Below are 144,179 nucleotides of genomic sequence, written 5' to 3' on the forward strand. Positions count from 1 at the left end.
CTTCCCAATTAAAATAGCCTACACTCGTAGAACAGAAGGGTTCTTTGGGGTTGTATATAGACACTTTTGGTTCATTGGACAAGATTAAAGAACCTTTTACCAAAAAAGGTTATATATCCACTCAGTGACCAGTTTATTAGGTACACCAAACTAGTACAGGTCGGACCCCCCTTTGCCTCCAGAACAGTCTGAATTCTTTGGGGAATGGAAACGTTGCTCAATTGGTATCAAGAGACCTAACGTGTGACAGGAAAACATTCCCCACACCATAGCACCACTGCCACCAGGCAGGATGGGGCCATGGACTCATGCTGCTTATGCTAGAACCTGACTCTGCCATCAGCATGACACAACAGGAACCAGGATTCATCCACTCCTCACTTGTCCTGTGTTGTTTATTGCGTGCCCACTGTAGCTGCCTCTTTGCTTTTAGCTGATAGGAGTGGAACCCGGTGTGGTCGTCTGCTGCAATAGCCCATCCGTGACAAGGCCCTTAACTCCACAGAATTCTCTCCATCCAGGGGCACTGCATGCAGCATGAACCTGTGCTTGTCTTTTTGTTCACTGTAACTAATGGACAAAGTATATTGTGTAGTATAGTATGATATTGTAAAGTCATCAGCCAGAGTTGACCTGGCCCATCATTCCAAGAAAGAGATGCCTCCCTTGCCACCAGTGCACATTTTGCATATAAAGACAATAAATTCTTAAAAACGATGCTGGTATTCTTTTGTCCATTATTAAATTGTTTATTAAATGATATTCTTAGCTAAAAAAAAATACTATTTAATAGTAGTAGCCATAATTCATAAATGGCACCATGCTGAGTTCTACATGGAACCATTTTGGTTCAGTGAAGAAGAACCTCTAGGGTTCTGCTCAAAGAACCCTATAGAAGGGTTCTATATATAACTTTTAGGTGTTCCATATATGAAGCAAGGAGTAGAACCCCTTCTGGTTCTATAAGGATACTTTTTTTCTAAGAGTGTAGTGTTTTTGTTTGGCTCCTTGAAGAGAACTAGGGACTTTTACTCTCAGCCCATCTCTTCCTATGCATTGTGGAAAAGTGTGCATTGAATTCTAGAATTCTATGAGATGAAGAGCCGAAATGAGTATAACATCCTGGCATATAAACCATAATCTATTTTCAAAAATTCGTAGTCTTACTCTGTTTTCGCATACTGAGAATGTATCATGTGCGATTGCATTGTTTCCTGTTATTATTCCTTGATTTCGGTAGCGCATCCCCATATGTAATTGTAATCAGCTGTTGTCAAAGTCGAAAAGAGTATGACATCCGGGCATTTATACTCGCATACCTACTATTAAACCTTATATTGTCGCATATTCAAACAGCCTACTATTTAGGATACAAATGTGGTTATTCGGACAGAACCACTTTCTGAGAATGAGGGCTGCTCAAAGGCCTTCCTCCGCTGTGTGATGTCTCTCTAGCTAGCAGAACAAGACAATTCCCCGCTCCACCCTGGAACTTTAATTACCTGAGAACACCATTATCCCAGGTTAATAAAGAGACTCTTCCTCTTCCAGCTCTCTCTCTCTCCATGCACTCCTATTTAAGCCCTAAGCTACCAGGCTGCCTCTTTGCATAGCAGGCGAGTGGAAAGTTGTGCCCCTGAACATTATTCAGCACCCTGCTGTCACCGAATTCCCAGTGACAGCGGACTAACCGCAGGTCTCCGATCGCAAGCGGACCGACACTTTAAGTCACTCATTTTCTGCACACCGAGATTCTTTAAATGGCGGACTTTAGGACGGTGCTTTCATTAAATACCACCACAGAAATTAAATGGAAACTGTCGACCTTGCAACGGTATTCAATTCCAGCACACCAGGACTTCTTTCCCGGAGCTGCTGGGTTTTCCTTCGCTAAACATCGTCCGCCCCCCCCTGCCCCCCCCTCCCTCTCTCCCCGCCACTACCAAGCTTTCCCCGTCCTCAAAGTTCAAGACTAGGAATTAATTACGCCCTTTTTGATCTAAAAACAATTATTATTATTGCATTGCTCATCCTCAAAGCAGTTCATCCCCTCCACTTCTTTTGAAGTGCATTAACCACTGATGACACTATTAGTTAAACAAGACAATCTTATCATGGTCCCTTTTCACCCTGTTTAGAGGTCTGAGCATTTGGTAGGACTATATTAGTGCCCCATTAATAATTAGCAAATCTCACAGATGATGTTTTCTCATTAGAGAGGGACGCTTGTGATCCTTCTCAGAGGCCTGTGTAGTGGTAATGACTGAGTTCACACAAATGAAGGAGAGAGGAGACCCCAGCTCCTTGTCATATGAACAGAATGTTAAATCGTGTGACACTTGTGAGAGGGAGACAAGATGGCCAGGCAGTTTATTTTCATGGCATATCATAACGCAGACAGATTCTAAGACATGCTCACTTTGGCTCCCCTGCAGTAGCATAGCCATCGAGTCTGCATGGCACATGGAGGAAAATACAGAAAAAACATCCTCACTCACACCTCCTGGCTTTTACAGAGAAATGCACTTTTACGACATGCTGTCTTTGGAGAGGTGTGGACATCTTCTGTGCAAAGAACGACCTGCTCATATATTCTAATAGACCGGACATAGCTCTTCCTCATCTCCTCCTCTTGAGAGGGGTTTTACTCTGCTGTGTGTATGTGGCCCTGACAGCGTCCATGTCACCGAAAAAAATCCCTATTGTCCAAATTCCACACACTCCATCACCAAGAGGGAGAGAGAGAAAGAGGAGAGGGAGAGAGAGAACACCACCATCCTTCCACTCCCACAGTACTTTAGAGGGGGTACTGTTAAGGACATCTTCTTTCATGCCAGCATACTCTGCAAATGGAATTATTACAAGAAAATACTGTCTGACCTAAAAGGTCATCTCCATTCTGAAGACTTTGTATGTAAGTCCATCTTCCTATGAATACGAGGCCTGCTTATCAATAAAGGGCCAAGCTCTATTAAAGGACACATGGTTGGAAGAAAGGGCTGACTTTTAAAGGCTCTGTGCTCACAGCTTCCTACTGTCAGACTAAATGGCAAACTGAACTCACTCATCCTCACCCAGACCTGAAAACAACATAGACCAGGGATACACCCTGCAGATTGTGTGTGTGTGTGTGTGTGTGTGTGTGTGTGTGTGTGTGTGTGTGTGTGTGTGTGTGTGTGTGTGTGTGTGTGTGTGTGTGTGTGTGTGTGTGTGTGTGTGTGTGTGTATGTGTGTGTGTGTGTGTGTGTGTGAATATCAGTTTAATGTAGGTGCATACCATTGCATATGACTTAGTGACCTGCCTACTAACTGGGACTTTAAATTAATTGTAGTTCTTCAAAGTTTTATTCATTATACATCTCCCTGTACAATTGAGAAAGTTCAATGATTAGAGCATAACCATTTCTCGTGAATAAATATTTATAGTTTTGATTGATTGATTGGTTAAAAAAAAATGCTCTGGGTACAACCCAGTGTTCTGAATTGTGAAAATATAGAAACAACCTGAAAACGTAAAACATGTGTGGGATTGAGTAAGCTCACAGGATCTGTAAAGAGTAATCAGAATACTAAACCCCCGTACAATTTCACTATAGTTCATTAGCTGCGTTCAGAATCATCCGACGTTCCATCAGTCTCTGTGGCTGCAGGCACATGGGAGTCCTGTCAGTGAGTGCATTAGTATGTACTGCTGTGTTCCCTTCACCCCCTCCATCCCCCAGCCCCACCCCCCTGAAGCACTCTACCTCATCCTCACCCTGATATCGTCGCCTTGTTCACTGCTGTACATCTCCCTCGTATAATAACATTATTAACTCATCCTGAATGGGGCTGGGGGATTGCGGACCAGGCCATGGCTACCACTTCCCTCCACCTCCTCAACAATGGCTCTTGGTGTCTTCTCCTCCCGCTTCCATGACCTGGCCATTGTGGTAGCACAAAGCACTCTGAAGAGCGGCGCCTCCTACTGCATTTGCATTTTAATCACAATCTACAGTGTGTGATGCAACGCGCTACGGCTGCACTAATTCTAAGGCTGAGGCATGGGCCACCAATGGGAGGACACAGGTTCATAAACGTACAGGTATAATCAGTGATTAGAATATGAGGTACTGTATATACAGGTTGAAGCACAGCAAGGAAAGCAAATATAGGACAAGAAAAAAAGTAGCATTCATTTTTGAGGTTCGGTCATTCAAATTCATCCACATTTGTGTGAAGCTACAGTGAGTCAACCATAGAGGGTCCTCTCATCATGGGTATGTCTGTGATACTAAATAATCTATTGCGTGATTGGTTCTAATATTATAGCTTACCTCCCCCAAAAGTGGGCCCTAAAATGTCAGTTTGAGATTCACATTTTTTCAAATATGTAGTTGTAATGAGTCTAGTGAGCAAGGCCACTATCAGCTCTTCCTGCTCGACCACATAAGAGTTCCCCAGGGAAAAGGGGACACTGATCAACAGGTTCACAAGGTTCCACGGCAGAGAAAAAAAAAACACTCCTTAATATTAGTCACCTACAACAGCCCTAGGATCTGGACCAGCTATCAGGATAAAACAAATACATAACCAGGCTATTAATATGCAGCCATGGAGATGGCGGCTCCAATATCTCTCCTTTAAAAGCAGTCTACCTGTTTCACGGCCCCCCTTGCTCCGATTGGTATAACTGGTAATTAGTGGTGTGCCGTGGCCTCGGGGGGAGCCAGGGAGATGTGGGAGAGGGAGGAAGGGAGGGAGGAGAGAAGAGCTCCAGAGATTTCTGATTACCTGACAAGTTGGGGCCGGAAAGGCTACACTTAGCCCATTAAAGATTTTCCAGCGTGACATTTGAGAGCAGCTGCAGAGCCGTGCGCCACCTTGCCATTTCCCATTCGCTGGGCATCAATTTAAAGGTGGGAGAGAGAGCGGGGCCAGCAGCTCTGACACACCAGCACAAATGGATTTCATTCACCGAGGTGAACTGTACTACGCTGATAAATGCACTTCCTTGAATGTCAGCAAATGTCACTTGAGAAGCCATTTGCTGTTGCTTTAATAGCTTCCCCAAACTTACAAAGAAAAAAATGAAAATAGGAAGACAGGAAAGTGAGAGAGAGATGGAGAGAGAGAGTGAGCGAGAGAGAGAGAGCGAGAGAGAGAGAGAGCGAGAGAGAGAGAGAGCGAGAGAGCGAGAGAGAGAGTGAATGAGAGAGAGAGCGAGAGAGAGAGAGAGAGAGAGAGCGAGAGAGAGAGAGAGCGAGAGAGAGAGCGAGAGAGAGAGAGAGAGAGAACAGGGTTGGGCTGTTGTCACTTCCACATGATTAAGCAATAAGCCATTTGAGACGCCTCGGTAAGAGAGTGGTTAAACTTGATGGAGGAAGCTGTTTAAACCTAAATACAAACTCCTCCATGCTAAAAAAGACATCATCAATTCAGTGTAAAATGTGATGACTTTCTAGCACACTTGACTCACCAATTGCCCCTTGAAAACTGCTCTCCGATGCATCAATTTAAAAATGTTGAATGCTGTCAATCTCACCAGACAGGATTTTGTGCCATGACAACTACAACACAAATATAAATTATTATGTATAACCAAGACACTTTAGGAGCCATGTGTACAAAATAAGATAAAATAGTACTTTATTAATGCCCCAAATGGGAAATTTGATTGCACCAGCCAATACATACAACACCAATAAATACACAATAAAAACACAACAAAGGACAGACACTAAAAGCAGCACATCATCAATGAATATGAAAACGGTGTTCATGTTAAAAAGCTTCATAAAATATATATATATATATATATACAGGGGCGCAAATTTCACTGGGGACGGGGGGGACATGTCCCCCCCACATTCTGAAATTACATTTTTGTCATCCCCCCAGTTTTATCATTGGAATGTGAATCAAAATGAGGCAGCGGTGTGCTTTAGGACTATGCAGTCGCCTCAGAACCATCGGGTAGACTGTTTGGAGTGTTTATCTGACTGGATAAAAAAATATATATATAATATATCCCCACCCACTTCTAAAACCAAAGTTGCACCCCTGTATCAAATCCAGCCTTTTATCTAGGTAGTATTCAACATCGTAGCGTACTTTGGACCCAATGACCTGTTGCTCAAGCTGTCACTTTCTTTACATAAGAAATGGACAAATAAAACAAATTCCTCTCCATACCTGCTTCTCATAGAGCCTGTATCCATATTTTATTAACTTTTGTCATGCATTTGCTTGAAGCTGGGGCAAAGCCGTGGTGTCAAGTCCACAAGGACAACCCACACTGCAATGATAATCCTCCTTTCCAGTAGTTGCTAGGGTTACAAATTACCTTTGGTGTTGGTAAGTGGTTCCTTTATGACACTGGACTAATCCCTTAATGGAATTCATATTTCATTTAGGATTATTATTGTACCAGATACAGTGAGTATTATACAGAACCAGAAGTTCATTTAGTTTAGTTGTTTGTTAGACAGAATCCTGCAGATCAAATTCCCCCCTCCTCTTACTTAATCATTTATCCCTTTGCTTCTTTGTCAGTCAATAACATAACAAGTGTACAAATGCGGTTGCCTGGAGGAAGGGCACACAATTAGCCGGCTAGTGTTTCCAGGTGGCAGTTGTTAAGGACTGTGCTATTATCACATAAACAATCGATTCGAGAGCCCTTTGTGTGGCTGTGTTTGGTGACTGGCACAAAAGCTACTGTTGTATTCTATTCCTCTCTCTAACAACTGATATACTGATCTGAGGATCACACATATAAACACGCATACATGGCTACGCGATGACAAACACACACATAGCACAATTGCCGCGGCACGGCTGACCCTTTCACACAGTGAAGGAGTGGGGGTGGGGGGGGTTAGAGTTTACGAGGAAGGAGTTCATAGGAAGGTTGGTCAGAAAAGGTAAACAACGTGACAAAACATGGCGGGGTGACGATGGGGAACAATGATGTGCAGCCGCTCCATTCTTCCTTGTCTGGCTACTGGGGTCACTGCTACAATGTGCTGATATCATCAGAAGCCCCCAGACAACAAAAGAGCCTGATGGGAAGGGTGCTCACCTCTTAGTCACCCCCCCATGTGGGTGTGGGTGGGAGTAAGGTTGGATTAATTCCTGGACTCTCTGGACTCACACTGTCCTATGAGGGTGAATCATCCAATGTCAAACCAGACTGTCATTTCTCATCTTTTATTATCTTAGCGGGCAGGACACCAAAAACCATTCAGGATAAAAGACACCAGAATGCTCCCAAACAAAATAGCCAAAGTGGCCACCAAGGTGAAGTGTTCTTAGAAGAACTGAACTCTGGGTCATCATTGAGAGGGATACAACAGGAATGTCCTCAGGAGAAGCCCTAAAACTAAATATCTTGGAAACCAAAATATCAGACAAATCTGGGATGTGAGGATGAAAACCATGCCAGAGGTCTATGGACCAAAAACAAGAAAATAGAAAGTTCCACTATAAAGAGACTCATTAGAAAAACTATCAAGGGTCAAGCCTGACACTGGGACAAGAACACAGGGCATGTAATACCACCTCTGATCATCTGACCCTTTCAAGCTGTGCTGAAGTTTAGACATATAATGTGTAGAATTGACTGTATGGACAATATGCTGCCAGTGCCATAGATCAATGACATCCACAGCATGTAGCATGTCACTGAATGGACGGTCCTGTCACACTACAGACAACTCACTCATTTGCCCATTGACAGACAGAGCTGCTGTCTGTCTATAATGGCTGTCAAACATTGGAACTAATGGACAGGCATGGCTATGGTCACTGCTGTGTCAATGAGAAACCCACTAGACCGTCCACAGCTGACCTTTTGCTTTTCATATTCATTTCATACTGAGAATTTACAACTTCACTTTCACTACTATTGGTCTCATTTCAACCTTTCATAGGAACACAAATAAACATCAAAGCCATAAGTGTCGGAAAAATATTTTATCTTTATTTAACTAGGCAAGTCAGTTAAGAACAAATTCTTATTTTCAATGACGCCTAGGAACAGTGGGTTAACTGCCTGTTCAGGGGCAGAATGACAGATTTGTACCTTGTCAGCTCGGGGGTTTGAACTTGCAACCTTCCGGTTACTAGTCCAACGCTCTAACCACTAGGCTACCCTGGTGGCCACATTTAAATATGTGGCCACCATAACATACTGACACAGCCACTGTCTCTTTTTAACTGCCCTGTTTTTGCTTTAGCAAAGACAGATCACTGTTACCATTTTGGGGCATGTAAATGTGGTTGTGCCTCAGCGAGAGTCAGAGTGACAGTAAGAGGGGAACCCTAAAAACTATCACGGGTGGGCTTGAGATATTGGCTGGAGGGGGGAAGGTTTTTATTGTGACACCCTGCCAACACTCTCCTCTCTGTACCAGCAGATCCTCCCTCCTAGGTCCTCCCTGTGCTCTAAGGCTGTGAGCTGATAGGCAGCTGACCAGCATATCTATCCCCTCTTGCTTTACCAGATGCGTGTACTCATCTATTGTAGACTGAGGCAGTGGCACTGCTGAACCTGATGAACAGGAGGGAGGAAAAACCAAACGATGCTGGCTCACCTCTGCCAACCAACACAAATCCCCACCACACACCACAGATGGGACTCTCTTCTCTCCTTTCTCTTTCTCCCTCCCTCCCTCCATTTGACCTGATGTGTGGAGATGAGAAGTGCTCTGGTCCCAGGATGGATGGAGGGATGACAGCTGGTGAAGCTAAAAGGAGTGGGAGATCTCCTTGTCCTGTACACCCTCTCCCTAGGAGAGGTGGGTTCATTCAAATGTATGCCAAAAGTGTTTGTTCAAATTTGATGTGATATAAAAGAAGTGTGGAAAAACAACAGAGGCATGTTCATAAAACTTCAGAGACATTTCTCCAAAGGATATAGCTGTTTACAGAGGTACGTCAGGGAGCATTTAGTTGTGAAGTGTCTGTAACTGAAGTGAGCAGTTACTTACCTTCAGACTGGACATTTATTTTTCACATCTCGAAAGGAGTAGACAATGGGTGTGTGTGTGTGTGTGTGTGTGCGTGCGTGCGTGTGTGTGTGTGTGTGTGTGCGTGTGTGTGTGTGTGTGTGTGTGTGTGTGTGTGTGTGTGTGTGTGTGTGTGTGTGTGTGTGTGTGTGTGTGTGTGTGTGTGTGTGTGTGTGTGTGTGTGTGTGTGTGTGTGTGTGTGTGTGTGCGTGTGCATGTGTGTGTGTCATTCACTATGGTGGATTTTCCATTCTGAACAGCATGTTATCAAATATAACAACAATATACTTGTCACCAGTTCAGCATTTTCCAGTTTGAAAGAAACATCAAAACAAACTGTTTTAAATATGTTTTTATTTCACTTGAATATGGGACTCAAATTCTTTATTAACATATTCACCAATAAACTAGAGAAGAAACACATAGAAATGCATATAATAGAAAGTGCTGGACAAATATCAATCAATTATTGAAATAGCCATTTATTTTAACGTGCATTCCACGTATGACTGATGTAATTACATAGTCATACACTATTGATATTATCATTGAATTCAATGACAAAGCTACTGAAATGAGTCTGGGGTAGGCTACCGAGGACAAAAATAGCCAAGTAACTTTGAAAGTCAAACACAAAACTTTCTCAGGAGTTCGAGGACAGGGCCTATAAAAACACGCACAAAGAAGAGAACAAACCTTGCAGCCGATGACGTCTTGATATTATTTGTTTTCCTGTTGGGGGAGAACTTAATAAACGTAGAAAAACAAACATGGTACAGACTGGTGACTGAGCGGGGTGAAAGCTGCACTGGCAAGCAGGACACGTCCTCTTTTAGGAAGGAAGCGGATTTCTGGAGAAAGCAAGACAAATGTATAAACAGTCTCTTTAACCCCACCGTGAACCAAAGACCCTGTGGACACCCTTGTCGGACTACCTTCCAATAACTTCCCCATTACCTCTGCACGAAATGTAACCCTGATATGGTCCTGGACCTATTGAGTGCACAAGTCTATGGTTAATGATGGAAAAGTTCCAAGTGCACTGAAGAAAAACAGGCTATATGGACATCAAAACGACTACGAATAATTGGTTGAAATTGTGTGAAAAGTTCAAAATATTTCGATTGTTAATAACAGCCTTATTCTCCAGTAGACTAGCCTAATTTAATTTCACATCGAAAGAGACACAATTAAGAAGAAACAAGTGTTTCCAGTCAAATGTTTCCAAACTCATGATTTGTGGTTTTTCCTCTCACTTAATTGCTCTGTTAATGTCATGCATCGCCCAGGGAGACCATACACCTGTTCCCAGAAGTAAGTAGGCCTAGCTTATAAATCAGCCTCTGATTAAGGCAAGGATGAAAATGGCTGGTGGTCCGTCTCAGTCTGACAGCATTGTTGGCTAATGAAACATCCAGAAACGGCCGGCAGATACAGCTGCCATTCATAAATGTTTGATATCGTGATTGGATAATGCATCCCTAACCAGGCACATACACTGACACATAAACATCTCCGAGACGCTCTGACATCTGCTCGAGTGTTCGCTATTAATTTCGTAAACAGTGTTCATCAAATATGAATGAACTTTAGGAATATTATAGGAGAAACATAAGCCTAGGCTAGGATATACAGAAGTATTGTACGTTTATTTATTTATTTAAAAAATAGATGCATGGTGCAATATAGTCATGAGCATCAGTTTGGGTTCGGTGGTTTCAGAAATGTATAAGTCACATGCGTATGAAAACACTGTCTTCTCAATAGCACAAAGCGGTGAGCTGGTGAGTGCACGGTTAATCTAGCTATGATGTAAACAGTAGGCCTAGCAAAACGCCATCCAGTGATCAAAATGGAGACAAAATATTATGTTCTGGAAAGAAGCCACTGAAGTCTACATGCCATTATGTAAATGAAATGCGTCTATAAGGATCGAAAAGTTAGCAAACATGTTCAACTTAAATTTTCAGAGGCCAGTTCAATGCAACTCATTTATCCGTAACTATTTTAATTTCAATGGGTGGATGAAATATATATTATTTGAAGTGGACAGCCTTTGACACATAGAAAATAAATCAAATTAATACAGGCAGAAAAATATGCATATAGTAGGCAGCCTTTTCAGATGAACATGAACAATATTTTATATAAATCAAAATCTTGGTCACCACTTTACTTCGATGTTTGTTGATGTGTCCAAAAACAGGATTAAATAAGCATATGTGCTGTCATTCTTGCTCACTAGTAGAAATGACAATTATAATGTTACTTTTGATTTTTAAAATTATATATTTAACTTTTTCCCATTTGTTTTCAATCGCCTTAACGCGAATCTGAAGTTTTGGTGGCCCCCTCTTGTTGTGAAAAAGTAGCACGCAACTGTAGGCTACAAAACTGGTTAACATAAGCCCCAAAAAACGAACTTTTGAGAGGCGTCTCTTTTGTTAGTGTTTCCTGACGGTAATCTGCAGTATATATACATATATATATATTTATATATATTTGAAAACACATGCATAAGAAGAATTCACCAAAAGTGGGTTTATCAAACACAAATGAATAATAATAGAAATTCTGACCAATGCCAATCAATCCATTTCAAAATCCCAACACACATTTGTAACAAAGATGTATTAAAAATATATATTTATAACATTTTGGAATGCTGTTAACCATGTATAATTGATTAAACCAACCAAGTCACAAAACATATGAAAGTTAATACACTACTATTATTAGTATTTTACCGATATTTTGTTATATATAATCAGCAGTATTTTGTTATACATTATCAGCAGTATTTTGTTATATATTATCAGCAGTATTTTTAAAACAACAATAATATTACCACAAATATTATAGGCTATTAATAAACGTGTTATTATTATTATTATTAGTGTGACTTGCTGCAGCAGTAACATTCTCAATCTTTGACTTTTTTCAGTTTTTTACACTTATTATTATTTGGAACAATATTTTTCTTACACCATTTAAGCTTGAAACGCCATTCAGACCAGTACAGGCCAGTACAGTCTGGTCTGGAATAATGTACAGCTTTTCAATAATATTTATTCTTTTGAAAGTATATAGGGCATATATGAAACCCTTCACCAGGCACTATATTAGTGTTTTTCAGTCTATTTTAAAAACACTTGATCCCTAAAAAAAAGAAATATGAATCATTTTAAGCCAAACCAGTCGAGCAACTGAAGCATATTAACACAAAAAAGTACGTAGAAATAACCAGGGAAAAAATATATATTTTTAACCCATTGCCTAATACCAGAATTAAGATAGACCTGTAGAAAAAACGGAGGAAGGGAAGCGCTGCTAAGGTACACAATAGTATATTTTGGTAGACAGGAGGTGCTCTTTGGTAAAAGGGGTAAATTGGTCATCAAAAAGAAAGGAGGACCAAGGCACTCTTCATATAATTAATTAAAATGTCTTTATTTGTATGGCATATTCAATGGAAACAAAGTTTTAAAACGGCATGGCCTTCATCAGGGAGTTCTCAAACTTTGTTTCCATTGATAATGCATACAAATAAAGGCATTTTAAATAATTATATGAAGAGTGCCTTGGTCCTCCTTTCTTTAGGATATACCTGCCTTTTAATTCATGAAGTTAGAATTACTTACGCTAGTTATTGATTTATTAACATTACCTTAGCATTTTTCTGTTTTCAAAAGCATTTTTCTGTTTTCAAAATTGCAGACAATACAGTAGGCCTAGAAGATAAGCTACACTAGCCTATTTGAAAGTTGGCTGTGGCACTGAAAATGTGGAGACCAGCGTGCGCAAGTCTATTTCAAGTGGCGCCCTGCCCTTATATGAGGATGGTGCGTTTCCATTTGCACCAGCTTTCCACCATTTCCGTAAACGACATAGCTGCATTTACAGTAGCTAATTAGCATGGTTAACTTTGTAAGTAGCACGTTTTGAGAGGTGAACATTTTTTAAATGTCTCGTACAACAATATTTGGCTGATATCATTATCAACCTACTGTATACCCCTTAGAAATATATATATTTTCGGACGTAGGGTATGCTATTAGCGTGCTAACACTCATTGAGACAGACTGGTAGCATAGCTAGCATAGCTAACCACCGATAGCATTCAAAGGTTGAAGTTGAAGTAACTTTATGAATGTAATGGAGTTGACTGGTGACTATGACATGAAATATATTAATCACAACATTTTGATGGGATCTATAATCATCCAGAAAGCCAAGCCAGGAAAAGTCATATTACAACCTATGTTGTGATTATTGCAGTTTGCGGTATAACCCATTTGTTCATATGCCGTGACATACCATAAAGCAGATACAACAAAAAGACAAGTAACACAGTGGCGGAATGAATTCTACCACACACGTTTGTTTTGTTAAATTCGACCACACAGGTTTGTTTTATGACAAAACCGGAGGGCAACATCTGTCTGGAAGTCCATGAAGCAAATATTCCATGTAACAAACAATTACATGACTTACAACATGGTCAAGCAAGTTAATATTTCCAGAAGTTTACTAAACAACTACTAATTTAGAACCACTGAGAAAACAGGAGTACTGCCTCCCGATCTTCCAGAACCATTTCAACTGAAACATTTTAACGTCATCATATCAACTAGGCTATGATTAGTCTAATACATTGAAAAAAGGAAGATACCAAAAACAATGAAGCCCAATCAATGTTGCTAAAGATTATGTGGCTGTCCATTGCACTGATTTGTATGTGTGTGTGTGTCTCGAAAAAAACATGTTGTTGACTAACCCTACTTGTAGAGTAGATTAACTCCATTGATCCTCCTCTCTTTCCTGTTGGCAAAACAGTCTATGAGTATTAATACAGAAGTACAGGCTTTTGGTTTTTGATGTCCTAGACTAGGCTACCTGGCTAAAATACTTGATAGCTTCCTCCCATGGGCAACATTGAACCAGCTAAGTTAGCTAGCTACCTAGCAAGTTAGTTCATGGGCACCTACTACATCTAGGCTAAATATTGAACTGCAATCATTTCAGAACAGTGGCACAATGTATGCAATTATGCTTCGATCAGAATCACTGGCCTGTACAAATAATTAGGTAAAAACACAACGTCCAAATCCCTATCTCCATACATGGCTTATGAAATTACCAATTTAGCTAGCTAGCTACTGCAGGACAACAACACATTACAAGCAGACCAGAAACCAATGATGTGATTTGATTAGTGTGATGCCAAATCCAAACTGGCCTCCCCTGGGGGGGCGTTTTGCTGCACCAGGTCCATCCCACAGTTGAGCTCAGCTCCACCCTGATTGGAAAAACACTTTATCAATGGAGGCCAAATACTCACTGGCATCAATCAATCAAATTCTATGTGGCAACATGTCGTACTCTTTTTGTCCAGACAGCATCAGATACATGGGCTACACATAATGAGACAGAGGGGCGATGTTTCACTCTCTCCAGTGAGATAGAGACTGTCAATTGAGAATTTAAGGAACATTTTGAAAACAGAAAGGAAAGAGAAATTGTTTTATAATTGGTATTTTTTTAATGGTAACATTTTGTCGGAAGCCCGGCTTCCCTTGGCATCCATGAATACAAGCCACTGGCTATAATCTGGTTATAAGACAACAAAATGTTTCAACTTCGTGTGTCGTTATTGCTTGAATTGAGGCTAATTTAACTAGTTAACTACTAACTATTTTCAGTGTGGATAGATCAGCATGTACCCCAACCTTGCACTTTTTGACAAAAGCACCAACTTTGGCACTGACGTAGATTTATGTACCATGAAAATATTTAGATATGGGGCCACTCAAGATTTGGCCCCTGGGAGCATGGCAAACATTTTACAAAATGGCTGCAGGCATTAATGTTATTTTACAATTCAGAAGGAATGTTTGGAGGTGAAGGCACTAAATTTGTCACAGAGATAGATCTACAGCGCACTTAGATCCCTTGACTTTTCCCATATTTTGTTACCTTACAGCCTCATTCTAAAATAGATTAAATAGTTTATTCCCGCATTAATCTACACACAATACCCCATAATGACAAAGCAAAAACAGATTTTTTTGTTGTTTACAAATGTAATAAAATAAAAAAACGGAAATATCACATTTACATAAGTATTCAGACCCTTTACTCAGTACTTTGTCGAAGCAAACTTTGGCAGTGATTACAGCCTTGAGTCTTCTTTGCTATGACGCTACAAGCTTGGTACATTTGTATTTGGGGAGTTTCTACCATTCTTCTCTGCCGATCCTCTCAAGCCCTGTCAGGTTGGATGGGGAGCGTCGCGGCATCTCTCCAGAGATGTTAGATGGGGTTCAAGTCCGAGACTTATCCTGAAGCCACTCCAGCATTGTCTTGGCTGTGTGCTTAGGGTCGTTGTCCTGTTGGAAGATGAACATTCGCCCCAGTCGCAGGTCCTGAGCGCTCTGGAGCAGGTTTTCATCAAAGATCTCTCAGTACTTTGCTCCGTTAATATTTCCCTCGATCCTGACTAGTCTACCAGTCCTTGCCACTGAAAAACATCCCCACAGCATGATTCTGTCACCACCATGCTTCACTGTAGGGATGGTGCCAGGTTTCTTTGAGACATGACACTTGGCATTCAAGCCAAAGAGTTCAATCTTGGTTTCATCAGACCAGAACATCTTGTTTCTCATGGTCTGAGAGTCCTTTAGGTGCCTTTTGGCAAACTCCAAGCGGGCTGTCATGCCTTTTACTGAGGAGGCCTGATTGGTGGAATGCTGATTGGTGGAATGCTGCCAAGATGGTTGTCCTTCTGGAAGGTTTTCCCATCTCCACAGAGGAACTCTGGAGCTCTGTCAGAGTGACCATCAGATTCTTGGTCACCTCCCTGTCAGAGGCCCTTCTCTCCCGATTGCTCAGTTTGGTTGGGCGGCCAGCTCTAGGAAGAGTCTTGGTGGTTCCAAACTTCTTCCATTTAAGAATAATGGGGGCCACTTTGTTCTTTGGGACCTTCAATGCTAAAGAAACGTTTTGGTACCCCTCCCCACATCTGTGCCTTGACACAATCCTGTCTCAGAGCTCTACAGACAATTCCCGTCGACCTCATGACTTGGTTTTTGCTCTGACATGCACTGTCAACTGTGGGACCTTATATAGACAGCTGTATGCCTTTCCAAATCATGTCCAACCAATTTACCACAGGTGGACTCCAATCAAGTTGTAGAAACATCTCAAGGATGTTCAATCAAAACAGGTTGCACCCGAGCTCAATTTTGAGTCTCATAGCAAAGGGTCTGAATACTTATGTATATAAAGTATTTCTGTTTTTAATGTTTAATACATTTGCAAACATTTCTAAAAACCTGTCATTATGCCGTGCTGTGTGTAGATTTATGAGGAAAAGTTTTAATTTAAACCATTTTAGAATTAGACTGTAACGTAACAAAACGTGGAAAAAGTGAAGGGGTCTAAATACTTTCTGAATGCACTGCATGTACCCTGAATAGATGTAGGTACCATAGATTTGGCCCCTGGGGGCTGTGGCTGCCATCTTACAAAATGTCCACTGTCGGTAATGCAATGCTACAGTTCTGAAGGCCTTAACAGAAGAAACCGGACTTACACGTCAAGTCACAGCTGCCCCCCAGTGTTTGTTATGAAGTTGACATGTTAATACAGCAATACAGACTGAATTAGAAGTGACTTAATTTCTATTTCAGAGCACTAGAGTCTTGTAAAGATAGGCGGTAACTGGGACAGGCAATGTAACATCCATTATGTTTTCTAGGAAATGGTTTTGTAAAACATGAACCTAGCATCGGATCAACTTAAAACTTTCTCTGTAAAGCTAACTTTAATCCACCCTGCCATTGTGATAAAGGGATTTACAAGTCCCTAGACACTAGAGAGAGAGAGGGAGAGAGATGAGTGGATGGTATAGTAAAGAAAATACATTGCCATTGGAGAGAGATGTTGATATGAAGAGTTTATTGCTAAATTGCTTGAATCTAACCCGCAGAGCAAGCTCTCTTTTTCCCAGAGTGTAGCCTAGTCATTTTCTGCAGGGGTGCCATTCTAACACACAATCCCTTTCGAGAACCCTACGATGCCCATGTAATAGAATACCTAGTGATTTAATAGGATCTCTGTGGCAGCCATGCCTACAAAGGAAATAATGAGAGTCGGGATAGAAATGAATGTGTTCTAGAATAGCGGTCTGATTATAACCTATTGATCCTTTTCTGTTCCACTGGGCAGCAGTGTTCTATTCTGTTCTGTCAGGTAGGGGCTGGTGGGTGGCACCACAGATATCTTATTCAATTAGTTAGTTCTAATATGCAATTCCATGGGTGGCACGGACACAGTATAAAGACCAGCTTCTTTCTTTCTTACGTGTTCTCTCTCTCTTTCTTTCTCTCTCCTTCTCCATATATGGTCTATAATTGTTTCTCACTTTTAAGAATTTTGATATACCTTCATATAGGCTACAAACCGGTTTTGGGTGGATATGGATACGTGATATCTCCACAACAGAAGCACATTTTGTGAATTTTGTTGGCGTTTGTACAGTCCTCACCATATGTAGGTCTATCTGGACAGTAAATCAAACATTTTAAGTTTGGCTTTACTCCAGCATTTTGGATTTGAAAAGTTGGGTGACTTGCTATTCAAAAGTATCTTAATAGTAGTCAAAGAAGTTTGCAATTTTCATTACTAAACAACAAAGTTGTCACTTGTTGTAGCAAGGTGTTGTAGCAAACGAGTGTCAATGAAATACATGCACCAGAAACAGGGGACACTTTGTGACGTGTCAGAGAAAAATCTGCAAACTAGGCTGGCTAACTTTAGCAGAATAGCTAGCTAGCTCTATGCTTGACTAGTTAGCTGCCTGGCTAAACAAAGAGCTTTAGCGCACTGTTCTCTGATTGGCTAAAAGGAGCATGTTGAATTTTGGACACTCCAGCAGCTGACATGAGATGTTCTAAAACTAAACAGTTCAGATCAAGTCAACTTCATATTAAAACTGCATAAAACTGTCTCATCTCATCTTGAATGTTAGATGTGAACCAGGCTTAAGTTCGGCAGTCACGCTATCTGGCGTAAGACAATGATTTAACAGTGGGAAATTAGCTTAGTTTTACTAAATAGATCCTCCTAAAGTATCTCAAATTGATTGTGTAGTTCAACAAATTCACTTATAGATAATTTGGACATGATGGTTGGAAAAATAATAATATAAGGTGACTTCGGAAAGTATTCACACCCCTTTACTTTTCCCACATTTTGTTGTGTTAGACAGTGGGATTCAAATGGATTTAATTAACACATATGGAATCATGTAGTAACCAAAAAAGTGTTAAACAAATCAAAATATATTTGAGATTCTTCAAATAGCCACCCTTTGCATTGATGACAGTTTTGCACACTCTTGGCATTCTCTCAACCAGCTTCATGAGGTAGTCACCTGGAATGCATTTCAATTAACAGGTGTGCCTTGTTAAAAGTTAATTTGTGGAATTTCTTTCCTTCTTAATGCGTTTGAGCCAATCAGTTGCGACAAGATAGGGGTGGTGTACAGAAGATAGCCCTATTTGGTAAAAGACCAAGTCCATATTATGGCAAGAACAGCTCAAATAAGCAAAGAGAAACGACAGTCCATCATTACTTTAAGTCATGAAGGTCAGTCAATACGGAAAATTTAAAGAACTTTGAAAGTTTCTTAAAGCGCAGTCGCAAAAACCATCAAGCGCTATGATGAAACTGGCTCTCATGAGGACCGCCACAGGAATGGAAGACTACATGATTAAATCCAAGTTTTGATGTCTTCAGTATTATTTTACAATGCAGAAAATAGTACAAATAAAGAAAAACCCTTGAATGAGTAGGTGTTCTAAAACTTTTGACCGGTAGTGTATAAATATATTTTTAAATGTGTGTGTGTGTGTGTGTGTGTGTGGGGGGGGTTAATAAAGCTGCATACAAACAAGCTCCAAAATGCAGGTGTTTCAGTCTAGCTCAGTGCTTTCTGTGGTGGTGGTGGGGCAAGCCAGCAGAAAATGTGTAGTGTTCTGTCACTTATGGGGACACTACGTCATTTTAATCCTTGTCATATGAAGAGAAATTATAGATAAAACGTATCGGCGCTCATCAGCCATTGGACATTAACATTACAAAACAAGTTAGAAATCGCAAATTCAACAATGACTGGTTTGGAAGGAATCAGTGGCTAACTGCAAGCATTGCAGTGCTATCATTATTCTGCTATTCAGTGGAATGCCAGACTTTGATGACAAAGTTTGATGACAAAATTTGCCCACAAAGGACCACCTCGCCACCTTCCAGTTCAAGTGAGCACAGCACAAGAAGGTGATTCCAAAAATGTCTTGTATGCGGCTGCATAAATGATGTAATATGCCAGGGAGATATGTATACTGTAGCTAAGAATGTAATACTACATGTATGTTGTGTAGTAAGATGTTAGTAGCCCATGTGCCTCACCCTAATAATTTGGTCTATTTTCACCTCTTCATTTCACCTACTGTTCTGACTTGGTGGTGCCCATGTAGCCTATAACCTGTTTTTGAGAAATGTAATCATTGATTATTGTAAGAGCTTTCCTTGTCTGCTTATATGTCCCCTTTATTTATCAAACGGTTCTGACTTGGTGTACAGGGAGAACACTGTAAGAACGGCACATGTTCTGAATTATTTCACTGTACATTTCAAAAGTGATGAACAAATAGATATATTTACTACATCCGTCCTAACTCGCTCATTAATGTCTTAATCAAAATGATGGATTGCCTCTTATACTCTTGTCATCCCCTTATACCGTAGTTTGAACATCTGAATTGTCAGTAGAAACCACATTTGTTTAAGCAATTCAGCCATATCAGCTATGATTTTTTTAAAGGCAGTAAATGAGGCTGAATGAACCGTTTCACTTCTAGACTAGGCTCCTCTGATAGCCAGGTGTAGCAATGTTAAGGTGTTGGGACTGCTGTTGGGACTCTGCTGTTGGAACAGCTTTATGTAGGCCCTAACAGTTTGTGGGCACCGTTTGTCACAGTTATAGTGCAATCAATGTATTGTTTAGTGTTGTGTTGTGTAGTGGTTTTGCTGGCATGCATCCCACATTTTTGTTTTGCCCCACCAAGATTTACATTCTAAAATCGCCCCTGACAAGCATACCCATAACATGATGCAGCTACCATTGTGCTTGAAAATATGAAGAGTGGTCCTCAATGATGTGTTGCGCTTTTTTAAATTAATAATTTCTTTGTCACATTTTTTTGCAGTTTTACTTGAGTGTCTTATTGCAAACAGGATGCATGTTTTGGAATACTTTTCTTCTGTACAGACTTCTGTCAATTCGGTTAACATTGGGGCGTAAATACAATGTTGTTGATCCATCCTCAGTTTTCTCTTATCACAGGCATTAAACTCTGGAATTGTTTTAAAAAGTCACAATTGGTCCTCCCAAGTGGCACAGCAGTCTAAAGCACTGTATCGCAGTGCTTGAGGCATCACTACAGGCACGGGTTCAATCCCAGGCTGTGTCACAGCCAACCGGGAGACCCATGAGGCGGTGCACAATTGGCCCAGTGTCGTCTGGGTTAGAGGAGGGTTTGGCCATCTGTGATTTCCTTGCCCCAAACTCCTTGTGGTTGGCATGGTGCCTGTAAGCTGACTTCAGTTGCCAGCTGGACAGTGCTTCCTTCGACACATTGGTGCGGCTGGCTTCCGGGTTAAGTGTCAAGAATCAGGGCGTCTTGGCAGGGTCGTGTTTTGGGGGACGCATGGTTCTCGACCTTTGCCTCTCCTGAGTCCGTAGGGAGTTGCAGCGATGGGACAAGACTGTAACTACCAATTGTAAAAAGTACAACAATTTTAAAAAGTCACCATTGGCCTCATGGTGAAATCCCTGAGTGCTTTCCTTCCTGTCTGGCAACTGAGTTAGACTGTATCTTTGTATTGACTGGGTGTGTTGATACACCATCCAAAGTGTAAGTAATAACTTCACAAAGTTCAAAGGGATATTCAATGTCTGCTTTTTTATTTTTACCCATCTACCAATAGGTGCCCTTTGGCAGGCATTGGAAAACTTCCCTTAGTCTTTATGGTTGAATCTGTGTTTGATATTCACTGCTCGACTGAGGGACCTTACGGATAATTGTATTTGTGGGGTACAGAGATGAGGTAGTCATTCAAAAATCATGTTAAACACTATTATTGCACCATGCAACTTATTATGTGACTTGTTATTAACTAAGCATATTTTTATTCCTGAACTTATATAGGCTTGCCATAACAAACGGGTTGAATACTTATTGACTTAAGACATTTCAGCTTTTCATTTTTAATTAATTTGTAAAAACATAAATTCACTTTGACATTATGGGGTATTGTGTGTAGGCCATTGACAAATACATCAGGCTGTAACAAAACCAAATGTGGAAAAAGTCAAAGAGTGTGAATACTTTCTGAAGGCACACAGGTATGGCATTCATTTGATTTGTGCCACAAATGCTAAATTGTGGATTGCTGTCATAACTTGTCCATAGACTGCTTACAGGGTAAGGAACCCAAAATGTAATTTTGTATGGGTGAACTATCCCTTTAATCTATTATAGGAAACCGCAGGGTCGGGAAGGGAACCGGGTCACTGGCGTGAAAGGCAAACACCCTCCACATAGCTCCAACCCAGCTGGTGAGAATTATAACGTGGTTAATATAGCAAAGATCGCTACACTGCCCCCTCCAAACGGGAAGTCTACATGCTTTCGACCTACCCCTCACACATCGAGCCGTACGTTCCGATGTCCTCACCGCTGCCATCCCACGTCTGATAACAGTATAGCAAACGACGGGGCATAGAAGTGAACCCTGGTCGCTGGCGTGAAAGGCAAACACCGTATGCATCGCGCCGATAGGGTTAACCCAATAATACATTTAATTATAAACTAGTAGAAAAAGTGATAATTAAAGTTATGTTTAGAGAGCATTTCAACAACATGTGAGTGCGGTCCATTGATGAAACATCATTATTTCTACCTCTGCATGCGGAGGCGGTCCTTTCCCCCAGCAACGACACAGAGCCGCGCACGGGGCTTGCACCTGTCACAGCAATGCAGCTCGCTGCGTTTCCTGGCGTGCTCCAGACGTCCTCTATTGATCTTGCCCGCCAAACGGAGACACTGAAATAAATCACATTTGACAGGTGCTGCTCACGCGTGAACAACGAGTTCCATGGACGCTACATCCCTCGTTATTATCCCTTAAGCTAATATCGAGTATTACAATAGCTCTCTAAATTTCAAATTCTAGGCCTTCAGTGATGGATTATGACCCGTTCCCGCCAACTCAAAGGCAGCAGTTGACCACAGAAAGTGTTAGATATAGGCTAATGGCAACAGGGAAACTAGGCTATGTCAATGGACAAACTTAGTAAACTTTTAAACAAGAATAGCTTTAGAATTTTTTTGGCAAAATAAATTAGGTATATATTTGAACCAGTGGCCACAATTGGGATTGAACACGCAATCTTCTGATCCAGAGTCATGGGAACCAGTGTCCAAACTTCTGATCCAGAGTCATGGGAACCAGTGTCCAACCATCTGATCCAGAGTCATGGGAACCAGTGTCCAAACCTCTGATCCAGAGTCATGGGAACTAGTGTCCAATCTTCTGATCCAGAGTCATGGGAACCAGTGTCCAATCTTCTGATCCAGAGTCATGGGAACCAGTGTCCAACCTTCTGATCCAGAGTCATGGGAACCAGTATCCATGACTGGTATTGAACACAAGCAACCATCCACAAACGCCCATCCACCACACCCATCCACAACAAAAGCCAACTTGATGGTAGTAGCATTCATTCCTTGTTGTCCCTAGAGGCTGGTTTTGAAGGCAATTCCTGATGTAGACTTCCAATTTCGAGGTCAATCTTGAATGATTTGGCAGCCAACCTGGTCTCAGAGTATTTCATATTATCATGTGTCAATTTGAGACACTCCATTTAGGTTGATAGGTTACGTTTCATATGGTTACATAAGACAGATGGTGACTTAAGGTAAAAATGTATAACGCCTAGTCTAGCAACCCAAAGGTTGCGAGTTTGAATCTTATCACAGACAACTTTAGCATTTTAGCTAATTAGCAACTTTTCAACTACTTACTACTTTTTAGCTACTTTGCAACTACTTAGGATGTTAACCCTTCCCATAACCCTAACTTTAACCTTTTTAGCTAACCCTTCCCCTAACCCTTTAACCTAACTACTAAACTTAACCCTAACCCTAAACACTAGCTAACGTTAGCCACCTAGTTATAATTCGTAACATATCATACATTTTTGCAAATTAGCGACATATTGTACATTTCACAAATTCGTAGAATATTGTATATTTAGCTAATTCATTACATTTCATATAAATTGTAATTTATAAAATATCATATGAAATGGGTGATGGACATACACAAATTAATACTTACTGTATCATATGAAACGTAACATATCATAAATGGGGGTATCTGATTTACCTACAGAATAATACGAGATGCTCTGAGACCAGGTTGTGGCTGGAGATAACTGTCACTACATGCTGGATACTATATATAGTTCACCGCTTCATTGTTACTTAAGCTTGACTTGGGGGGTAAACAGGCAATTGAGTGGAGTAATGTCAAAAGCTGGAGTCAAGAGGGAGTGAGGCTAAACGCTGCAGCATTTAGAATTGTACTCGTTGCATGCCACAAACACTGAAACAAACAAATGTGTGCCACAGTGAAAGAATCGCAGGTGACACACAGTAGCCTAACCTTCAGGGCTCAAACTCATGCTGCCGTGTTATGGATCTGTAGGCCTATAGATCGCTCACGCTGGTCGATGACGATATAAAGCTTTAATGAAAGCATTTTACCCGTGACGCGCAGAGATGGCCAGACAGTGCTCAGCGAGGTCAAGTGAATGTGGCAAGCAGCTATAACATGAAATAGGCCTAGGCCTCCTGAGCAGCACCTACTATCAAAGTAGCCTATGAATTCACATCTGGCGCGCAGAGAAAATTACGAAGGGATATAAAAAGATATATATACATATTGAATTCGTGAATTAATTCAATTAAATTAATGAATGAAGATGGGTAGCCTATACGCATAAATTATGTACACAACGTGAACTTCCTACTGAGTCTGACGTTGCTTATGGGCTTCCATGTGAGATAAGATTGGACACGATTTGCCTTTCGACATGATGGTACTGATATAGAATTCTCAGATTAATGGGTTTTACTGCGATATTCCAGCGTCGACTCACTACCGGTCTTGGGTAATAATAGGAAACATTCCAGTATTCACATCAGCATCACGGGTTACGCGCCCTGATCGAGTTTGACTCAGGAACATATACTGTAGCCTATATCATAGACATAATACATTTAATAATTGTGAAACGGCAAATAGTATTACCGTTACAAAAATACATATTAGTAGCACATAATGTAGACAATATTACTTATACTACATTAACATGGGATATTAGAAACAAGATGGGCCATATTATCAGCATCATTTGTCATTAGGCTACTACTACTACTAGGCCTACAATGCTATTACTGGTAAATGATGTGGTTAAATGATCTTGATCAACTGGATGGCGAGGAGGTCGGGTGTACAATCTCTAGCAAGGAACAACATGACATGTCATTACGGTATGAATTTCAGAAGTACTTCTGAGATATCAGCTGCTGTGACAACCTTGACATTAAACTGTTTTGAAAAAATAATCTCTAATTTCTAATGGCATGAAGAGCAAGGCCTAGGGAATATTGAGTGTTATTGGGGCATCATATGTTAAACCCAGGGGCGTGAGCGATGCATCCATTATATTATTTCTGCATTAAAGCGCTCTAACCAAATACCTGGAAGAGTGATCATCGACACCTCCAGCGTTGGTGTGTCGTATTGCTGCTCTTTGGCAAGGGCACAAGGCGACAGCATATGTTTCATACCTTGCATGTTGTCAAGATTATAGGTATGTTATACTGATTTAAAATGAAAATCAGTGTGTGTTAATTAAAAATCATGAACCAGTGACCTATAGCCTGAAATGATCAAATAGAACACACACAAATGTGAAATGTAGGTAGTAGGCAAGTGAATCTATAATGCCACGTGATTCTGCTGTATATATTCAATAGGCTACTTTCAATTAACTTTTTTTTTTTAGCAAACAGGGTCACAACTGTAGGCCTGCCAAATTAGGTATTGTTTGTTTCCCCAAGACCCCTCTATAAAACTATACTTTCACATAAGCCTAGCATTGACAAACGTTTGATGAAGTGACTCGTGTTTATTTGATCTAACCCTATATCGCCATGTACTTGAAGCTCAACTGATGAATTATTTCATTTGAATTAGCGTATTTTTAAATCCAATATAGGCTACTGCCAATTAGGCCTATATGATCCCATGTGACTCAGACTAACTTGGCTACATTATTAATTTATTAATCTCTAAAATGGCAATTATTACCGTAATGAAAAGCTCTAATATTATTAGCTAATAATTACTACATAATTTCAGATTCTTATTTCTCTAACCAGCGAGTAACTTTGACTCTGAACATGTGATATTGGCTTGTTTATTTATTTCACTGATAGTGTTCGCTGTAGGCCTACCGATGTATAACAATAGGCTACATAATTAAGGTATTAAGGAGGTGAAAACAATTGGTTTATATGGATAAATAAATGCATACTATGCTAAATAAATAAAGGGTTAAAATAAACAAATACATAATTAGAATTGTTTTATTATCCTGCTTGGGGTCCATACATTTGTTTCGAATAACTCCCTCGAGGAAATGAAAGACTAATTGATTTTTAAGTGGTGCCCCAGTGAGCAGGAATAGTAAGGACAAGCACACTTGGAAAGGCATTTGCGAAACTGCGCCGTTTTACCTGAATTGAGAGGCAGTGACGTGTTGTTGATTCGACTTAAATCACACAGGGGCCCGGCCAAAAGCAAGCAGAGAGAGCGTCTGCATGCGTGGAGGTGATTAAGTGAACTTTTGGAGAGGCAAACTGACACGTCAAACCCGATTGACCAAGTAGGCTACACGACAGCAGCTTGCGATATTACACGGGGTGATTTCTTTCACACACACAGACACACACACAGGCACACACACACACACTTCCCTTTTCTCTTGTTCAATCCAAATGACTCAGTGCACCCCCACCATCTGATAAATGCATCATGGAGTTCAGTCCAACGAAAGCCCTCCTTAGAGGAACCGGAAGAAAGAGGGCCTGCAGTTCCAGCCACCCGGCTCCATTCACTGAGAAGCTTCCAATGGCTTCATTAGAAGTAACGAGTTGACACAAGGTAAATCTAACATTGAGGCGCCATTCTCTCCGTGCACGGAGCGCCCTCATTAACTGTCGCTAACAAGCCGTGCAAATACACTGATTGGACAGCTCCCGTATAACCCCGCAGACTTAGCAGGATGCCCACTTAATGAGACCACACAAAAAAATAAAAGAAGAAGTTGGGAGAAACTCTTTACAGTCGAATAATGTAGGGTTTGGTGAAAGAGTTAGTGTAGTAGGTAGATAGGACTGGATTGTTCGGATGGTTCAAAACAAACATGTGTATGCACTGGGTTTAAATTCAGGAACTCTTTTTAATTTTTTAGAAAATAAGCAGATTTCTAGACGTTTACCAAAAACAAATCATCAGAAAACTCTTGTCCAAAAAAAACAGTCGCCGGTCCTGCATGCGTAGGCCTAATCATCTCGTATAATCTTCATCCCCATTTTCTATTCTGCCCCTCTGGATCTCATTCTTGCTATCTTTGACAAACACTTAATTCCTCCCAAGACCATGTGCCAAGTCAATACTACCCCGGCTGTATCAATAGCCAATAAAGAATGTAGTATTGACAATAGACAATTAATATGTTCAGTCTATAAAGGTAGGCCACGTCTGATTAAAATGGTGTATTTCATAATCATCATAAGAATCATCAATAAGAAGAAATGCTCCAGTACAGCGCTATAAACCACGTTTGGACTCCCAGCAAAGCAACGAGGGCTGAAAGCCGGTGCTAAGCAAACACAGAGAAAGGGGTATTTGCGCCCCGTCCCGACAGCATCACACAGCTGCAGCAGCTCTTGCTGTGCAGGGCTTGGAGGACTGGCTGGTGCTCGTGGCTGCTCCATGAAGACAGATGCAAAAGCAGCAGACCAAATTTGATCAGATTCTTTCATATAATTTGACACTAAAATGACATGGCAATATACCTAATCAATCATTGTAATTTAAATGCTAATGTTTTTCATGCATTTATCGACATTTTGTAGCCTAAGACATTTGGGTGAGCTCGTCACTATTATCCAAAGCGTGCGTCTGGAGCAAATCCTAGGCTATTCTAATAGTCAACTTTAGAGGCAGAGCTCAGTGTGTGTCTAACGAACTTACAGGATCCGGAAAGGATTTCCCCTCTGCACTTGGACAAACGGATTCCTTCAAGAAATAATGCATACACGATAGTCCCGTCCCTTTAGTTCATCGTTGACAATCCCCCGTTTAAAACCTGATTTAAACAGGAGAGGATGAAGAAGGGGAAAGGAGGACGAAAAGAAGAATAGCAGGTGAAAGAAGCAGATGAGGAAAAAATAACAACTAGGCTGACTGATGGATAACGTAGTTTTGTGGTAAATATGGCAAAATGTCACCCTACAAGTTCTAATCCGTTCTATTCCGAGTTCAGTCAATAACATTTTAAGAAACTTTGTCGCTGTCCACATTTGCATGTGACCAAGACCCGTCATAAAATATATCCATATTTCGACCATGCAGTGTCAAAATCGTCTATTGAAGTGTGTATAGTCTCAGAAGCTAAATAAATCAAAATATGAAAGTCAACGCACCCTCGCTGCATTATTTTCAGTCATTATCCTGAAAATACCCCCAATATTACGCACGCATGTTGATCGAGGGTGGGTGTAGCAGGCTTTTTCTGTTCATCATTTGAGGAGCCGAGGCTAGGGAAGAAAATAAAAACGAATGCTTTCTTACCTTTTCAAAGAGTGCCTCTGTCTTTCCTCGGTTTCCCCTCTCACAATATGACGTAAGACCTTTGTTTATTTCCCCCCTTGGAACATTGAAAAAAATATGTAGCCCAACTTCGAAATGTTGAGTTCAGAGTCAATGGGCGCAAATAAATAAATCCCTGCTAACTAAACACGCCGAGTCAAGGTTAATTAATATTTGTTGCTGTCAGTTTAGTGTTATTTCTAACTCCTGCTTGCATTGTCAAGTCGGGGTTGTGCGGCAAATAAACAAAGATCGAGCTAATGTTTAGTCGGCATTGAGTAACTTGCCTCCCGCTGGTTATCGTTAAGAGAGGAGCATTAGAAGCTGGAGGATAAACAGACAATTAGGCCAGGTGAATAAACTTGTTTGGGGGTGTTAATTACGTGCTTAACGTAGACAAAAGCTATGTAAAAAAATTGATTTACCACTGGCTTTGCAAACCCATTCAGGTCTTACATTTCACCTAAGTGATTTCCGAATTGCCTGCGAGGGCTGCTTACAACTAGGCTCCATCTCCTTAAAAACATAGTTCCACGTAATACCTGGAACCCATGCATATACCTGGATCTACAAGCAGCTTTGAATATTCCGAGTACTTCCAGTTAAGCCCCCTCTTAATATTGGCCGAGCGAGAAGGGGGAGGTTAGTTTTAACATGACTATAGCCAGCATGGAAATAACGCAGGTTACTTCCAGTCCAAGAACCTTTCCAACCGGACCAATTCAAGTGCCACTTGGAATTACTTCTCCTGAGTTTCGTATGACAAGGGAGCAAACAGGTTTGATCCCAAAGACACAACCTGCCCAAACGCTTCCAACAAGATCATCACCCCACCCCTATAGTACACACACACCACACACACTACACACACACGCGAAAACAAAGCAAAGCTACACATATGTCTAAATCTACATATGCAGCCACTGGAACAAAACTCACACTAATTGTAAAAATAAGTGAATATGATAGGATGAAAATGAATACGCAAATGTACATGCTACTTAGCGTTATTCTGGAACCGGTCGTGTAGGAAGATGCGGGGAAATGCAAAAATCTGAGAAAGAGAAGGAAAAGTTTTGAATTTCTTAACGATTTAGAAAGGCGGTTTAGGATAATTATCTCAGTTTTATTGAGGGTGGATTAGCCGAGGTATATATGCTGTGTTTCACTACGTTTTATACATGCGCTTATACAATGTGAGCACTGTTCGCGACTGCGAACTCAAAACAGTTTTAACACCAACTAAGCCCTTTCTAAATATGAGGCAGTACAGTCGTTTTTTGTAATGAACCTGAAAACCACACCGCTACGGCTGCTGATGTGGGCTCTAAGCCGAATCCCGAGACAAATGTGGATATTGATCATGCCTATCGTTTGTGAAAATGAAAACAGGTTATATGCCTACTTTTCTGTAGGCTATATTGTGGCAGACTAATTATTCTCACCATAATGATATAAACTGATACATGGTCGTCAAAACTACTAGGCCTATAGCGAAAGAGCTGCATCAAAGAAAATAACATTGGAAAAACGTTCTTAATTGAAATGGTCCGGTTGATCAGCATTTAATTATTACAATGCACCCCATCGATATTCATTTGACATGAAAACAATGTTTGGAAACACCCGCGCTGGGCAGTGGGCCAGGGTTGCACCGCTGCGTAATACCAGCCGAGGCCAAACTAGACTAGAGGGTGAGCCACTGCTCATTACACCCACACCAGCCCCGGTCTGCTGGTCTCTTGAGCAAAGCTAGTGCCCAGACCCTGTCACGAAAATATTGACATATAGCATTTCCCGATTCATCTGCGGAAGTAAAAGTCAGACAGACACATCAAACGGTAACAAATTGCCAATACTATGTTTCTTTGGTTTAAGATATATATATATTTTTTTCATATGTTGCGCAATATAGCCTAGCCTATTGTGAGAAAACCCTACCCGAAAATAATTGACTCTGTTATAAGCACATTTTTTCAAAGGTGTATTCCGGTGTGTGTCCCCCCCCACCAAGCATCTCTACCCTACATATCTTCTTTAGCTTTAACGAGCCTCGTTAAGATCGCAATAATATTCCACCCACTAATTGCTCATTCCATTCAACAAATAGGCGAGCGTTGGCTTCTACTTCACGAGAGCCGTGCAGTGGGAGGGTGGTGTTGAGATTGGAGTTTGTGATAACCCCCTGTGCTTGCAACAGAAGTGGTGAAAGCCCTAGTCTACGTAGTGGCTAATGATTGGCACGCTTGACAGTGATTGGCAGGGCTGCCATGACAACCTCACAACGACACCAAGAAGACCAATAGAAAAGCGAAACAAAATGTTTCAATGCTACACTCACGGTGGATTTAGGGGGAGATATTATGAGGCTGGTGTCATTATAGGCGATAGCTATTGAATCATACAATCTTTACTCGTCGTTCTTTTTCTTGATAATTTTCTTTCTCTCTCAGGTCATTCCATGGTTTTCAGATCCCCTTTAGAGCTTTATCCCTCCCATTTCTTCCTGCCAAACTTCGCTGAGCGCCCTGTGCTCTTGGCGAGCAGCACTCCCAGCACCAGGTCTCCAGAAGACTTGTCAATGTTTGCGCTACCGACCCTCAACTTCTCTCCGGAGCAAGTGGCGAGCGTCTGCGAGACGCTGGAGGAAACCGGAGACATTGAACGGCTGGGACGATTCCTGTGGTCCCTGCCGGTGGCACCCGGAGCATGCGAACAGATCAACAAGCATGAGTCGATCCTGCGAGCTCGCGCAGTGGTTGCTTTCCACACGGGGAATTTCCGAGACCTGTACCACATCTTGGAGAACCACAAGTTTACCAAGGATTCCCACGGCAAACTGCAGGCCATGTGGCTGGAGGCACACTACCAGGAGGCCGAAAAGCTGCGCGGTCGCCCCTTAGGACCGGTTGACAAGTACAGGGTACGGAAGAAGTTCCCCCTGCCCAGGACCATCTGGGACGGCGAGCAGAAGACGCACTGTTTCAAAGAGAGGACGCGTGGTCTGTTAAGGGAGTGGTATCTTCAGGACCCATATCCAAACCCCAGCAAGAAAAGGGAACTGGCTCAAGCCACTGGACTCACTCCTACACAGGTCGGAAATTGGTTTAAAAACCGGAGGCAACGAGACAGAGCCGCCGCAGCAAAAAACAGGTCAGTGCGCTGTTCATTTGTCATAGCATATGCTACATAGCACCAAATAGGCTACAATAATTTCTTTAATCGAAATGCAAATATACCATGTAAATGTTCAACTTCATCGTAGTAATACACAAGGTTATAGAGGGGTTACAAATGAGCAAGTTGGGTGTAAAGTTAGGGGTGGGGAGGGAGCACGGCGACATTTTACTTTTTGATCTCATAGGCCTATGCAATCATTGCCTACCGAAAAATGTAACTATTATTGTTTTCCAAAATAATCCCCAAAATAGTATACTGCGTAAAACATTTTCGTGCGTAAAGCTAAGCTTGTAGGCTTCAGGCTACGCTGGTATGCCAGTATCCCTGATAAGCAAACTGAAAACACCAAGGTATGCGTTAGATAACAAAACAGGAAATACACACAAAGAAAATCATCAACAATGTACATTTGAATTTGTCCTATATTCCAGACAATAACGCAAATAATTATTGATGAAGTCTGTTAAACATTGAATACAGCATATTATGATGATACTACAACAGTGCACGTTTTCGATTATCATCTTGTATCCCAAAGAGAGTGTTGTTATCTTCAACAAGTGAACGTTTTTGTCTGGAAACATCACATACACTGCAGGGGTGGTATAGATATGGATTCCAAACAGGAAACAAACACCTACGATCAAATACTGTAGGTTATTGGTTACTTGTTTAATAAAAATAATATTATATGGCTATATATTCAAAGGTTGCACCTGTAAAATGACACTGTAGACTAAGATAGGCCTACAACCAAATGCTAATGTTAAAACACACAAAAAGATGGGGTAGTTTTGCTATATTGATATGAGTTCAGTTACCAATTTTACATTTTTATTCGTGGTGCTTTTTACACATAAGAAACGCATACATTAGGCTATAGACGTTTGGAAATGATTGATGCATAACACTGTTGATATAAATCAACATAAACATAAATACAAAATAATTATTCTACAATTATGGCCTGTTTTGCAGCCATGTTTTCGATTCACGGTGTGTAGCCTATTATTTATTTGCAATGCAATAATTTATTACAAATTGGTGAACTGAACAAGCCAACTGAATAAAAACAGTTGGTGGTGAAAACAGTTATATTTCTTCATCTGCATTTTCTCAGTGATAAAAGAGTACATCATGGATTAATTCATTTAGTAAATCAAAACAAATCAGAAAAATGTAATCTTTCATTAATTTGGATAGGCCTGGGTATGACAAAATCTACGATAAAAGACAGCTCTCAAACTACATTGGCCATGATTTAAGTAGCTAACAACACGCCTGTTACTTTAACATAGACTCTCATATTTCTCCCACATTTAGTATTTGTATCTGCTTTGCTTTAGCCAATTCTTACCCCCATTATGTGTAAGGCTACAGAGCTGCATTTGTTAAAGGCTTGTCAGCGAATGAATGACAAGCAGGCTGAACGCTATTTTGCGGAGCAACACTGTGTTTAATTGCTGTTATTTTTCCTTTCTTTACATTCTCCAGGCTTCAGCACCAGGGAATAGGACAGAACGGTATGCGGTCCCTTTCAGAATCCGGGTGCACTCCACGCAGCTCGGCGGAATCGCCGTCGACCGCGGCCAGTCCTACTACCAGCATCTCCAGTATGACAGAGCGAGTTGATACTGGAACGTCCATTCTTTCAGTAACCTCCAGTGACTCCGAGTGTGACGTATGATATAAAAAAAGAGAAATATTTACAGGAAATATGGACCTGAAAAAAAAAACTATGAAATAACGGGATGAAAAAAGGACCAATTGATTTAAATATTTAAAAAAAATATAAAAGCACGTCTTTTTTAAGCGCTTTCAATGGACCCACCAAGCCTTCCCCTACCCCCCACCACTACCTGCATGATGTTTTTTGGTATCTGGGGAACATACCCTGTTCAATATTTCTACAAGGATAATCGAGAAGAGGGAATTACCAGAGGGTGTTTATCGCCTTTTCATCTCTGTTTTAGTCCAAGTGATGATGCCGCTCAGCCAAGATGCAATCCTGTTTTACTTTATGTTCATCAGACAATCATTTACGTCGTAAGCACCTTTTTACTATACACTTCTGTCACTGCCTGTGTGGGGTAGGCCTACATGGTCAAATGTGGAACCCAATCGTTATGACTGTATCAGATTTTTATTTTTATTTTAAGATTTTATATTGAATTATGTATATCTCAAATAATGCCATCATTCTCCCGCGGTCTGTAATATCCTATATGTGTAGATATGCTTGTACATAATATTGCTCTCCCATCTCCATCCTCTTTTCTATCCCTGTTCTTGACTTGGTGTTCCTATACATAAAATATTTGTCAAAACGTAAAAAAAGTGCTCTAGGCGTTTCTTTTGTTTGTTTGTTTTGATAGACTACCTAACATGGGATAATGACGCTATATAAACGTGTTATCGGTCACATTTATGCAAAGGTATATAATATAAACATTGGAATAATCTTCAACAATTCAAGTCCTATACTTCCCCGTGCATCACCTAAAGCGCTTATTATTCAATGTTCATTTCTTGCGTGTTTATGTTAATGTACATTTCTAAATCAAATACAGTATTCCATTTTCTTATATATTCTGCATTAAGTCTCTCTTTTAAGTGAGTGTTCATTATCCACCATCAAGCGTTTATGAGCATCTAGGCCTATGTTGAGAAGTGGTTATGTTATGCTCATGCAAGCATAATGATTCTGATACACATGCTGTGGTCCTTTTACGAAACGACACATAGGTTGTAGCCTACGATGTTAAAAAAAGTATTTTTCCCCTAAATATATGCATGTGTTATTGTAAATGTCAACGTCATAGTCTCTTAAACGAGAGTCCAGTTTCCCCTTTTGTTTATGGTTGCCAGTGAATACAGAAATTAAGTAAACGCGCCATTAAATGGACTAATCATGGTGGACTCCTCCCCTGCCTCAATCTCTCATTGTGGTTCGGTGAAAGAGCCTTTCTTCACCCAGGGATGAGCATTCCCTACAGAAAAGCGTTCCCCAGGCGATTTATCCTAAAATCAAAACCAATCGTAATAACCCTTATACTTACAAGGGAACTGAAAATAATTATTATGGTAGATTATTATTGTTCCTCGACAGAGTTCCCGTTCTCTAAAACCTTACCAACATGTTTTGTAGCTGTCAAAAATAAACGGTATAGTTTCAATGTAACTGTGAGGACAGGACGTCTCCTTTGAAAGGAGAAAAAAGTAGGCCAGGGAGGCTACAACTGTTTTATTCTGTGCTCACGGAGGCTACAAATGTTTTACTCTGGGCTCAGGGAGGTTACAACTGTTTTACTCTGGGCTCAGGGAGGCTACAACTGTTTTACTCTGGGCTCAGGGAGGTTACAACTGTTTTACTCTGGGCTCAGGGAGGCTACAACTGTTTTACTCTGGGTTCAGGGAGGCTACAACTTTTTACTCTATGTTGGTGGAATAATAACTAACTGCTCAATTCAACAGTTCAACATCATTAACTTTTAAGACACACAACAGAATGCGTGTACATGCATGCAGTGTATCAATTCTATTGGCATTGGAATTGACATATGTCGTTGACACTCGGGATATCTTAATGAGCTGCAATCCAAAAACAAAGTCAAGGAAACATCTATTGAACATATCTTGAAAGTGTTGATCATTACCCTTAGTTCAACCAAAGGAGCTAAAGGACATTGCCCTAAAGTGAAACGCATAAACGAACATGCTGACAAAGGAATACATTCCGCGGCCAAGATCCTCATTGCTTTGACATCGGAATGTCCGCAGACAAAAATATGGGTATTTTTTTCGACAATATCCCAACCCAGAATTTTCACATGGCAACAACTTAAACTAACTGCAAAGTTCACCAATAACCCACTTGTAAAACAATGTTACTCGCTTACTTAACTCGGCAACTGTGTGTGTTTTTCTTCTTCTCACCTTCATTTAACCAGGCAGGACAGTTGAGAACAAGTTCTCATTAACAACTGCGACCTGGCCAAGGTAAAGCAAAACACATTAACAAACGTACAGTCAATAACACAATAGAAAACAATAGAAAAATCTATGTACAATCTATGTACAGTGTGTGCAAATGTGTGTGTGTGGGGGGGTTGTGTGTGTGTGTGTGTTACTGAGAAGCTGTCTCCACTTGATGGGCAAGAATGCAAGGTCTCCTAAAATTGAGAAACTAGCATAATTTGAATTTTACGCATAGGCTTAACCCCTTTAATGTAACGTTCTCAAGGTCTTATTCGGTCTTATTCATGAGTCGCTACATCCGTTTCACTGAGGCTACCTAGGCAACCTAGGCTACTGATATAGTTTTTCTCGTCGTGAGATGAATAGGAAAACAACCACTAAACAAACACGAAACATAGCCTAGTGCAATATCGATTAAAAAAAATTACTTGGCCCTAATGCAAACTAGGTGTAGAAAAACAAATATGAACTGATTAGAGTGCACTCATTGGGAGTTGTGGTTGTGGTAAATCTGCATTTAAGCCCGTTTTAACTGGTAAATCCATCTGCAGGAGAAAGATAGGGCCTATCACCCGCACCGGGCAGTGGAAACCATAGCTGATCTGTATCACCGCAGCATACCCTCTCAGACCACATTAGTTTATTGGCGACGACAAGTCCCAGCCTTGATTAAGATTACATTAATCGGAAACTGAAGAGCATTTTTATCAATAAAAAGGATATGGGGGATTAACTATAACGCAGATGTCCGCTATAACAATCATAGTAGGCCTAGGATAGAGCCTCAATGAAAGTGATTTGCATATTTTCCGATACTTAAAGCCGGAGCCGGACCATACGATTTGTAAAGATAATTTAAACGGAAGTTAAATAAACTGTATGTTTTCTTTCTAAATGTAATCAGCAAATAAAACTTTGTAGTAGTAGCTTAACTAAGAATAACTTTAAACAAATAGCTTATGTATTAAAACAAATGTAAATGTACATTTTGCAGGTGGTTGACATTTTGCAGATGGCATTATAGGCCTATATATAACATAGGACATATATTACCTCTAACTATTAAGTAGATGAGGTCTTTTGTTTCATCAGGGATCATTACTGGTGCAGCGTTTTGTTCGTGATCTGTCAAGTCGAATATATATCATGAGACAAAATAACTTTGCCAGGAGTAGTCGCCGTCTCTGATACTCACATCTAAATACGTACAGAAAGTAAACGAGAATGTGAGACGAGCGCAGCAACAATGGACGGGCATGTTTTTTTTTCTTCACTCCATATCTGTGCCTGGTCTATAGTGCGTGCGTCAAACAGAATAATGGATTATTTGTCCTATTCCCATAACCTTGCGAGCGAGGCAGCCCACAACTATTTGGCCATGGTCCGCAGTGAGAAAGGCTTGCACTGCCCCGTTTTTTCTCTGATTTCATCGGTTAACTGAACACAACTTTTCTATTCGTGTGTATTCATGCAGCTCTCAAAGAGCGGCAGTTCCCTCTGACCCGGATTCTGCGCGTGCAGCAGTGGCGCAGCCTCACAGTGCACAGTGCAGGCGTTCTTGTCAGGACCGGGTCTTTTGGTTTTAAAAAAGCAGGCCTTGAAAAGGGTAAGACGTCGGACAAACAGTTAGTAGACTATATTCTTATTGGTGGAGAAAGCTACCGGGCCTACTGCACCATACTAACAGCATTTTAGAGAGGTAACTAATTGACTTTTTACAATTTAGGGTGTATGTCTGTCTATTCAATTGCAATTTGGAAACTACAGGTGGATATATCATTTTTTATTTGAGGAATTCCAGGCATATGTTGGATTTCAAAGGATCATATGAGAAAAGGTAGGAAGGCGGACTATAGGTTTGCACAAAAATGTGTGTGTGCGTGTGTTTAGTAAGAGAGAGAGAGAGAGAGAGAGAGAGAGAGAGAGAGAGAGAGAGAGAGAGAGAGAGAAGGGAATTTCCATGCAGTTCAAAACTAAAAAGGGAGCAGTCTATGACTTGTTCTCAGAATGCCACAAAGCACCTGTCTGATGTAGTCTCCATGGCATGCAGGGCCCGTGATAAACATTCTTCCCTCTCTAAAACTACTGGGATTTAAAACTGTAATTCTATTAAATAGTAATTGAAGGGTCACGAGAAGCTATGATACAGGATCAGTGGTGTATAAGCCAACCGTTTGAACTTTAATTTGGAACCATAGGCAGATGGGATCATAGCTCCTCTGATGCTTACCGTTTTAAAACTGGTCAGCACAGGGGAAAATGGTTTAATGCCGATTAGTACCATTCCATAACCCCTTTTAAACAAGCACAACATGAAAGCAACCCAACTTTAGCTTGGTCATCCGAAACACACCTCTCTACTACTCAATGGAGGGTGTGGGGTGCTGGGCATAGCTCTGATCTCGCGCCTTCTGCACACTGGGCAGACAGACCCATGAGCAGCTTAAATACCGCTAGCACCTGTGTTTTCAACAGCTATTCTCATGCCATGGTAGATGGGATTAGAAATGAAATAGTTCATTCTATTTATATGGTTCTATTTCTAAGGGCATTGGTGTATGCACTATAAATAGAAAACACAAACACATGGAGAGAAATAGGACTATAACATTAGTTTGTGAAAACCTGTGCACAATACGATTTTCATAGTTTAGTATGATTCATTATTTGATCTTTAAAGAATTTCAATTTTTTTCAAGATGACTAAACACATGAATAAACTTTTACCAAAAGATAAAATATCTTGCACACATATCTTACACATTTTTAAAATAGACACATTATTATTTCATAGCAGTTTGTTTAATGTCCCTCAGATTCAATCTTAGATAATCTGGCCTACGTTTTAGGACATTTTTTATTTGAAACGAAATAACCGCTTTCAATTGATATTAAGGATATAATGCTACCCAAAACTACTCCATATTTCCAATTATTTTGACATAGTGGCGTAGTCCTGTAAAATAAGTTGCGATGAAAATTAAGCATTAGCACGATCGTACCAGATGCATCGTTATTTACGAGGCACACTTTTAAGAGCGTTTCCCAAACAAGCACGTAGAGAGAAAGTGCGTCGTTAGTGTGTCGATATTGATAGATGGGATCGAAATAAAAGCAAGCTCCACTTAAATATTTAACATTAGAATTCTTCCACAATACTGACGACGTTTCAGCTCCTAGAGAGATATTACCACCTATGGCTGCACATATTGAGTCCCGTTTATTATGATAACCCAATAATAATGCACTAAATCACAGATTGGGCACATCATTGCGCACATCTTGTCACACATCATGAAACATATTGAGGCACAAATTACAAACAGTAGCCTAGTGGCAAAATAAAACTTAATATGATTTCAATAGAATTTAAATATAGGCCTCTAGGCCCATGTAGCCTATTTATCTTTTAATGCAATCATCTCGGTTTTCATCCGAAGCACCGTTTTGTCTTTCACTTGTTTGTAACATATGCAAATACTTGGTAACTTTGTACCTATGCGCAGTGAACTTAGTTCTGAAGTTATCAGCGGTCAGACAGATACCTAGCATAACATCTTTATTCTATGTTTATTGGAGATCTTCAGTGAATAAAGTGACGCTGAAGGGCGAAAAACATCCAACGATGCACTTTGGCTGAATGTTTTTAAGAGCAACATTACTAACAAAGGCTCTGGGAAACAGATCGGCTACTAAAGATATCATAAAATGGTTCTAACGATGATCTTAACGCTACGAAGGATCTGGGAAACGAGGCCCAGTCTAGTTTCAGAAGCAAGAAATGTCCACTTCATTAATATAGATATTGTCAGGAGGATGTGAATTGGTAAAAAAATATAGAAGTAAACTGAGCAGAGAAAGAGAGAGGAAGAAAGAGAGAGAGATTGATGAAGTTTGGTCTCATATCTCATATCTCCTGACAGGAAGCTGAAGTCGTCCTCTGGCTCCGCGTGCTCAATTAGCGCCGCTGCTTGCCGAGCCCTGCTGCGCCGGAGAGGTCAGCACCGAGCCACCAATAGTCTCCCGCGCCTCCTACGGCGACTCTGCCCAACAATCATGAAACCGTTTAGAAATTGACTCATTTTGTAAATAATCTTTGACTTCCCAACAAAGACATCATTCGAGAGGGGTTTATTAGCAAGAAACTATTTACGCGAATGTCATGTTAGCTGGAATTTGGCGATTTGGTGACATCTCCCTTATGAATTGGCGATTGTTCCATGGTCTGTCAGTGAACGTTCGGCTCTATTGTTTGACCAGAGGGAGAGTTCTAGGCGAAACGAGTCCCTTCACTAGCAGTAGCATTGAAAGGACCGGATGGACTCGGCCACACACCCAAACCTGCTCAGCCGAGGACGAATAACGAGCGACAGATTGGCCGCCAGTTGAAGCCAGTAAACACCTTTTCATCCTCTCTTCGTCTATCCTCGGGATTTGACACCTACTGACCATTTCTGAACTGGTTTAGAAATGGTAATGAATGGAAGGAACAACGCAACAAGTCTGTAGCCTACGTCCACGTGTAAAAACAGCTAAAAACACATAATTACATATAGCTTCTAAAAAATAATTTGTATTTATTATAAATACGTCCGGATAAATAAAAAAACGTTGTTATTTTTTTTTAGGCCAAATGGTTCAAAATGTATTTTATAAACGTTCACAAAACATTTATGAAACACCTTGTATTATTTTAAACAAACACATTTGGGAACTATTCGTCTACAACTATGACTATCATAGACATATTAGTGTACATTTGTTGTTTTCACCTAACACATCCTATCATATTATATTTGTTGGCATTGATAACATACAACTACAGTTAGGCTATATTTTAGCAATATTTTGTGTTTTGGTGCAAATAGCCTAGGTCAACAGGTAGGACATAACGAATTAACCCTCAAGATTCACTGCCTATAAATTATCTGAATGGGATGAAGCTAAATAAAGACTGACAGCAAGATTTCATAATTTGAAATGAATCAGTACAGGTTTTTAGAGAGATTCATGTTCTTAAAAATAACTTTGTTATCCAAGGGACCATACATAAGCTAAATCCTGATCCTTACTCCAGCACCCTTTCCCAAATGACTTCCAACTCAAATATGACTGTCAGGGCACATTTGAGAATTATTCAAATAAAGCAAAATAATTTTTAGTTTATGTAAATATGTGGAGCACACCTATAGTGTCATAAGCAGCCTATAAACCCAGCCTGCATTTAACAAAAGGTTGGAGATTGACTCGAGCCTGGTTGCCCTTATCAATTTAACCTCCGTTTAGCCCAGTAGAATGGATTACCCACGGATCTGAGCTCGGGCTCACAAACAACCCCTGACAGTGTCGATTCCGAGCACAGCGTTTCTGCACAAAGCCATGTGCATTGACACAAGTTCAACCTGCCACCATTACACGTGCTGTTACTGCCATCTACCGGAATTTGCTTGAATTAAGAAATAACAGAGATGTTATATAGGCCTACAAGATACTGACTCACTGTTGGTTGCAAGATGGATAACAGGCATCGAAATATTTATAACTGCGTGGGCTATCCAAATGTCGTCATCGTTGAAGAATAAGCCGATTTGAGGTCAGCACACATCTAGTTGATTATGAGTTTACATTTTGTATTTTAGACTACAGTGAACAAGCAGGCAGTGAGGCTTATGATAGCCTTTACTCCGGAGGGTGAGGGTCAATAGCACATCTAAATAAATGGAAAGGCATGGCATCTTGTCCTGCTTGGTCCCAAGGTTATTATAGTTTTGTGCTTTTATATTGTTTTTTATTTCTATTAGTTCCAGTTAGTTTTCAGATCCCCTTTACTAGTTTTTATTTTGTTTAAGTTTTATTTAAAAAAAAATCTATTTAGTATTTATATTTTCTCGTTTTAGTTTTAGGACTGGTTTCCTGGACACAGATTAAGCCTAGTGTTGGAATAAAAAGACATGACTGAAACAGGAACCAATTTGCGGGGATTTATGTGTACAGTGGATATATACAAATAAATGTGATATTTTAGGTTATTTCACAGGTTCAATCACTAAGTGATTGTACAATGTACACACATTATATTATATTATGATTTCAGTTTTTGAGTGTGTGATATTGGGGTTAGAGACATGTTTTATAAACAATGGCAATACTGCCATGTTGATCTGAGCCTTGCTGTAGGAAAAACACATTAGTGTCCGACTTTCGACTGTTGCAGATGCACTTCCCTGACTTCACTTCTCCACTTTTATCTACAGTCGGTTGCTTTAGCCTTACCACTCAAACTCGCCCGAATGCTGCAGTGCTGCTTCTGGCAACTTCATCTAGCCGAGTCCACCTTTCAATTATAAACTTCATCTCAATTCAACCTGCAATCTAGAAAACCCATTAGATTTTCATTTTGGTTTCAGTTTTAGTTTACTATGACAACCTTGCTTGGCCCACTCTGACCAAAACAATAATGTTCATGGCAAAATGTGTAGAATAGAAAGAAGTTAGCTATAAAACTGCACACTTTTCTTACTGCCCCATGGCAATGTGTAGATTTGCAGGAAATTATACAGAACATAAATATAAATGCAACATGCAACAATTTCCAATATTTAACTGAATTACAGTTTATTTAAGGAAATCAGTCAATTGAAATAAATTCATTAGGCCCTAATCTTTGGATTCCACATGATTGGGAATACAGATATGCATCTGTTGGTGACAGAATGTTTAAAAAAAAGGTGCTGACATAGATGTGGACATAAACCAGTCAGTATCTGGTGTGATCATGCAGCGCGATTCATCTCCTTCGCTTAGAGTTGATCAGGCTGTTGATTGTGGCCTGTGGAATGTTGTCCCACTCCTCTTCAATGGCTTTCTAAAGTTGCTGGATATTGTCAGGAACTGGAAAACGCTGTCGTACACATCGATCCGAGCATCCCAAACATGCTCAATTGGTGACATGCCTGGTGAGAATGTAGGCCATGGAAGAAGTGGGACATTTTCAGCTTCCAGGAACTGTGTACAAATCCTTGCGACATGGGGCTGCATATCATGCTGAAACATGAGGTGTTGGCGGTGGACAAATGGCTCGACAACGGGCCTCAGGATCTCAGCACAGTATCTTTGTGCATTCAAATTGCCATTGATAAAATGTGTTCATTGTCCATAGCATATGCCTGCCTATACCATAACCCCACCGCCACCATGGGGCATTCTGTTCACAACGTTAACATCAGCAAGCCACTTGCCCACACGACGCCATACACGTGGTCTGCGGTTGGGAGGTAGGTTGCCAAATTCTCAAAAATTAAGTTGGAGGCAGCTTTTGGTAAAGAAATTAACATTTCATTCTCTGGCAACAGCTCTGGTCGACATTCCTGCAGTCAGCATGACAATTGCACGCTCCCTCAAAACTTGAGACATCTATGGCATTGTGTTGTGTGAGAAAACTGCACATTTTAGAGTGGGCTTTATTGTCCCCAGCAAATCTAATCAAATTCACATGCGCCAAATACAACAGGTGTGGTAGAAATGCTTACTTACAAGCCCTTAAACAACAATGCAGCTTTAAGAAAAATAAGAGTTAAGAAAATATTTACTAAATAAACTAAAGTACAAGGTGCACCAGTATAATGATCATGCTGTTTAATCAGCTTCTTGATATGCCACACCTGTCAGGTGGATGGATTATCTTGGGAAAGGAGAAATGCTCACTAACAGGGATGTAAACAAATTTGTGCACCAAATTTGAGAGAAATAAGCTTTTTGTGCGTATGGAAAATTTGGGGGATCTTTTATTTCAGCTCATATTTTTGTTCAGTGTAGCTTTAAAAATACAACATTTTCTCAGCCTCATTGCAAAATGTGTTTAATGGCATGAGATGAGCTATAAAACTGCATATTTTCCTAGTTGCCCCATGGAAATGTGTGTAGAATTGCTGGAAATCAGCTTTACAAATGCAAAATTCACTCAGCCTCATTGCATAATGTGTATAATAGCATGAGATTAGCTATAAAACGGATTATTTTTTTCCTCTGCCCTATGGCAATGTGTGTAGAATTGCAGGAAATTGGCTTCAAAACAGCATCATTTTCTCGCAGCCTCATGGAAAAATGTGTAAAATAGCATGAGATTATCTATAAAACTGCACATTTTTCTCTCTGCCCTATGGCAATATGTGTAGAATTGCTTAGGCCTACCGTCTGGCCCGTTTCGCTGCAGCTTCTCGTGCTTCAGTTAATGCTCAGCACCATGGGGACAGCCGCCGAACAAGCTCGCGCATTAATGTTTTATCATATGAAAGTCAAATGATGTTGGAACACTGAACTGGATTTCCATTTGTGATAGATCAAGGATTCAGTCGGCAGCGAGTGTAATGGAATCTCGGCTCCCTAGTTAATTTTTCACTACTGATACCCAGAGTTTCCGAGCTTCCGATGAGACAATCTAATGGGCTCCGTTGGAGCGCTGCCTTTCAGAGTTAAACTCCGGTAAGAGCATGAGACCGAGATGGGCCGCTGTAAATGGACAGTAAAACACTGCTTATGGCTACAGGACAACCATTAATCGCAGTCCCGGAAGCAACTTTGACGGTACTGCGGTATCAACTTTTAGATTTCCACTTTATGGTCACTATACTCAAACAGTTATGATCCTATTTTCTTGCGTAAAGCATGCCGGAAATAGATAGGATACATCTCCGTCATGGGATGGATGTTGACAAATAGCCTACAAATAGGCCGACCATGTATGTATACAAGCTTATAGCCTATACATTTCGACACAGTGTGTAAAACAAAGGCCTATCATGGTACAGTTGAAGTCGGAAGTTTACATACACTTAGGTTGGAGTCATTAAAACTAATTTTTCAACCACTCCACAAATGTCTTGTTAAAAAACTATAGATTTGGAAAGTCAGTTAGGACATCTACTTTTTGCATGACACAAATCATTTCCAACAATTGTTTACAGACAGATTATTTCACTTATAATTCACTGTATCACAACACCAGTGGGTCAGAAGTTTACATACACGAAGTTGACTTAAACAGCTTCGAAAATTCCAGAAAATGATGTCATGGCTTTAGAAGCTTCTGATAGACTAATTGACATCATTTGAGTCAATTGGAGGTGAACCTGTGGATGTATTTCAAAGCCTAACTTCAAACTCAGTGCCTCTTGCTTGACATCATGGGAAAATCAAAAGAAATCAGCCAAGACCTCAGAAAAAAAATTGTAGACCTCCACAAGTCTGGTTCATCCTTGGGAGCAATTTCCAAACGCCTGAAGGTACCACGTTCATCTGTACAAACAATAGTACGTAAGTATAAACACCATGGGACCACGTAGCCGTCATACCGCTCAGGAAGGAGACGCGTTCTGTCTCCTAGAGATGAACATACTTTTGTGCGAAAAGTGCAAATCAATCCCAGAACAACACCAGAGCGAGCACCTTGTGAAGATGCTGGAGGAAACAGGTACAAAAGGATCTATATCCACAGTAAAACGAGTCCTATATCTACATAACCTGAAAGGCCGCTCAGCAAGGAAGAAGCCACTGCTCCAAAACCGCCATAAAAAAAGCCAGACTATGGTTTGCAATTTCACATGGGGACAAAGATCGTACTTTTTGGAGAAATGTCCTCTGGTCTGATGAAACAAAAATAGAACTGTTTGGCCATAATGACCATTGTTATGTTTGGAGGAAAAAGGGGGAGCAGGCAGAAGCAGAAGCAGAAGAACACCATCCCAACCGTGAAGCATGGGGATGGGGGGTGCTTTGCTGCAGGAGGGGCTGGTGCACTTCACAAAATAGGTGGCAGGAAAATTATGTGGATATATTGAAGCAACATCTCAAGACATCAATCAGGAAGTTAAAGATTGGTCGCAAATGGATCTTCCAAATGGACAATGACCTCAAGCATACTTCCAAAGTTGTGCAAAATGGCTTAAGGACAACAAAGTCAAAGTATTGGAGTGGCCATCACAAAGCCCTGACCTCAATCCTATAGAAAATTTGTGGGCAGAACTGAAAAAGCATGTGCGAGCAAGGAGGCCTACAAACATGACTCAGTTACACCAGTTCTGTCAGGAGGAATGGGCCAAAATTCACCCAACTTATTGTGGGAAGCTTGTGGAAGGCTAACCGAAACGTTTGACTCAAGTTAAACAATTTAAAGGCAATGCTACCAAATACCAATTGAGTGTATGTACATTTCTGACCCACTGGGAATGTGATGACTATTATTCTGACATTTCACATTCTTAAAATAAAGTTGTGATCCTAACTGACCTAAGACAGGGAATTTTTACTTGGATTAAATGTCAGGAATTGTGAAAAACTGAGTTTAAATCTATTTGGCTAAGGTGTATGTAAACTTCTGACTTCAACTGTATATTACTGTCTGATTAAAATACTAGTTTTTAAAACAAGATACCAACTACCTTAAAACAAGATATATGCTAGCTAACCAAATAGGCCTGCATAAGTGTAGTGAACATGCACACCACATCTAAACATACTATAGTTCCTCGGAATGGCCAAATATCTTTGCAGAAACCCCAATAAAAAAAGATCATCCTCATGTTTTCTATTCTCCCTGAGCAGGCCAATCCAGCAGCATCACAGTGATTTATCTTTGACTCCCAACAAATCACACAATCTAAATCCAGACATGAGGACAAAATATCCACCAAGTGTCTGAAGCACCACCGACCCACTAATCCACACAAACACTTGAGGTGGGGCTCTTCAGGCCTCATTCAGAGGAGCCTGGGTGGAATTGAACACTGGACTGCATCTACTATTTGATGTTTTTCACATGAGGTGACTAACTGGATTTTTAAACCAAACTCTGTAAAAAGGCATCTGCCCCAAGGTTCCCCTCCTCATGCATTTTTAAAGGGTGCACTGTTCCATCCACTTTGCTCTCTCTGCGAGCCGAGTTCAGCAGCAGAGCTACAACCAGAGAAGAGGGGAAGTAGATTCAACTCTACTGTGGGGACTGCTCTGCTGTCCTGACCGACTGCAGTTGATGTGATGTGTTATCACTGCCTCGCCTCATCCCACCTCGCCACTACAGGTCCAGATACATATGATGTCAGTTAGACTAAATGCAGCAGCACTCCTGGGAATATATGCACACGCACTGAATATGGTGTTATTATACAACTGTAATGTGACACACTGGTGCGTGTGGGACTGGCTTTACGAGGCAGCAATTCAACAATTCTGGTTTTTCAAGACCAATTTGAAACCGTTGATTTATTGAGATCATTATGGGATTGCATTGTGAAGATGGTGTAATTACACATTTATAATGGTTTATTTACACATTTATAATGGTTTATTTACACATTTATAATGGTTTATTTACACATTTATAATGGTTTATTTACACATTTTTTTATATTTACTTTCATAAATCAGTACCACTCAGGATTTCAAAATCACATAAGACAGTATTAAGTAAATGGTCATAGCCACTACAATAGTAACTGCATCAAGGTTGAAAGTTTCAGGATGGTGAATATTTATATGAACTTAATTAAAGTGATGCAACACACACTCACTATATCTTAGGATGGAATGACAACATCCATGGTCAAGAACCATATACGTCCAGAATGTCAAACTCTGGCTAATGACTGAACCATATAACTATTTGTTCTGTCTGTATCTATGTCTGTATCTATGCAGTGTATTGTACCATGCACCTTAAGGGACCACAATGGAAATACGTCATTTATTTGATTGTGTTGTCCCTGTCAAGTTTTGAAAATGTATGTACTGTGTGTGCGTATGTATTTTTTAAACTGTCAAATAAAATCAATCAGTCACAAATATAGCCAACCATACAACTACCGTGGACACACACACAACAAAATGTATCTCTATATGAAGGGCCCACAACTGTCACAGAGGGCACTGAAACAGTAATCTCAACCCCAGACATAAACTGGTGCACCTGTGCTATGAGCCGAAAGGATGCCATGTCATTCCTTAAGTGCTTCATCACAACCCCCCTCTTTTCAAAGGTTTCTGCATTCATCAGTCAGTTTACTGGATCCAATGAGCACACATTTCATAAATACAGTGTGAGAAATGTCTGAGGGAGGGCAAAGGGAAATCTGTGCTCTGAAATTGATATCATAAGTACAGAACAAATATACTCATTGTTTTTTCTAGGGGTGACTGGTGCTGGGGATAACAGTTGGGAAAGCAAAAAAAGTTGCCAATTGACATTCTAAACCAAAGAGAGGGGACCTACCAGTTAAGCCGTTCGACCATTTCTTTCTAGATGACCTCAAATGTCACGCTCGTGCAATATCGTCCTCTGACATCTCCCAGTGAGGTCCACAGTGTTGATAGACAATTCTGTTAGAATAGACTATCATTCTGTTAGAATAGACTATCATTCTGTTAGAATAGACTATCATTCTGTGAGAAGTGTTTTGTAACATTTGTTCACGTAACAGTGCAGAGCCATTGCACATCCTCTGAAGTAGTCCAGTATTTGGTCAGACCTACTTACTGTTTAATGGTGCCATCTACTGGACATGCCAGAGTTCCAGGTTACTTTTTTACAGATGGTTATAGTGATTGTCTTACAATACTCAAATAAAAGTAATTTCCTCATTGCCCTTCTCTCCAGACAGACCATTTGAAATCTATAGTTTGTATCATGTCATCAAGAAAGGGTCATTGAAAGCATTGGATACCTAACAACTGAAAGCCTTCAACTGAAATGTGTCTTCCGCATTTATCCCAACCCTTCTGAATTTGTTTTATTTTTTATTTATTTAACTAGGCAAGTCAGTTAAGAATATATTCTTATTTTCAATGACAGCCTAGGAACAGTGGGTTAACTGCCTGTTCAGGGGCAGAACGACAGATTTGTCAGCTCGGGGATTTCAACTTGCAACCTTTCGGTTACTAGTCCAACGCTCTAACCACTAGGCTAGCCTGCCGCCCCAATCAGAGAGGTGCAAGGGTCTGCCATTATCAACATCCACATCTTCGGTGTCCGAGGAACAGTGGGTTAACTGCCTTGCTCAGGGGCAGAACGACAGAAATTTTACCTTGTCAGCTCTGTGATTCGATCCAGCAACCTTCCATCAAGCATGGAAGGAACCAACTAATGACACATGAGCCTAAATTCATTAACCATCAGTGTGGAAATAATATGATGAAGTGTAAACACTAACCTTCACCTGATACTTGCTAGTGCTATCTTCCTTTTCCTCAATCACATCTTCATTGTCTCCTGTTCAAATAAAGGTTACATCAAATGAAATACAGTATATAGGCCTGGGACGGTACCAAATTCATTTTGATCAGGTCAACCTTGGACATGATAACCATAGGACAGAGTTTAAGCAATAGGGGGTGTAAAAAAATGTGCAATTTGACAGGACTTTTATGTTTGAAAGAACTGTACTACTGTATTATAACACAAGGTCTGAATACACATTCATAATGGAGAAAAACTAAGCTAGCATTCTGTTCCCATTCCATTTGATAATTATAGTTATGGTTAAAGGTGATCCTACATTTATGTACTCTACTGTATCCTGAATTAAATCAGACCAAGCAGCTAAATTGTTCATGAAAAACCTTCATAGGCCTACATCATTTTATCAACTCAACAATCCGACCCTCATTTTGAACCCCCCACCTTCCAAATTTGAACTTGAGCCATTCTGTACAGGCACACAAAAGGCAACCTTCCATGTGTCAACTGAACTATGCATTACCAGTGCAATGGCTTAAGGTCACTGACAAATACTCTGACTATCCCTCTCTCTTTCTCTTTCCATCCTCAGTTCTGTGGAGGAAAATTATACCCATGGCATGTTTTCAGCATCTCTCAGTCACTACACAATTGTTCACCATTCTTGCGGGTGCCTAGAAGCTAAATGGAGAACTAAATCAAGCAGCAACTGAATGCCAACAAAACAAGAAAGACTTCATACGGCTGCCACTGTAAAATTTGAGAAGACCTCAGCTTGGAAACCAGTCTGGTGTAAGTTATCGGAAGGGAAGGAGGGAGAGAAACAACAGAGCCTGTGAAATTGGGGGAGGGGAAGGATAGTGAGAGGGAAATAAAACAGAGGGAGGGAGAGAAAGAGAGAGCAATCTGGTTTGCCAGCAGCTACTGTGCAGAGCAGCTGAGCCACGAGTACTAGAGTGTGAATGAGATGTTCAGTTGTTCATTCAGAAAAGCATGTGTGTATGACACTAGAACCCTTTTCACACTATTACGTGACCCAAACTGTACTGTGCTGCCAGCCACCAATTTGTCTCTGTTCCCTTTCAGTCAGTCAACTTCAGTACATACTATGGGGAGTATGTACTTGGCGTGGGGTATGTGGTGTCTCCTGGGCGTGGGGTGTGTGGTGTCTCCTGGGCGTGGGGTATGTGGTGTCTCCTGGGCGTGGGGTGTGTGGTGTCTCCTGGGCGTGGGGTATGTGGTGTCTGCCTGGGTGTGGGGTGTGTGGTGTCTCCTGGGCGTGGGGTATGTGGTGTCTGCCTGGGCGTGGGGTGTGTGGTGTCTCCTGGGCATGGGGTATGTGGTGTCTGCCTGGGCATGGGGTGTGTGGTGTCTCCTGGGCGTGGGGTGTGTGGTGTCTCCTGGACGTGGGGTATGTGGTGTCTCCTGGGCGTGGGGTGTGTGGTGTCTCCTGTGCGTGGGGTGTGTGGTGTCTGCCTGTGCGTGGGGTGTGTGGTGTCTCCTGGGAGTGGGGTGTGTGGTGTCTTCTGGGCGTGGGGTGTGTGGTGTCTCCTGGGCGTGGGGTGTGTGGTGTCTGCCTGGGCATGGGGTGTGTGGTGTCTCCTGGGAGTGGGGTATGTGGAGGCTCCTGGGCGTGGGGTGTGTGGTGTCTCCTGGGCATGGGGTGTGTGGTGTCTGCCTGGACGTGGGGTGTGTGGTGTCTCCTGGGTGTGGGGTGGGTGGTGTCTCCTGGGCGTGGGGTATGTGGTGTCTCCTGGGCGTGGGGTGTGTGGTGTCTCCTGGGCGTGGGGTGTGTGGTGTCTGCCTGGGCGTGGGGTGTGTGGTGTCTCCTGGGAGTGGGGTATGTGGAGGCTCCTGGGTGTGGGGTGTGTGGTGTCTCCTGGGCATGGGGTACGTGGTGTCTGCCTGGGCGTGGGGTGTGTGGTGTCTCCTGGGCGTGGGGTGTGTGGTGTCTCCTGGGCGTGGGGTGTGTGGTGTCTGCCTGGGTGTGGGGTGTGTGGTGTCTCCAGGGCGTGGGGTGTGTGGTGTCTGCCTGGGCATGGGGTGTGTGGTGTCTCCTGAGCATGGGGTATGTGGTGTCTGCCTGGGTGTGGAGTGTGTGGTGTCTCCTGGGAGTGGGGTGTGTGGTGTCTCCTGGGTGTGGGGTAGTGGTGTCTCCTGGGTGTGGGGTATGTGGTGGCTGCTTGGGAGTGGGGTATGTGGTGTCTCCTGGGCATGGGGTATGTGGTGTCTGCCTGGGTGTGGGGTATCTCCTGGCTAAAGCCTCCTGGTTAACATCGGCTAACATGCTTAACTTCCGGAGAGTGAAACTTACTATCTTTCCCCTCGGCGTTATGGTAACCCCATTCCTATTTTCAGTTTCTGGAGTTGGAGGGAGTGAAGGAAACAAGTTTTGTGTGCACCTTCGATGAAGAATCAGCCCCCCGAGCACTTGGCTGGGCTAACTCCCTGAACAAGGGGCCTTGGCACAGGTCTGAGTGACCAGTGCACCCCTCCACAAAAACATTACTGTGACAACAGTAATCAGCCATTGCCAGAGCCCCCTGTGCCCATAAAGGGGCCGGGCTTCATGCACACTATACAGTCTCACAACATATGTTGGAAGCAGGGGGCAAGCAGTGTTACACACATCCATGCTACTGTCCCATATTCAGTCTCTAGGCGTCATAAGAAACCAGAAAAAGAGCTATCTGCCTACATCTCAGCGCATTCTGTCTCTAGGTCTCGAGCTATGCTCGCTCAGGTATCGCGCGTTTTCTATCCCCTCTGAGGGTGTCCGGGTTCCAGTTCTGCTTAGACAAATTTCAGCTTGGTCACAGAGTGTTTTAGCCTGTGCCTATGCCTACTGGGGAGGATGTCTTCTATGATGAAAGCCGTTCCTGTGGGGCTATTGTTGATACGGCTCTTTCAGTGCTGAGTGCTAGCCACTCACCTGGATGCATCTCACAGCCTAATAAGTCGGTCGCTTCAGGTGTCCCTGTCAGACCTACGGGCCATGGCACAGTGGTGAGACCCTCTGCTATTGTCAGGGGTCTCCCATGTGCTGAGTTGTATCCTGCAAGGTGATCACGACAGACGCATCCCCCCCCAAGGGATTCAGGGGGTATGGACACCGGAGCGGAGCGCACTGCATGTCAATTACCCAAAGTATCTGGCACTCAGGCATGCTTGTGCTGGTCAGAACCAACAGCAGTATGCTTACGGCTGGGACAGAAGAACGTCACTAGGCAGCACACAGTATGCTTATGGCTGGGACAGGAGAACGTCACTAGGCAGCACACAGTATGCTTACGGCTGGGACAGGGGACCGTCACTAGGCAGCACACAGTATGCTTACGGCTGGGACAGGAGAACATCACTAGGCAGCACACAGTATGCTTATGGCTGGGACAGGAGAACATCACTAGGCAGCACACAGTATGCTTACGGCTGGGACAGGGGAACGTCACTAGGCAGCACACAGTATGCTTATGGCTGGGACAGGAGAACGTCACTAGGCAGCACACAGTATGCTTACGGCTGGGACAGGGGAACGTCACTAGGCAGCACACAGTATGCTTACGGCTGGGACAGGAGAACGTCACTAGGCAGCACACAGTATGCTTGCGGCTGGGACAGGGGAACGTCACTAGGCAGCACACAGTATGCTTACGGCTGGGACAGGAGAACGTCACTAGGCAGCATACAGTATGCTTGCGGCTGGGACAGGAGAACGTCACTAGGCATCACACAGTATGCTTACGGCTGGGACAGGAGAACGTCACTAGGCAGCACACAGTATGCTTGCGGCTGGGACAGGGGAACGGCACTAGGCAGCACACAGTATGCTTACGGCTGGGACAGGAGAATGTCACTAGGCAGCACACAGTATGCTTACGGCTGGGACAGGAGAACGTCACTAGGCAGCACACAGTATGCTTACGGCTGGGACAGGGGAACGTCACTAGGCAGCACACAGTATGCTTACGGCTGGGACAGGAGAACGTCACTAGGCAGCACACAGTATGCTTACGGCTGGGACAGGGGAACGTCACTAGGCAGCACACAGTATGCTTACGGCTGGGACAGGAGAACGTCACTAGGCAGCACACAGTATGCTTATGGCTGGGACAGGAGAACGTCACTAGGCAGCACACAGTATGCTTACGGCTGGGACAGGGGAACGTCACTAGGCAGCACACAGTATGCTTGCGGCTGGGACAGGGGAACGTCACTAGGCAGCACACAGTATGCTTACGGCTGGGACAGGAGAACGTCACTAGGCAGCACACAGTATGCTTATGGCTGGGACAGGAGAACGTCACTAGGCAGCACACAGTATGCTTACGGCTGGGACATGAGAACGTCACTAGGCAGCACACAGTATGCTTATGGCTGGGACAGGAAAACGTCACTAGGCAGCACACAGTATGCTTACTGCTGGGACAGGGGAACGTCACTAGGCAGCACACAGTATGCTTACGGCTGGGACAGGGGAACGTCACTAGGCACTAGGCTAACCGTATGCGCAACACCCAGACTGTCGCATCTGGCGGGGTCAGGTCTGGGTGGTCTTGCCATGGGCCGTTTCATCTAGTATCCATTGGGGTCGGCTTGGGACGTGATTATATTTCTCCAAAGTAGGTTGTACCGAAGTTGACTGACTGAAAGGGAACATAACATTTTGACTATAACTACACTTCCCTGAAGGACGGAAATTAGGTACAACACCTATTTTGCCCCGCATCCCCCATTCCTGGGCTCGGTGAAGAGCGGTATTAAATTGAAGGAAAGAATCCGGGCCTCATGCTTATCACCTTCCAGCAAGGCACAGATTTCATTGGCCTTGTCAGGCGTGATTGTTAATCCTTCAACCTATGTCGCAAGAGTGTGACTCCCCATAGTAAGTTGTACCTCGTTTCCCTCCTTCATGGAACAGTAGTAATAATGTTATGTTCAGTAGTGTGAAAAGGGTAAAGGACTGCTTTTAAATGGATTCTAACCACTTCAAAAGTAAGGGAAATGAGTGACCATGTGAGAACAAGAAAAAGGCAATTGTATCTATATATATTTATATTGAACTTTGCACCATATAGATTCAGTAATTTATCCTGTAAAGTCTTGTGCATAACAAAACCTCCCTATCAACAGATACTGTATTGCGATGTAAAGTAATGTATTGGATTATGGGTGCTGGTTAAGCTTCTTTCCTCTAGAGGGTGCAAGTGTTCAATGCATCACTGCCAGGATGGCTGCAAGCGACTCACCTTTGAATAAAATATGGTATTTTGTCAACATTAGGCTAGAGGGTGCTGTTACTCAACAAACTGTGTGTGTGTGTTGTGTGTGTGTGTGTGTGTGTGTGTGTGTGTGTGTGTGTGTGTGTGTGTGTGTGTGTGTGTGTGTGTGTGTGTGTGTGTGTGTGTGTGTGTGTGTGTGTGTGTGTGTGTGTGTGTGTGTGTGTGTGTGTGTGTGTGTGTGCGTGTGTGCGTGTGTGTGTGTGTGTGTGTGTATGTGTGTGATAATGATAGAAAGAGCCAGTTAGAGTGTGTGCTCATTAAGGATTCCACACTTGTCTGCAGTGTTGAGGTGTAATTGTTATGGTTTCCATTGCAGCAGGAAGACAGACACACATGCATCCTCCTCCTCATCGTCTTAGGTTGACCCTGGTTCACTTACACAGTCACCCTGTTTAGGCTACCACAGTTTCCTCCTTGTCAGAGTAGGGAGGGACTAGCTGTATCTAAACCTAGACCATATTATTTACCAATGTTGAAGATGAACTGCATCTCACTAGGTTACCTTATAATTACCCAGCCCTCGTTTATGGAGCCAACTCAGACATTTCATAAATTCACTACAGGCCCTAAGTGACACGTATCCATCCTCAATGATCGTTTATATTTATGTTATTATCATTACAAAGTTTTCTGCGCAAATGCACAGACCACTCTTTCAGGTGTTAAAGATGGTCATCCTCTCTTTATATCTTTGAAAACTTGCCTTTTAAGCACCTAAAGCCAAGTACACTGTATATCAACATAATACACTCATTTATATTTTATTTCCAAAACTGTATTGTCTTGATGCTGCCAACCAACATTGTTTTTGAGTGACAGTGCATTTGATGAGTAACACAGTTGTTCTGGGCATAGGTTTGACTTACTCAGTCTACCTAGTAATACCTGTTTGGCTGTTTAGCTGGAAACCAACTGTACACAAAAACTATAATGCTCAGTGATCTGTGATGGAATAGTAGCTATTCCACCTGTTTGTCTAGTAGTATCAAGGCTGTAAGGGATGTTGTGATGTCATAATGAGGTGGAAAATGGCTTCTATATTGATTTAGAATCCTATTGTCTATTATGCATAACAATAGGAACACTATTATGAGTATTAGACATTCTGGTCTATGGTGTCACAGACTACAGTCATACATTCTAGCTGATCTCACACTTTGGCATGTGACTTGTTCTATCACAAGAACCTATCATCATCCCCACCCTTATGACACTTTTTTTGTGTGACATAGAATACAAATTATATGTTCTATGAAGTGTCAAAATATAAATCATATGATATACAGAACATTCTGGACTATCCTGTCTATCACAGACTACTGTGATATTTTCTATTTGATTTCAAATGTGAGTTGTGATATCACAAGAACCTACCATTATTACCCCTTTGTCCAGCCATGATAACCATCTATAGAGAGGCTGTAAAAACCAAACAGCATCTTCAACAGTTTAGTAAGATACTGTGGATGACATTTTGAAAGCAGCATCGGTTAGATGATGCCATAGATTGAATGTTTTTTTGTCACTATAAATGCAATAAGTATAATCAGAGTAACTAGCACCCTTCCTCACGTTATCAAAAGGGCCCCTATTACAGAGACTGATTAGACCACAAAGACTGGAACGGTACACCAAATACTGACACACTCAACGTTAAACCTAAACTAAAAAGGTTTATAAAATGTTCATTCAAATGTTTTGGGTCTGACAGTAATTTCAGGATAGTCCTAACATAGGCCTATGAAGAATAATTGGACCTAGCTGCTGAGTGTAGATGTAAAACATGTTTATGCTGCCAGTTGATATATGACATCAAGACATCAGCTAAATCCGTTTCAAATATTTTTACTTTGCAATGTAGAAAATACTGTGTGCTATACTTAAAGGTCTGTGAATGATTTAACCTGTCCATTGTGTTCCAAAGAATGGTGTAGTTATTCTCTGGAGTGGAATGATTTTATGGTAGGGTGTCATATGACACCTCTGGAAAAACTATTGCTGCTGAACTTCATGGAATCAACATGGCCAGCGACATCTGAATTTCTAAATTTACAATTTACGTGAGATGGAGTAGTTTTTCATACAACCAGTTTTTCATACAGCCAGTTCAACTTCCACTTCACTCGTGACAGGGTTCCCATTGTGTCGCAATAAGACTCAGGAGGAGTAGGCCTGAACACTGACCTTTTACTCAAGCAAAGGTCCGTGTCTGTGACAGGCAACAGAGGTGTACTGTAACTGTATGCGTCCGGTACAGGGGAGTTCGGTGCATTAATGCTTAGCCTCTGGTTATAGCCTACTCCCCTGCCCATTTGGGCGCTCTTTGTTGACCGTAACACAACACCATCCGTTTCCCCCCCACCGGTTTCATTTGTTTTATGGGATGCACCTGATACACTCAAACTGCATTATAAGCCAAGAAATGTTGTAATCAATGTGTCCATCAATACACATCCCTCTGTACCTCACTCCATGGAACGGTTCTCAACTCTGCACAAAACATTCCATCACATCTATGTAACGGATAGTTATTAATGAATGTTGATGACTAGTGGACTACGACCATTTAAAAAAAAAAATGTATAATTAATATTATAAACCTGGTAGTTTCGGTCCTGGATGCTGACTGACTGAAAACCATGGGGTACCAGACAATATACCACAGGTATGAAGCACAAGACTTGTTTACTGTTCTAATTATGTTGGTAACAAGTTGATAATAGCAATAAGGCACCTCGGGGGTTTGTGGTATATGGCCAATATGCAGCTACGGGCTGTATCCAGGCACTCCGCTTCACATTGTGCCTATGAACAGCCCTTAGCCGTGGTATATTGGCTATATAACACAACCCCTCAGTCCTTATTGCTAAATATATAATGACAGCAAGAAAAACAATGGATTTTTAAAACAAATATTACTACTATCACTACTACGACTACTATCAATACCAAGACTACTATCACTACTACGTCTACTACTACAACTACTATTACTATCACTACTACAATCACTACTACTACTACTACTACCACTACTACTACTACTATCACTACACCTTTTACTATCACTACTACTACTACTACTACTACTACTACTACTACTACTACTACGACTACTATCACTACCAAGACTACTATCAGTACTATGTCTACTACTACAACTACTATTACTATCTCTACTACTATCACTACTACTACTACTACTACTACTACTACTACTACTACTATCACTACTACTATTACTATCACTATTACTACTACTATCACTACCAAGACTACCATCACTACTACGTCTACTACTACAACTACTATCACTACTACTACTACAACCACTACTACTACTACTACTACTACTACTACTATTACTATCACTACTACTACTACTACTACGTCTACTACAACAACTACTATTACTATCACTACTACTATCACTACTACTACTACTATCACTACCAAGACTACCATCACTACTACGTCTACTACTATACCTACTATCACTACTACTACTACTACAACTACTATTACTATCACTACTACTATCACTACTACTACTACTACTACCACTACTACTACTACTACTACCACTACTACTACTACTACTACTACTACTACTATCACTACTACTACTACTACTACTACTACTACTACTACTATCACTACTACTACTACTACTACTACTACTACTACTACTACTACTACTATCACTACCAAGACTACTATCACTACTACATCTACTACTACTACTATTACTATCACTACCAAGACTACTATCACTACTACGTCTACTACTACAACTACTATTACGATCACTACTACTATAATTACTACTACCACTACTACTATCACTACTACTACTACTACTACTACTACTACTACTACTATCACTACGACTACTACTACTACTATCACTACCAAGACTACTATCACTAGTACTACTACTACTACTACTACTACTATCACTACCAAAACTACTATCACTACTACGTCTACTACTACAACTACTATTACGATCACTACTACTATCACTACTACTACTACTACTATCACTACTACTACTACTACTACTACTACTACTACTACTATCACTACTACAACTACTACTACAACTACTACTACTATCACTACTACTATCATTACTATCACTACTACTACTACTACTACTACTACTACTACTATCACTACTACAACTACTACTACAACTACTACTACGATCACTACTACTACTATACTTACTATCACTACTACTACTACTACTACTACTACTACTACTACTACTACTATCACTACTACTACTACTACTACTATCACTACTATCACTATTATTACTACTATCACTACTACTACTACTATCACTACTACTACTACTACTACTACTACTACTACTACTACTATCACTACTATGACGACTATCACTACCAAGACTACTATCACTACTACTACTATCACTACTACTAATAATACTACTATTACTACTACTACTATCACTACTACTACTATGATCACTACTACTACTACTACTACTATCACTACTACGACTACTATCACTACCAAGACTACTATCACTACTACATGTACTACTACAACTACTATTACTATCACTACTACTACTACTATCACCACTACTACTACTACTACTACTACTATTACTATCACTACTACTATCACCACTACGTCTACTACTACAATTAATATTACTATCACTACTACTACTACTACTACTACTATCATTACTACTACTATCACTATTACTACTATTACTACTACTACTATTACTATCACTACTATCACTACTACGACTACTGTGACTACTATCACTACTACGACTACTATCACTACTACGACTACTATTACTATCACTACTATCAATACTAAGACTACTATCACTACTATGACTATGCCTACTATCACTACTACTACTACTACTACTACTACTATCACTACTATCACTACTATGACTACTATCACTACTTTGACGACTACTACTACTACTATCACTACTTCTACGATCACTACTACTATTACTACTATCATTAATACTACTACTACTACTACTATTATTACTATCACTAATATCACTACTTCAACTACTATCACTACTACGACTACTAATACTATCACTACTATCAATACTATGGCTACTATCACTACTATGACTAGTACTACTATCACTACTACTACTATCACTACTACTACTATCACTACTATTACTACTATCACTAATACTACTACTACTACTATTATTATTACTATCACTACTATCACTACTACAACTACTATCACTACTACGAATACTAATACTATCACTACTATCAATACTACTACTACTACTACTACTATGACTACTACTACTACTATTACTATCACTACTACTACTATCACTACTACTACTACTACTATTACTATTACTACAATCACTATTACAACTACTACTACTACTACTACTATTATCACTACTACTACTATCGCTACTAATACTATCACTTCTACTACTACTACTACTACTACTATCACAACTATCACATTTACCACTATTACTTTCACTAGTACTACAACTACAATCACTACTACTACTTCTACTATCACTGCGCCTACTACTATAACTACTGTTATCACCACTACTACTACTTCTATTACTACTACCACTACCACTACTATTATCACTACTACTACTACTACTTCTACTACAACTACTACTACTACTAATGATAATAATAACAATAATAACAACAATAATAATAATAATAATAATAATAATGAATAATAATAATAATAATACAAATAATCATTCTAATAATAATAATCATCATCATTCTTTTTGTGTTTCTTAGTCAATGTAAAATGACATATTTATATAGCCTGGAAGTTTTGGGGGATTAGAATATTCCTTAGTTGTCTTGAATATAATTGGATGTTCTCCTTTGTCAACAGAAGTCCCATCTGTGTGACTTTATAGTCCAATAACTATAGGAACAACGACTGAAAATAAACTGAACAGTTGAAATTCCATCCGTCTTGTGCCTAACGTTATCTAGCTAGTATACTCTGGTGACTGGAGTCTGTCAACATGCATATAAACAAACATTTGTGAGTTTAGTATCAGAACACTGTCTCAATTGTACTATAGAAATAGGTAGGCCTAGCTATAGGTCATGTAACATCCTCAAATTCCTATATGTCAGAGAAAAAAATGAAAGGCAACACCTTCAAATAACTTTTGGTGAAGATTTCAGTGATGATTGTAAAAATCTCTATGTTCTAAATGAGTTTACAGGTAATAGGTTGCCTTTAATCCATTGACGGCCATGGAGTGTGGCTATGTTGGGAGTTTCTTCCATTCTTCTTTGCTGATCCTCTCAAGCTCCTTCAGGTTGGACCGGGAGCGTCGCTGCACAGCTATTTTTAGGTCTCCAAAGATGTTTGATCGTGTTCAGGTCCGGGCTCTGGCTGGGCTCAAGGACATTCAGAGACTTGTCCTGAAGCCACTCTTGCGTTGTCTTGACTGTGCGCTTAGGGTTGTTGTCCTGAGCGCTCTAGAACCTGGCATTCAGGTTCAATCTTGGTTTCATTAGATCAGAGAATCTTGTTTCTCATGGTCTGAGAGTTCTTTAGGTCCCTTTTGGTGTCATGTGCCTTTTACTGAGTAGTGGCTTCCGTCTGGCCACTCTACCATAAAGGCCTGATTGGTGGAGTGCTGCAGAGATGGTTGTCCTTCTGGAAGGTTCCCCCATCTCCACAGAGGAACTCTTGAGCTCTGTCAGAGTGACCATCGGGTTCTTGGTCACCTCCCCGATCAAGGCCCTTCTCCCCAAATTGCTCAGTTTGGCCGAGTCTTGGTGGTTCCAAACTTTTTCCATTTAAGAATGATGAAGGAAATTGTGTTCTTGGGGACCTTCAATGCTACAGAAATGTTTGGGTACCCTTCCCTAGACCTGTGCCTTGATACAATCCTGTCTCGGAGCTCTACGGACAATTCCTTCTCACTCATGGCTTGGTTTTTGCTCTGACATGCACTGTCAACTGTGGGACCTTATATAGAAAGGTGTGTGCCTTTCCAAATCATGTCCAATCAATTAAATGTACCACAGGCGGACTCCAATCAAGTTGTAGAAACATTTCAAGTATGATCAATGGAAACAGGATGCACCTGAACTCAATTTCGAGTCTTATAGCAAAGGGTCTGAATATTTATCTAAATTAATTAATATTATTATAATATTTAATATTTTTTATAAATGTGCAAATATGTCTTCAAACCTGTTTTCACTTTGTCATTATGGGGTATTGTGTGTAGATTGATGACGAAAATAACAAAATGTTGAAAAAGTCAAGGGGTCTGAATACTTCCCGAATGCACTGTACATACCTAGAAATCAATACTGTCTATGCTTATTAACCCCTATCATTTATTCACGTGTAATTAAAAGCTAGCTACGGGTGAATTATACCAACATGTCAGAAAAGGTTTTAAGTGAACATGTTGCTTGGTTAGGAGACTAGCCCAATCACAATCAATAACATTTTAGAAAACAACAGCTTTGTTTCCATAAAAATCTAGTCCTTAGTCTGTTATTGATATTTTGTTAAAATCGCAATTTTATCAGGAAAACTATATCAGATTAAATTACAAAACAAAAATAAAACCATGAGAAAAATGTCATCCCCAAATCTTGATGAGCACTATGTTGTCTAGAATTACATTTCAATTTACTAAAATCTTGCATTTAAATACATATCGGACATACATAATTAGTCATATTTGACAATTACAGAACAATGCAAATGTTAATCAATCCTGAATATGAGTAATTTGACGCGTGGGCATGAACAGAAGAATTGGGCCTACAGACTAATCACATATTCCACTCTTTTCCATGATAAAGGCCAGGCTAAACCCATAGTTAAAGAATAAGGGCCCACAATATATTACCTGGTGTAAGGTCTAACAGCAGGCTACACCAGTGCCTGTGTGAGCGAGCTTTCCGTTTGCGTAGAAAGACATTCGCCACTGGACCTGGTGTGGCCATTGACCCATCAAAAATATTCATCTGTCAACATTCCTTGGTGGAAATAGAATAGTCTCACTTGGTATATACGCCATAATGTTATACAATATTGGCAAAGGGGTGCACAAAGATAACCTATGCGTAAATATTGCATTGCGTAAAGCATGCGTTGGTGTCGATGTGAGATATGCGCTAAAGTAATGCGTGACTCAACCTTGAACTGAATAGTCATTCTATTTATGATTATTGACATTCTCATTTACCAATTAAGCACTTATTAACTACTTGGAGTAGGCTCACGTGACCTATAGTGCTTTTTATCTAGAGGACAGTCAAAGCCATTGCGCAAGTCCCTGTGTATAATATTTTAACAATGAAAAACGGATGGCTAAACGTGTACTATTACAAGTACTGCAAGGCTGTTATCTGCACCAATTTAGTCGTAATTGTTACAGTCAATATAGGCCTAATACCACTAAGAGAAAATTGCTTACTAACCACAGCCACAGAAATTACACCAGCCTGTCTTACGCAGCTTTGTAAAATTCGGGAGAGAAAGAGAAACAGTGGAATGTGCAAAAATGCACTATTGTTTATTCTGTTTCCATTACTTTTCGTCGTTGCAGTTTGAGTAATGTTCCTATAAACTGGCTTCCCAGCATTAAATCAACATGTTGCATTGCATTTATAACCAAGGGGTCTGGTTAGCCCAGCTCATGCCGAAAGAGTTTTGTAACATTTTATGCCCAAAAGTTTAACAACCTCTCTGCCACTCTTAAGGCACACATGCTGCACTCACACAAACTAGTTAAAATTCAGATTTCAGCTGTTGGAGAAAGAGAGAGAAAGTCAAGAGCAGAACCTTGCACTTCCCAGGAATTAAAATATTTGTCTTGTGAGAACCAAGGTATTTGGTGTTACGCCTATACCCGAACACAGACGGTATTATGGGGCATGGTTGTTTTGAGTATCCACTGAAATGTTTGCTAATTATAAAGTGAGAAGGCTGAATACCAGCGTCAATAACTTCATGGTCCATAAGCCAACAAGGTGTGATGCTCACCACTCAATACAAACGTTTGGTTATATAGCCACAATTATACGAATGCTATGTACAACCTATAAATGCACACTTTAAGCTAGCATCTTGCTTATATCTGAATACGTAGTCCAAGGCCACAAAGCAACAACAACAAAAATATTGTAAAGATCATATTCAGTACATGGAATTGGGTCCATAGGGCATACATTCAATTCAACTTATAATTGCCTAAGGTATCCATGCCTAGGACTCATGGAAGGGGACTGATTTAAATAAAGAGATACAACTATCATAAACTATGTAAGGACTAAAACATTTAATATAAAATACCGACAATTCCAGAAAAGATGAATGAATAGACCTATGTCAATGTTGTTTTTAGAAATATTCTACAAGACTTTGAAAGTAGAAGAGATTGGATGACGGCATGTTGTATCCCTTTTCAACACACGTTTCTAGCTTTGTGTTTGTCTCCGTGAACACCGCAATTTTGTTCTCATCGACAAGAAGAAGGAAAAGTGTCATCACATGAACGTCAACCTCCGTTATGGTCTAAATAATTTGTGTCAGATTTTATTGATAATTGCCAATGCACTCTTCAGTCCTGTTTTTAAAGAATGCCATATAATGACAGCCGTAGTCAGGTTAATACTTTAATTCTATTCCATAGGCATATGACATAGTACTGTAAAATATCGTATTGTAAGAAATATTATCTTTGCACCATATACATAGATGAGTAGGCAGAACTGACCTGACACGCATAACAACAAAAAACGCTAGACCCTACCCACTGGGCACACACTGGTTGAATCAATATGGTTTCCACGTCATTTCAATGAAATTACGTTGAACCAAAGTGGGACAGACGTTGAATTGAGTTCTGTGCCCAGTGGGTATCTACACCATACTGCAGTCCATGCATGTAGTTAACACACACAATGGACAATGTCCAATTTCAGCAAGTTGCAAAATTGCTGCACTTGTTTTGCATTGAAGATAGATTTCAATAGAGTTTTCATTATCTTTAGCCTATATTGGAAGGGGGGCAATATGTCACGAAATCACAGCACAGCAGTAGGCCTAGAATATAGGCCTACAGCAAACCTCTGTAAAAGTGTAATACGCATAGGCACTGGGGTTTTGGGCCTATACGCGCCATACACCTTCATCATATATCTTCAAACACGAAAATAACAAGACAAGGAAAGCGCAAAAAACATATAGGCTATAAGAAAATATATATTTTACGTTTTCAAAGACTTCGTAGGCTACTTTGAAATGTTGTCTGGTCACATTACATTTCGAGAAAAGACATACACCCAGGTCTAGGCCTACAGTAAGAAAAAAAAAGAAAACACAGGTCTCATATAGCCCGATATGAGACCTGTGTTTTCTTTTTTCTTCTTCTTAGGTCTAGTCCCAGGTCTAGGCCTACAGTAAGATGCCTTTGCATCCGGTTTAATGGCTACCTTAGCCCACTTGATAGCCCAATGTTGCAACACGATACTATCGAAATCAGAATCATAACGCGGAGACGTAACACAGATGTATTTTCAGGTTAGACATTCTGTCGCCTTTCCAAAATAATGAATCAACGAAAATCATGCTCATCCTATGCTACTTTACGCACTGGTTGACATTATGGTCAACAATATAGTTTAAATATATATAATATAGTTTAAAATGTGAGTGTGTTTCTAAAGCATTTTGCAAAAAATCACAAGTGGTGTTTTCCATCGTATGAAATATATCTTAATGGTCAACTATGATGTGCAAAAACAAACTCCACACAAAAAATGAATTGCCATTTTTCAAATAAAAAGCTGAAATAATATAAATCAAACAAGTTCTCATTTTAAATGAATGCATTTCTTTTTTTTATTGTAAAGGGTATATGAAACTATAGTGAGATCGATTTGTTTATGTTTTATTATTCATCGCAGAGTTAACATGCAGTCGCTTTCCAAATGAAAATACAAATGATAAGATATTATAATCTTTAATCGTTCACATACGGCTCTGATGATAGTAAAACACTTAAGCGATGATACCCCAAAACAAAATCAAACTGAATATGGCTCTCTTGGAAAACCTATGTGTAAACAAAAGGTCATTGGGGTACCTGACTTTGAGTTTACGCATCTGTTGATATCTATCCCCTAAAATAATAACGATAATAGTAACAAGAATTAAGACATTTTATTGTTATTGTTTTCAACAATATAACATGTTATTACATTCCGGTAAAATACCTTTCAGCTAAACGCCTACCATCTCACCTCTCACCGTGTGAGCCACATTTTCCTGACTGTCCTTTCGCCTTTGCACCTCGCCTCAGGTGCCTGAAGCTTTTCTCAAACATCCACGTAACTCAGAAAGTCCCCTTCCAACCAGGGTCTCGTGTTTAAGAGCCGAGGTCGACCAGGTTAGACGACATAGGGTTCAGTATAGTATCGTGCAATGAGTGATGATGGTGCACAGAGTCATGGCTGGACACTGGCATGGCGCTAGGCCCGGGTGGAGGCGCTAGGCCGTGCATCTGCAGCCCCGAGTTTGAAGCGATGAGCATAGCCGGAGTCGACGAGGTGTTATCCGGAGTCCCTGAAGGCGTTTTGTCGTCGTCTGAGCTCCCCAAAAGTGTTTTATTTCCATTCATGGAAGAAGTCAATGGGTTGTGGCTGTTGGTGTTGGAGTTTTCGTTGTTTTCCCTGTGGAAAGGAAATATGATAATATGGTAAGTAATAATGAACCCTATATTAGCCCATATTGTCAGGTAGCCTATACAAACATGCATTCGCTTGCAAACAACACATAGTCTTATCATAATTATACCGAGCTATGTTTGGATGAACAATTTAGTACAGATTTTAATATACAACTTTTAGGAACTGGTAAATGAGCAGTGTGGGATATTTCGTCAACGTCATTGGTCTCTTCAGTATTTTTAATAAGAAGTTCTCATATAGCTAGTCTATGCAAGTTAAACAACAATGTGTGAAATTCATGAGACAAGGCCTATGTGAACTAGTAACAATGTTAGATTTTCGTGCATCATCTAGTTTCATTGTGCAGATCTTGTTTGCCCGCATAATAAAAACCGGAGAATCTAAGTTCAGGAAATACATACAGGGTTATTTATACCTATGCATTTGAGTGTGCATGCAACTTATTTTTGAATTCACACAGACGCAAACGACACACCCCTAAACAGAAATGCAATGTGTGTAAGATTTATATTAGTATTTACTGTTGCTATATAATATATATAATTAAATTATTAGAAATTTGCAGTGGATTTAACCGTTTCTAAACACATTTGTATCAATCACCACCCTACCCTTAATGAGGACGAATAGACGAATTTGTCACTACTGTATTTCACCAAGTCAATGTTAGAAAAAAAATATGTTTAAGCCATTTGAACTATATCTAAACTGGTGTAGGCTATTAGTTTGGGCCTATGGGTATGAAGGCATAATGGCAAACCTTAACTGTGTACACACAAGCTGGCAGGCGCAAATGACAGGCCTAATTATTGCTAAACGTGTATTAGGCATACATTTACAGTCTGAATCGCAATGACTCATGGTTTTAAAGTGGAAAGACATGATTTACGCAGTGGTTTCAGTTTGAATTAGTCGCCAGCGGGAGAAAGCAGACACCCCTCGGAGTGAACACCTGACTAAATACATATTAAAGCTCTTCTGTACAGTATAATTTCGAAACTTGAAATGTAGGCATACAAACAGCTCATTAAGCAATAGCAAAATAACTACCACCCTCAAGCAGAATAAACACGTCTTGACATTCAAGGAACTTTTTTGAAACTAAATATATTATCTACATTTACATAAATTCAGATGTGATCATGAAGCCAGAGTTAATATTTGGCATCCGTTGATTATGGATAGTTTAAATGGCAAAATAAAAGCATGATATTAGTTTGCTTTTGCTTATCAAAGTTAGAATGATTATCAATGGTAGCTTATAATAAATTATACTATAGTTTACCGCCCCCTGATTTGAAATGAGAGGTTAGCATGTATAAATCAATATTTCCTAACAAATAATCCAAGTTAAAGTCAGCGTCCAGACTTTTACGCACACAAGCAATAAGACAAGGAGTAAACATTCACTTACTCGTACCTTTCCTTCGCTTCTGCCGCGCGGTCTCTTTGCCGTCTGTTTTTGAACCAGTTACTGACTTGCGTGGTTGTTAACCCGGTGCCTTCGGCGAGCTCCCTCTTCTCTCGCGGGGAAGGGTAGGGGTTATGTGTGTACCATTCTCTGAGTACGCTCCGGCTTTTCTCTTTGAAACAGTAACTTGTCTCCTCGCCGTCCCAGATAGACCGAGGCAGGGGGAACTTTCTGCGGACGCGGTACTTTCCCACAGCCCCGAGAGGGCGGCCTCGAAGCTTCTCCGCCTCGACGTAGTGCGCTTTGAGCCATAGCTGCTGCAGCTTCGGGTGATTGTGAGGGGAAAATTGGTGGCTCTCAAGGATCTTATAAAGCTCTCTGAAATTTCCTCTGTGGAATGCGACCACAGCTTTAGCTTTGAGAACACTTTCATTTTTGTGGAGGTGCTCACACGCGGGTAAAGACCACAAAAAGCGCCCGAGCCGTTCAATGTTTCCACCCTGTTGGAGGACCTCGCAGACGCAAGCAACTTGCTCTTGCGTAAAGCCAAAAGTTGGAAGCATAGACATGGTTGCTAGTTAATAAACAGGTATGTTTTTCTCTACTTACACGACCCCTTTTATGGCTAAGACATTAAAGCAAGTAACCGACACTGTAAGTCCACAAATGACCATGAAAGTCTCCAAAAGTAGGCTGTATCAAAAATGACGAGGATAAAATCCAATCGAAAATAAAAAATGAAAGTCCCGTTTATGAATAGCAGTACAACATGCACAGCATTCCCCTCAAGGTACACCGAGAGAGAGTGTTTACTCCTTCCACAGTCGTTCTCCACCTTTTCTATGTCGTTTCAACATTACCTACTCCTGAAGACCAGGCTCGCTCGCTTGTTTTAATAATATTATTCTAAACTGGCAAGAAAAGCGATTATGTGAACTGTGATTGGTTGGTTATCTGACCCGGGGATGGTAAGGATAAGACAATAGTTTTAGTCAAATTATTTGCCATGGTTACGCTGTCATTCAATGTAACCCGATATGGTTTGAGGTGGCTCCCTGGCCTCACTGACTGATTGTTCCCTTCTATTCAAGCCCTCCAACCAATAGAAATATTGCCCAGATTTTTTCCTGTAAATGGGATTTTTTTCTCTCTCATGTTTGACAGACACTCGAGGCAGCCAAAGAGCGCAAGGCTGTGTAGCAGTGATCCCTCTTTCTGGGGAGGATGGCGCCAGAGCGTGCGACAGATCATGCTACCCAATGTGCATGTCCATAACGAGGAACCACATGTGTATGCACAGTTTCCACAATAACTGCTTATTCATTATATGTCATCTAACGCTTATTACATTGTAATAAGGAATTGTATGGAGGCCTAATTCACCTGGAACATCATGCTAAATAAATTATATTTAAACTATAGGCTAGGCGTGAATAACATTGCTGGGGGACAATACCTATAGCTTCACCACATATTTTGCATTATTTGCCATGTTTTGACACAGTAACAAAAATCTATAGATACAGTATATCTCCAAGTATGAATAACTTGGGCCACTTGGGCCACTGTTGACACGTGGGAGACAGTTGAATTAAATAGATTTCTGTTAAAATAAACTCATAAGAAAAGTGCCCAGTTTTGAAGACAGTTCCCTCACCTTCAAATCCTAGTTTAACTCCTCATGTGCGCATTGATAACCTCTGGTGTAATTAACCATGCATTGTAGAGTATTTAATGCACATGCGGATATGACAAATTAACAAGGCAGGCAGGCAGGCATCCCGTGGGCACACATCCCCGGGAACTGTACAATGTGGAATACTGTAACATTAGAGCAAACGCACAAGGTGCCTGAATAACAAAACAAAGGTTGAGAGAGGTGTATTCTGCTATGAGAGCGCGGAGAGCTCGCGCTCTCTACGGCTTTCTGAGGGGAACGAGAGCTCCTACTTGATGCTGCCGGTAAGACAAATTAACCTCTTGTTTGGAGATGACAGGATATAAGACATATATTAGATGTTAATAATTAAATATGCCCCTGGTGTCTTTTTAAACTACCAATAATAATAATTGTTCTGAGTGAGAGTGCCATAGCTACCTGTTGTGAAGATGTAATTTTGTATTGACCGGTGGAGTGAAGAATTGACCAGTTGATAGATTTATATTGCATCACAGAGGGACCTCTTCATTAAGTACATTTACACTCACTAGTATCATATCACACGAGGCCAGGTCTCTTTCCATCCACAGATCTTAAACGCATCTCTGGTATCTGCTTTCTGTAAAATATAACGCAAAAACCTGTTTCAGCTTTCATCCGAAAAGCTTTTTGATCTAACTTAATAACACCTCAGACCACAAGAAAGCTTAGCAAAATTACATTTTGTGTGAAATTATAGAATCGCTGACGCTTGTAGTATAAATGGAAAGGGTGGTAATATGGCAAGAGATGAAAACGTGTTCTGCTCTGTGTTGTTATGCCTTCAATGAAAATGGACCTCGGTTGCCTTCCCTCTTTCAGGCGAGCTCGAGCTGCTCCAACCTGTGGGTCAGTGATCACAGGGTAGCCTGGCGCGGCGCGGGTGCAGCCTGGCGGGGCTCCTACACAGGTTTCGAACAAAAGTGTAGCCAACTCGTCTAGTCAACAAATTAGATGCGTGGGCCTATATTTTTGGGTAGAGAAAAATTGTCAACGACGAATGTTTCCTCGCATCAATTACTTTTTGATGTTAAGATTGATTGCAATTAGGCCAATAGGCCTACTTTGAATTTAAGTAGGCTAATCACGCATCCAAAATTCTTTGGATATATTTGTTCAAAAAGCTATAATATTTATGGTAGCCTTTGTCTCTATTTCTCTTTAATATTGTAGCCTAGTTTAGTTTTACTCTTATTTCAGACCTGTGCTCTAAATAAGACCCAGGAAACGGAGCCACTTAATTGCAAGAAAATCTGTCCTTAGTGAAAGGACAGTGGTCTGTCTCGTATGCACCTGTAGGTTCAAATGCATGCATAATGTATAGCCTATAGTCATACATGAAATCATGCATTTTAACATGCCGATCGAAGAAAGAGGTGTTAAACAAATGAAAAACGCACACTGACTATTTTCCATTTTATCATTAAGATGAATTATCTTGTAAGAAGACCCTTATCCGTTTTCATGTTGTGTTTTCACTCGCAAAAGGAACGTGTTTAATAAATTGACTTGGGTTTCGCCTGAAGCCAGTTTGCAGAGTGGTATTTCGGCATTAGCTTGACTGATGCTAATCATCAGGGGACAAGGCTGCTGAGATGGGTATTAATAAAAACAACGCTTCGATTTAATCGTGTAAACGAGTAGCCTATATGAAAAATTCCTAATTTAACCATATTAGACTGAGCATTAATGAGTTATATATTCCCCGTTTTCGTCCACTTAAAAATAAATTCTCACAAAGGGAATGTAATAATAATAATAATATTAGGCTAATAGGCTATATGCGTGTAATAATTAAACAATTATTATCATAAATCCAAGGCTACAAGATGAAAGGGAAAATGTGTAAGAAATATTTAATAACTATGTTTAAAAAATAACCATTGCATATAACTTCCAATTGCCTATATCAAATGTATAAGTTCAATCAATGACACGAAATAGTGCTTCAAGACGGATCTAAAGGAGGGGTTAAGAAAACCCTTTTCATGGAGCAAAAGTGAGAACCCAAACGTTGTTTGACAGACCAGGCACTTCGAGCGCTTTTAAATTCGCGTATCTTCTCTAACAATCTAGAAGAAACAGCTAAATGTCTCCGAATTGAACCATAACATGCATAAAGCTCCCAAATCGTTTATGATAACTTTTGCGATGACCGTGACAATGGTCGTCTGTCCCCCCCTTTTTAGCACCATGTCTGATAATGACCGCTTGTGGGTAGACTATTTGACTATTGAGAAATGTTATTTTATGATCGTGTCTAATAGGTCATAGACTGTATAGCCATATAAAAACCTAGGCCAATTGCTCTAGCCACCATATAAAATAATATTTCATGAAATCCATTTGAAATTCTGATCTGACATATAGGCATTATACATTAGCCCATGTGAAAATTGTTTGAGTTATTAGGCCTAGCTATATGCTACTAAAAATAGTAATTTCACGAAAATCTCATCAATCAAAACGTCATTAGGTTTGCGAGGGTCTTTGGGGATCATGAACTGAAAATTCTAAGAGCCAACTAGGCGTAGGTTACACATGGCTACAGTACAACTACAGAATAGAATAAAATTCCACCTCCTTGTCAACAGCAATGCAATGTCCTATACAGGCGTAGTGCTCCTTGCAGCTAAAGATGCGCCTATTAATTTATTCCTTGCAGGCGGAAAGTGCGCGCTGCAGGGCGACGGCGCAGTCACATGCGCCCATCAAAGCCTCTGCTGCAAGCGGGAGGAACCTGGCAGTGACAGGCCGAATCAAGGTACCCGTCTCGCCTTGACAGTGTTTGTAAACCTCTTGTTTCCATGGATCATTTTGATCAGAGCTTCGCTGGGCCCGCGTGGCTCGTCAGAGCGGTGATTATTACAATGCTGATGAATGGGGATCGCGTTTCTTCTAATAGCCGCCCCCTATTTTCACAACCTCCCACCGCTAACCCGAGAGCTCTCTGCCACGACCTCCACTAATTGGACTGATTATTGCAAGATGTTTTGGGGGAGCGCAGGGTGGCTGCGGGACGTGGCTTTTCCGTAGCCTACCCCGAGACAGGCCCGACGTGGGTTGATGAGTTACATTCTTTCAGACATGTCATGTTGGGCAGACAGAGAGAACGAATTAAACCCAGGCGTTTGGTGTCTCTGCTGTTTAAGGATCTATGAATGAGGGCCTATGCAATAATTAAATGTTTATATCTACCTTGTTACCCAATAGGCCTACACAGGAAGGAGTACTGGAAGGACTGAGGAGATCTTGTCTTAATGTACAGACAGACCAGGAGGCAAGGTTGGTCAAATATGGTTCACGCAGTAGATGATAGGCTATCAATAACACAGACCTAGCTGATTTTTAGAGCTGTTTTGAAATAAGACCTACACTACTCACGAATATGCCAGGTTATTCTATATTCTCATTAAGAAACACATATCGAACAATTGATTATGAGTATAGCCTATCCATATAGGCTATGTACCATAAGATTTAGGCTACTCTGATTTACAGAATTACGCATGGACATTCTCTTGGGCATTGTGTACAAACCTCAGATCACAGATTAGATTTGCGCCCAACGCAGGTGTGAGCGATCACTCTAGCAACAAGTGGCTTTCTTCAACCTTTCCACGGGGGCTGGAGTGTGGGCCCTGGGCCGCTACTGAGACTAATTATTTCAATCCATCATTTGATTTGATTCCTGTTTATTTTCAGTGCTCGCTTAGTTCCTTCACCCGTACACTGAATCTATTATGCATTTTCCCTTCACATCCATAGCACGAACTATAATTTGAAGTGGAGTGCTACTCCAGCACCCCTGATACTTCACGCTTGGTAACCTTTATTGTCCCCGGAGACCCAGGCTGCGCGTGACATCTCATGGGCTGCCTCTTGTCAAGGCGCTAGGTGAAAGCGCAAGTAGCTGTGTGGATACAGCTACCTTATGTAAAGCGTGTGCAGTGTTGGAGACCAATTTAGGCCCATTAACTCTGGTCTTATAGGCCTACATACACGGACAAAATATAGCCTATTCCAGAGCCTCTCAAAGTGTGATATTATTATTTCTATTATAGGCCAGCGTCTGCGTAAATTGCATTAAAAAAAACTTTTAACAACAAACACCGTCTGAACCGCGGGCGTCACTGTTTTTCCAGGAAGAAGACCTTTGAAGAGAGGAGAGCACCTGCGGTCTGTATTTTTCCCTGTTGATAGGCCTATCTTCTCCAAAACAGCCAAAAGGGTTTTAAGTTGTTTAATGAGAAAACAAACTATTGTCCACATAGATTCTCACAAGGGCTCGGTAGTCTTTATAGTTTATACTCACAGTAAGTGCAAAGTAGAGTGAAACATGTAAACATTTTTATAAAACATTTTAGGTTAGGCTTCAATTAACTTGCCACTACGCTATAGAAACAACGGGTCAACTATCGGTGATTTAAACAAAAATATTTGATGATAGAGATAATGAAGGAAAAAATGAAAAAAATATATTATTATTATTATTTAGATGGTTGGTTATACAAAGTGACGAATTAATTATAGCAGTAGTCACTAGCATTAGTACAACTCAGTAGCCTATTCGAATTGTGCTGTTTTGCAGGTAGGTCTATTGCTAATCAGAAAATGTAATTCTGATTACACTGCAGAAGGCACCACTGAGGCAACATGGCCCATAGAGCGAAACATCAAACCTCCTGAAACCATGTCCCACCCAGCACTGTATAACATTTCTCAGGGACCAATGCACGCGTTCAAAGGCAGATTGGGCGAACTACATGGACAAAACACATACTTAATTGGCACTTTATTGAAATCGTTGCTTGTGATTTGATTGTCAGCTTGTTTTGTCTTTTGACCTCTCTCACCCTTCATGGCATCCTTGTTCTTTAAGATGTGAGACTAATGATATACACACTATAGATGATGAATCTGGACACAAATGTTAAATTCCCGGAAATATTGGTGAATAAACACGATTTTCTATTTCTTTCAAGAAAACCAAGAAAACACTTTTTTTAGAATTACTGAAAAAGTCTGCTTCAGACTTCTCCCATTTATTCAAATTGTATTTCAGCATTATCTGCCAACCTTTCTTACTAAGCTGTACATTTATTTTCTCAGCGTTTCGCCATAGACTCAATGACTATTTTAATAATTTTAGTATTATTTTTGGATGATCATTTAATTATTTAACCCTTATCTAAAACATGATCCATTCAGATTCTCCAAACAAGGAACAGGCAAGTTGGAGATACATCCTATAGATCGTTTCAGTGCTTATTAGAATTTCACATTCAGATTCAAATTCAGAACAAGAAAATCAAAAATGTATCTATTTTCCTCCTGAGTTGATGTTATTGTTCAATGAGCATTAGACTAGATTAATACACTGGGTGATAGGGAAGGGTTTCTTTACAGTGCCCTCATTACCTCTGCTTCCCCATATGGGCATCGGATAGGCTGGATAGGTGTACTGCACTCGTCTGCTGTGTGGGACAGAGAAAATACTTTTACCTGGCCACCTAACAAGGAGTGTAGGGTCAGCTAAGATGGCTTCTACCGCAGAGGATGTTGTTACAATCTGATACCTCTCACCAACCAGGTTGTGCTCTTTTCTCAATCCCTCCTCTCACATATACTATGACTACAATGGCCTGTTACAGTCTGGGAGGGTATCTCTTTACGTATACTGTAATGCAGTTCGCTCTCTGGTCATAGAAACCTGCAACATCGCTTAATGTTTTCCCCTTATGCAAGGTTCCTTTTATAGCACATGGACTTTATATGTCAGGAAAGATTTTATTAACATTGATCCACAGTAATTAGTTATGTGCTAATGCTGAGTTTGTATCCATTCCTGTCCTCTGGATTTTACTGCGATTTGTGGTTTCACTTGAAACTAGGAGTTCATGGGGTGTCACAAGCCACATGGCCAGTTAATACTTCCACGATACAGTCAGTTGTAGTAATGTATGATACTGCTGCACCATATAAGTACAGTACAGAATGCAGGACATACTGTAGGCCTACATGTTTTTGTCATATACAGATCATTGACCAATTGATCTTGACTCATTGCTAGCTATTATCATGTCATGCTTTACTGTACTTTGAAGGACTGTTTTATGTGTTTGCGTGCAGCATTAAAACATGTTCACCTCCTTCCAGTACAGTAAGTTCATGAGTTCAAGCAGTGTTTCTCCTAGGATTTTTTCCGGCAGCGATGGGGGCTTCCCCGACCAAAATATTTAAAGGCCCTCCTCTTGGCCCCGGAGACAAAATGTTGCTGTTTTGAAGCTAGTTTCCTGCAGTTCTACACATTCTGCCAAGGCTTATGCAGTGTTCTTATGCTATCTGAGTGACTCAAACACAACAAAATCAATGGAGGCCCCATGCCATGCTATTCTTGGAATTTTAGATTCGCTCTGACTGTCTAGTTTTTATTTTGGTAATTGTTAGTTCTCAAATATGATCTTATTAACAAATATATAGCTCCATTATATTTTCTACATACTATATTTCTGGTTTTAGTCTTTTAAGTTTACACTGAAAACGTTTACCATCCTGAATTATTAATATTTATGTGAGTGGCAGCAATGATTTTATGAACATAGGGGGAACACTGAGTTCAAGACAATGGCAGTTCTTGCCTAGTTTTCTCTATGTATAGCAGAATAGCGTACATTAGAATCAATACATTAGAACTTCTATAGTGTCTTACACCAATCCAAACTATGGCTGATCCATCCTTCTGAACATGTGTCTTTAGCATCAGAAAGAAAACTCTATAATTGTATTCTTTTCATAATAATGAGTTCCTTCTCAAGATCTCAGATTGTCAATCAAGCATGTCAGTATTTAAAGTGGAGTGCCTTTAATTGTGTTATATAAAAACATGTATAGATTAGGCAAGAGATATTTGATTTGTAAATAAACATATACATACTTGTTTTTAAATGGAGGAGTGGAATTTCATGATTGTTTTTTAATTCGGCCAGTCTGGCAAATTAAACGCCTGCAAAATTCAGGAAGCTAACAATTACAATCAATTTGAGTGTGCAACCACAGTATACACCAGGAAATGGCCCATATGTGTCATTACAGATACAGTAGTTTTCCTTTCTACTGCTGCTTTTGCTAATGTTAACATGGAAATTAATCATTTTCCTGTTGACTAAAACATTAGATATTTTTTAACACAACTCATTTAGATGAATTCCAAGAACGGATCCTTCTTTGTAACAAACTTTTCGATTCATCAAAATGGACTTAAACTTTTCCCATAAAATTTCAGATGTTCTGAGTCAACTATGTAAGATTTGTTCACCTTGTTTCTTCCAAAGTAATAACATATGGCCCTGTAACTGACCTCAGATATTTCACTTGTTTCTCACTTCTGCAAGTCAGTATCAGGTTCAATCATCATTGAGCTGGCATAATGTGTCAGATTGTGAGCTTAATGGTCAGTCGGCCTTTCAATGTGGATAAAACTCAACACACTGATGTGTGGTTCTGGGGTGAAATACCATGACAAGTTTTATTATGATATTTTAAGAATGTTACTCATTTTACATTTGATAATATTGACATTATATTGTTATTCTTCACCTTGTGTTATTCAAACTCTGATTGTCAATGAGCAGTATGAAAGAAAATTACATTTACATTAGTTGAAGATCAATAAATGATACTGTACTGAAAATGAATTCTTAAATGGATCTTTCTCAGCTCTTAATGTTCCTTGGAGAACTCTTGCCCAACAAATAACCATTGAGTGAAGTGTGGGGTTCTTGATGTGGCATCTACGGTTCTTCAGAAATGTATGGTTCTTCAAATGTATGGAAGCCTGGAGATGTGTCCCTTTCATAGGACACTGCAAATTGGCCAGTGTTAAATAGTGTTGAGTTTTCAGTGTAACATTTCTACTGTTGATTCAAGAGTTAAAATAACACCGTAAAGAGTTAAATTAACACTCAGTGGTGTAAAATAACCCCAGGGTTGGTGTTAATAACCAGAGTTGAACCAAAACTACAGTCATCTTTATCATATTTCCCAGCATGCTCTATTGCCGGTATATTTTTAAAAATTGTTTGTTACAATATCAATGTTTTTGCATGTACATTGATTGATTAATTAATCGTATGCATCTCAAATATAAATAACAAGCACTTTTCTGAAATATTCCAATCTGTTACTTGGCTTATTGCACCTGATCCTGAAATGGTTGTTCCAGTTGAGATGTTGAAGGTCTCATATCTTAGTCTTTCCAAGCCTGGCAGTCATTCTTGATGCAGGTTGCGAGTGAATAAAAATTCTAAATAATATGACTTGCTGATGTGGCCTGATGGTCTGATGGTCTGATGTGGCCTGATGGTCTGATGGTCTGATGTGGCCTGATGGTCTGATGGTCTGATGTGGCCTGATGGTCTGATGGTCTGATGTGGCCTGTAAACTATGAGTTTCAGGCCACTATATTAGGGTAAAACTAGACCCTCAAAAGAAGGCCTTATAAAATATGCTGAGTGTACAAAACATTAGGAACACCTGCTCTTTCCATGACAGACTGACCAGGTGAATCCAGGTGAAAGCTATGCTCCCTTATTGATGTCACTTGTTGAATCCACTTTATACGTGTAGATGAAGGGGAGGAGATAATTGAGACATGGATTGTGTATGTGTGCCATTCAGAGTGTGAATGGGCATGATAAAATATTTAAGTGCCTTTGAACAGGGTATGTTAGTAGGTGCCAGGCGCAAGGATTTGAGTGTGTCAAGAACTGCAACGCTGCTGTGTTTTTCACGCTCAACAGTTTCCTGTGTGTATCAAGAATGGTCCACTACTCAAAGGACATCCAGCCAACTTGACACAACTGTGGAAAGCATTGGAGTCAACATGGGCCAGCATCCCTGTGGAATGCTTGACACCCTGTAGAGTCCATGTCCCAATGAATTGAGGCTGTTCTGAGGGCAAAAAGGGGGTGTGCAACTCCATATTAGGAAGGTGTTCTTAATGTTTGGTATATTCAGTGTATGTATTGTATTGTCTTAAATAATTACATTTCAATTACAACATATTCACTTAGGACCTCACTTGGTGAAGGTCACAGAACTGAAAATGAATGAATGCAACAACCATGTCTTTGCCACAAGCAAACACAGTCATGGGTGGTACTGGTATCTAAACTCCACCCGAATGGCACACTGGGGAATATGCGAAAAAGGCCCTACAGCAGGGCTATTCAATTCTGGTCCTATTTTGTATGGTTCTTCAGAGACCCTAAAATGGTTATCCTATGGCATCTCTCTGGTTCCAACTTGCACCTTTATTTTTAACAGTATGATATGAAGGCAATGCTATTTTTTTTTAGTAGTTTGTTTCTTAAAGACTATTTTCAGAATTATTCAGTTAAAATCAGACAAACCTGTTTTAGCAAACATATTTATGTATAATTAATATCTCAGTAGAAAGCCCTTCAGTATTTCAAAAACAGGGATAGTTTATTAGGCCCAAAAGGAAACGATATTGAACTATGATTATTTCCTAGATAAAAAGAACACACATACAACTTCCGAATGTGTAACAACATCTAACAGCACAAAACATGTAGGTGTATCTGTTTCTGACGTTTTAATGGGATTGATTAATAGTTCAAAAAACGGCTATTGTAAGCATGTCTCTAGCTGTCTACAGCAGAGCCATACATTTAAATATATGTCTTTGGTCTATAGTATATACAGTATCATGGTCTGTACATGAAGTACATATAGCGGGGGAGTATACATTTTTTGTAGGATGAGGTTTACTGAAGACATGCTTCCCTGCATGCAGAGGAAAATATGGCCTTCACTGGGAGAGGGGGATTACTGTCAGTTGCTCACAAATTGCAATAATACCCGGAGCTCGGCCACCCACACACGCGTTGAGAGACAAGTGATAAATTGCTACATGTGTCCATTCCACATTGGCAACTCGTGACCCTTAAACGGGCAACACTATATCCATTCTTTTCACTGACACTTAGAAAAAGCATGTGTGAATTACCAACCCCTCTGAAACCTGTTTATTTATAATTGGTTATAACATGTATGAAAATAATGAAATATATTTTTCTTTCATTTAATGTATTTATTTATAAGATGACTTTGTATATGTACTGTATACCATCTAATGGGTATCTTTAATGAGTATAAACAGCTTCAGGGGAGCAAAAACACTGATCAGGCTACCATACATGTACAGTAACATCCCCACTCCTCTCCTCTGTTCACTCTTCTCCCTCACACCCAGCAGATGGCTAATCGAGTAACAGAATTTAATGAGCACTGCTGAAAGTAATAATGAAATATGGCCCTTTTGTCTTCATATTGACATCTTAACTGTCAGGACCTGCATCCATTCAGCATATAATATTAATCATCTAGGAAATGGGGAAGCTTATACCATATTCATATTTGTTTCCTGTCTTGGCTAGTGGAAAGGCACAGTGTTCAAATTGTATCTCCCCTTAGTGCATCAGTGAAGGAATGGAGTGTGGGTGGACTGCATCTGTGGGGAGGGGGGGGGGGGGGGCTCTTTAGCTCCAGTAGTGAAGACAGTAGAGAATTCAATGCTCAGGCATTAAAGCTGACTTAACACCCTCAGGTCAGGGCACATGAAAGACCTAATCACTGGGAGTAAGATCCGTCTGTCTGCACACACTCTGCAGCTGGCGCAGGAGGAGAGGCAAGGCGGCAGGCTATGTGTGTGTGTGTGAGAGAGAGAGAGAGAGAATGACTGAGCCTCCCCGTGCTACAGAGCATGTGTGCAGTACACTGTACCGACCAACAGTACACACGGTGTCTTTAGAAAGTATTCTCACCCATTGACTTTTTCCACATTTTGTTGTGTTTAAGCCTGAATTTAAAATGGATTCAATTGCGATTTTGTGTCACTGATCTACACACAATACCCAATAATGTCAAAGTTGAATTTTGTTTGTAGAACAGTTTATAAAAAAATAAAAAATAAAAGCTGAAATGTCTTGATTCAAAACACACTTCACTCCCGCATATACATAGAGTGATGCTTGTGCTGCTGGTGATGAAGAACTGTAGAACTGAAGTCATTCATACAATCTGGCCAGGTTAATATCAAGATTTTAATTTGGTAAAATCGCACAGTGTGACGTGATAATCGTAAAATACTGAATCCGATGTACAGTCTGCAAAGGCCTTTCACAAATTGCATAATAAGTTGCATGGACTCATTCCGTGTTCAATAAGAGTGGTTAACATGAGTTTTGATTGACTATCCCATCTTTGTATCCCACACATACAATTATCTGTAAGGTCTCTCAATCGAGTAGTACATTTCTAGCACAGATTCAACAACAAAGACCAGGGAGGTTTTTCAATACCTCACAACAAAGTCATTCAAAATGCCTTGATAGATGTGAAAAAAAGCAGAAAAAAAGCAGACGTGGAATATCCCTTTGAGCATGTTGACGTCATTAATTGGGCTTTGGAAGCTGTATCAATATATCCAGTCACCACAAAGATACAGGCATCATTCCTAAGGTGAATTTTTTTAATGGCTGTGATAGGAGAAAACTGAGGATGGATCAACAACTTTGAAGTTACTTCACAATACGAACCTAAATGACAGAGAGAATAGGAAGCATGTACAAAATAAAACATTTCCAAAACATTCATCCTGTTTGCAACAAGAGACTTAAGTAAAAAATGTAGCAAAGAAATACACTTTTTGTCCTGAATACAAAGCATTATGTTTAGGGCAAATCCACATCACTGAGTACCACTCTTCATATTTTCAAGCATGGTGGTGGCTGCATCATGTTATGGGTATGGTTGTCATCGGCAAGGACTAAGGAGTTTTTTAGGATAAAAAGAAACAGAATACAGCTATAAGCAAAGGCAAAATCCTAGAGGAAAACCTGGTTCAGTCTGCTTTCCACCAGACACTGGGAGACAAATTCACCTTTCAGCAGGACAATAACCCAAAACACAAGGCCAAATCTACACTGGAGTTGCTTACCAAGATGACATTAAATGTTCCCAGAATGACCTAGTTACAGTTTTGACTTTAATCCGCTTGAAAATCTATTGCAAGACATGAAAATAGCTGTCTAGCAATGATCAACAATCAACTTGACAGAGCTTGAAGAATTTTTTAATAATAATGGGCAAATATTGTACAATCCAGGTGTGCAAAGCCCTTAGAGACTTACCCAAAAATACTCACAGCTGTAGTCACTGCCAAAGGTGCTTCTACAAAGTATTGACTCAGGGATGTGAATACTTATTTAAATGAGATATTTCTGTATTTCATTTTCAATACATTTGTAAAAATGTCTAAAGACATGTTTGATTTCAGGCTGTAACACAACAAAATGTGGAATAAGTACAAGGGTATGAATACTTTCTGAAGTCAATGCCCTTTCAACTCTCTAGTAGCAAATGAGGCCTGCAGCCCCATGATACGGTTCTGTGTGAAGTTATGGCCCAAAATAAAATAAATCTATAAAGCAGTACAAAACCTTTGTCAAAAAAGCAGGAGGATATTTATTATGGCGAAAGTCACTTATGTGCTTCCTGCAAGCAGCAGCCTGTGCTGTGTGCTCCACCTCGGGGAGCTGTGCGCGGGGGTCAGGGTTTGGTTTGCAGGCCAGCCTCGACCCACGCTGAGGAGGAAGGCCACCGCAGTCATATTTACATCAAGTACTGTAATATTATCAATAAAAGCCTGGAGCCAGGCACCTTGCTGTAACTCACAGCAGACAATTGGCTGTGCAGCTGTTCTGGCCTCATCCTCCTCAGGGCAAAGGGGGGATGACGCTGGGTCGGTGAGGAGGAGAGTAGGGAGGAGGGAGGATGGAGGTGAAAAGGGGAGGGAAGGGGAGAGGAGAGGGTGAAAGACGGGCGTCCCAGCTAAAACTGTGCACGACTCTAATCCTCAGGTCAAATTGTGACTTGTTGTCCTTTGTGTGAGATTTGGCAACACATCCAGGGAGTTGGGGAATATTAATGAGAAGATATACAGTAGTGACAACAAGTGAATTTGTGAGTTTATTTGGTTATAATGAGGCAAAACAGTTGTAATGGTCTCATTGTGTATTTGATGAATTCATCATTAGTTGAAATTATTGGATAACACACAGACAGTAGCTTTAAAATCAAAAGTATAAATATTATTTAGCATGATACTGCAGTGACGTTCCACTCTGTCCCTGGTAGACAGTGTTACTTGGCTTCCAGCAGCTGGTTATCTATATGACCTCATTACATGACCTCATCAGCCAGAGATAACAGCAGGCCTCAGTCCACCTGAGCTGGACTGAATGAAGAGCATGAATAATAACCAGTCTCCTTGTCTCCCTATCTGAAAACACACCCCTGGTACTGTAACACCGCATTGTAAACAGATCATTTTTTAAATAGTTCCACGAAGTGAACATAAGGATACATATGCAAATATTTAATGAACAAATAGATATCATGAATAAATATTTGTGAGACAATTCAGAGAAAAAGTTTGATATCGAGTTTGGTTGAAATTCTCACCAAGTTGGAGGAATTGGGGTGGGAAGGTTGAGTGTGTATCATTTACATGTTGCGAGGGGAAGTGGCATGAGATACTTAAAGACGAAAATTGCCCCACTTAGCCAAACAAACTGCCCTGCGTTAACCCAAGCTCTCTAATGGCCAATAAAACCAGGATGTTCGTCTCCGTCCTTGGTCTTGCAAAAACTAGGCAGAAATTAGCCAGCGTAAATAAATTCCAGTGGAGGTCGAGTTAATGACTGCTTATTTCTGGACGTCTCGTGAAGGTCAATAAGGTCTGGAACAGATAGGATGTACATAATAGGCCTAACATGCCTTTTATAAGCCCTCGCTCGTTTGAACTTAAAACCACTGGGAGAGAACACAGACCCTCACATAAAAACACAGTGAATTCTGAACATCGACTTTGAAGTTTTCTGTCTGACCTCTCTGTTACAGGCACGTCTTCCCCCCTCTCCCTCTCCATTCAAATGATCATCCAGTGTCACTCAGTAAATTCACTTTCCTTGAAAAGTGGTTGAACTTTTTTTTGAACACATTTTCCCCTTTTTGTCTAGATACACAGATCTCAGTCATTCTAAGTTAACGAATAATGTAGTTTATTGGGGTGGTGGTTGAGGTGGGGATTGGGGTGTGGGGGTCTGGGTGTCCTTCTAATGGTTTCTTTGGAAACCATATGTCCTTCATGTCAGCTCTACAGTTACAGTTTAGGCTAGAGTGAAAGACAGACAAGTTGTAAAATAAGAGGCCTTAGGGCTTTTTAAAACAGATCTCACTGTATTTCGTTACCGTCAATAAATTCAGCCCTGCGATAGTGCTGATATAAATTAGGGGTCCTGTTCAGCTGTAACTATACATCCCAAGGTGTCATTGTTGCAGCGGCTCCGCGTCTCACTGCACACTCACACATTGGGTAATTAGAGGGCCACTTCTCCAGCCAGTGCCTTTTCTCTCTGGTTCACTGGTAGCAAAGGGGTCTTAAACTTTATATTCCCTGATGGAGCGGAAAAGCTAGCGCAACCTTACAGTTTGATGTTTTGGTAAAATCTCATTACGGGCCCTTTCTTTTTTAGGGCGTAGAGTGTTTAACTGGAGTGGAAGGGGTAATTGTAAGATCCAGGGTGTCGTTTCCATGTGCCGGCCAAGTTTGAGGGCCTCATAAATGCTAACAGATACTGCAAACCCAATTTAGACTCAATGTAAAACTTTACACTGTACATGTAAAAGGATGCGAGGGAAAATGTTTGTTGTATTACCCAGACTGTTCTTATTGTTCACAGCAGTTTCCCCTGTATATTCACATAGACAAATACAGTGACGGGATAAATACAAACCAATTTAGATAAATATATAGTCTGTTAGTCTGTTCATCTCTATGATTAACCACCCTTATTTTTAAACATTTATAAAATACACCTACACATTTTATTGTATTGAAATAATATTTATTAAAGTCAATAAGTCATATATTATTTTATCATAAACATAACTATTGTTATTATTAATAGCATTAGTAGTCATAGCCGTTGCAGTAGTCAAATTTGTATAAGCAAATATTTCTACTCTAATAGCTATCAAAGCTACAGTGTACATCTTCAGTGAATCTCCTGGAATACTTTAAAAAAATCTATTTTCTTAGTGGGAGAGGATAAATGTGGCACTTAGTTTTACAGGATCCACTGAGTGAAAACTGCCCATGAGCAGTAATTTCCATTCAAAAATGCTCTCTCTGTGAATTACCAGATAGGCAGCTTTGAAAGTTTATCTTGTGCATCTCAGCATATTTGAAGACTTTTTTCATATGTAATCTTGGAAGTAATTTAATAAATTCAGTCAGCCCCGTGTGGGATTAGAAGACGTTGGCTCAGTCGGCGAAGGCTTTTATGGAAAGACATTCTAGCCAGAGTCAATGCTAATTGAATGAGCCGACACATTTACCTGTATCTCACCTTTCCTGTTTGTAGCCACACTCCAAACTGCACTTATGAAAGACCCCATCCAGTTTGTTTTCACAATCTATTTATTTTTTCCCTCAAAAATGAAATATTCTGTGTTCATTTAAGCCGTTTCTTGCCAGGGCGAGAACTTCTCATTGGAAACGGGGGTTAAGCTTTCGACAGACAGAGCAAGGAAAACCTTTTGAAAGAGGGATCCAAGAGAAATAGAAAACACTCGCTTTTGGCTCTGTGGTCAAACATGGGTGTAGAGGACAGGCTGGCACTTGGCCCGGAGAGTGTGAGCGCCCCTGCCCTCTCCGAGACTAAACCGGGCCAGCAGTCACACTGAACAAGTGGGCACAGAGGCACAGGAAGAGAGACAGACAGACAGACAGACAGACAGACAGACAGACAGACAGACAGACAGACAGACAGACAGACAGACAGACAGACAGACAGACAGACAGACAGACAGACAGACAGACAGACAGACAGACAGACAGACAGACAGACAGACAGACAGACAGACAGACAGACAGACAGACAGACAGACAGACAGACAGACAGACAGACAGACAGACAGACAACAGGAAATGATACGGGATCCTCTTATTTCCCAAATGTTTTCTGCTGCTGCAACTAGAACGGTAAGGCCTGCCTGCTCTGACTGACAGTGGTGCGGAGGGAAGCTGACATTGTTGAAGTATAAATTTCACAGTTTGTGTTTTGGGAAAAACAGTGAGTCAGATCAGTCCCTCTTGATTGGGGAGATGGGCCTGACCCGCAGTCGACCTGGCGGTGGAGGCCTTTTTTTTTATTGGCCAGTCAAGTTAAATTTATAAAGGCAACGCAACTCAATTCATGGTTTCTCAAAACTACAGTTCATCCCACGTTTAGGGTTTAGTGCACACACACCACTGTCCATATTTTTCACTGTCTCTGGCACTTTTGACTTTGATGTAAAAAAATCCCATGAACGTTTCCTAAATAGTACCGGCGAATAATCTGAAGTCTTGGGTTATATGTCTAGCTACACATAGACTAGATTATGGAATAAAGTCTAAACAAATAGTGTATGCTCAGAGAAGTGTGGAAATTACACAACAGGGGCACAACCCATACACAAAACTCCACCTCCACCTCCACCCACACCTCCACCCAACCCACACACACACACACACACACACACACACACACACACACACACACACACACACACACACACACACACACACACACACACACACACACACACACACACACACACACACACACACACACACACACACACACACACACACACACACACACACACACACACAGCCAAGGTGTCCTCTAAAGGAACTTCTCCTGAACCCTCCACAAGGGAAGAGCTCTGAGGTATTGCGACAACCCTTGTGATTGATGGGTAAAACAAAACTTTCCTGTAATAAAAGGGAACACTGTGCAACAAAAGATGGCATTCTAAAAATCCTCTATCAATATCCAAATATGGATCACTTTAGTATGAGGAGAAAAGGAAGGAAAACTATACAGTATTGTGTGAATTCATCTGGTGAATGGACCAGGTCAGTGCAGGATTATTAAGTGGAGGACAGATTCCTTTTCAGGACTAGAAAACCAAAGTCTGGAATCAATCTGTGATGATACCCCTTGAGCCACCCCATGCTATTTTACAGCCTCCCAAGTTTATGCCTTCTGTTGTTTTATCAGTTGTGGATGATACATTTTTTTCACTCTACCTGCTCACAAGTTCTTTACCAGAGAGCTGAAACATTATAGCGGTAATAAATACTGAAAGGGGTGTAGCTCTCTGCCCCTAACTCGTCCCTCGGCCCCTCTCTGTCCCATGGGACTTGGGCTGATATGCATCAGTCTCGTCCTACCCTCGGACGCACATCAAACTCCCACACACTTCTTCTCTTTCTTCCACTCTGACTCTTTCCCTCTTTCACTCTCTCTCCCTCTCTCAGATAACTTAGCCTATTGAATCATGTCTCAGTTCAGTAGTTGAACAAGTGCAACAACACCTATGTTGGGCCAGAATCTATCCAGCAGGGCTTTATGGTCAAGGAAGAGGCTGGATTTATAGAGCGAACAGACTCGCCGGCTGGCTTCAAGTTCTGACCGCAGCTCCTTGAACAGACAGACGGCTCATTGTTCCTCAGTGACTCGCCCGGTGCGCTTAATTAAAGCTAAATTGAGGGAATGCCCCACAACTTTGGAGCACAGGCCCTCTCCATCCACCAAGGATTGGGCTTCCTCTAGCTCTGCTCTGAGGATGTCTGGATTCTGTCTTTTATCAACTTGTTCAGGAAATTAGAGCCACCCCTACCGCACTCAACCCCTATGGAGTTACATACACACGCACACACAAACACCAGAAAGGCAGCATCCATGCACCACACACACACAAATTAAGAGAGTTAATTCAGGTAAATTGGTCATGCATGTGGGATGTCTGTTCCCTACTGGCCTGCTTGAGGGTTGTGGTAGGATATGGGTTATAGCACATCAGCCTTGAAAACAAGAACAGAATTAGAATAGAAGTGAGTCATTCCATGTCATTTCAGCAAGCCATGACACCCACCATTTCAGGTAGTTATGAAATTGTTTCTGTAGTTAGAAACAGGTAAGATTGACATTCCTGAAACATTATTTTGTTGAAATAAAATTGTATTGCACCCAAATTGGCCATTTTAATTTATAGGATTTAGAAAAATATTAAATAAAGAAAGTACCCAACATTCGATTTGGACCAAACTTCTTCCTACCAATGAGAAAGACATGAGGAATCTCAAAAAATTGTCAAAAGCCACCCCCGAACCCCCCACACCCCAAGAACCAGTATACAGTATCGGTTCTCTATGTTTGACAAGTAGTATGAAGCTGTGGCTTGGAGTATTGCTTTTCTATACTATGTAATGTATTCCCTATGAATCTAATGATGTTTTTTTCCCCTCTGCAGAGAAATTTGTCATTGAAGTTGCTTGCATAATTTACCATAAAGTAGTGTGAAAGCACCAGGTTTTGACCACTAGATACCACTATTCCTGCTATACCGCAACACTATTTTATCCATTTTGCTGTTCTCTTGTGTTTATTGAATAGATCACAACATTTCCTTCGCAACATTGAGTAGAAAACCAATAGATTTCGCTCATGATGAAAATAAATTGTTTGGTCAACCTCACAATTCAAGTCAGTCTTTCATGAAAGCAATTCAGTTGGTCTTTCTTTTAAACTTAATCCGTGTCAAGGAAACGGCCCCTTCATGTGTGGTTTATTCCCATCAAAAAGGACTGGATTATTTCCTGGTGAACAAGCAAACTATTAGGCTATAGCAGTGGTTTCAATGTTATTGTCTCTATTGGTCTTCAATGCTCCCAAAGACACACTGTATAGAGTTCTGCAATTTTAATGGTATTGGTTTAGACTGGATTTAATGGCAAATGTCACTAATCCCAATACAACTGTTTCCTAACAATAATTTTTTAAACCATGACTGCCATGCAATTAATTATTTTATTAGGGCTGTCACAACATTTTAGTCCCTACCCAATTTGTCCATCAAAGTTTTGGGCTTGTAGGAAAAGTATTCATATGAGAATGGCACCATAGGGATAGCCCTCTCAGAGAGTGGCCACTCGTTGGACTATTCAAGGAGTTGAGCTGAGGCATTAGGTTGCTAAGAGAAGGGCAAACTGTATTGCTTTTGCGGAGGACTGGCTTGGTACATGGTACATTCACACTACATGGTAAATAATACTAGCAACTTCAATGACTAATTTCTCTGAACAGGGGAAAACAACCATCACCAGATTCACATGGAATACATTACATACTATGGAGAAGCAATACTCCAAGCCACAGGTTCATACTACTTGTCAAACATAGGAAACTGATACTGTATACTGATTATTGGGATGGGATTGGCATGAATTATGGGGGACCGTGAGTGTTTTTTTTTGGACAATTTAATGGAATTGGTAGGAAGAACTTTCGTCCAAATCAGATGCTGGGTACTATATTTATTGAAAATGATCTGAATCCTATACATTAAAATTGACCATTTGTGTGCATTCAATTAGCTTAATTTCTCAGAAATCTAATTATATTTCAAACAAAACAATGTTTCAGGAACGCTAATCGTATCTGTTACTAACGACAGAAACAATTTCAGAACAATCTGAGATGGTGGGTGTCGAAAGCCTCTTTCGTTGACTTTTTCAGGTGGAATGACCCTAGTGAAACAGAGGTTAGCGAGAGAGAGTTGTGTGGCAGGTATAATCAGGAGAGTGATTACTCATCACCTCCTCAGGCTATGGGCTGGCCACACACTTATGTATGTGCTCTAGTTCGAGCCACTGTCTGAGGTTAACCGTATAACCTTAACCATGAAACTTGACAGAATGCTAGATTAGAGGAGTAATTACATAATTATTTCCCAATTGGCGAGTCACAGCTTAAAGGGTCAATCTGCAGTTTCTACATACATTTTTCGACGTATAAATTAATGATATGTACCCATTTATTCTTGAAGAATATAACATAAATGCCTCATGAGCTTAGTTCAACTGTCGTACCATGTCAGAACCCAAAATGTAGCTTGTTTTACTCCAATGTTTGTATACAAAATAAATGTAAACACATGATGTATAGCCTCAAAATATGGTTAAAACTATATTTTGATATCATGGATGGTCAGTCCTTGCATCCATAGCTCTGTCTATTTCTCCAGCCTCATCCCTCAGCTTTTTACAGAAACAGTGGCAGGGAAAACGCTTTATTAATGTTTCAACTTCGGATTGCCCCTTTATGACAAGACAATAGTTTTATGTACTTGGTGGGTCACAAGAATTGTCGCCAAATCTTTAGCTGGGTGCAGGTGTTCAAAACATTTAGGGGCCACTGTTCTCAATCTAGTGGCATTGTACCTGTCTGACTGTACTTTCACGCAATTGTTTATTTTTCAGTCACTCTCCTACTTCTCTTGTTCACTGTCTCCCTGTTGGAGTCTTTGTTGTCTATCTCTCCCAGGATAGAAAATCCCTGTCCTGCTGTCGAGGATATCTTATCAGTTGTGGATAGGCTTTAGTGATCCCCTCCTCACAGTGAGTGAATTGAGTTATTGTAAAGTGATCAGACATGGCCAGCCATAGGTCACAGAGATAACATTTGGGAGGCCACCTGCTGTTAGTGTCAGCTTCCTGGCTGAGAAGTCTCATCTGACGCTGTACCAACAGGAGACGTGTGTCCGTTTGTATACCTTCAGCCAAGAGGGGAACCTGTCCTTCTCTCAAAAGCCAAACAGCAGGGTTTGATTACTTAAACTGTTATAGCAACACACAACACACACACACACACACACACACACACACACACACACACACACACACACACACACACACACACACACACACACACACACACACACACACACACACACACACACACACACACACACACACACACACATTATACTACTCCATCTGGCAATCTATGGTGTAGGGCAAGTCCAGCTATGGCCTGTCTGGCCTACCCCACTGGCCATTGGTTGGTGAGGCAGGCTGTGGCCAGCACTAGTGTACACTTATTAAAGTGGACATTAACAAGGTTGTGTATCAGCCAAAAGCCTTGTAACTTGGTGGAGCAAGGTGTCGAGATCATTAATTTTAACAAGGAAAGCTGATATAATCCCAGCGGAGCGCCTATTTCACAGACGTCCTGCACTGTTGTTGGTGTACTACAGAGCTCTGGGACATAGAGGAGGAAACACAAACACACTGAAGCCCCTGAGACAACACAGCCTGGATGCATAACCCATCAGTGTTAGTTTAAGCTCTATTACTGAGAGACAGCACTTAAAGCAAAGGAATCCGCAACTCGCTGCTTCAATGCTGCGGCAGGGGCAGCCACCATCGGAATTTTAATTGTCTGAGACAAAGGAGGTTTTAATTTTTCCCCAGCCCATCTATCTTTCGCTCTGGTCCTTTTTCCCCCTGCCTTCCATGAAACAATAAAATTGTCTGGCCCTAAGTTATGGAGATCTTTTGAAGTGCTGGAGGAGCCCGTAAATTTCGCGGGCACCTTTGGGAGCCGGTGCAGTGGTGCGGCCTACCTCTATTTCATAGTCATGCTGATTTGTGGTCGTCTGCATCCGGGTTTCCGAGGCACAGTAAATCTTGGGGCCTGGACGGCTGTCATTAGGGGTGGGGGTTGGTGGAGGGAGGGCCATTTCTCTTCTCATGGGCTAACACTTTCGGTCATTTTACTCCTTGGCCCATTTTAGGGGAGCTACAGTATTCTCCACCCCCCCAGACTATCCGACCCCGCCCGCCCGCCAGCCGCTGTCAGACAGTTTGCCCACGCGGCTGTCTGTCTGGGTCTCTGCTGGGTCTTCAGGCATTCCGCTAGTGCAGACCTGGTTGTCCTACATGCTCGTAAAATACCATATTCCTATTAAGTTATAAAGGTTTTGTAACAAATGCACAGTTTCATGGGCTTGAAAGAGTGGGGAAATGTCAGAGGAGGGATAAAACTGAGTTACTGTTTCCAGTTTCACAAAGCACAGAAACAAGTTACGGGTGAAAAGAACAGGGTACAGAGAGATAGAAGAGGGGAGAAAGATGCAAGAGGGCAATGCGTTATCTCCTAACCTCTTTCTCTCACCCTCTCTCTCCCTCTCTTCCATAGACACCTGTGCGAGTTTAATGTTTCAGCGAGCCCCTGAAAAATAAACGCATGTCTCCAATCTCTTAATCTGAGTGGCTCTGTCGAGCGTGGTCACATGATACGGTCTGGGACTGGGGGGGTAGCTTAATATTTTTTAATTCAAATCAAGGAGGTCCCTGGCGGGGCGCTGGGAAGATACCCTATCCGCTGCAATCAGGCTGACCTCCACTCTGAACAGCGCTCTAAATGATTAATGGAGCTGCCTCCCCGCCCGTCGCCATGGCAACAGGAAATCTGATAGCTCTCAGGAATTTGCTGCTCGTCCCAAAGTGTGTGTGTGTTTTGCCAGGATAGAGCTGGGTGGGTGGTTTTAGTGGAGAAAGAGGGCGCTTCATGGAGGGTTGGCAAGGAGAGAGGGTAACTATTGGGAATCATTCACCCCAGACCACTAACTAGTCTGGGGGTAAGGATGTAGACAGGGTTTGGAAAGAGAAGGAGCATTTCTGGTGAGGTTTAGGTAGGGCTGATGTGTTCTGGGACAAATAGCGTGAGAGAGAATGGATGGTACAGAGAGCTGCATTGGCTACTGATGCTCTGAGGCCTTTATAGGAAGGTGAGCGGTGGAGTTTCCAGACAAGCAGAAAGAACACCTACTGTTTTCAGTCAGACTGCATGTTATTGGCAATGGGTGTACAACTAGAAAGTGTATCTCATGCAACAGAGTAATAAATAAGTATGGCAGATGATATATCAATCTGTCACAATCGCCAATAAAAGTCCACTTCCATACCTACTGCAGCTGATACAGTAAAGACAAATACAGAAGTCCACTTCCATTCCTACTGTAGCTGATACAGTCAAGACAAATACAGAAGTCCACTTCCATACCTACTGTAGCTGATACAGTCAAGACAAATACAGAAGTCCACTTCCATACCTACTGCAGCTGATACAGTCAAGACAAATACAGAAGTCCACTTCCATACCTACTGTAGCTGATACAGTCAAGACAAATACAGAAGTCCACTTTCATACCTACTGTAGTTGATACAGTCAAGACAAATACAGAAGTCCACTTCCATACCTACTGTAGTTGATACAGTCAAGACAAATACAGAAGTCCACTTCCATACCTACTGTAGCTGATACAGTCAAGACAAATATAGAAGTCCACTTCCATACCTACTGTAGCTGATACAGTCAAGACAAATACAGAAGTCCACTTCCATACCTACTGTAGCTGATACAGTCAAGACAAATACAGAAGTCCACTTCCATACCTACTGTAGTTGATACAGTCAAGACAAATACAGAAGTCCACTTCCATACCTACTGTAGCTAATACAGTCAATGCAAATACAGAAGTCCACTTCCATACCTACTGTAGCTGATACAGTCAAGACAAATATAGAAGTCCACTTCCATACCTACTGTAGCTGATACAGTCAAGACAAATACAGAAGTCCACTTCCATACCTACTGTAGCTGATACAGTCAAGACAAATACAGAAGTCCACTTCCATACCTACTGTAGCTAATACAGTCAAGACAAATACAGAAGTCCACTTCCATACCTACTGTAGCTGATACAGTCAAGACAAATACAGAAGTCCACTTCCATACCTACTGTAGCTGATACAGTCAAGACAAATACAGAAGTCCACTTCCATACCTACTGTAGCTAATACAGTCAAGACAAATACAGAAGTCCACTTCCATACCTACTGTAGCTGATACAGTCAAGACAAATACAGAAGTCCACTTCCATACCTACTGTAGCTGATACAGTCAAGACAAATACAGAAGTCCACTTCCATACCTACTGTAGCTAATACAGTCAAGACAAATACAGAAGTCCACTTCCATACCTACTGTAGCTGATACAGTCAAGACAAATACAGAAGTCCACTTCCATACCTACTGTAGCTGATACAGTCAAGACAAATACAGAAGCTACAGCTATTACTGTGACTAGCTGCCAAAAATACAGCCACTGTTACCCCTCTGTTTGAGTGCACTCAGACCTGCCGTCCAGACAGTGTGGAGGACCCTGATTGGGGGCCAGTCCCGTCCAGTGTGGAAGACCCTGATTGGGGGCCAGTCCCGTCCAGTGTGGAGGACCCTGATTGGGGGCCAGTCCCTTCCAGTGTGGAAGAACCTGATTGGTGGCCTGGCCCGTCCAGTGTGGAGGACCCTGATTGCTGGCCTGGCCCGTCCACTGTGGAGGACCGTGAAATAGTGGCCTGGCCTGTCCAGTGTGGAGGACACTGATTGGTGGCTTGGCGTCCTGGTCTTAAATAGTAGGTCAGTCAGCCCCTCTGTCCATTGGTCCAGAGAGCCACTGATGAGGAAATCTATGTTAACAAGATGGGACCTCTTGGGCTCAAGTGCCCCTGTGTCAGTTAAGAGGCAGGGTGGGGATTGCTACTTACGGCCCACATTGATCAGAGTGTCTGGGGTATTTGAGTGAGGCCTATGTCTATCGGCAGGAGAAAGGAAACTACAGCCCCTGAGTCGATAGCAGCCCGATTCAGGATTGAGTTTGGTGGCCCGAAAATACATCAGAGCTACAGTTAAATTCAATACTTGCAGCCGGCATAGACTTCTGTGGGTGTCAATGGGCAGCAGATAGCACTCATCTAACAGCCAGCCTCCCACACATCGGTGAAGTCAGCCTGGGCCACATGGAATGAGCGCTAAAGGACCCTTTCCTGTGTTCGCTCATATTCTGTATTATTTTGTCATAAAAGTGAAAGCACATATTGTGAAAATTTCACACCTAAGACATGCGTGCATTATATTATGCCAAAAAAGCTGTGTGTGAGCGTGAGTATGTATGTGTGTTGGTAGGTATCGTGTATCAGGCCCATTGTGGCAGTTGAATGATGAATCAACTGCTTGGCTTTCACAGGAAACCACACAGACAGCTCAGTGAAAACTCCATGCTGTCCAGGCTGTGGATTGAAATACCATCCTGTGTGTGTGTGTGTGTGTGTGTGTGTGTGTGTGTGTGTGTGTGTGTGTGTGTGTGTGTGTGTGTGTGTGTGTGTGTGTGTATGTGTGTGTGTGTGTGTTTGTGTGCGTTCCCTCTTGTATCTAAATACCATTCGATATCCCCTTCAGGTATTGTATATTTGCTTTCACCACAACAGCATGTAAACCTCTGGTACTTCCACAACTCTGCTCTTTGTTCGACAGGGTTTCTTTTAGGGGGAAACAACAAAAAACATAACTTTTTCTCCTGTTCTTGTGGGAAATTCTATCCTTTGGTACAGCTCCAAAGTCTGTAACAAAGCACTCTGAATCCATTCAACCTGTTTACACGCAATCAGCATTGTGTTGTAGTCTTGGTGTTCATAAAGATTAGTTTTATAGGAACAAACAAATGAAATAATTGATATGCTATGACTAGAATTAGTTAGAGACCACAATCACCACATTGCATCAGGGAATCATCAAAAGAAATAGGGGTGAAATGGAAAGGAAAATGGCCAACTAATATTGAAGGAATGAACAAAGCTGGCTTTCTCAAAGTACTTTATCTGTCTGTCTGACTGGCAGATACCAATTATCTCTGTGTATGTGTCTGTGTCACTTCTGTGTGTGTGTGTGCCCGCATCCATGTGTGCATGTGTGTGGTGAGTGACAGACGCTATGGGGATATCGGTGACAAAGTGACAGGCATATAAACCCAGTCTGACCTGGTCCGCTCCGGCCCTTGGGTCCCACACACTCCAGACTCTGGTTTCCCCACTTCCTGTGTTCTGACACCAGCAATTAGAAACCTGGGCAAGACCCTGCTGAACCAACCAGCAAGCGTGTGACATGCCCCTCAGTCATGGCCCCACCTTGGCGAAACCACAGTGAGGCCAGTCCTACCCCCTGACTCACTTAGGCTTACACTGGACTCACAGAACACAATGCAGCTACGGTCAGTCAGTCAGTCAGTACCTGAAGGTCAGCTTGGCTGGCCCAGTTCCAATAGCGTTCTACTCTCAGATGATTCACTAGAGTGCTGTCTGTGCCCTTAACCCCACTAGGTACAAACCGCTGCTCTAGCTCTGAGATCTAATTAGACAAGAAGAGCAGGCCTTTTTCCATGTTCCCAGGGTGCTGTGTTTACGTTCATAAACAAACCAGCCAACAGGGGAAATGAAGACAAATTCCCAGTGAAACGCCACCACTGCAGCAGCAGAAATATTTAGTCATAGTGGAACTTCTGAAAAATGTGTAGAGCAGAAAAAGAGCAGGAGGCCTGTTGGGCGGAGAGGGGTGGTGTGGGGTGGGCTTGAATGTCGAGCACTAAGCCAATTAGCCATAGAAGACGAAGCAGAGCGATTTATTAGAGGTAAACACAGCAAGGGGAATGTTTACAGTGAGATGCCTCATGGGAAATGGGCTTGTAGGGGGCTCTGAATGATGTCGCCGTATACCGTTTGTCCTAACCACAAGACAGACACTACACACATGGGACACAGCCCGTCAACATAATGTCACAGTGGTAGGCAGTGTTTAGGGCCCTAGAAAATCCACGTTGCATAGAATGTGGACGGAATCACGGAATCCAGACGTAAAAATGGAATTCAACAATATTAAATAATTGATTGAAATTAGTAGGAAGTCAACTAAATGTATTGAACTTGAATTAGAAATGTCATTAATGTGCCCAAGTTAATCATAAGACATGAACAAAATGCATCAGTGATACGTATTTTCCTGCAACTTTCTGAAATGGCACAGGAATGCCCCTGTCTGTGTGTGTGTGTGTGTGTGTGCGCGGTGCACGCGTTATCTACACTTTGTGTAGCCATTAGCATGATGTTAATGATAACCTTCTTCTGGTGGAGATGGAAAGGTTGTCCCAAAAACCTTCTCAATTAAATGTTATCTACAAAGTAGCCTATGAAAGATATCATGATTAATTGCATCAATTCGGTGGCCATTTGCTTCATAAACTCCGCAACCACATGAGTGCTACAGAAACATCACTAACCAAACAACAGTCTCTTGCTGGTGTATATTTGCATTAGGGTAACTACACAAAAAAATCAAAATGTCTTATATTTTTCCCAGACCTCAAAAGTGGTCTCATGATGTTGTTTAAGCATTGTTGTGGACTTACAACATCCAATTTGGTTGTTTTTCTATAAATAAAAAAACGTGATTCTGAGATCGAAAACCTGAAGAAATTGGGATGAACGTAAACCTGGAAAAACAAAACAGAGAATTTGGGAAATTTGGGCCCTAATTCTTAGTATCCCGTCTGTCCATATGTGGTCATGGTAGTCATACAAGCTCCACCTTCGCTAACGATTCATTCTTTTTTTTACCGACTCGAGAGTCATGATGAATTTTTCTGAGTGACTCGTTCATTTCAGTCATTGGTTTGACCTGCTGGTCACAATGACTAGGTCTACAGCAGGATTATCACTCGCTCCTCCAGCTCAGTGGCTCCGGAGACGTGCTCCGATCATGAAGGCAGCATAGATAGACGAAAAGTCATTGCTTAACTGCCATGAGGGTGATGAGCACCTGCCATGACGGTGATGAGCACCTGCCACGAGGGTGATGAGCACCTGCCACGAGGGTGATGAGCACCTGCCACGAGGGTGATGAGCACCTGCCACGAGAGTGATGAGCACCTGCCATGAGGGTGATGAGCACCTGCTATGAGGGTGATGAGCACCTGCCATGAGGGTGATGAGCACCTGCCATGAGGGTGCTCATAACCCTTATGGTAGTCAAGCAATGCATTCCGCCAAGAATCGTTCACAATCTAGTCCGGTTATGGCCACAACTAGACCTCATTTCAAATGTATCAAGATTCAATAAATAATCTTATTTGTATTCCAAACAATCAACAAATATACATTATTTAAAGCACACTTTTACAAGTCTCAGTCACAAATGACAGCTCCAATAAGCCCCTTATGGTGAACAACATGTGAACAAGAGGCTTGTAGAATCATGAATCTTTTGAGTTTTCAGTTCATCGTTCCCCCGGTAGGGGGTCCTGCGTGCTATATGCATTGCTGACTCAAATGAACGAAATTAGTCAAAAGATGTGTTCTTTTGACTGAACGAGTCAAAAAGATCAGAGTTAGATTTGCTCCACAGCAGAACCCAAAGCATTGCATTCTCATAGCCTGTGTACCCCTATTTTGGTTCTTGAATATTCAGTTCCCCCTTCAATCTTTTGAAGGACAGTCTCTCTCCTGCTCGCTTCAACCAACCATATCTCTGAGCATAGGCTACAATTAGTCATACAGTAATGCAACTGCCTGGGCAATATTTCCTCGAAACTCAAAAAAAAAAGGATCATACAGCTGCAATCATTCCCAACCGCAACGACATCAGAGGCCGCTCGTCCTCCAGAGTTTACTCGGTGCCTGGCGCAGGGAAAAGAAAGAGGTCTGACAGGCCAAATGAAACGCAGAGGCAGAGAGGGACGGCGTAAATCGGGTTACATGATTAATGATAGGGGGAAATGGGGTCATGTTGTATTAAGAAAATGTGTGTTTAAACCCAAAACCAGCGCGTATCAGCAGACTAATGCATCAGCTATCGACTGGACACCTGAGAGCTAGAGGCTGTTAGCACAGTCCCAACGGTGAGCAGATCGATCCTAGGCAACCTCTCCTTTCCTCTCCCCCTCTATTTTACTCCATTGTCTCCCCCCCCTCTCTCTCTCCTTACTCCCCCTCTCTATTTCTCCCTCTCTCGCCACTACTGTAAACTCCTCTGTGGGTGTGTACACACAGCACAACAGCCTCTGTGTTTCTGTGTCTGGTTTTGACCAAGGTTCATTTTTGGCAGAAGCATGATTGCCAACACTCAATCCCTTCTGAATCCCAACACTAGACAGTCATTTAATCCCTGTGGCTTGTTAGGGGTACAGTAGCGCTGTGCTGCCTCAGGGGCAGTAGGAGGGTGTGCTGCCAGCCAGTGTGCCAGAGTGTGCTAGTGTGATTGGTTAAGTATGTGGCTAAATTGATTCTGGAATATTCAGAAAAATTATCTGCTATTCAAAATATATTGATGTACATATGTTAGTATATTTCACATATGGTACAGAAATAGGTACTGGGCATTACTGTATGTTGCAAGCATGTTTTAGTTTAAAAAAGGGTATTCTCATGTACGAGCACAAACGTGCGTGTGCCCTAGAGGAAAGGTTACGGTGATGAGCAGTCTGTTTTTGCTTTGCTCAACTGAACCATCATTTTCATGAAGGGAGTTTACTTTGAAACGTTTAGTTATGAAACAAATCAGTAGCATGGACAATCATTCAACAAACAGTCGCTGGGGTGGAAATCACAGTCATACAGAAGAATGAACAAATAAATCAATAAATAGAGATATCAGGAGGCAGGGCAGTCAAATGAACGCAAAATAAACCAAAACACGTCCTAAAGATATAGAAATGAAACCTGCAGCATATATATTGTGCTTTCAGAAAGTATTCCATTTTTGAAAATTAAATACAGGAATATCTAATTGCCATAAGTATTCACACCCCTGAGTCAATACATGTTAGAATCACCTTTGACAGCTGTGAGTCTTTCTGAGTAAGTGCTTTACACACCTGGACTGTACAATATTTGTACATTATTATTTAAAAAATCTTCAAGCTCTGTCAAGTTGGTTGTTGATCATTGCTAGACAGCCATTTTAAAGTATTTTCAAGACAATTTAAGTCAAAACTGTAACTAGGCCACTTAGGGACATTCAATGCCGTGTTGGTAAGCAAGTCCAGTGTATATTTGGCTGGTCTTTTAGGTTATTGTCCAGTTGAAAGGTTTATTTGTCTCCCAGTGTCTGTTAGAAAGCAGACTGAACCAAGTTTTCCTCTAGGATTTTGCCTATGCTTAGCTCTATTCCGTTTTTTTTATCCTAAAAAACTCCTAGTCACCTCCATGCTTGAAAATATGAAGAGTGGTTACTCAGTGATGTGCTGTGTTGGATTTGCCCAGAACATAGCACTTTGTATTCACTACATAAAGTACATTTCTTTGCCACAATTTTACTTTAGTGGCTTATTGCAAACATGATGCATGCTTTGGAATATTTTTATTCTGTACAGGCTTCCTTCTTTTCACTCTTTCATTTAGGTTAGTATTGTGGAGTAACTATATTGTTGTTGATCCATCCTCATTTTCTCCTATCACAGCCATTCAACTCTGTAACTGTGTTAAAGTCACCATTGGCCTCATGGTGAAATCTCTGAACGGTTTAGTTCCTCTCCGGCAACTGAGTTAGGAAGGACGCCTGTATCTTTGTAGTGACTGGGGTTATTGTTACACCATCCAAAGTGTAATTAATAACTTCACCATGTTCAATGGGATATTCAATGTCTGCTTTTTTAGATTTTGACCCATCTACCAGTAGGGGCCCTTCTTTGCGAGGCATTGGTTTGTGGTTAAATCTTTGTTTGAAATACACTGCTCGACAGAAGGGCTTTACAGATAATTGTATGTGTGGGGTACAGAGATGAGGTAGTCATTCAAACACAATTATTGCACACAGAGTGAATCCAGACACTTTATTATGTGACTAGTTGAGCAACTTCTTACTCATTATTTGCCATAACAAAGGGGATGAACACTTCTAAAAACATAATTCCACTTCGACATTATGGGGTATTGTGTGTAGGCCAGCGATACAAAATATACATTATGGGGTATTGTGTGTAGGCCAGCGATACAAAATATACATTATGGGGTATTGTGTGTAGGCCAGCGATACAAAATATACATTATGGGGTATTGTGTGTAGGCCAGCGATACAAAATATACATTATGGGGTATTGTGTGTAGGCCAGCGATACAAAATATACATTATGGGGTATTGTGTGTAGGCCAGCGATACAAAATATACATTATGGGGTATTGTGTGTAGGCCAGCGATACAAAATATACATTATGGGGTATTGTGTGTAGGCCAGCGATACAAAATATACATTATGGGGTATTGTGTGTAGGCCAGCGATACAAAATATACATTATGGGGTATTGTGTGTAGGCCAGCGATACAAAATATACATTATGGGGTATTGTGTGTAGGCCAGCGATACAAAATATACATTATGGGGTATTGTGTGTAGGCCAGCGATACAAAATATACATTATGGGGTATTGTGTGTAGGCCAGCGATACAAAATATACATTATGGGGTATTGTGTGTAGGCCAGCGATACAAAATATACATTATGGGGTATTGTGTGTAGGCCAGCGATACAAAATATACATTATGGGGTATTGTGTGTAGGCCAGCGATACAAAATATACATTATGGGGTATTGTGTGTAGGCCAGCGATACAAAATATACATTATGGGGTATTGTGTGTAGGCCAGCGATACAAAATATACATTATGGGGTATTGTGTGTAGGCCAGCGATACAAAATATACATTATGGGGTATTGTGTGTAGGCCAGCGATACAAAATATACATTATGGGGTATTGTGTGTAGGCCAGCGATACAAAATATACATTATGGGGTATTGTGTGTAGGCCAGCGATACAAAATATACATTATGGGGTATTGTGTGTAGGCCAGCGATACAAAATATACATTATGGGGTATTGTGTGTAGGCCAGCGATACAAAATATTCATTATGGGGTATTGTGTGTAGGCCAGCGATACAAAATATACATTATGGGGTATTGTGTGTAGGCCAGCGATACAAAATATACATTATGGGGTATTGTGTGTAGGCCAGCGATACAAAATATTCATTATGGGGTATTGTGTGTAGGCCAGCGATACAAAATATTCATTATGGGGTATTGTGTGTAGGCCAGCGATACAAAATATACATTATGGGGTATTGTGTGTAGGCCAGCGATACAAAATATACATTATGGGGTATTGTGTGTAGGCCAGCGATACAAAATATACATTATGGGGTATTGTGTGTAGGCCAGCGATACAAAATATACATTATGGGGTATTGTGTGTAGGCCAGCGATACAAAATATACATTATGGGGTATTGTGTGTAGGCCAGCGATACAAAATATACATTATGGGGTATTGTGTGTAGGCCAGCGATACAAAATATACATTATGGGGTATTGTGTGTAGGCCAGCGATACAAAATATACATTATGGGGTATTGTGTGTAGGCCAGCGATACAAAATATACATTATGGGGTATTGTGTGTAGGCCAGCGATACAAAATATACATTATGGGGTATTGTGTGTAGGCCAGCGATACAAAATATACATTATGGGGTATTGTGTGTAGGCCAGCGATACAAAATATACATTATGGGGTATTGTGTGTAGGCCAGCGATACAAAATATACATTATGGGGTATTGTGTGTAGGCCAGCGATACAAAATATACATTATGGGGTATTGTGTGTAGGCCAGCGATACAAAATATACATTATGGGGTATTGTGTGTAGGCCAGCGATACAAAATATACATTATGGGGTATTGTGTGTAGGCCAGCGATACAAAATATACATTATGGGGTATTGTGTGTAGGCCAGCGATACAAAATATACATTATGGGGTATTGTGTGTAGGCCAGCGATACAAAATATACATTATGGGGTATTGTGTGTAGGCCAGCGATACAAAATATACATTATGGGGTATTGTGTGTAGGCCAGCGATACAAAATATACATTTGTAAAAAAAAAATTCGGGCTGTAACACAAAAAAATGGAAAGAATTCAAGGGGTGTGAATACCTTCTGAAGGCACTGAAGCTCATAACAGTATGCACCAAACATTTGCTAATTTCACACATTTTCCCAGAGGAAAAACATTCATAAATGTTTTGCATTTATGAACAGGTCATATTTAAAATGTTCCACTGTGTTATATTTTTCCGTGTTATAACTGTGTTATATATAATTATTTATTTTTTTAAACCAAGTTGGGTCAGTTTTTCCAGAGCGGGTTTCACAAACAACCTCTATGTAGGAAGATGACATGGCCTGTTTGTGTGTGACTCTATCCTGCTGGCCAAAGAGCAACAGGGATGTTTTAAGGCACATGCATAGTTACAGTGTCCCAAAAAGGTCACAATTTGCTCCAGTTTCTGACAGAATGATAGAATGAAGAATATATTTGCAAGGAGGATAAAAGTAATGTAATGCTTTCAATTCCATTGTACTGTTGTTCTCAATACCTCAACACTTAGTATTATATACATTATTCTAACTATATTTACTGTATGTCTAATGAACATTATGGGAACTACTGGAAACAAAGAAATACTGGTAACTACTAGAAACAAAGAAACAATCTTAAGGAACGTTTTCACTCATAGAAACTGCACATGTAATAATCTGTTTGTGATGCGTGCAGGACAGCAGAAATGTGATCTGGGGGTAAAGGTCATGGGTTAGACAGCAGAACTATAGCACACATGACTATACCAGACACAAAACTAATAGTCTATGTATTATTTCCTGGGTTTTGTTCTCCAATAGTCCTGTCATTACAGTGTTCAATAATTGTGGCAATACTGTATATTGAAAAATAAGTTATATGAAAGAATACATATTTTGTCTCATTACTTTTCTTTATGATAGAGTGCAGGGTTAAGAGTGTGCTGCCGCAAAATAAGTCACTCACTGAAATCTGTGAAATTTGAGTCAAATGTCCCATTGATTTTCTCAAAGCCATTTTTTCTCTGAGCCAAAAGGTGGTGTTTCCCCTCCATTAAAAGCCTGTATTACTGTACATTAGCTAAGGGCCTAGATTAAAAATAAACGGCATTGAAACTTTATTCAATACCACAATGTCCGCAGAAATGTTTTGTTACACATTGGAAACAGGAGGAGCATTTGTTTGCACTCAGTGATTCCTTTCAAAGTAAAAGGCTTTCCACTAGATGTTGGAACATTGCTGCAGAGACTTGCTTCCATTCAGCCACAAGAGCATTAGTGAGGTTGGGCACTGATGTTAAGCGATTAGGCCAATTCATCCCAAAGGTGTTTGATGGGGTTTAGGTCAGGGCTCTGTGCAGGCCAGTCAAGTTCTTCCACACTGATCTCAACAGGGGGCAGGAAAGGGCCTTCCTCAAACTGTTGACACAAAGTCGGAAGTACAGAATCGTCTAGAATGTCGTTTTTTGCTGTAGCGTTAAGGTTTCCCTTCACTGGAACTAAGCGGCCTAGCCCGAACCATGAAAAACCGCCCCAAACCATTATTCCTCATCCACCAAACGTTACAGTTGGCACTATGCATTCGGACGGGTAGCGTTCTCCTGGCATACGCCAAACCCAGATTCGTCCGTCGGACTGCCAGATGGTGAAGCGTGATTCATTACTCCAGAGAACACGTTTCCACTACTCCATAGTCCAATGGCGGCAACTCCAGTCGACGCTTGGCATTGCGCATGGTGATTTTAGGCTTGTGTGTGGCTGCTCGGCCACGGAAACCCATTTCATGAAGCTCCCAATGAACAGTTATTGTGCTGACGTTGCTTCCAGAGGCAGTTTGGAACTCGGTAGTGAGTGTTGCAACTGAGGAGAGAATTTTACACACTAAGTCGTTGTTGCTCCTAGACATTTACACTTCACAAAAACAGCACTTACAGTTTACCAGGGCAGCTCTAGCAGGGCAGACATTTGACAAACTGACTTGTTGGAAAGGTGACATCCTATGAAGGTGCCATGTTGAAGGTCATTGAGCTCTTCAGTAAGGCCATTCTACTGCCAATGTTTTTGTCTATGGAGATCGCATGGCTGTGTGCTCAATTTTATACAACTGTCAGCAATGGGTGTGGCTGAAATAGACAAATCCACTAATTTGAAGGGGTGTCCACATACTTTGTATATATAGTGTATATATCCAATTACTCCAAAGTTGTTCTTTTAAAAAGCTAATATACAATAAAACCTGTAAAAATATATTTTAAGTTCTTTGTAATTTTGTACATAAATTCTAATCTATAGTCAAACTGACATTAGTATGAACAGTTTAAAATCTAATGCAATATGGGACTGCTAATAATCTAGTCAAACAGAAGTATGCATTTCATGACAGGAGAGATTGAGTCTGCACTGCAGATGTTTCTCAAATGGGATATTTGGCTTGTGTTTTTAGTCAATGTAAATATACCATGGATTATATGTGTATTGCTACTGCAAATTAATGTGAAATGCAATGAAAAATGTAATGTATAATGTATTGTGTATTTCAAAAATATAATAATTTATCGAAATAGAAAAAAGAATACATGCTAATATGTATGCTGTTTGACTTTGACGTAAGACATTGTTTCTTATTTGATCAAATAATATGTTATCAAACTTCTTTCCCCATGTGTTGGGGGTGTGTTGGGGTTTACTGTAACCCCCGGAGATATTGCATTGCGTAGACTGTCAGAGTGTATCAGATAATGTACAGATTAACAGCGGACCGACCCCGCACACAAACAGGATGTAATGCGAGATTCCGTTGGCTGCATTTTTTCCTCTGTTGTCATCAGTCATTGGGGTCAAAGGTCACACGATTAATCAAAACTGTTTCTGCGGTGTGAGATACACAAATGAGCCTCTTAGGATTACCCATGGCTGAAGATGGCCCCGTCTGTTTATATCTGTCAGACCGCAGGGTTACATTAAACTCCCCATTTCCATCCTGGTGTGAACTAATCAGCCATTCCATTTGAGTGACTTTACTCTGTCCTCCATTTCTTATTCTGCTGTCACAATGGGCCTCGTATGGGCCTCGTATGAGGTCCTGCTGGTTACATTAGCTGGTGTTTGGACATCTGTAGGGGCTTGGCTCAATGAGGAGGCCTGTCAACGTGGCTTTTGTAAATCGAGGTATTGTCCAAACACTCGGACACGCGGTAATAAAAACAAGCCCCTGTTCCCTGCATTAGCTCTGCATTAGTGGAGAGGGATGGGTCTGAGCGATGCATCATACATGTCTGTTACAGTTAAAGGGATATCTTTCGACCACAGTTGAAAGGAAAATTATTGTCCTCCTCAACTTTGTGTCAATTAGTAGGATTGTGGGTTATGGTCTGTATAAAGAAGATTGTATACATTTTATATAAAAAATGCTGAATTTTGTTGACTTTTAATGAAGCGTATTAATTATAAATTGGGCCATAAAACAACAGAGGGGCACATGGAGCGATAGGTTTGATACTCTGCGGTAGCCCTTTACACTCTTACCCCAATACGGGTTGACAATGGCAGATATGGGTACTAATAAGCGCCTAAATTGGAACGTAGTACCATGCTATACATGACGTCAGAGCTCTGGCTCTGCGCTTCACAGCTCTGTATGGGTTTTGACTAACAGCCGTTCTGAACTTGAGCACTGCATTCAACAAGAAGTTGCCCCCCATCCCTCCCGCTAATTGAGCAACTTTTTTGTTGTCTGAGTGAGGAAAATGCTGTACATTAAGAGGACTCTATGTATTCAGATGATTATAACAAATACCGCTTTGATGTCATACAAGCCAAACATGCGTGAGTCCAAATGTGCACTTCACATTTCCATATCATAAAACTCAGGTCATATACAATGTCAATGTTTGTGATCACTATGTTTGATGTACAGTTACAAGATGACAAGGCCTCATATCCTAGGTTGTTCTGAACAGAATGAGCCTGCACCTGAATGCACTCATGATGACTCCTTTCTATGACTCCTTTCTGTGACTCCTTCCTGTGACTCCTTTCAATGAACACCAAAATGACGGTCTCTTTCTCTGACTCGCCTTGTGAAAGCCCAACACTGTAAGATCGTATTTTATAATGTAGCTAGTCATGTTGGTAATAGAACAAGCCCACCCAACCCAGATTGCGATTTATAAAGGACAATTTTGGGATTTCGTAAACAACAACAGTAATTGTGTGAAGGCGGGGATGCAGGGTTGTGTTCCAAACAAAACAACTACAAGTGTGCTTGCTCTAATTCCTCAAAGGCACAGCTAGGAAAGCAAAAGAAAGTACCTTGTAGTTGAAGACTCTTTTTTGAGTCATAAAAGTGCATTGAAATGACTTAGGAACTGTGCACACTTTGGAGTGGTGTGTGGCCACTTGGGGACATCAGTTAGTCCTGTCACTCAAACCCTGGTCATTTTTAAAAACTTTTGTTGCACCTACCCCACATTTTCCAGGATTATTCTTATCATATTACTGAATGTATCCAGAGTATTTCAGATTTCGTTATCAACAAATGCGGCGAAATGTACAGTAATGTACAGTAAATGTAAAATGCACATAAAATCAACAGTGTAATATTTCAATTCAGTCTTATGTCAGGTGAACCTTGGTTGAATCATTTTCCCATTATCTCCAAACTGTTCCCTATGCTTTTTATAATTCTTCTCTATAAAACATTTCCATTTAGCCCTATCCATTTAGGCCAATTCCCACGAGTGTAAAGGGTTAATATATCATAATAATGATAATAATAATATATGCCATTTAACAGACGCTTTTAACAAAGCAATTTACAGTACAGTCATGTGTGCATACATTTTACGTATGGGTGGCCCCAGAAGCAATCAAACCTACTACCCTTGGTGTTACTATCTAATTTACTGCCTTTGAACCAGTGTCATATGAGATGATACAATTTATTTTTTATCACATGGGAAATATGAACTGCTCAGAATTTTTTGGGGGTAACTTGGTATCCCAATAAGCAATGACCATTATAACAGGTTCCTTTTGATTTTATGCTCTGGAAGCTTTCAATTACGCCCTGCTTTATTTTCAGAGGAAAGGCTGAATTAGCAGAGTTTAGCTAACAGCCTAAATAATGGGCCTTATGGGAGATTTGAATAGCTGTGGAGAAATGTGAGAAGCGAGAGCTCTGGTGTCTGTTGCTTCGTGATCGGCTATTCCTATCCAATAGGCTACTACATGTTTCTATGTGTTTTCAGGACCAATGGGTAGCATTGGTGATATAGATTGGTCATGGGTATAAAAAGTCAAGTTCTGGGCATGACATTTATTACCTTCAACAAATAATGTAGCAATTATTTTGCAAGCATGGAAAATAAAATCATCTCATTTCCTTTGTAGAACTTTTGGTTCGCAGAAAGTTTTTCGAGGTGAATTAAGGAAAATGTTGCACTACATTAAATCATTTATTTACATAGGAAAATGACATTTTCCAAGGGTGACCAACCGCGTAAATTCTTAAACACACTGTAATCCCTTTATACAGTTGGTTAGAATTTGGGCAAGTGAGGTCAGGGACGTAACTCAAAGTAACTATATTAGATTTATGTTCCACATAGGGTTTCAGTGCTACATTGTGTTTAAGTTATTCTTTACTTTGCTTTCTGCTCCTCATAGAATAGGTTGACCCATATAATCTCTGGTCCCAAATCAGTAATGCAAAAGCCAATGATAGGCGATGATGAGCAGTGTCACTTAGGAGCTGTTCACTTAGGAGCTGTTCAACCCTCCTCACTTCTAAACAAGTGTTTTTGTGTGTGTGCGCGTGCGTGTGTGCGTGTGTGTGTAATTCAGTACTCTGGACAAATTACAATAATATCATAGCATAGCATAATAAATAATTCAGCTCACCTCATTCAATTTTTTCAATGGTTTCCTTTCTGCATGTCTTAGTCACACCGTAGATGTCGTTTCATCCGCTGTGAAAACCTGTAATAACAACATAAATAACAATAACTGTTAGAAAGGGAAGATAATGTCATCAGATTGCATTTTCAGTCCCAGAGGAGAGGGATGGCAGGCCACACGTGGCAATAGCTGAGTGTGAGATGGAATTGATCTTTTATTAAAAATGGTTTCTGACTCGGAGTGAATTCATTATCAGTCTATTATCTCAGAATATAGTAAATATGGAGTCGAGGAGGCACCAACACCTCCCTCAGGCAACTCTCTGTCTGTTATGCTGATGTGAAATCACAGTTCATAAAATGCCAGTTAATAAGGGATTGTGAGACAAAGATTCTACTCTCTTCCCTCAACACACACACACACACACACACACACACACACACACACACACACACACACACACACACACACACACACACACACACACACACACACACACACACACACACACACACACACACACACACACACACACACACACATAATTTATCAGCAGAGCAGATGTTTATTTTAGGAACAGAGAGCTTTGGTGAAGTGCAGCTCATCCTCATCTCGGCCAAGCCAGGATTCAGTGTCTTCACAGGCAGAAGAGCCCAACTCACGCCCACCACTGGCTTATCTACTGCCACTTTATTGGGTACTCTGTCTACATTGAGTTGTTTTTCAAGACATCTAAACCCTGCAAAAAGCTTTCTGTCTGTAGCCTATTCCTCAACTCAGAAGGAGACAGGGGATGAAACTCCATGAGAGAAAGAACGAGGAATTAAATACTGAAAGACTAAAATAAGGGATTACCCTTTATAAATGTCAACTTGTCACAAAGAAATCCACCATATGGAGAGAGGAAAGACAATGGCATTCATTATTTGTAACCATTGCAATGCATGCTGCAATCTACTGTGGTAGCCTACTAAGACAGTGCATCAAATGGCCAAAAACTGGGAACAAACATTTTAACTACACCTTCTTGAATAATGTGCATGACTACCTGTGCAGCAGCTTCTAGTCCATGCATGCTCAGTCCATAGTCTGTCCGTTGACTCTCACTCAAAAGAAATGTACAGTATAACCTACATTCATAGTTCTATTCGTAAAACTACATTGGCCTTAGATAAAGATGAGTCTGTTTCAAGTTTAATTTATTTGACACAGTAGAAAGGCTATTTTAAATCGACCAGACACTCAAGAACACAACCTGTAGCCTATGCTTCAGACCACATTATGCCTATTTTTGGGACCACGTGCATACCACAATGCGTGGATTTTCATGCTTAATTTAGCCTCATCATAATATTTTTTCTCCCTTCAAAGTGATAGACAGTAGTTAGGCTTCCATCCAATTGCCGAGAGATTTTCATGTGAATATTCTAAAATCTTTTCCCACTAGAGATGTGTTTCAACTAGATGTGTTTAAATTAAATTGACTTGTTGCGGATAACAGTCTGTGCGTGATGACGTAGGGCACATACAAATAACATTTGCAGTTAAATTTAAATGGGTTTCAGTCGCATTTTGAACTCTACTAATGGTTTTATAAGAACAAATCTTGCTGTAGAGAATCAGGGGTCTTGGTATGCGCGGTCTATAGCCAACAGCTCGCAGATACGGTGTGGTTAGGCTACCTAAATGAGCGAGATGTCAAACGGCAGCCAAACATCGCTCATCATGTCACCACAATAAGACCCTCGATATTTATTGGAAAGGAGCATCAAGCTCATCACAATGCACTTTCATCACCCTGTGAAGTTTATCATAATTTATTTAATCTAGCCTAATAAACTGCATGTTTTCCCGAGTCTTAGTGGGAGGACAACATAATATATTCGCGTAACTCCAAGTCTATTTCGATGTGATGGTTATTATAGCCTATCAATATTTTCGCATAATGGCGTTTCCATCGCCATTTCTCTCATCCTTAAATATCCCACCTTTGTTTTGTCAACATTTGGGAAGTTTACTGACAAATGTTCTGTTTCCATCAGTCCTGTCTTGTCATGTGTCATCCAACATTGATATGTTTTCATCCTTTTGTACCGTTCTTTCAAGTTGCAGCGTCGACCTCGATACTGGCTGGCTAGAGCCATGAGTTAATTCAAAGGCGAGGTGAGTAGACACGACTTCCCGCCTGCCCTGGTGGACAATCAGGCTATGCATTTCAAATATTCTACAGAGATTTTCTTTTTTGCCCATCACAAACCACATCTAGAGTTTTTATGAGAGTAAAGTCAAACAGGAAGTTTCGGTACAATTTTATAAATGCCAACAGATAATTGTTCATTTGACATAGTGCGATGTTTTTGTGTCGTAAAATGTATTATGCGAGAAATGGCGGTGGAAACTCCTTTATGCGAAAATATTGATATAATAACCATCATATCGAAGACAATTTGGAGTCATGCGATGATATGGTGTGTAGTCCTCCCACTAGAACTTGGGAAACAAGGCAGTTTATTAGGCTACATATTAAATAAATAATGATGAACTTCACAATATGGTGAATGTGCTCGATGGTTATCGTGATGCCCCTTTCCAATAAATATAGAGGATCTTATTCTAGTGACATGATGATTGATGCTTGACTGCCATTTGACAAAGACAAATATTCTCGCTCAATATCCATATTAATCTCATCATGTAGACTAGCCTACCGGCACAGCCTAACAGACTACCGGTAATGTATCTGCCAGCTGTTGGCTAGAGCGCACATTCCAAGACCAGAGTAGGCACATTTTCTACTTGACGCAACAGTTTTTGAGATAAGCTATTGCAATGGAAACTTCAGATTTTTATTCGGTACATGAAAATTTAAGCGAAAAAGTACATTTTGTGTGCACTACGTCATAACGCAGTGTTTTTTTTCCCTCAAAATAAATATTTGACGGAAACACATATCTGTTGGAAAAATGCGCATTCTGTTTTTATGCTGATTCTAGAATATTCGCATGAAAATCTGTCCCCAATTGGATAGAAACCTTGCTACTTGGGTAAATAATGTTGTAGCCTGATATATATCTACTTCAGTCTTTATATTATTCCAATCATGTCATTCGAATGATTTGACAGACTAGACAATAGGCCTGTTTCCATGCAGGCATATATATAAAATAGAGAGAATTTGGTCACTCACTGCATAAAAAAGGCAAAGCAATGTAGCCTAGCTCATTAACCCATTTGCCTACATTGGTCTGCTAAAGGCATAAACTCCTAGGTTTTTAGATGGGCATAGGTCTAGGTTACAGTAAATATAGGCCTACACCAATTGATATGATGCTGCAGGAAATAGGATTAGGCTACTGATGACTTTTTTGTGTTGTGGAACAATAAAAATTGCTAATATTATGTCAGATATTAGGGTCTCTTTATTTCAATGTGACATGGCACTCACTTGACTTGTATGTTCTCTGTTTCCATGGCAGCTGGCAGCAGAGAGAGGCCACCTTGGGCATAAGAGGTGAGGCCTACTCTTAACATCACACCTTCAGCTAACCCCACCCCCAATCTCCAGCTTCAGCCAGGTATGTATTGTTCTCTGCACTGATCCAGCTTCCTGCATGGAACACCTCAGTCTCTCGCCCTCTTCCTCCACTGTTTTACTCATGGCTTGGAAGTGAAAAAAGTTTGGTTTTACCAGGTGCATTCAACTTACTATAAAAAACAAAACAGTGATGTAAAGATTAGGAATGGGTTTGGAATGTATTGTCATTAGATATGTCACTTAGACCAATTGTTGATGATCAGTCTTGCTTGGTTTGTCAGGGTATCTTTTGTCTCTGTATTTACATACATTTGACACAAGTAAACATTCAATAGTTTTTTTTAGCTGAATGAATCAACCATACGACTTTATCGTATGGTTGATGAACTAACCATTTGAACTGGACCTTTAAAGTTAGCCTAAAGCAGATCTATAAGCATGAGGTTGTATCTGATAGTTCATAACAGTAAAACATGCTAAGAGGCCAATCAGAATCTGTTTCACAATATACAATAGTTCTAGGCTATTTAGGTTATATTACAGGGAATACTTTCCCTTCCACAGAAGTAAACATGTACAGAAACAGTTGAACATGAATATGCAATGTAGGCTATGTAATCGAAAACCGCAAAGGAAAAGCTGTACGTTTGTTACATTGACTAAATGGCTTAGTGGGATGATTTTACGTGAGCCGTGATACATTTGAAATCTGTGGCTATGCAGGGCAATACTTAAAAAAATATTTTACTTTCAGAGTTGCAATGTTGGCTTCTATGGTGTGATTGAGATATTTTACAAACACGCCTAATGATTTCTTCTTTCAAAGTAAAATTGCCTCACGATAGTCCAGACAGAAAGCAAATCTGTCATATTACGTCTCTTGAACAATGTAAGAGACTGTTTTTATGTATCTTCTAATTTCACAGAAATTGGCCTGCCACCTCAGTGGATATGGACAGAGAAAGCTGCGATTTAGCAGGTTTCTTGGCAAGGACAAGACCTAGCGAGCGGATTGCCTATCTGTGTTTTGGGGCGATTAGAACCAGATGGGTCAGGTTGTGCCCTCCCGCCAGGCTAGGGCAGTGGAGTGACTGTCACTCAGACCCATCTGGGGGGGGGGGGGGGGGGGGGGGGGGCATGTTATGGCACTGAGGGTGTAAGTGTAAACAGTCTCCGGTATATGACTGACACTCAGTTTTGGTGGTAGACCTGACATCCTCCATTTGACACAGAAACATAGAGGAATAAAGCTAGAGCCAGATAGAGAGAAAGGGAAACATGCTGGAGAGGGACTGGAGAAGAGAAAAATATAGATTTTTGAAAATTAGCACCCAGGGTAGTGAGATGGCAGGAAGAAGGGAGATAGACATTTAGAAGAGTTCCTTTAAAGATGATCATGAAACATAGATGCATTTTAGCTTCGTCTACACCTGATGAGGCTTAAAGATAAGCACACATGGAAAGAGAAGGGGGAAGGAGGTGCAGTGGTGACTCTTCTCCTTCCTTTCATTCTTTCATTCCGCCACTCTCTGCTGATCAGGTTTCTCCCGGTCTATCAGCTGAGTGGTCGTATGGGGTTTGATCAATGGCAGGAAACCAGCAGATCAAATGGTAATTTATCTGAAAAAGATAGGCTAGCATCTATACAACCATGCCTCTGAGCTACAAGCTCTCACAGTCTCACGTCAGAATGAAATGTTAATGATTTTCAAATGTCAAATTTAGAAGTCGTTCCAATTAAGTTTTTGGCATTATCTTCGAATTCTTAAGGTTAGGCATTAACTCAGAAAGGTTAAGGTAAGGTTTGGGATAGGATTAAAACAAAAATATAAAAACAACTTTCTATTGCTGGTGGTTCTCCTTGTGTTGTGGGGGTTGTGTGTAGTGTTTTTCCCCATAGTACACAGTAACGCTGAGGGTGGATGCATACAGCACACCTAGGGGGTTATTTAATATGCACAATTATTACTCACTCACTCTCCACCAGCTGTATGCAAATATACAACATATTGCCTTGGGTCTCTGTGGAGAACCTCACTACTCGCTCAGACTCACCATAGGCTTTTATCTGTAATTAAACTACACACTAAATTCATCTCTAGGTTTATTGATTTTGATATTTTGTATTACCATTGTTCAACAATGCGCAATAAGGGATTGCAGTGGTGTTTCCATTTGGCAGTTGTTTGCTGTAATTCTGAAATAGTTTAAACCACTTGATTGTATTATGCATTTTAAATACATGTTATGAGCTGATATTGGATTAATTGTCCACATTCTCAGAATGTTATATTTTTTTAATATATTAAAGTACTTAAATAGGATACGTTTTCTCACGTATAATGGATTTCAGCAGACAATGGACCCCCTTCTTGTGAATTAGAATCGGCCCCAAGGGCAAAACTCTAACTGAACTACAATGGGATATTGCTACAATGCTTTCCAAGAAATAAGACAATATTTAGTATTTATTAGGATCCCGTGTTAGCTACAGCCAAGGCAGCAGCTACTCTTCCTGGGGTCCAAATATGAATACAAACTGTTGCATCTAAACAAAACAACCGCCTACATCATAAATATAACTATAAATCATACAATACATTATTACATCTTTACTTGAATATTACACATTTACAATATAAAATATACAATACTACAATAATACAATATTACAATGTGTGTGTGTCTAGTGTGTGTGTTAGAGTGTGTGTATGCGTGTGTTTGTGTGTGTCTCTTCACAGTCCGCGTTGTGCCGTGAGGTATTGTTTTATCCGTTTTGTAAATCTGATTTTACCGTGCGTTTCCCAGAGTTTTTTTATGGACTTGGGGACTGTGAAGAGACCCCTGGTGGCATGTCTTGTGGGGTATGTATGGGTGTCTGAGCAGTGTGTTAGCTGTTTGAACGGACCGTTTGGTGCTTTCAATATGTGAATTCCTCTCACAAAAACAAGTGATGAAGTCAATCTATCCTCTACTTTGAGCCAGGAGAGATTGACTTCATGTTATTGATATTAGCCCTCCAATATTAGCCCAAATACTGTATTTTCTATGGCATATCTGGAAACACTTAATTGACACCACAATGCCTTTACAGTAATGATTTGTATCTAATCTACTAACTGAGCTGAGGTATTGTTCTTTCGTGAGGAGAGGGGTGTTCCTAATCTGAGCCCGATACAATGTGGTGCTCTGTTCCTAATCTGGGACCCTTACAGTAGGTTCTCCTGCCACCCCTTGTAACTCTTTGCTTCTGTCAAAATAGACATTCTCAAATTGAATTAAGGTCCTGTTCTGTGCTGCACCCCCACGGACCCCTCCGATAGCCCTCCTGAACCCCCCTGGCCCGGTCCTGTTCCCCTCATCCAGCCGCCTCGGACTAATTAAAACCGATGTGGCCTTGTCTTCGCTGGATTACCCCTAACGAGGATTCACTGACTCCACCAGCATGTGCCTCTTGATGAGAGAGAGAGAGAGAGAGAGAGAGAGAGAGAGAGAGACAGAGACAGAGACAGAGACAGAGACAGAGACAGAGACAGAGACAGAGACAGAGACAGAGACAGAGACAGAGACAGAGACAGAGACAGACAGAAAAAGAAATGGGAGGATTTGTCCAGGCAACCTTAGCCTTGAAACCCAACACTTAATTCACTACAGATGATACAGAAAAGGTGGAAGAGAGAGAGAGAGAGAAAGAGACAAATATACTTATGTTGATAGTTTAAATCACTAGTGTGTGTAGTGTTTTAAAAACTGTTAGTGAAACAATTGAAACGTGGCCTTATTGTGAAAAGAGTCATAAAATGGACCTCTGGTCAGCCCTCTATGAATCCATTTGATTCCATCATACAGAGAGATGAATGCCAATTCTCTTTCTTTCTTTGTGTGTGTGTGTGTGTGTGTGTGTGTGTGTGTGTGTGTGTGTGTGTGTGTGTGTGTGTGTGTGTGTGTGTGTGTGTGTGTGTGTGTGTGTGTGTGTGTGTGTGTGTGTGTGTGTGTGTGTGTGTGTGTGTGTGTGTGTGTGTGTGTGTGTGTGTGTGTGTGCCAGGGGCAGAGAGAAATTGAATTCTCTGTCTTTGATAATGCATTAATAATAAAATGCAATGTTAAAACAATTCTCCGAGTGTGAGTCTCATTAATCATAATGGTTGACAACTGTTCTGGCGAGTGTCTGCATAATGACAGTAATGTGTAACAGGGTTTGGTTGTCGGTAGCTGAAGTCATGGTGTTTGAGAATCATACTTTTTCCCAGAGGTTGTAAAGTTAATCAATGCAACAATATTTTTTATAGTATCAACAGATAATTATTTTTAGAAAATGATGTAGCATATTTTGATATGAACACAAGGTTTCATTATTACAAATCAATGGCTACTCTTTTTATATCATAGCTCTTAGCTAATGTAAAAATAGAGTTATATATGTGATAAGAAATGTATTTTTGATAAACACATTTCTACACAGATCACCAACTGAAGAAAAACAATATTTTGGCCATTACAGTCATCATACAGTTTCTCTTGCATGGGTCTACCTGAGTTACCCGTGGCCCTAAAATGAATTATCTGGCTGTCACTGTTAAACGAATTCGTGAATGAAGTGTTCAAGTCCAGATAGTGCACAAGGTGTATGAGACAGAGCCTTTGCGGTGACTATTCATTCACTGCTATATGCCTTCTTAACCATCATCCTTTAAACCCTGCTAACGACATATTTCACATCCCGGTGTCATGAAATCTCGATGTTTTTGCTATATTGAATATGACACTGAAGTTTACATAAATTAAATTTCAAAATATATTGTATAACCATAGATGCGACGGTAAACTGATCTAGCGCACAATAAAATATGCAATTATTTCAAACGAAGTTGTGCACTTGAATTATATTCACTTAGAACAATTCGGCTACCAATTTAATAAAAAACAAACGTCAGTAATACATCAGGGTATAATGGATAAAAAAATGTTTTTAAATACTTTATTTTGCTAAATGTTTACATTAACCTTTTAAATGGGAAAAAAGTGTGATATTAATTCGAAACGAAGGAAGAAGGATGCATGTATATGTTGATCTAAACATGTTGAACAATGTATTTTTATCACGATAATAAAATTCACAGTTTTAATGAGTTATAACATTCAACGTCATGTCTTCCCAGAGAAGCAGAAACATCTGAATATGACAGCAACAATTACACAACCATAACAATTTTATAATTAGAGTATAATGACATTAATTACATTATTATTGTTATTATTATTATCTTTCCCACAATAATAATAATAATTATTAGCATTATCTTGCATATAATAATTATAGTAATAATTATTATTTACTACTACTACTACTAATAATTATTAATATTCTGGAACGAGATGGGAATTACTGTAGCAGGTCAAGTACTGATCTTTAAAGTGGTTGTGACTTGTGAGCATGATATACTGGCCTAAATGTGTCCCTACTGTATGTCAATGCTAAGGTTTCTAATAGTGTGAATATGTTTAGCAGTACATGTTCCTGACTGTCTCAGTGTTGGTCATTAGGTTTGATTGGTGTGTGCCATGTCTCTCAGGGTTACCCCAGAGGAGAATAATTGTTTGTTGTGATATTGTAATGAAGCCCTCAGCTTCTCTTCAAGGTAATTACCCACTCTGCCTGCCTCTCTGCTTTGGTTAATCAGGCCTCCTGCTCAGTGCTCACTCAAGTCATCATAAAAGACACCAGGGGTGCAACTTTGGATTTAGAAGTGGGGGGGATATTTTTATTTTATTTTTTAAAATCCAGTCAGATGAACATTCCAAACAGACTTCCCCTACCCATCCACTCGGAGGCGTCCTCATGGTCCTAAAGCACACCGTTGCCTCGTTTTGCATCACATTCCAATGATAAAACTGGTGGGGGACAAAAATACAATTTCGGAATGTGTGTGGGGGAGGGGGGACGACATGTCCCAAGTCAAATGTGCACCTCTGAAAGGCACACTGAGCCTTCCTCTCGCATGTATCCATTCTATCCTAGTGTCAGTTGGCAGACCGCTGGGCTGTAGGGGCTTCTGCCACCATGGCCAGCAATACACACATTCCCCTGTGTTACGGTAAAGAATAATTTGACCCTGTCCATTGGCGGCAGCAGTGGGATGGAATCCATAGTGGGATTCATATAGATGGACAGCCACTCTGCTGAGGAAGCTGCTTCCTGTCCTTCCTGGGGCAGGCATTCCAAGCATGTGGCGGATTCCCCTCTACATGGTAAATAATGGAGGCGTTATACAGTACGACATGCCAAGGTTCAAGCTGTGCTCCTGTGCCACACGTCTAGTTGGCCTTCTCTCCCACCCTGTGGCAACAGGAGATTACCATTTTGAACTACCAATCTCATTATTTTGCACTCAATGATGCCAATGATAAGCTGTAACTAACCAAACAAATTCATGCATATTATGGGTTGTTGACTCCAGGTCCATATTCAACTTTTTAGATATTCACAAGAGGTAGAGGTATAATTTGGGCCGATAATCTCTTGTATATTTTACTAATGTAGGTATTTAAATCAAATTTGACCTCTTTACTAATATGCAAATTAGCCTGTGAGAAATAGTTTATTTTACACATTTGTGTGTCTGTGGTTGTGTTTCTTTATTCATAACCTATATCAGAATACCTAATAAAATTAAATGAATTAATGAATGACTTTCAGCAGATGAGGAATCTTGCCTCGGAGCAAAAATCATGATGTGGCCGAGGGTCAGCAGGTAGTCCCTGGCCAGCGGATGGAGCAGGACCACTAGCATGAAGAGGAACAGGCCCAGGGAGGTGCCCAGGGTCAGGACATAGCCCATGTTCAGCCTCTGAGTATCTGATATAAGGTGACCTAGACATGTCTCTGTCCTTGGACCCAGGGGACCAGCCATGAGTTGTCACAGCTGCAGTGAAGGTAGAATAGCTGGGACCCCAGGCTGCAGGGGCTCAGCTCTCTATCACACTGAACTCTTCTAGAGATTCCACCATTAGCTGCCTGAGGGAGTGAAGGTCTCTGCTCAGCTCCTCCTCCAGAGTTAGGATTCTGCAGGAGATCAGATTATCCAGACAGGTCAGGTTGTGGAACATGGTGGCCAGCCCTGGTTGCATAATGAAGTCCACTCCCTTCAGCTTCAGAAACCTCAGCTGCACAAGCATGTTCAGGTCAGACATGTCCACAGACTCTGCTGAGACATGTGACTGGAAGTCAAAGTACTCCAGGGAGGTGAGGTACCTTCCAGCAATGGGGTGGCAGGGTAGCCTAGTGGTTACAGTGTTGGACTAGTCACCAGAAGGTTGCGAGTTCAAATCCCTGTGCTGACAAGGTACAAATCTGGCATTCTGCCCCTGAACATGCAGTTAACCCACTGTTCCTAGGCTGTCATTGAAAATAAGAATTTGTTCTTAACTGACTTGCCTAGTTAAATAAAACTTTTAAATGTGATGCTCACATAGAAGTTGATCCATTTTGGCCGTGAGGCTGACGACAGACTGGAAGAATGGCCTCCAGCAGTCCTGGAAGGATATAGTTTGAGTATGAAGGGCGAGGCCTGGTTTTAGGTTGCTGTCGCTGCCAATGATGATGGTAAGGGGGTATCTAATGGAGGAAATGTTCAAATGGGTCAGCCCTTGAGGGAAGGCACCAAATATAAATGTCAAATCACGCTGGTCTCGACCTCACTGGGAGGAGGGAGAAAGTCTCATAAATGTACGCTCTTCAGCGAAGTGAGGTGGATGAATGCAGATGTGGTGATATGTACAAGAGGGTTCTCTTGTAACATTAGGGTCTCCAAGCTGTCCAGGCCAAGGAAACTATTGTCTGTAATGTAAGAGATCATGTTTAATGTTAGGTCTAAGAAACAGTCCCTTAAATGTTAAGTCTACAATAGTGGTTAAGCCATTGTTTCCTAAGTCTAGCCACTCCAGATTTCTCAAGCAACTGAAATGCTCTGAGGTGATGTTTGGGATGAGACATGCAAGGACAATCTCTTCAGCCATGGGACAGGACTGCTCTGAGTGTCACAAAGTAAAGTGAAGTGAGGGATACGTTTGATAGATACGTAACATCAGTGAGATTCTTCAAATAATGGATCTACTGTAGCCCTACATGATGCTGTCACTATCTCTAGCAAAAATGGTGAGCTCCTTTATCCCCTGACAGTTCTCCCTGCAGACAGTGAGTAGTTGCCAAGTTTATGGTTCCTTAAATCAAGTTTTGTTATTGAGAGTTTGTGTACTGTCGCACAAACAGAACCAAAGGAAAAGCTTTTCTCATCGAAATCAAAAGAACGCAATCTACTGATCCCCGACTGCAGAAGCTGTGTCTGTCAGTCATCAATGTCAGGCAAAATCAGAGCTGTGATGTTTTCAAAGTATCTGAATGCACCTTTTACTATATGACACGCTCATGACAAAGTCTACTTCTTGCAGACGATAGAAATAAGGAAATTCAAGAACAGCTCTGGTGTCTCAAAATGACTATTTCCTCTGAGTGAAAGGCTTGTTAATGACCAGGAGCACAACGTTCACTGGGGATGGGGAGGGCATGTCCCCCCCCACATTTTTAAATAGCATTTTTGTCCCCCCCAGTTTTATCACTGGAATGTGATACAAAACGAGGCAGCGGTGTGCTTTATGACCATGCGGATGCCTCCGAGCAGTCAGGTAGGCTGTTTGGACTGTTTATCCAACAAAAAAATGATAATAACAAAAATATTTAAAAAATCTCCCCCCCTGATATTGACTATCCTACATAGTAAATCAGACATCTCCTGTGTACATTGGTAGACTGTGAGTTCCTTCAAAAGAGGGATCCCTCCCAAAGCATCCGGTGCCATCACAGAAAGCCTGTAGTTCTCAATGGACAATGTCTCCAGATTAGTCAGGTCACTGAATGTGTTGGATGAAAGGGATGAATTGTAACAATTATTGGACTCACAGGACAGGTAGAAGGTCCTGACATGGGAGAGCCCCTTGAAGGTCCCAGGGAGAATCCTGGGCAGACAGCCCCCTTTGTAAAGGCTGTCGAGGGCATGGAATGGAGAGAGAGCGCCAGCCTGCAGCATGGATCCACTTCTAGAGGGTTTGGTAGTGAGACAGGACGATGGACAGGTTCAGTTTGAGGTCACATACATCCCAGCAAGCGGCACTGAAGTTGTGGTAAGAATAGGCCATTTTAATAGATGTCCAATACTGATTGTCTTCTCATAAAGGATGCATTTGTTACTCAACCAACCCCATGAACCCAAAATCCAAACCGCACAAAATCCCAAACAGAGCAAAGACCAACCTCAGTAGTAGAGACACTTGCAGATGATGTTATGGTTGTTTTGTTTTTCCAAGGGAAATGATTTGAGGAATTTATTTCAATTTCTGTTTCTATTCAGTTTAGTTTCATTTTATCCAGTGAAGGTCAGTTTATTCAATGACTGCAATAGCTCATTGACAAGCAGAATGCTTTATCCAATGGCATGAGACCCTGATGGGACTTCTTGTCCATAAATTGAAGATCTGGAGTTCTTCCACTGCTTTGCCTGTTTCCTGTGTTCTATCTTCTCTTTTTCTATCTGTTCAGTCTCTGATCTTTTTTTATATTGTTTGGACAGAGAGAGAGAGGCTGTTTGGCACAAATAAGGTTATTATTGCTCACCACTGTCTAACATCCCTTTCCACAGAGCACAGTCTGAGGACACCCTTGACTAACACTAACTTTTTTAGGCTCAGAACCATAAGTAGCTGTAGGCCCAGAACTATAGGTAACTGTAGGCCTAGAACTATAGGTAACTGTAGGCCCAGAACTATAGGTAACTTTAGGCCCAGAACTATAGGTAGCTGTAGGGCCAGAACTATTGGTAACTATAGGCCCAGAACTATAGGTAACTATAGACCCAGAACTATAGGTAACTGTAGGCCTAGAACTATAGGTAACTGTAGGCCCAGAACTATAGGTAACTATAGGCCCAGAACTATAGGTAACAGTAGGCCCAGTACTATAGGTAACTGTAAGCCCAGAACTATAGGTAACTGTAGGCCCAGAACTATAGGTAACTATAGGCCCAGAACTATAGGTAACTTTAGGCCCAGAACTATAGGTAGCTGTAGGGCCAGAACTATTGGTAACTATAGGCCCAGAACTATAGGTAACTATAGACCCAGAACTATAGGTAACTATAGGCCCATAACTATAGGTAACTGTATGCCCAGAACTATAGGTAACTATAGGCCCAGAACTATAGGTAGCTGTAGGCCCAGAACTATAGGTAACTATAGGCCCAGAACTATAGGTAACTGTAGGCCCAGAACTAGGGGGTAACTATAGGCCCAGAACTATAGGTAACTGTAGGCCCAGAACTATAGGTAACTATAGGCCCAGAACTATAGGTAACTGTAGGCCCAGAACTATAGGTAACTGTAGGCCCAGAACTATAGGTAACTATAGGCCCAGAACTATAGGTAGCTGTAGGCCCAGAACTATAGGTAACTGTAGGCCCAGAACTATAGGTAGCTGTAGGCCCAGAACTATAGGTAACTATAGGCCCAGAACAATAGGTAGCTGTAGGCCCAGAACTATAGGTAACTGTAGACCCAGAACTATAGGTAACTGTAGGCCCAGAACTATAGGTAACTGTAGGCCCAGAACTATAGGTAACTGTAGGCCCAGAACTATAGGTAACTGTAGGCCCAGAACTATAGGTAACTATAGGCCCAGAACTATAGGTAACTGTAGGCCCAGAACTATAGGTAACTGTAGGCCCAGAACTATAGGTAGCTGTAGGCCCAGAACTATAGGTAACTATAGGCCCAGAACAATAGGTAGCTGTAGGCCCAGAACTATAGGTAACTGTAGGCCCAGAACTATAGGTAACTGTAGGCCCAGAACTATAGGTAACTGTAGGCCCAGAACTATAGGTAACTGTAGGCCCAGAACTATAGGTAACTGTAGGCCCAGAACTATAGGTAACTATAGGCCCAGAACTATAGGTAACTGTAGGCCCAGAACTATAGGTAACTGTAGGCCAAGAACTATATGTAACTGTAGGCCCAGAACTATAGGTAACTGTAGGCCCAGAACTATATGTAACTATAGGCCCAGAACTAGGGGGTAACTGTAGGCCCAGAACTATAGGTAACTATAGGCCCAGAACTATAGGTAACTGTATGCCCAGAACTATAGGTAACTATAGGCCCAGAACTATAGGTAGCTGTAGGCCCAGAACTATAGGTAACTATAGGCCCAGAACCATAGGTAACTGTAGGCCCAGAACTAGGGGGTAACTATAGGCCCAGAACTATAGGTAACTGTAGGCCTAGAACTATAGGTAACTGTAGGCCCAGAACTATAGGTAACTATAGGCCCAGAACTATAGGTAACAGTAGGCCCAGAACTAGGGGGTAACTATAGGCCCAGAACTATAGGTAACTATAGACCCAGAACTATAGGTAACTATAGGCCCATAACTATAGGTAACTGTATGCCCAGAACTATAGGTAACTATAGGCCCAGAACTATAGGTAGCTGTAGGCCCAGAACTATAGGTAACTATAGGCCCAGAACTATAGGTAACTGTAGGCCCAGAACTAGGGGGTAACTATAGGCCCAGAACTATAGGTAACTGTAGGCCCAGAACTATAGGTAACTATAGGCCCAGAACTATAGGTAACTGTAGGCCCAGAACTATAGGTAACTGTAGGCCCAGAACTATAGGTAACTATAGGCCCAGAACTATAGGTAGCTGTAGGCCCAGAACTATAGGTAACTGTAGGCCCAGAACTATAGGTAGCTGTAGGCCCAGAACTATAGGTAACTATAGGCCCAGAACAATAGGTAGCTGTAGGCCCAGAACTATAGGTAACTGTAGACCCAGAACTATAGGTAACTGTAGGCCCAGAACTATAGGTAACTGTAGGCCCAGAACTATAGGTAACTGTAGGCCCAGAACTATAGGTAACTGTAGGCCCAGAACTATAGGTAACTATAGGCCCAGAACTATAGGTAACTGTAGGCCCAGAACTATAGGTAACTGTAGGCCCAGAACTATAGGTAGCTGTAGGCCCAGAACTATAGGTAACTATAGGCCCAGAACAATAGGTAGCTGTAGGCCCAGAACTATAGGTAACTGTAGGCCCAGAACTATAGGTAACTGTAGGCCCAGAACTATAGGTAACTGTAGGCCCAGAACTATAGGTAACTGTAGGCCCAGAACTATAGGTAACTGTAGGCCCAGAACTATAGGTAACTATAGGCCCAGAACTATAGGTAACTGTAGGCCCAGAACTATAGGTAACTGTAGGCCAAGAACTATATGTAACTGTAGGCCCAGAACTATAGGTAACTGTAGGCCCAGAACTATATGTAACTATAGGCCCAGAACTAGGGGGTAACTGTAGGCCCAGAACTATAGGTAACTATAGGCCCAGAACTATAGGTAACTGTATGCCCAGAACTATAGGTAACTATAGGCCCAGAACTATAGGTAGCTGTAGGCCCAGAACTATAGGTAACTATAGGCCCAGAACCATAGGTAACTGTAGGCCCAGAACTAGGGGGTAACTATAGGCCCAGAACTATAGGTAACTGTAGGCCCAGAACTATAGGTAACTATAGGCCCAGAACTATAGGTAACTGTAGGCCCAGAACTATAGGTAACTATAGGCCCAGAACTATAGGTAACTGTAGGCCCAGAACTATAGGTAACTATAGGCCCAGAACTATAGGTAGCTGTAGGCCTAGAACTATAGGTAACTGTAGGCCCAGAACTATAGGTAGCTGTAGGCCCAGAACTATAGGTAACTATAGGCCCAGAACAATAGGTAGCTGTAGGCCCAGAACTATAGGTAACTGTAGGCCCAGAACTATAGGTAACTGTAGGCCCAGAACTATAGGTAACTGTAGGCCCAGAACTATAGGTAACTGTAGGCCCAGAACTATAGGTAACTGTAGGCCCAGAACTATAGGTAACTGTAGGCCCAGAACTATAGGTAACTGTAGGCCCAGAACTATAGGTAACTGTAGGCCAAGAACTATATGTAACTGTAGGCCCAGAACTATAGGTAACTGTAGGCCCAGAACTATATGTAACTGTAGGCCCAGAACTACCATGTAATACCTTTTCAGTAAAGGCACACATTAACAGAGAGGTTCTACAGATATTTGTTTACCGTAAGGTTTAAGACAATAATTGTATCCATAGCTTAATTTTCCCATTCCATCCATATCCAATTAATGTCAAATAAATCTTTCCCAACTACATAATGTACAGTATGATTGCCTGCATATTTGGTGAGCTTCAAACACAACATTTGAAAGAAAAATGACATGAAAATAAAACAAACTAACATTGTATGGTGCTAATTAGGCCTAGGTGTTCAGCACTCTTGTGCAGCATGTGCTGCATGTGTATGATGATGATGATGACTATGATGATGATGATGATTGGTTAATTGCAGGCAGGTTGTGATTGTAGTAAAATAACTTGTGCTATGTGAGTGTCCATATTTCACAAGCTGAATTGAGAGGGGAATGGACAAGGGTGCCGGTGAGAAGCGTGTAATATGTTTAACTACGGTAAAGTAGTGTTTTGAGAATTGGTAATTGCTTACATCCCTCTCTGGCAACGGGGACACTGTCCAGAACTCAAGGCACACACGCACTCGCAAACGCACACACATGTATGTGTTCTTGTGTAGCGTGTTTCAGGGCCTTCATGGCATAGAGCCAAAGCGTCACTCTGACATTTCGAGGCATTGACTAACTGGCAAAAACAGTAGAAGAGAGGTTTTTCTGTTGCAGAGATAAATGCATTCAACACCATAGTAAAATCACCCCGTCCTCTGTTTTGGACTCTAGATTATGCTCATAATTGAATATTCCACCTCAGAGTGGAGAGTGAGACAGTCAGACATAACCACAATACCACTTTTTGCATAAGAGGAACTTTTCAAACTCATAATATTTATTTGATAATGTTTTGACGACGTGGCAAGTCAGAACTGTGAACCTCTCTCCAACATAGTAATTTAACGACAGAGTGGATAAGGTTTCTTTTACCCTCTTACTTTTGCAAATTTTCTTTGAATAAATAAGACAGCCTTCCAGGTCTTTCTATCTGAGCCACACCTTTATGTGTGTCATAGGTTTGTGTACCATAACATGCTCACTTCTTAGAATCGTTTTTTGTTTCAAGGAAATGGACACAAAAATATACAGAATTCTGTGTAATTATATGCGAAAGTTTATTTAAGTTTTGAGGGAAAAATGAAGAGAAAAAAAACTAGACAAGGGTCTATACGTGTTCACAAGGAGTGAGTGCCTGATGTTGTCTAGGGTAATCTAGCAGGCTGAATGGTTTGAATTTACTGCTCTACGACAGTAAAATTGTCCTAATCACTAAGTAAACAGATAGTTCCCCTCCTATCAGAGCGCACCGGCAAATGGGGGAAAAAACGTTCTCTGTTAATTGTTGTTTTCCTACTTATTCTGATTTAAAAACACCAGCATAATTATTTGTAAGTACCACTTTGATTTTGTGAATTTGTTTGAAAGAGACTTAAGGTGTTTCACTGAATTATTCACTTAGGTTTGGTTGTGAAGTTTGCTTGCAGCATTTTAAGTCACATTAGAAAGGAAAGCCGGGAGCTGGGTAGTGTTACATAGCTTTTGCTCTTTTTGAATTACCTGATTTTAATCTGACCTGACCTCCTGAAAACTTTTTCATCTTACCCTTACATAAAATAATATCTTTGAAAGCTATACCCACTCAATGAAATATATCATTTAATTTATTTATTCTACATTAACTATTTAATCACAATATTTAATCATGTATAAAAAATGATTTCCCCCAAAATGATGGAAAAAAATCTATAACATTCATTTAGATATTTTCTGCAACAATACTATGAATCTGAGGAAGAAGAAAAGACACCAGGGTTAGATGGGCCAGAAGAGAAGGAAGCAACACGACTCAACTACCTGTGAACAGTGGGCTGCTCTCTCCTCTCCAGTGCTGGCTCCAGTTGTTTCACTGCATGCCGGTGGTCTGGGGGTGGTGTGCTGCTCTGGGTGTCCCGGGGCCTGGGGGCCTGGGGGTCTGGGCCCAGGACTGGGTGTAGGTCTGGGATAGGCATGCCAGCTTCCACAGGTGCCTGGCTGGAGGACGGAGGATTGTTAGAAGGGAACATAGCAGGGCTTACTGGAAACAAGAAGACAGGCAACACTCATTAATTACACTGGAAACACTCAAAATTGCAGGCCATTGAATTTATCCAGCTCATGTGCCCATAGATGTCAACACTCACACACATACTGAGAGCTATTACAAATGGGTGGTATAATGCATATCAAATGGGTAGTGTTATGCATGTCAAATGGGTGGTGTTATGCATATCAAATGGGTAGTGTTATGCATGTCAAATGGGTGGTGTAATGCATGTCAAATGGGGGGTGTAATGCATATCAAATGGGTGGTGTAATGCATGTCAAATGGGTGGTGTTATGCATGTCAAATGGGTGGTGTTATGCATGTCAAATGGGTGGTGTTATGCATGTCAAATGGGTGGTGTTATGCATATCAAATGGGTGGTGTTATGCATGTCAAATGGGTGGTGTAATGCATGTCTGAATATAGGCACAAAGTTACATGTACTCTGTCTCGCAGACTATTTCCAACCTCTGCAAGTAATGGCAGACATTTTCATTCAATCTAGTCGGTTCAATGATATGATGTTGCTTTTTGAACACAAATTAATGTTTGTTTGGAGGTCAAAATGGAATAAAAGTGTGCTTTCAAAAATGTCAATGTGATGATTTAAATGCCATAAATATATAGCAGGGGATATTAAAGAAGAACTACTACTACCTCCAGTGATATAGTATTTGTTTCCAACATTGAAATGAAATTCATCATTGATAATCACACAGGTGATGTAGTATGTACTTCAGAATATTTTCTAATTAGGGGAAACATATTCAATGTCTGGTCTCCGCTGGTCATCTACAGTATATCTTACATGAAAAGCATGAAGCAGCGTGTCTCAGTCTCAGTCTTGGCCTGGTAGTGTGTCCAAGTACTGGCCTGCATAGTGCAGTGTAAGTAAAAGTGATTTAATGTAGAGGGGTAGTGACTTTCTCTCAGAAACCAAATACTGTAGTGTAGAGTTTCGGCCATATGGATTATAGTGTGTCTGTGTCTTGAACCTAATATCTGAGTATAGAGTATCCCGGTCAGTGCTAGAATACTGAAGTATAGTGTGTCTCATCGTATGATCTGGTGTTAGAAAACATTTGTCTTATATTGTGCACAAGGATCTAATGTTAGATTACACAGAATTGTGATTGTCTGGTTTCAAAATATACTTACGTTAGTAGTGCTTTGATTTAAGATCAAAACACTAATAGTCGAAGGCTCAGTCCACCACAGGTGTCTGCATGTGGTGGACTGTGGAATGATTTGTATTAATTAGTACGGATAGGCTTTTACAGTGTATTTGTTTGTTTATTGGTTCATTAGGGGTGGAGTTACACAAGAATGAGCTCTGGCGTTCAACTAATATAATTATTAGGAAGATAAACAAGTACCACTTGTAGGCTATAATATCTTTCTCACCACCGTGCACTTTTTCCTTTGTCATCCTTTCTCTCTCTCTCTCTGGTTGTCCCTGTCGCTATCATTTTCTCTCTCTCAATTCAATTCAATTCAATTCAAGGGCTTTATTGGCATGGGAAACATGTGTTAACATTGCCAAAGCAAGTGAGGTAGACAACATACAAAGTGAATATATAAAGTGAAAAACAACAAAAATTTACAGTAAACATTACACATACAGAAGTTTCAAAACAGTAAAGACATTACAAATGTCATATTATATATATATACAGTGTTCTAACAATGTACAAATGGCTAAAGGACACAAGATAAAATAAATAAGCATAAATATGGGTTGTATTTACTCTCTCTGGTTGTCTCTGTCACTATCATTTTCTCTCTCTCTCTCTGGTTGTCCCTGTCGCTATCATTTTCTCTCTCTCTCTCTCTGGTTGTCTCTGTCACTATCATTTTCTCTCTCTCTCTCTGGTTGTCCCTGTCGCTATCATTTTCTCTCTCTCTCTCTCTGGTTGTCTCTGTCACTATCATTTTCTCTCTCTCTCTCTGGTTGTCCCTGTCGCTATCATTTTCTCTCTCTCTCTCTCTGGTTGTCTCTGTCGCTATCATTTTCTCTCTCTCTCTCTGGTTGTCTCTGTCACTATCATTTTCTCTCTCTCTCTCTGGTTGTCTCTGTCACTATCATTTTCTCTCTCTCTCTCTCTGGTTGTCCCTGTCACTATCATTCTCTCTCTCTCTCTCTGGTTGTCCCTGTCACTATCATTTTCTCTCTCTCTCTCTCTGGTTGTCCCTGTCACTATCATTTTCTCTCTCTCTCTCTCTGGTTGTCTCTGTCACTATCATTTCTCTCTCTCTCTCTCTGGTTGTCCCTGTCACTATCATTCTCTCTCTCTCTCTCTCTCTGGTTGTCCCTGTCGCTATCATTTTCTCTCTCTCTCTGGTTGTCCCTGTCACTATCATTTTCTCTCTCTCTCTGGTTGTCCCTGTCGCTATCATTTTCTCTCTCTCTCTGGTTGTCCCTGTCGCTATCATTTTCTCTCTCTCTCTGGTTCTGTCGCTATCATTTTCTCTCTCTCTCTCTCTCTCTCTCTGGTTGTCCCTTTCGCTATCATTTTCTCTCTCTCTCTCTCTCTCTCTCTCTGGTTGTCCCTGTCACTATCATTTTCTCTCTCTCTCTGGTTGTCTGTCGCTATCATTTTCTCTCTCTCTCTCTGGTTGTCCCTATCGCTATCATTTTCTCTCTCTCTCTGGTTGTCCCTGTCACTATCATTTTCTCTCTCTCTCTGGTTGTCCCTGTCGCTATCATTTTCTCTCTCTCTCTGGTTGTCCCTGTCACTATCATTTTCTCTCTCTCTGGTTGTCTGTCGCTATCATTTTCTCTCTCTCTCTGGTTGTCCCTGTCACTATCATTTTCTCTCTCTGGTTGTCTCTGTCGCTATCATTTTCTCTCTCTCTCTGGTTGTCTGTCGCTATCATTTTCTCTCTCTCTCTCTCTGGTTGTCTGTCGCTATCATTTTCTTTCTCTCTCTCTGGTTGTCTGTCGCTATCATTTTCTTTCTCTCTCTCTGGTTGTCTCTGTCGCTATCATTTTCTCTCTCTCTCTGGTTGTCTCTGTCGCTATCATGTTCTCTCTCTCTGGTTGTCTCTGTCGCTATCATTTTTTCTCTCTCTCTCTCTCTCTGGTTGTCTCTGTCGCTATCATTTTCTCTCTCTCTCTCTCTCTCTCTCTCTGGTTGTCTCTGTCACTATCATTTTCTCTCTCTCTCTCTGGTTGTCTCTGTCGCTATCATTTTCTCTCTCTCTCTCGGGTTGTCCCTGTCGCTATCATTTTCTATCTCTCTCTCTCTCTCTCTCTGGTTGTCTCTGTCACTATCATTTTCTCTCTCTCTCTCTGGTTGTCTCTGTCACTATCATTTTCTCTCTCTCTCTCTCTGGTTGTCCCTGTCACTATCATTCTCTCTCTCTCTCTCTGGTTGTCCCTGTCACTATCATTTTCTCTCTCTCTCTCTCTGGTTGTCCCTGTCACTATCATTTTCTCTCTCTCTCTCTCTGGTTGTCTCTGTCACTATCATTTTCTCTCTCTCTCTCTCTGGTTGTCCCTGTCACTATCATTCTCTCTCTCTCTCTCTCTCTGGTTGTCCCTGTCGCTATCATTTTCTCTCTCTCTCTGGTTGTCCCTGTCACTATCATTTTCTCTCTCTCTCTGGTTGTCCCTGTCGCTATCATTTTCTCTCTCTCTCTGGTTGTCCCTGTCGCTATCATTTTCTCTCTCTCTCTGGTTCTGTCGCTATCATTTTCTCTCTCTCTCTCTCTCTCTCTCTGGTTGTCCCTTTCGCTATCATTTTCTCTCTCTCTCTCTCTCTCTCTCTCTGGTTGTCCCTGTCACTATCATTTTCTCTCTCTCTCTGGTTGTCTGTCGCTATCATTTTCTCTCTCTCTCTCTGGTTGTCCCTATCGCTATCATTTTCTCTCTCTCTCTGGTTGTCCCTGTCACTATCATTTTCTCTCTCTCTCTGGTTGTCCCTGTCGCTATCATTTTCCTCTCTCTCTCTGGTTGTCCCTGTCACTATCATTTTCTCTCTCTCTGGTTGTCTGTCGCTATCATTTTCTCTCTCTCTCTGGTTGTCCCTGTCACTATCATTTTCTCTCTCTGGTTGTCTCTGTCGCTATCATTTTCTCTCTCTCTCTGGTTGTCTGTCGCTATCATTTCTCTCTCTCTCTCTCTGGTTGTCTGTCGCTATCATTTTCTTTCTCTCTCTCTGGTTGTCTGTCGCTATCATTTTCTTTCTCTCTCTTGGTTGTCTCTGTCGCTATCATTTTCTCTCTCTCTCTGGTTGTCTCTGTCGCTATCATGTTCTCTCTCTCTGGTTGTCTCTGTCGCTATCATTTTTTCTCTCTCTCTCTCTCTCTGGTTGTCTCTGTCGCTATCATTTTCTCTCTCTCTCTCTCTCTCTCTCTCTGGTTGTCTCTGTCACTATCATTTTCTCTCTCTCTCTCTGGTTGTCTCTGTCGCTATCATTTTCTCTCTCTCTCTCGGGTTGTCCCTGTCGCTATCATTTTCTATCTCTCTCTCTGGTTGTCCCTGTCGCTATCATTTTCTCTCTCTCTCTGGTTGTCTGTCGCTATCATTTTCTCTCTCTCTCTCTCTCTGGTTGTCCCTGTCGCTATCATTTTCTCTCTCTCTCTCTCTCTGGTTGTCCCTGTCGCTATCATTTTCTCTCTCTCTCTCTCTGGTTGTCTGTCGCTATAATTTTCTTTCTCTCTCTCTGGTTGTCTCTGTCGCTATCATTTTCTCTCTCTCTCTGGTTGTCCCTGTCGCTATCATTTTCTCTCTCTCCCTCTCTCTCTCTCTGGTTGTCTCTGTCGCTATCATTTTCTCTCTCTCTCTCTCTCTCTGGTTGTCTCTGTCGCTATCATTTTCTCTCTCTCTCTCTCTCTCTCTGGTTGTCTCTGTCGCTATCATTTTCTCTCTCTCTCTCGGGTTTGTCCCTGTCGCTATCATTTTCTCTCTCTCTCTCTGGTTGTCCCTGTCGCTATCATTTTCTCTCTCTCTCTGGTTGTCTGTCGCTATCATTTTCTCTCTCTCTCTCTCTCTGGTTGTCCCTGTCGCTATCATTTTCTCTCTCTCTCTCTCTGGTTGTCCTGTCGCTATCATTTTCTCTCTCTCTCTCTCTCTCTGGTTGTCCCTGTCGCTATCATTTTCTCTCTCTCTCTCTCTGGTTGTCCCTGTCACTATCATTTCTCTCTCTCTCTCTCTGGTTGTCCCTGTCACTATCATTCTCTCTCTCTCTCTCTCTGGTTGTCTCTGTCACTATCATTCTCTCTCTCTCTCTCTGGTTGTCCCTGTCACTATCATTTTCTCTCTTTCTCTCTCTCTGGTTGTCTCTGTCGATATCATTTTCTCTCTTTCTCTGGTTGTCCCTGTCGCTATCATTTTCTCTCTTTCTCTCTCTCTGGTTGTCTCTGTCGCTATCATTTTCTCTCTCTCTGGTTGTCCCTGTCGCTATCATTTTCTCTCTTTCTCTCTCTCTGGTTGTCCCTGTCGCTATCATTTTCTCTCTCTCTGGTTGTCCGTGTCGCTATCATTTTCTCTCTCTCTCTGGTTGTCCCTGTCGCTATCATTTTCTCTCTCTCTCTCTCTGGTTGTCCCTGTCGCTATAATTTTCTCTCTCTCTCTGGTTGTCTGTCGCTATCATTTTCTCTCTCTCTCTCTCTCTCTGGTTGTCCCTGTCGCTATCATTCTCTCTCTCTCTCTCTGGTTGTCTGTCGCTATCATTTTTCTCTCTCTCTCTCTCTCTGGTTGTCCCTGTCGCTATCCATTCTCTCTCTCTCTCTCTCTGGTTGTCCCTGTCGCTATCATTCTCTCTCTCTCTCTGGTTGTCCCTGTCACTATTATTTTCTCTCTCTCTCTGGTTGTCCCTGTCGCTATCATTTTCTCTCTCTCTCTGGTTGTCCCTGTCGCTATCATTTTCTCTCTCTCTCTGGTTGTCCCTGTCGCTATCATTTTCTCTCTCTCTGGTTGTCCCTGTCGCTATCATTTTCTCTCTCTCTCTGGTTGTCTGTCGCTATCATTTTCTCTCTCTCTCTGGTTGTCCCTGTCGCTATCATTTTTCTCTCTCTCTCTCTCTGGTTGTCCCTGTCGCTATCATTTTCTCTCTCTCTCTGGTTGTCTGTCGCTATCATTTTCTCTCTCTCTCTGGTTGTCCCTGTCGCTATCCTTTTCTCTCTCTCTCTGGTTGTTCCTGTCGCTATCATTTTCTCTCTCTCTCTCTCTCTCTCTGGTTGTCTCTGTCGCTATCATTTTCTCTCTCTCTCTTCTCTCTGGTTGTCTCTGTCGCTATCATTTTCTCTCTCTCTCTCTCTCTCTCTCTCTCTCTCTCCGGGTTGTCCTGTCGCTATCATTTTCTCTCTCTCTCTCTCTCTCTGGTTGTCCCTGTCGCTATCATTTTCTCTCTCTCTCTCTCTGGTTGTCCCTGTCACTATCATTTTCTCTCTCTCTCTCTCTGGTTGCCCTGTCACTATCATTCTCTCTCTCTCTCTCTCTGGTTGTCTCTGTCACTATCATTCTCTCTCTCTCTCTCTGGTTGTCCCTGTCACTATCATTTTCTCTCTTTCTCTCTCTCTGGTTGTCTCTGTCGATATCATTTTCTCTCTTTCTCTGGTTGTCCCTGTCGCTATCATTTTCTCTCTTTCTCTCTCTCTGGTTGTCTCTGTCGCTATCATTTTCTCTCTCTCTGGTTGTCCCTGTCGCTATCATTTTCTCTCTTTCTCTCTCTCTGGTTGTCCCTGTCGCTATCATTTTCTCTCTCTCTGGTTGTCCCTGTCGCTATCATTTTCTCTCTCTCTCTCTGGTTGTCCCTGTCGCTATCATTTTCTCTCTCTCTCTCTCTGGTTTGTCCCTGTCGCTATAATTTTCTCTCTCTCTCTGTTGTCTGTCGCTATCATTTTCTCTCTCTCTCTCTCTCTCTGGTTGTCCCTGTCGCTATCATTCTCTCTCTCTCTCTCTGGTTGTCTGTCGCTATCATTTTCTCTTTCTCTCTCTCACTGGTTGTCCCTGTCGCTATCATTCTCTCACTCTCTCTCTCTGGTTGTCCCTGTCGCTATCATTCTCTCTCTCTCTCTGGTTGTCCCTGTCGCTATTATTTTCTCTCTCTCTCTGGTTGTCCCTGTCGCTAATCATTTTCTCTCTCTCTCTGGTTGTCCCTGTCGCTATCATTTTCTCTCTCTCTCTGGTTGTCCCTGTCGCTATCATTTTCTCTCTCTCTGGTTGTCCCTGTCGCTATCATTTTCTCTCTCTCTCTGGTTGTCTGTCGCTATCATTTTCTCTCTCTCTCTGGTTGTCCCTGTCGCTATCATTTCTCTCTCTCTCTCTCTGGTTGTCCCTGTCGCTATCATTTTCTCTCTCTCTCTGGTTGTCTGTCGCTATCATTTTCTCTCTCTCTCGGGTTGTCCCTGTCGCTATCATTTTCTCTCTCTCTGGTTGTCCCTGTCGCTATCATTTTCTCTCTCTCTCTCTCTCTCTCTGGTTGTCTGTCGCTATCATTTTCTCTCTCTCTCTGGTTGTCCCTGTCGCTATCCTTTTCTCTCTCTCTCTGGTTGTTCCTGTCGCTATCATTTTCTCTCTCTCTCTCTCTCTCTCTGGTTGTCTCTGTCGCTATCATTTTCTCTCTCTCTCTCTCTCTGGTTGTCTCTGTCGCTATCATTTTCTCTCTCTCTCTCTCTCGGGTTGTCCCTGTCGCTATCATTTTCTCTCTCTCTCTCTGGTTGTCTCTGTCGCTGTCATTTTCTCTCTCTCTCTCTCTCTCTCTCTCTCTCTCTCTCTCTCTCTCTCTCTCTCTCTCTCTCTCTCTCTCTCTCTCTCTCTCTCTCTCTCTCCACATTTATCTCTCTCTCTCTCCACATCTCTCTCTCTCTCTCCACATTTCTCTCTCTCTCTCCACATTTCTCTCTCTCTCTCTCCACATTTCTCTCTCTCTCTCTCCACATTTCTCTCTCTCTCTCCACATTTCTCTCTCTCTCTCTCCACATTTCTCTCTCTCTCTCTCCACATTTCTCTCTCTCTCTATAATTTTTTTTCTCTATTTTCCGGTAGTAAAATGGTGCCAGCCTGACACATAAATGAAGAGGCCATGTAACTGAATCCTCTCCATTATACAGTAAAGATGCTGGCGCTCCCAGTTTGAGGAGAACATAACACTGAGCAGCATGATAAGGAGTTAAAGAAAGACTTTGATATTTTTAAATGTCAAACATAAAAGGCAAACAAGATGGACATGGTCTCTATAAAGCTCTAATGGAGGATCAATTAAGAAGCCTGAGCTGCAAAGAGAGACGTTTACTGTGCCGATGCCGGCAAAGAACCAACCTGTCATCTCTGAAAACTCAAGGTTGGAACAAAAACACAGAGAGGATTTCTCCTTCTCTCTGTACATCCTTCAGCCCAAACCAAACATTATGTTCTGTAAGAGGGGCAAAGGTCAAGCTGTGTTAGACATACCAGTTCTCTTTTAGTGTCCCCTGTTGGAGCGGAGGACCATCATGGAAATATTGCAATACTACTGTCTGATCATTAGTGGGGTTGAATGAACACTTAATGACCTATCTAGTACACCAACTAAAACAAATAGATTGACAATTTAGAAAGCTGGAAGTTCCATGTCATACATACAGTAAACCAGACATATGATGTCAATCCCAGTATTTATTGCGTGTTTGTTATTTTCCTGCCACAACATCCCTGGTGAACTGAATGACCGGCCTGTCCCTCTTGGCAGGAACATAAAAGATGTAACACACAGTATATTTTTCCTATCGTCTTTGTGTTTATTTTCTGGTCGCTGCAGACATTTGGGTTTTCCTCTGTGCTTGATATTAGCATTGACATGAGTCCTTAAAGCAGTGTGTATTTGTGTTTCTCTAAAGGTGCTGACCACAGTCACCTTGATTTGCCCACCATATTTACTGAGCTCACTAATGAGAAGTTATTAAGGTGTACGGCCTGAATTTTCTTTTCCATGCCCAATTTATTTTTGCAGGTACATATTCATATAATATCTGGACACTGAATGACAAATGAAATGATATTTGAAATACTTGACAACCCATCTGTCAAATGGAGCCCTTTTCTAGTGTTTACAAAAGTCCTTTCTAAACTTCTCTTGACCTAGGGTGTTTATAAGCCAAGTTTACGTTGTGAGCATTTCAAATGTCATCAAAACCACCTTGCTGGAGGGGTCTAAATTGGTTCCATTCGGCTGTTCGGGGAGCCGGTGGCTGCTGCTGTGAGAGCCGTGCGAGGGGAAAGTGGAGAGAGGCTGGAAAATCAGTGTAGAAGAGGGACAGCATGGTCTTTCAGATGTCCTGGTGATGAGAACCAATCATAGAGGAGCAGCAGTGGAGAATGGCCAGGTCTCAATCAGCCACCAATCCTCTGGGCCGGGGGGAGTGTGTCAATCAAACGACCTGCGGGTTGAATAGGGCGAGTCGACCTTAGACTACAGTTTCACCTAAGGTCATTCTGGAGAGGGCATAGAGGGCAGACCAGGGCAATGAAGAGCAGAGATACAAGGGATCAAATGTAGACTCTTGTAGACTTACAATTATTATTTAGACTAGATTGTGTGAAGCTGCAGGCACAACATGTTTTTAACAAGCAATAACCTTTTTTTCATGCAGGATATAAAGCAACTATGGTGGACATTTCATAATACTGTGAACCTGACTGTATAGCTTTTGTCAAATGCTCGAGACTCTATGAGAAACGACACAATAAAGCTTATTTTAACACACTGTCATTTTAGGTGCAATATACCGTAGGCTTACTGCCAAGATGGAGAAGGATGTCTTTGTTTATGTTTAAGTACGGGTGACCATGTTTGTAAATGGACTGTATATTGTGAATGCATATAGTGTATGTTTGTTGGGGCTCTCTGGCCTGGGGTTAGTGTATGAGTGAGTATGTCCATGCACATGTCAGGATGAGAGTGTAGGAGTGAGCCTGGGTGTGGAAATGAGGCCTAGACACTTTCAGGAAGGACAGAAAGCAGATGTTGGGAACGTGCTAAATGACTGTCTTGTTGATATTCAACCTGCTATTAGAGAGGTATGTAGCAGTAGTCCTGCAACTTGGAGAGGATTACATTAGTCAGATCCCTCCAGTGGACAAGTGGCTGCCTCACTCATAGAGGAAGTCAGAGACACACACACACATGTACGCACCCACGCACACAGACACACACAAACATTTGCACACACACACAAATTTCTTGACAAATGACTCTCCACTCGTGTCCTCTCCAGTGCCTCTGCAGAGTGCAGACTGCAGACCAAGTGTGTTCTGGGTAGAAATGTGTGTGTGTTTGGGCCGGCAGCTCAGGAGGTCCTGTAAACACAGCCTGAAGCGCTTCATTTGATTTCTAGAAAATCAGGGAGGGACACAATCTCCTAACCCAACACATGGAAATGAAGACCTGGGAATAAGGTAATAGGATTATCCTTTTTTTTATTTGGACATTTTAGTCATTTAGCAGACGCAACACCTATTCTCAACTTTCACAAGGCAGAGAGAGAGGGTGAGGGAGATAGAGAGAGAGAGAAAGAGAAAGGGGGCTGACAGAGAGAAAGATAAGGAGAGAGGGAAGTAGGAGGGAGGAAGGAGAGAGAGAGAGAGAGAGGGAAGGAGAGAGAGAGAGAGAGAGAGAGAGAAAGAGAAAGGGGGAAAAAGGACTCTGGTTCTGGCTGCGTTTGACCAGAAGCCAAGGTCTGAGACTTCCAGTTGTGGCCAGGCTCTAGTGAGACAGCTGCAACTTTTCATGGCTCCAACTCAGCAAATTTCCATCAGCCACCACTGCCAGAGACCACAAAACGCTTTCAAACAACGGCTCACTTCAAGAATTTTTGTCTCGGTGAGGGAAAAAAATGGGTCAGAAATGTGTCTTGGTGTTGCTGAGTGAGCGCTGTGCATTAGGTTAGCAGATTAATGAAAATGTCTCACTGGCAGAGGAGGGTGATTGCCATCACAGGCAAAATTGCTTGCAGATTCAGGGGGGACTTAGGAGGGAGTGGCTGGGGGTTGGGGTGTGTGTGTGGGGGGGGCTAACGAGGCGAAGACAGCGTGTTTCGTCTCAAACCCCTCTCCCCATACATTAACACTTGTCAGCATTGGCCATTAGACTCAAATCCGGTGCAGGAATTTAATTACCAAACCATTTATTTAATTGAAAGAAAAATAAATCTCTGAATGCATCAGGGTAGGGTGCGGATGTTTTCTGGAGAGGTTGATAACACCAAGGACCCCCAAATGACACAAGCCTAGTGGCTGAAAATAATGTTGCTTTTACTTGAGACAAGGAGCTCTCTTTCTCTATTAGAACCAGCTGCCCCACATAAGTCATTCTTGATTTAAGTTGAAATTAAAAGAACAACTGATTTAATGAAGAAGGCTATTTATAGGTGCTGGCTACTCATCCGTACCGGCCATTGACAAAGAGGGGGGGAGGAAAGAGAAGAGGGGTGGCTGTCTCAATAAACCAGTGGGTTTACACAGTGCGCTTGTAAAAACAACTGGGCCCAATCGAATCGTGACCGGGAGGGACGACTACAGACAGCCTTTGTCATGTGCAGCCTGGTACAGGTAACAGAGGACTAAGGGGGAGGAACACAAATTGACAGCTCTCTTTAATGAAGGGGCACCAGGCCGGATTGAGAGGAAGTAGGTAGCTGATTTGGACTGGAGAGAGAGAAGGTTGTATGTGCTCTACGGGGCTGAGCCATCATGAAATCAGATGGAGAACCCACTCCCTCTTTTTACCAAAGGGACCAAAATTGAAACTCAAGGAAAAATGACTGAGGAAATCACTTGTTAAAGCAATGTCCATGTCCTCTCTCTCTCTCTCTCTCTCTCTCTCTCTCTTTCTCTTTCTCTCTCTGCCTTGTTCCAGGTCCAGTTATAATACTGGTCTTTCGAACCAGGGAGGTTTGTTTCAAGTCTGGGCTGTAGAAGGGCTGCATCAGTAAAGGGACTCCCCTGCCTTCCTCTGGCCATATAAATGACAGTTAGTGAAACTAGATATCCCGATATCTGCACCGCCCTCTACGTTAATCAAATTCTCCGTAATTGTCATCTGCAGATTTTTAAAGACACGGAGGGGAAATAACAACTTGACCTGTGAGCCCTTCCTTGGGGTCTTCTGGGAGTTTGTATATAGTCATGCTCCACTGTGCATTACTGTCTGCAAGTCCTTTGGGTTTCTGGGAGGGAGTCTGTGTCCTCCTCCTCATCTCTCCCTCTCCCTCTCCCTCTCCCTCTCCCTCTCCCTCTCCCTCCCTCCTCAACTGTCTTCCCTTTCACCCCATAACCATTGCATCACTAGAACACAATTTGGGCCTCTGCGTCAAACACTATGCACTACGTCAAACACACTCATGAATCCTCTCTACTCACTTGACTCTGGTTGTGCAAGTGACTACAACCAGCCCAGCCCACACCAGTCTACCCACCCCTGTCAGCCCATCCTAACCCAAACTGGCCATCTGTACTCTACTGGTTCCAGTGGGAGGAGTAGCAGGACTAGCTGGAGAGACAGGATGCTGTCTGGTAGTGTTCTGTGGGTTACTGAGTTATGACAGGTTGGGTGTGTTGACTGACATTCCCTGACTACGCCACTCCCCTAATTCCAGGGAGGGAAGATGGAACAAGACGATATTAGAAAGAGAGTATTATGAAGGTGGAGAGAACAGCAGCAGAAGCTCCAAATGCTGTGACACTGAGAAGACAACCCCTGTATATAGATGACAGATGACTGACCATAAAGATCCTGCAGTTAGTTGCTATTTTTGTGTTTTACTTGCAATGACAGTGACACATGGTTGTATTACTTATTTCTGATGAATGCGCTAGTTGTACGATTCTCTGAGTCTGAGTAAGAACATCTGCTACATGACTAATATGTAATGTCATGTATGTAAGTGATAGGCACCACGGTTACTGCAGTGAGGGTGGCCCCTTCACCTGACACCACCGTCACAGGTGTCCCATCACGCGGGCAGCCGCTGGCCAAGCCGACTCCTCTGGCTTAATTCAGGTTGACACGTTCAACTCGCCAAATATGAGAGCCATCTGAGGCATGGAGCAAGGGAGTGCAGGGGAGCATGGGGAAGGAGAATGAAATCTGAAACAGTCCAATCGTAAAGGCTTGAGAACTTATGAGGGATTTATGTTAAAAAATAAGGGCAACAGCATCAGTAAATCTTAAGCCCCTGGAAATAGATTGTACCAAAATGGAGCTGATTGCTCACATATAATTGCGGTTCAGAGTTTTAGAGGCATAAAATGTCAAAGCGAATTCTCATATAAAATATTCCCCCATGACACCAACCTTCAGGATGTGTGTTCAGAAATGTAATATTCTGTTTGTAGATCAAGTTGGTTTGCTTTCCTGATTCCATATAAATTGGTATTTGTTGATATTTGTTTAGCCTGTGGTGTTATGGGTCATGGATTCCATGGAGACGTAGTGTGAAGCTGTTGAGGGTAAATAAACAACTCTTTTGTCTTGTATCACCAAGTCAGTCAGCTACCAGCACACATACAGATACAGACCTTATTCACAGCTGAATAGCAGCCGAACTGGCTCTGAGCTTTCATTTAGAACAGGCATAGAAGGGAGGTGCAGAGAGAGTCAAAATCTGACCCTGAGTCTGTCTCTCCTTCTCTTATTATGTCTGCTGACAGTAACTTTGGCTGTGGTTTTCATTTCTCTCCCTACTTGGAAGAGGACAGTGTCCGCGCTGGTTCGGCTCCAGTCCGACATGTGGCACCTCCATTGTGTTCTGAGTAGCTCTTTATTGTGGCGAGAGTTTCATGGGGAAATGAGCCATATTACAGCACTGAGCAAATATGCACTTTATCGCCTCCGACTAAACGACTAAACGAGCACGTTTGATTTCGGTTACACTCCATTTCAATTGACATACACTGCTCTAGAGGTTTCATTGAGGTGGACAGGCCCCTGGCCATGTGAACACCACAGCAGGGCTATGTGTGTGTGTGTATGTGTGCATGTGTTTGTGTGTGTCTGTAGGTGGGTACATACGTTTGTATGTGTGTATCTGCGTACATGCTTCCACGTGTGTGACCGTGCATACATGCAGTATGCGTGTGCTAAGCACTGTGTGGGTGTATTAGTGTTAGTGTACATGTACCCTGCCTACAGGTTTAACAAGCAGGCTTTTCTGTGATACAGAGAGCTGAAGTGTTTACCCAGTACTGTGACCTTCTATCTGTGACACTTTCACTGCGGATATAAATACCAGCACCTCTTTAAATCACCCAGCAGTCACACAGGTAACGTGATCCTTATGCTCCACGGGCCCTCCTATTGGTCAAGCTCACGCATATGGGCCCAATCTGAACCAATGGAATTTCAGAACGTATATTGCCGAAGGATATTTTTATACAGTGTAAAAATTGTGTTAGGGTGACTGGGTGTTGGGTTGCACATTAAAACCAGATAGCACGAAAGTCCAAAAGGATGCTAATTAAGAGGTGATAACGTGCTGATGCCAGTTAGAAGGAAGCCCCTGCTATTCCCAGAGCTGCAGAAATGTTATATCAAGTATATGGAGTGTATGCCAGGTCGGGTGATGCAAGGCCAATACCAGACACTGGAACCAGACGGTCACATATCACATGGGCAAAAGCATGGCGACCCCCAGCCTGATGGGCAGGGTGTGCTGCTGTTCCCTCAGTGAATAATAGCCTAACCCATGTCATGGTGAGTCAGCAGTTCATGTCTTTCACAAAAAACGCTAGGCTACATGTAGTAGCACTTAGTGGTGGGACTCAAGACAACACTGGAATGAAAAAAAACAGTCATTTATCATGTATAAAAGTAAAAGAAAAAGGCCAGAACACTTTAAATAGTGGAAGTTGATACTTGGGACGAGAGATATGTTTTTAGAGAGTTGACCACTGAAGTTTCTGTTAAGATGCATTTACATAAAACGTTCATTTTCTATGGTAGCCTCATTAACATTAAGCGCATGACTACAACACCATCGTTACGTTTGCTGATGACGCTACGGTGGTAGGCCCGATCACCGACGACAATGAGACAGCCTTTCCCTCAATCAGCATGACAAAAAAAGCTGATTGTGGACTACAGGAAACGGAGGGCTGAGCACGCCCCTATTCACATCGACGGGGCTGTAGTGGAGCGGGTTGAGAGCTTGAAGTTCCTCGGTGTCTACATTACTAAGGAATTATCATGGTCCACTCAGAACAAAACAGTCATGAAGAAGGCATGATAATGCCTCTTCCCCCTCAGAAGGCTGAAAAGATGCAGCATGGGCCCTTAGATACTTAAAAAGTTCTATAGCTGCACCATTGAGAGCATCTTGACAGGCTGCATCACCCCTTGATATGGCAAATACTTGGCACCCGACTGCAAGGCCCTACAGAGGGTAGTGCGTACAGCCCAGTACATCACTGGGGCCGAGCGCCCTGCCATCCATCGAACTCTATACAAGGCAGTGTCAGAGGAATGCACATACACTGCTGCTACTGTTATCTATCCTGTTACCTAGTCACTTTATTCCTACCTATATGTACATATTTACCTCAATGACCTCGTACCCCGGCACATTGACTCAGTACTGGTACCCTGTGTATATAGCCAAGTTATCATTGACTCAGTACTGGTACCCTGTGTATATAGCCAAGTTATCATTGACTCAGTACTGGTACCCTGTGTATATAGTCAAGTTATCATTGACTCAGTACTGGTACCCTGTGTATACAGCCAAGTTATCATTGACTCAGTACTGGTACCCTGTGTATATAGCCAAGTTATCATTGACTCAGTACTGGTACCCTGTGTATACAGCCAAGTTATCACTGACTCAGTACTGGTACCCTGTGTATATAGCCAAGTTATCATTGACTCAGTACTGGTACCCTGTGTATAGCCAAGTTATCATTGACTCAGTACTGGTACCCTGTGTATACAGCCAAGTTATCATTGACTCAGTACTGGTACCCTGTGTATACAGCCAAGTGATCATTGACTCAGTACTGGTACCCTGTGTATACAGCCAAGTGATCATTGACTCAGTACTGGTACCCTGTGTATACAGCCAAGTTATCATTGACTCAGTACTGGTACCCTGTGTATACAGCCAAGTTATCATTGACTCAGTACTGGTACCCTGTGTATACAGCCAAGTTATCATTGACTCAGTACTGGTACCCTGTGTATACAGCCAAGTTATCATTGACTCAGTACTGGTACCCTGTGTATACAGCCAAGTTATCATTGACTCAGTACTGGTACCCTGTGTATACAGCCAAGTTATCATTGACTCAGTACTGGTACCCTGTGTATACAGCCAAGTTATCGTTATTCATTGTGTATTTATTCCTTGTGTTATTATCTTTCTATAACTGCTCTATTTTCTCTCTGCATTGTAGGGAAAGGCCCGTAAATAAGTATTTCACTGTTAGTCTATGAAGCATGTGAAAAATAACATTTGATTTGATTAGACTTTTTGACATGGGGAATATTTAAATAATGTAACTGAACCAGAATTACAATATAAACAATAAAAACAAGATGGCACAACTCTCTAAATACATGGCTCTGGTTGGGACTGTTGGCTTCTACCCCTTTGAAGGTGTAGAGTTGAGCATGTTGCCCCTTCATCCTCATGGTTTACTGTCACAATGACCCAGATACAGAACGGTCATGTGTACTCCAGATAGAGAGATAGAGATCAGGGGTTACCCTGTAGCAGGCCGGGCTTGGTCATGTGAGATGGGTTAGTACATCTAACATGGGATACTCTAACTGTCTGGTCCATTGACTGAGACTGAGAGACTGAAATTGTAACAACTGCGGGCGGAACTGTACCAGCAGCTGTTGTAAGCTGTGTGGAAACCTATGGAAATATGTGGCAGTTTTGCAAGGTTTCAAATTTAAAGTAATTTCCTTTTCATGTTTTCGGATTACGCTCAGAATTTCCACCCTGGAATTTTTTACGCTGAGAAAGAAAGTAGCAGAAAGGGAAAAGCAGAATTTTTCATTTCTTCTTCCTGTGGAGAAGCCTAACCGCTCCCACGACAACTTCATTTCCTCCAGCATGTATATTTACAGCACTCAGGATTCTTTATAAAGCAACTCAAAGTTTTGTTTTTCTATTTTAAATCCACCATCCGTGCTCTGCCCAGGGTCCTCTCTCCAATACTGTGTGCTCTAACCAAATCTGAAGTGTCCCCGAACCTGGTATGGATACAGCCATGGCACACCTCAGCTTCTGGGGATGACATTGGAGTCACACCTTGTACCAGAGATAAAACTATGATTTATATCAATGGTACACAAAACCTGACCTGGGATCATAGGGTACATAGTTGAATCCCCAGAGCTCCCATCCACAACCACTGACATGTCTCTATTTCACCTCTGGAATCAGATGGATCAGACCTCTCCACCTTTCCCCACCTTCAGCCCTGGAAGCCCAGCCCGGTGGATGTAAGCAGACACCACACCCTGCTCTACCACACTGCCAACCAGCAAGCCTCAGGATCCCACCCCAGACTACAGACCCAGATCTAGGACCCAGTACCCAGGGCCCAAAGTCTCAGCCCATGAGCAGATGGAGGAGGCCTGGCCTCCCTGGCCCCATCCTGGGTGGGCATGGTGGCCACAGACTCAGACTCCCCAGGGAGAGAGGGACGGGCAGGCCCTGCTGCAGCTGCCTGCCTGCCTGAGCTTACAGCCCCCTTTACCCAAATTCAATTACGCACATTAACCACAGCCATTCATCCCCATAGAAAACATTGCTTTGTGCCAATTAAGGTTAGTACTAAATGTACAACAGGGAGAGGGAGTGTGAAAATGTTATCCATTTTTGAAATTGTTACATTTTAAAAGTTGTTTACTGGCCTATGTAACAGGTATACCTAGCCCAGGCTTTAAAAATATTATCCCTGACGTTGGCGGCGATCACATTCACAGTAAACGATGCGCGTTAAATGTCAAGCTCGCTATAATGCAGATCTAGCGTTCCAAAAAGCCGACTTTATCAAACAAAAAACATTAGTGCTCCTTCAGTGATATCTTGGACATGCACAGACAGCACTTCCCATAATTCATTGCCTTCAGCTACAAAGGTCAACTATGAACATGCAAGGCAATGTGAGAAAGGAGCTCTGTTCCGCTGCAGTT

The 144,179-nt window shown here is 41.4% G+C and overlaps 2 protein-coding genes, 1 long non-coding RNA gene and 1 pseudogene across 5 annotated transcripts; 2 read left to right on the forward strand and 2 right to left on the reverse strand.

Annotated features, from left to right (window-relative positions):
* The first annotated feature begins 30,386 nt into the window (after positions 1–30,386).
* On the forward strand, positions 30,387–34,166 carry six3a (SIX homeobox 3a). The gene is made up of 2 exons (XM_020460903.2): positions 30,387–31,217; positions 32,739–34,166. Exons 1-2 carry the CDS (start codon positions 30,526–30,528, stop codon positions 32,929–32,931), a joined length of 885 nt encoding a protein of 294 aa, XP_020316492.1. The 5' UTR covers positions 30,387–30,525; the 3' UTR covers positions 32,932–34,166.
* Positions 34,167–64,958: 30,792 nt separating this feature from the next.
* Positions 64,959–68,015, reverse strand: LOC109870463 (homeobox protein SIX2). Of its 2 annotated transcripts, none has more exons than XM_020460981.2 (2): positions 66,915–68,015; positions 64,959–65,482 (listed from the first exon to the last, which is right to left on the reverse strand). In XM_020460981.2, the coding sequence occupies exons 1-2, from the start codon at positions 67,478–67,480 to the stop codon at positions 65,179–65,181; spliced, it is 870 nt and encodes a 289-aa protein (XP_020316570.1). In that variant the 5' UTR covers positions 67,481–68,015; the 3' UTR covers positions 64,959–65,178. The 2 variants fall into 2 exon arrangements, with proteins under 2 accessions (XP_020316570.1, XP_020316571.1); XM_020460982.2 differs by having other exon boundaries at positions 66,921–68,010.
* Positions 65,417–114,759, forward strand: LOC109870464 (uncharacterized). Of its 2 annotated transcripts, XR_002252155.2 has the most exons (5): positions 68,664–68,873; positions 71,276–71,374; positions 71,824–71,895; positions 110,778–110,876; positions 114,099–114,759. It is a non-coding gene; the product is annotated as an uncharacterized LOC109870464 (long non-coding RNA). The 2 variants fall into 2 exon arrangements; XR_002252156.2 differs by lacking the exons at positions 68,664–68,873; positions 71,276–71,374 and adding an exon at positions 65,417–65,508.
* A 4,755-nt stretch (positions 114,760–119,514) lies between these two features.
* Positions 119,515–120,516, reverse strand: LOC109870029 (uncharacterized; annotated as a pseudogene).
* Between the last annotated feature and the right edge of the window lie 23,663 nt (positions 120,517–144,179).

This window comes from Oncorhynchus kisutch, linkage group LG25, assembly GCF_002021735.2.
Source record: "Oncorhynchus kisutch isolate 150728-3 linkage group LG25, Okis_V2, whole genome shotgun sequence".
Lineage (NCBI taxonomy): Eukaryota > Metazoa > Chordata > Actinopteri > Salmoniformes > Salmonidae > Oncorhynchus > Oncorhynchus kisutch.

Excerpts from the sequence above, each read along its gene's own strand:
- six3a (XM_020460903.2), top strand. The coding sequence starts at position 30,526 with ATGGTTTTCAGATCCCCTTTAGAGCTTTATCCCTCCCATTTCTTCCTG. Across the intron at positions 31,218-32,738 it reads GCCGCCGCAGCAAAAAACAG|GCTTCAGCACCAGGGAATAG; the intron begins GTCAGTGCGCTG and ends TACATTCTCCAG.
- LOC109870463 (XM_020460981.2), bottom strand. The coding sequence starts at position 67,480 with ATGTCTATGCTTCCAACTTTTGGCTTTACGCAAGAGCAAGTTGCTTGC. Across the intron at positions 65,483-66,914 it reads GAAGCGAAGGAAAGGTACGA|GGAAAACAACGAAAACTCCA; the intron begins GTAAGTGAATGT and ends TCCTTTCCACAG.